The following is a 144179-nucleotide window of genomic DNA, read 5'->3' on the forward strand; positions in this document are numbered from 1 at the left end:
GCATAAAACATGTCTATCCTGAATGTATCCTTATATTTCTTTATGTGTGAGCAAGATAACAAGGCCACGGAAACAGTTGTCTGGCCTTGTGACCTTGCTCATAAATTAACTAGATAAGCAGGGAAACTCCCTTAGCTTCTCCCTTAAGCCCTGGCCAGGCTCTGGGGGGAACCTAACTGAGATGAAAACCAGATATTTCCGCTTAAAACAAAGGTGTTAGCTATTCTGGCTTACTGATTTTTAGGTATATAAGGCTGGGCCCGCTCACAGCGACTTTGGAAGCCTCACCTACGGGTGGACGCACCGCGTAGGATTTCCCACTTGCAGGGAAAGGTTCTCCAAATCCTCGCTGTAACCGGGGCTCCCCAGCGACTGCGGATCTGGATGATGGTAACGTATGCAAGTGGTGATGGATCTTTCTTAATCACTATTCTCTCTCTCTCTCAAGTAGTAATGATTTGATGCATTACCCTGTATTTTCCTATTTGTTTAAGTGCACTATTCTGTCTTTTCTTACTGTATGTTTTCTGTATTATTCTGTTACATTATTTAGTTATTTCTAGTAAAATATGCCTGCTCTTTTCACTCTGGTGTCTGAGTTTAATTGATATCCCTGATCAGCAAAACAGTTAATTAAAAATCAGACAAATCAACATTCAGTCAGATATTCCTGCCATCCTCATCAGCAATACCTATTCCTATTACCTGATTAAGCAAAGCTAGTAAAATGCCTCGTTTGGTTCATAAACTTACAAAAAGACTTACAGAGGTCAATAATTCCCTCAGGTAATTGATACCTTCTTAATGAGCGATCCTAAAACCACACCACTTGTCTCTGCCTTAGTGCAACAACTGCATCATCCCTTTAACTGCCATGAACAGGAAGATAATAATTTTCACTCCTCCCAGTTCTCCAGAGGAAAAGTCTGATGGTGCTTGTGGGAAAAGTGAGAATGGAGACACAGCTATATCACTTTGACTGGTTTCAGAGGAGGCATCTTCCTTGTGATGGCAAAAAAATTAAACCTCACAAAGAGACCACAATGGGCACACATTTGAGAAATGATAACAAATCTGTGAGGCAGAATAACATCTTCCTATACAGAGCTATTTCATTCAGAGTCTATTTAAAAAGCTCTCTGAGTAGTGTGCTGAGCTGTCTTGTAATTTCTCAGATTTAGAGTGCGCTTGAGCTGCAGAACTGTGAGTTCAATCAGTTGGAGACCTTTGCATGTGTGCACAAGGGTGACAAGGAAGTGGGCAGCTGGATCTACTAGTTTGTCTCAAGTTCATCTCCAACATAAATGACTCCACCCTGCTTCTTTTTGTGTAACTCCTTTGGAAAATTACTTTAATAAAATACAAGTGAAAACATCAAGTAGGAACGACTGTGAAAATCAAATCGACCTGATTATGGCAACCAAGAAAATGAATAAGCAATTCATAGTCTAGGAAATGGTAAGGCAAATTAAATGTCCTTGACTTGACGAAGGCAAGCTCATTTCATAGTATATCTAGACTTTGACTACCAGTGAAGGAGAGATCTCTTATCTTTATAGCAAAGAAAGAGAACAAAATACAAACAGGATTTTATTTTAGGACATAAAGCTATATTGACATCTAATGGTACTTGCTGGCAATATAAGAGAAATGGGAAGGAAAATTACCCAGTGTAGTAGTTTGAATGGGTGGTATCTCAATGCCAAAGACTTGAGGAAATTACACAGAAAAACATAAATCTTTTAAGTCTTATTTTAAGAATACCATTTCTGCCTTTTACCAGAATGAATCATTTTCTCATTTGCTACTCCATATTTTCTCTGTACATAAAAACATTGTTATCTGTGTGCTGTGCATCAGTAGCCAAACCCAACAGTATATCACCTTTAAACCCAAATGACAGAGGAACAGGTAAATGCAAGCTACCACAGATGCAGCTCATCTGGAGAACTTCTGCTAGGCTTCTCTTCAACTCACAAAGACTTTCAAAATACAGTAACTCTGCTAAAATAAAGTTCCCCTGTGTAGCTCCACAGCTGTGAAAAAGTTAGCATTTGCCATCTGATCAGCAGAATGCACTTCAGGTCAGACTGCAGCAACCCCTTCCACCTTGATCTCTGCTGGACACATTAACTAGGACTCCTTTGTTAGTGTTATAAGACAAAATTGGATTGGTTAATGTTTCACATTCATTTTTTTCTTTAGAATATCCTTCCTAATTCAACTTTTCCCTTGTGTTGAGGGAAGAAGTCTACTGTTATAACCACAGAAGTGTCAACTGGTAAGTGTGCTTTGAGAATGCCCAGATAAAACCCTGTAGATGAGATGATGGTCTGAGGAGGCCTAGTTAATAGCTCCTGATACAGCTTAGGGATTTTACTGTAGGGTCTGTAGAGTCTCACTTTTTTCATAGGACTTTCTGGGAATCCTCTGCACCTTTAATCCTGTCTGTAACAGGTGCAGAACTGCAGTGCTGAGCAAGCCCAGCAACACAGGATGGGAAATGTGGGACTTGGAAGCAACTAGCAGCAATGCTGGGTAGTGGAAGAAACCACTTAGTACTGAAGTCAGTCTCAGTAGACCATTTAGAAAATGTTCAGATGTAATACTTGATGTAATCTTGAAACTTTTAAAATTGCTTTTCAAGCAAAACTGCTTGTCAAAATCAACACATTCGCTAGCTATTCTGAATTTCTTGATTGCATTATTTATCAAAGAAAAAAATTTTTAAACTGCTGAAAAAACCCTCCAGGACTAATGGTGTACTGCTGCCTATGTTTTTGTAATGCATTATAGCTTCCTTGCATGCCTTATTCAAGTTTTTGTGCATTGGCACAGAGCTCAAATAAAATGCATTTATTTTGTGGCTGCTTAAGCCATTAGGTCTTTTGCAATGCTCTGAGGTAACCAGGAGATCACACCATAAAAACTTTAAAATCAACAGACTAAATTGTGCCACAAAGTTCACTGTAGTGTAGGTAGAGCCAAGTCAGGTTAAATAGTACATGCGTAAGAAAAGTACACCTATGGGATTGTGTTCACACCAGTACAGTGAACTGTGACTAATCTTTTTTTAAGGGCTAACCGTTGCAGCACTAAGTCAGGCGAAGTTGTAAGGTTCCTCTCAGAACGGTGCTAAAGAGCCCAGGTGACAAAGAGGCAAGTGCCCTTCATCCCCAAGGTGTCCTGGCAGCTTCCAGCAGCCCAGCAAAGGGTGGTGCTGCCATGGGCGCTGGCCTGCTGGGGTCCACGGAGCCTGAGCGGATGCAAGACCAAGCTGTGCCATTTTGGGATCAGTGACAGCAGCAGCACTTTCTATTCCTGCAGCCTGAAACGAGCACTTCCCTCACTGCCAAACTATCACCACCTGATGATCCCCTTTTAGATATCCATTACGTTCACTTCCTATTTTGTCTGTGGAGAGACACTGCTCACATTTGGATAAATCTGTGAAATTGAGAGGCTGGAATATCTTATCCCTGATATTCAATGTATCGGGCAATGTGTAGCCTCTGCTTAATTTCTCATAAATACACACACACACACACTCCAGGGTGGAAATTTAAGAGTGAGCTGGGGAAAGCCCAAGCTTCCCTCTCTCTTCCCATCCAGGGGGGGAATCAGCTTCATTCCTCACATACTCTTTGAACAGCATTTACCCCTCCTCAGGACACCTGTGAACTTAAATCCATCCCACCCCTGTGAACTTAAATCCATCCCACCCAAGCAAGAGAAATCCAGGGATGGCCGAGGGGCAACGGAGCATGTCGCATGCCCAGCGGTTCTTGGCACATGTCGCTCAGCGGGACGATGGCTGCTGGAGTGATGCCTCAGTAACTGGATATGGTGGGGCAGAGGGGCAGCGTGCGTCTGCCAAAATGCTGCCACACAGCATGGCTGGGGGACGGGCCCGCAGCTTGGCTGTGCACGACCCGCACCAGGCCTCAGCTACAGCCGCGTCACTGAATTCAGCCCTGGCTGAGCCCGCTGGCCCCCGGGCTCACCCTCATGTAGGCAAGTGCCGACTGGCAGCGTTGGGTTAGACAGTTTGCTAAGCAGCTTTTTTGACCTTTTGGTCACAAAGAACATCAGATCTGCACTGGAATCTTGGTGGCACAAGGACTAACTTTTTTGAGACACCACAAATTTGATTTGTGGTAATGATTTGGCCTGCTCTTACTCTCACTGAAGTCTTTAGCAAACTGCATGTTGACTGAAGTTGAACAGGATAAAGCAGTGAATGAGGCTGAAAGACTAGAAAAAAATAGTGTCTGGCATGACAAAATCTAACACAAAAAGAACTCATCTCTATCTGTGACATTTGGTTAGAGCAATGTAATAAAATGAATCAATATAAAAGACCAAGTCATACACTGCCAATACTTTTATAAATGGTACCTCTGAACATACCCTCTCCTGCCCTGCTGTAAACTCACTCCTTCAGCTGGAGGGGTGTTAATCAAGAGAGAGCTGAGGACAGGGGCAATCTGGTCATCTGGGCTGCCCCTTGAAACCAGACTGCTTCCTCACGATAAGGAGACACTAACCCCTGGCACACCAACAACATGCTGTCAGAAAACATTTAGATTTACCCTTGAAAAATGTGTTAGGACAGATTTGGTAGTAATGGCACAAAAAGCTGTCAGCAACTGATGCAATAGGACCACCCCTCTCTTATCGGGAAGATCCCCATAAGGAAGAGCAAGGAGGGGGACATCCACAGCTACTTCTGTGCAAGCAAATTGGCTTCCCTGCAGTCCTCTGGGGGAGGTCAGATCAGCACATCCCCCTTCTTCCCTCACCAAACTGTACGTTCTTCCATTGATTCACACTGTTGAGAAGTGTAGTCCAATATCCTTCCACAGAACCTTATCCATTGATTCACACTGTTGAGAAGTGTAGTCTAATATCCTTCCACAGAACCTTATTTCTTAATTATCTTCATGGAAGCATAGAGGCCGTTTCAGCAATGGCAACATACTTCAGAGGCATGGTCCAATGAAGCCATTGTGTCTTCTGTCTGTGAAAATGCACCTGTGCAAGAGGAATGCCTGAAAGGGTCATACTCCAACTATTCAGAGTGCTTTCAGCCCTTGAACAAGTCCTGTAGGATTAGCATTAGGCAGGGTTTTAGAAGGCTGCCAGCTAACAATGCTGCATTTTGCATTTCCATTACATATCCCAGAGCAAAGTTTGTAACATGGATTCTTTTGTTATTGGGTCAAGGGAGAGAAAGGCTCCAGGGAAAACCTCCAGACAGCTTTAGATAATTATTGCAAAGCAAAGCACTGCCAAGACTGCAGAATTGTTTCCTATTTCACTCATCATACCCTACTTCTGGCCTCCTAGGTTTCCCTGGTATGAACATTGCTGACCTATCCTGTGAACCTTTAGCCCTCCTTCCAAGTATTTGTTGTATGCATATTTCTTTCTTCAAGTGACATTTTAACTCATTTGAGCGTATCTGATTGATGAGAGGGAGATGGATATTTGGCTTAAGCGGTTGCAAGACCAGACACGTACAGGACATCAAGCTCTAGACCCGTTTCTGAAATCTCATTTCCTTGATACTACAGCAAGTTGGGCCAGTTGAGAAAGGAGCATAGACTGAATAAATAAATGAATTTATGTAAATTTATGTATAAATAAACATGTGTGAACAAATAAATATTCAACAGAACAATATTGTAAGTATAAAGGAGTATATATTAAAACCTAATTGTGTTCAAGACCATGACATACACAGTGTTCATACCCATGTTCTTCTGTAGATCTGCAAGCATACAGGGATATAGTTATTCCAATGGGGTGGTTAGACTAATGTTATGATTCAGCAGCTACTCCTGAGCCCTTGTTCTCAAAGAGTATGCTTTGAAATATCTGAACATCACAACAGAAGTGACCCAGCTTGCCACAGGGCTGGACCTTCCATTAACTAGGAGATCTCTTAGGTAGTCAATACTTCAAGGGAATTAAAAGCTTCCTCTTAAATGGGTAAACAAGGACTTAAGTACCAGTTTGAAAATACTGACGTGATGTGACTATTGCAAAGCCACAAAGAAAAGTGGTGCAAAGTTAGGAACAAAACAGAGTTTCTGCGCAGGGCTCACATGCTAGAGATCACTCAATCCCCTAGATCAGACCTACCATTAAAACATCACTTTCCAAAAACACCTTCCACTGTTTTCCCTGAGACAGATACATGGCCTGTCTCTGGCCTAAAGTAAATTCCTTCTACAAATCCAGTTTTCCAGGTTGCAAACCAGAAGGCCCCTCTTTCCTCACAGAGGAATTTCTAATTGCTCCTGTCCTCCTTAATCTCACCTGGATGCTTCTGGCTTTGACCACAGGACCAGTTGGTTCTAGTTTTACCACATACCTAACAAAAATGGTGGCTGTTTCCATAGTTAAATCAACATTCACTAATGTGCTGGCTTCTGTGACACAGAAGTCACAAAAATATTGAATTTCTGCTGAAAGACAACAGACTAATGAATAGAACAAGCATTAATTTGCCAGTTTTGCAAATAGGGAGAGGCACAAGAAAAGCTTACAATAGGATTTAGAAGATGCATTTTGGCACCTATAATGAAACTTAGGATGAATGCCAGTGGCTAAATTCTGTAGAGAACTCCAGAAAGTAGATGCCAGCCTGCCTCTCTCATTTACGAGACATCTAAATACCACTGTTGCACAGGAATGCTGCGTGTAGTGGCACCCACGCAGCAGCCAGCTTATGCAGACTTAAGTGTTCAGACCAAGTGGGGATAAAGTGTCACACAGTCACTCCAGTGGGATGCAGAAAGGAGAGAGGTGCTGGTGAAGCCCTGGGTGACACTGCTGCACATGGCACTCCTAGCACACACACCAGAAGTGTTAGCCATGCCCATACTAGAAACTGGAGAGGGACATGACTTGGCCATCATCAAGTGGAAGCTCCCCAGCATGGTTCTGGTAAATGTCAGCTAGAGCTCTCTGTGAGAAGGCCCAGACCGGGTGAAATGATGGTTCCCAAGACCATATGGAGAAAGGTACACAGGAAGGTTCAGCTGTACAGACTCAGGACATGTTATAGCCTTTGTTCCAGGACCAGAAAGTGGGCCCTGGTTTGCTTTATTTACCATGATAGGCACAGCTATTAAGTTCACTACAAAGCACAGCAGATACTCTCGATTTCCCTCTGGAAAAGCACAGAGTGTTGGTAATTAACACACTCATTCAAGAAGTAGGTGGCTTTTCCCTGCTCAGCCTGAGGGATCCCTGTTGCTTCTGCAAGTGCCCTGATGGGCAGGCTTTGAAACAGCTACAATGGTTTTTAACATGAGCTTTTCACTGCTGTAACTGGGTAGTACTTACATTGTGGGTGTGATATTATGCCTCTCTGTAAACTCAGAAAATAAAGTGATAGAAACAAGAATACACAACTAAAATATTTCCTTTTAACTATCTAGCCACTCATTTGGTTAATGGTTTTATACCTCTGCTGGGTAGCTTTTTCCCTGCCAGACAAGGAAGGTAACTCTTAGTGCCAGTAAGAAGCATTAGCTAATGTTTGTACAGTGTCTACCAATGCAAGAGTGCTAAGTACTAGAAGTGAAGCACATCTTAGCACTCAAAGACCTGCATGCTGAATAGTTGACCCAGTGCCCAGACTGGGACAACTATGACTCTGAAGAGGCTGAATATAGCCTTAATTCATAATAGAAAAGAAGTCCAGTACAGACATATAAGTAAAGGCGTGTAAAGCACAACTAAACAGCAAGTGTGACACTTTTTAAAAAACAAGATGGAGCTTTATCTATTTCAATACAAAGCAGTTCAGTCAGTCACGTTTTCCTCTTGCATGAATTAATGGATGCAAGAGGCAAGAGAAATTTCTGTAGTTTAATCTTTTTTTAAAATCTCAACCTGTTTTAGTAGGGGCTTAGTGCAAGTGATTACAAACATCCCTGAACACACTGTCATTATACAACACACCTGTGCCAGTCACTAGGGAAAAGTGAAGCACAATCATGAGACTTCTGCATTATTTAAGTAGTATCACACCTAAGCAGAGTGCATACCCGAGTGCTGTTCAGCTCTGATATCCTGGGTGTTCCCACTCTGCTATTAGATGGCAGCACTGCAGGGCTAGATTTCTAGATTACTTTGTGATTGCCATAACCCAGATGTAGGGGCAGTGTAGGTTGTATATACCCTCTGTACACTGACACAGAGGGTGAAATCCAGATCAGTAAATGATAACCAATAAATTAGAAAAAAAAAGCAGCAGCAGGACAGAAAAGAACATTTTGGTAGTGCATTTTCCTGTTCACAATGACAACTCCTATCTTTCTGTAATAATGAAAATCTTTTTCCAGTTAACACATATTTACAGTGTGCTTGTGTGAACCAAGAAGCCTGCCTTGAGTCCTAGCAGTGCTATTTAGATATCTCATAACGGAGAGAGACAGGTAGGCAAACACTTTCTGGAACCTCACACAGAGAGTGAGGTGAGAGTGGTGCCACAGCTGAAGTGAGCACCACCATTCATCTGAATCACCCAGGAAACTGAAGCAGAAACTGGTTTCAAATAACTGGTCAGATTTTCTGTAGGAATCTTTACTGTTCCCTTTGCAAAAAAACTGCTCAATGATGATCATCTACGCTCAGTTGTATTTCCTGCATGCGTGAATTTGTCCTTGCACGGAGCTTGCATCCAGAGCTTCAGGCGCCAGCACAGTCTGACCTGCTGCCCACACAATCATAGAATGGTTTGGGTTGAAAGGGATCTTAAAGACCATGTAGTTCCAACCCCGCTGCCGCCTTTCACTAGATCAGGTTGCTCAAAGCCTCATCCAACCTGGCCTTGAACACTTCCTGGAAAGGCCATCCACAACTTCTCAGGACAACCTGTTTCGGTGTCTCACCACCCTCACACGAAAGAATTTCTTCTGTGCTCTGTCCAGTGGCTTTCCATATGCTAAGTGGAAGTCCAGCTAAGCCAGAACATGCTCAACATACAGACCCTGCTTGGTAACGCTGACATAGCCATGCACAACCCAGGCTCCCTGTACACATATGACTTAGATACTCTTTTTTTTTTAATGCCTGGGGAAACTTCCAGCTAGAAGAAAACATAGGAATACTTACTTTGCTCCTATACTGGTGGTTTCTGGCACGTGGCTTTTAGGCACGTGTGGAGCTGTGTAATGGTAATTGCTTATGGAAAACAGGGGAGCATTTAAATGCACAGATTCACCTAACTATGATCTTTTAAATCTGAACATGGGGGTTTTTGTATCTGAAATTAATCCTTTTTTTCATAATCCTTGTTTCACTTCTTAAAAAGGGAGTAAGTCACAATCAATGGCACATTCTTAATATGTGAGTTACACTGTATACTCTTCTTCCACAGGCTGAGACAGGACACCGTGGGTGTTATTTGGGCCGTCGTACCATTGCCTTATTTACAGTGACACCTACTGGTAAAAGCAGTCTGCAAAGGGTCTCTATTAGAAGGTTTTTTCGGTGTTCGTTCTCCTATCTTTGGCATGTCCTTCACATCTCATCTTCATCTTCACATCTCACCACTCAGTTGTTCACAGACAGTTCAATGTTTTAGACTACTTGAATACAGGTTAGTCTGTTATCATCTTTTCAAACCTAATATTCCTGTTCTCAATGATCCCTCTGTCTTCAGAGTATAGGTGAAAACAGAAGATTTTGAATCATCATCAGTTTGCTGGTGCATGTAAGAGTGCTGGGCATCTCCAACATCCAGGAGACACATCTGCTGAGGTAGCATTGTCTCAATGTTGTAAATTTAGCATTCCCACATAACTACCTATAGAATGTAGCTATCACTGACACCATCCACACACCAAAACTGAAGCCTCTCTGGGCACAGGACCTTGTCTGCAGACTTCAGGAGGCTGTTGGAGCCCAGTGTCTGCTGAATTCCATAGTACTCAACAGAACCTGCTGTGCTCCAGAGTCATCCTCCAGCTCTTCCTGTATATTCTATGGTGCATGTGTGTATATATACACATACCTAACATGTATATAGTATATCATGTATTTACTGATAAAGATATATACAGAGACACATATATATCGAGGTTTAGTACACTTGCTAAACATTTTAGGAACAGTATGTAGGAACAGTAATTACGTTAACACCATCAGACTGTGAGTACGGAAAAGAATATTTCAAGGATTTGCTCAGGATACCTGCTGAAAATACTACACCATGTTACAGATACTCAAATAATGTTAATGAATAAATAGGTTTTTGCTTTTATTTTGCCATATATATTGTTATGTATCAGACAGTTCAAAACTAATTCAGTCAAACGGTTTGCTGCAGCAGACATTAATGAAGTGCTTTGTTCTGGGCTTTGCTTCTGACTTTGTTCTTCTGATGAAGGTTTCCTGAACCAGTCATAAGGATGAGCTAAACTATTTTGAGAGACTCAAGGTTTCTTTTGGGCATTAGGCAAACAGGCTGGAAGTTCTTTGGATAGTCTCTGCATACATTTTTAACAGACTTAAAAATTCATATGTTGTTGAATAGCATGGTACCATGACTATTGTATTATTTAGTTTGATACAACAGTAAGATATCGCTCTTATTTATAACTGTATTTACAATGAAATAGGTAACAAATACTATTTAAATAATTTTCACCAATTTTTGTATTGATACTGCCATCTGCAGACCTGGGGACACAGCATTCTTTCAGCTATTCATATACAGGTACCTATGCTTTCTACATAACCATAACAATTTTAAAACAACTTTGGAACATAAATTTGGATGCTGAGATTCTTAGTGATTTTCAGGTAAACTGTTTATTCATGAAATCACAGACTACATAAGAAGCTGGAGTTTAAACAGAGCAAAGGGAAAAAAGAGAAATCAAGAACAAACTCCCTAAAAAACACCAAGGATGACTGGGTTCCTTTTTTTCCTCAAAAATGCCAAAGTGCTGGGGTTTTTTTAAATTTTATTTTATTAAGAGCACATTTCTGTCTGATATTCATACTACTGTAGAAGAGAAAAGAACTGGAAGCAAAATGTTGATATTTAAATGGCTGATGCCTTATTCAGAATATTTTCAAACCAGAGACAGAAAAAAAAAAAATCAGATCTTCATAAAAAATACATTTCATCTGTTGCATGCAACCTGTACAATTTACCTCTGAAAAACAAAACTGTCAGGAGCATCTACAAATTATTTAAATTTATGTACTCTAGAATGTGGGTGAAATTTGATAAAATAGAAATGACACAGGAATTGACTGTGCACATCAGTTCTGTTAAGCGGAGGCAGAGAATCTTTGTTTTCTCATGACAATCCCATACAGTCCTGTTAGAGACATTCCCTGTCCTCAAATTCTGCTGCACAAGAGAAGCCAACAGATCACATATGCAAATGCTTCACCACAGTGAAAATTTGTACTTGGCATAAATGACGGAGATGTTGACAGAAATAGGCAACAAAACATTAATTGAGAAACATTTTTGTTTAAGCACTTCAGCATTATCCTCTGTCTCACGAAGACAGCAGACACCCAGAAAGGGCCATCTGTCCATAGAGTAAGTACTTCATGAATAAAAGGTACGGAAATAACAGTATCTAAGAGATTAAGTCACAGGCTAAAACTCTATTAGACTAGAACTGTACAAACTTGCAAGATTTAATATGAAAACCAAGCAAGTTATCTATACGTGCAGAACACTGGTGGAAATACAACACTACTGTATTTTTGTAGGATGCTTTGTAAGTTAAGGTTCTTATCCTAAGTCCTAAAGAGATGCCAAAGAAAAATGAGCATAGGCAAGCAATGGTAATTAAAACCAAAAATGGAACAAACTCATTATAGCTAAAACTACAAAGCAAGATCAGACTGGGTAGGGGAGGAACCAAAATATAAGTTAGGTCAGAAGTTAGATGTAGCCTACCTAGCAACAGAGTGATAAAGGAGATTGTCACAATGCTTTTTTATACTAGTTAATAGATAATAAAAGAAAAAACATCTCTAGAGCAGCAGTCCTCTGGCATTTGTACCTTCACGCTGAGGCTGTGACCTGAAGGTGCTCTAAGTCTCTCAATTATTTGCAACTTTTAACATCTGCAGGCTACGGAAGATTTATCTCTAGCAATCTGCTCCTTGCCTACCTAAAGCTACAAGAATCTAAATCCCAAATTTCCTTTGCATTCAGTTTATAAAAATGTATTACATACTTCTTTCTATTATGTTATTTTATTCATATGCCATATTCCACTTTTTTCGGTAAAGTTATTTTGAAATTGATTATTTGGAAGACTTAGGTTTTTTTCCTGGAATTGATTCCTTGAATCCTTTTAGATCCCAGTTCATGTCTGGAAGGCCAGCATAGTCCTGTTTGCTGAAGTAAGTGAGAGACAAATCTCTGCAGGGGCAGAGAAAGCACAGGTATGTAGGAAGTGGGTGTATGGCAGCAAACAGATGTCTGCCTGATTTTCAGCCCACTGTACTCCAGAATGAACGACAGCTACTTCCCAGTTTTTTTTCTCTGACATAAAGAAAATTCCCAGCTGTTGTTAAACTCTGTCTTTGCAACATGAAAGACATCATGAGCATGACTGGCAAAGGCTATAAACACAGCACTGCTTCCCTCCTGTGCCAAAAACAGCAGAGCTGACCCCAAGGCTCTACTGCAGTTTATTTAATTCTGAGAATAAGTTTATTGGTGACCAACCATGCAGCCATATACAATTCTTGACAGCTACTATTTTCAGCCAATACCCTATATGGTTTTGATCACTGAGCATTTCAGTCTTCTTAGTATAAAGGCTCCAAGTGTGTCAGAGGGTAAACAATTGATCAAAGAGACCTGCAGCTGAGGGGGTGATGACATATTTTAGCCTTGGTTTGCTGTAGAGTCATCGTAGTACAGCATGGAGCCCACACTTGAGATTTAATTCCCTGGGAGCATGTCCTGTATTCTGGTTAAGATTCAGTGCAGCTTGGGCATTGAGTAAGTTAGTGACTGAGGATGCAACCAAATGCTTAGTGCCGAGACTGGGTCCATGTTCTCACCTTACAGTTGCAGCAGGAAGCTGTTCCCAAAGGATTTCAGGCAACTGAGCATTTCTAGTCTTTTTCAGATGTCTCCCATTCAGCCCAGACGCAGTACCATGCTAGGTCAATCTAACGTGAACACAGCATCTCCACATTAGGAGACTTCTGTGAATGATGTCTTCTTCTAAAACTTATTTGCGTAACACTATAAAAATAGTCAATAGTTCAAAAAAGCACTGTCAGAAACTTTATGTACAACTGACTGCACGTCTTAACCACTGCCAAAGGCATATTACATGGAACATAAAAAAGATAGCTAATGAGGGGTAACATTTTTTTCCAAAACTAGAGCTGCAGGCACTAGTTATAAAACTGCAGCCTTCTCTGTAAAACTTTCATCTTTTCAATAGAAAATACGACACATTCATAAAATTGGTTTTTTATTTTGATAAAATCCTTATAAATACCAAAGCACTGGATCAACTCCACTGTTTTCAATATGTAAAAAACAGCTAAAACTTTTGTTTCTGATATGAAGCAGTAGCCTTATTACTTTCTCTGCTGAGGCAAACAAACTTTATAACCTTCATGCAATTTGTAAACATTTTGTTCATGTTCTGCAGCTACTCACGTGACAGGGAAACATATCAGATCCAACACTAAGTCTAAAAAAGGGTGTGAAAACACACAACACACTCCTGCTCTCTCCACACACACTTTCCAGATGTCCTCATTCAGAAAGAACCAAACTGAGGTCTTTTCAGCTGCATTCCTCTCCCTATGCCAGAAAACAAAAAGTGCCTGCAGATCTTTCCCCTGTGGTTAACACTTGTACCTGCTGCCAATGACAAATGCCTTTTATTTCTCCCATGGTCTATTTGTGTTCTTTCCTTCAGAAAACATTCAGAAGGCATCAAGAGGCCTTGCAGCAATAGTAGCTATATTCTGGGGAGGAGAAAACAAAAAAATCCACCTATCTTAAACTCAGCTAAAATATCTATGGTTCTATGTCTAATTTATTCAGTTATAAGAAGGCATATAAAGTCAATCCTGATTGTGATTTCCCTCATGTTTGTCCATCTAAGATCAAAAGACGTGTTGAGGTAAAAGGCACAGCCTATATAACCTATAAAAAAATCAAATTCATGGAAAGCAGTCGTGGAAGTCATGTCAGAAGTACTACAGAGTTTGGTGGTAGTTACTGCCCATGAAACCTCTAGCTGCCTCTTTCAGGTATCACTGGTTTTTGCTATGTAGTTCTCACAGTCTGAGGGTAAATCTAATCCTATACTAAGCTACATCCTATGGCAAGTTCATTAAAAATAATAAAAATAAATTTGGCGTAAAGCAATTATATTCAGATAACAAAAGCTCCTGAGAGAAACACAGGCTCAAGTCAATTCATAAAGACAGACATTTCAACACATCGCTGTTGAGGGTTGATCTTTTATTAGATATTGACTTGATTCTGATTTCTTTGGCTTGCTCTAACTGCTATCTTTGGTCTTGAAATAGAAGTGCAACCACCCAAGTTCAGCTATGACAGCAGAACATCAGCCAGTACCTAGCAGACATTACATACCTGAGTAGTGCTCTGCTCCACTGCAAGATGTGAGGTATGCAGCGTGTGTTTCACACTGCAGTGTGCAACGTGTCTAGTGTGAGATGGACTGGAGCAACAGCTACCCCTGACCCCTGATTTAAGTGGTAGGAGTCTGATGCTACATGGATATAGTGTTACAGTCCCTTATTGTTCACCAAATGCAACAGACTGGATTTAGGAATGAACAGTTCCCTCTATGCCCTTCCACCTTGCAATTTTCAGGTTTCAGGACAATTTCATCACTATATGTGGTGGAATTCAGGAATACCTAATCCACCTGATGTGATCCTGCAATATACAAAATCCTTACTATTTGCTTTTTAAAAAAAAATATCAATCAGTACATCATTACTGTTATGCAGCAGTCAGAATAACAGAATCACATAAATATGTTTTGCTTAAATGCTGTTAGTCATTATTGCTTTTTGTAGGAAGGTAAGCATGGTATTGCAGAAGTCAGCAATGAATTACATCAGCCTTGAAATATTTTTTCTTGGGAATTACAGTGTCAAGTCTTATATAGAAGCTAAATGTTATGTTAGAGACCAGAAGAATAATCCCAGAACATTTTTTACTGCCATTAATATCAGGAATCCTGTTCAGAAATTTGGTGGCAAATTCTGGACAACGCCTTCACTACATCTGTCCCTTACAATTAGCATTGCCCTCTGTGCATGCAATGCTAACACTTCAATGCTCCCAAACCAACACACTCAAACACAGTCAGACCTGTTAATATTGATGAACCTGCAACAACTCAGGACATACTTCTGTGTGAGAAATGACTGCATGGTAACAGTAATAAAACAACACATATTTGTTAAAACAACTCACCAAAAAAAAAAAAAAAAAACCCAACCTAAAAATCACAAAGTATATTAACTATTAAAATTAATTCAGCCTTTGGTTTCAGAGGGAGACTACTCTGGCTTTACTGCTTTAATTCCTTCTGACTTCTCGTCCCTTTAAAGGCTGGGGAGGCCGGTAGTTTCTCAGCAAGCAGCAGGCAACCTCATCTTCAGCAGTGCTCAGGAGGCTGCGGAATTTGGCTAGCTGCAATCAAAAGAGACATAAGGTTCAGCAGAAAAACCTCACACTCATACTAATGAAAAAGCATATAGTAAATATTAAAGATACTTGTCACCTTTTTTTCTACCAGGAAGAATGGAACTGTATTTTTCTATGGCATGTGGGGAGTAGCAATTTCACCATTTCTGTCCTTGCAAATGAAAAACGCCAACTACTGAGAAAATCTCCCAAATACTTGTCAAATTGAAACTGTGCAGAAAGATTATTTGTTTCCTATATTCACACTTTGTCTTCCATAACCTGATCAAAACCAGGGGTTTTTATATTTTTTAGTTTGATTTTAGAGTTTGGAGATTCTGGAATGTTTTGTGCCAAAAATTAGATTTCTCATGTGCACCTGTGTCCATCTTCGTGTTCAAAGAGTACATTCACAATTAACCTGGAATAGTAGGTGGGGTGCTATAGAAAGCTTCTGTAATTAGAACTTTTCATATATTAAACATGTACTCAAACCAGGAGAGACTCCAAATTCTTCCCTTGTGGAGACACAGAACAAGCAGTTATTCATACCTCCGCATAAGATTCTCTGCTTAAGCTGATCTCAGCAGAAACACAGATCAGAGTTCCACATCTAAACCTCAGGAAATCCAGGTCTAATTTCTGACCTGAAGTTTAGTATTTTGTCTAATTTCTAATATTTTTGATATTTACTATTCCTATATACCACCTTACTTCCCTTCTAGGTTACCAAAGGTAGGACAGCACTAAAATAATTCCATTATAATAGAGCATTTAGTTGTTTGGCACATTACATCTTAGTTGCATTAAGAGCAAACAAAGTCAATACTATCTTACTTCACCCCATTCTAAACCTAACATTTGTAATTCAGGCTCCCTGTGAGTTTCTAAAAACTTAAAATTTATTTTTAATTTATTTCAACCTGAAAAGTGCACCAAAAAGTAGGTAATAATTTGTAAAGGCCTGAAGAAATATGAACTTGAGAAATAAGATTAAATGACAAAACAGTATCCGTCATGGTGATGACTGATCAATCACAATGGTGGACATTACTGGAAACAAACATTTTTAGCTACATGCATGCTTATATTTATAAGAATATAGCACATTTATACTTTAATACATAAGATATAGCTACAGTCTGTGAAAAATGACTAGTAAAGAATCACTGTATTTGACATTGTTTGTGACACCATGTCCTCTGAACCTGTTACACGTGGGTATTTTCATACAGTATTTCACATTTTAGAATGGATTAATTATAGATTAGCCCAAATAAGAACCTTTTAACCTGAACAATGGCTTGTCGTTTGGAAGTTGTTATCTTAACACAAATTTTTAATCCTAGATCCATATGCATTGCAGCAAGTCTTACAAAGTCAGATTGAGGGGATTGGGGAAGAGATACAGATGAGCAAAATGCACATGTTGAGCAAGTTCATGATTTCAAATCACTTACAAACAGAATCTGAAGTCTCCTGACTAACAAGCAATCCATTCAGTGAACTGTCTTAATATTTTGCACAAAGACTAAAGTTACCATTTCTGCTGAGTATGTGGCTTAGGGTACTGAATTTCCTGAGGTATTTGTAATATTGACCATGAATGAGACAAACACGGTGGTACAAAAATCTTAAGGTTTACATTGTGCCCAGAATATTGTAATATCTTATCTTATTGTAACGTACTTATCAACATCCAATATTAGAATCTACAATCAGTGTCTCCAGTGGGAAAAACTCTTTATACCAAAGATGACCAGCCCACTGGGTGTCACTGTTGCAACATTAATATATAGCATGAAGCTTAATTTAACAAGAACTGTAAGTAGATAGTAGATTCCTCAGATAGCCTAACATAAACCCCAACTTATTCCAATTGTATTTGCTTTTTGTTATTCTATTCAATTCACCAAGTTTTATACATCTGGAATCCAAGAAGAAATTCACTATTGATCTGCCAAATAAAAATGCCAGAGAAGAGGTTTGAGCAGGATATGAAAATAATCAAATCAGGTGGAACTCCAGGACTTCTAAGTGTCACCAGAATCTCTTTTTTCCATAAATTCCTTGTGGGTTATTTCTGATTGTTAATTTTTAGAGTATGCAGATTCTTTTTTAAAAAGTGGATAATAAATAGCTGTCATGCAAAGAAAGGCAACAAGTCAGGATAAATTTATAGACATATTTTGTCTTGGAAAATTTGATAAGGTATGCAATGCCAAGGTCTGTAAAAAATATATATTTTTTGGGTGGCATTTACAATTTCAAGTCTTACAAAAGCAACAGTTCTACAGCACTGAAAAATCAAAAAATACCTGTTCAGAACAAACACTTATGGGCTCTCTCAGAACAATCCAAATGACACTCTCAAGAAGAGGTGGAACAGTGAGAGAGCCAAAGTAAGTCCAGTAGTCCAGGGACTTGGGAAGCAGACAGCTAGGATCGAAGTTTGTGAATAGAGCTCTTTTACCCTGCAAAGAAGAAAAAAAAAAAGCTCAAAGTGGTTCTAGATTAAATATATCTAGAAATTTATTTCTTACACAAAGTTTTTTTAAAAAAAAAGAAAAAACAGGGCAATATTATTTAAAAGAAAGAGGCCAAGATAAATCATGCCAAAGGCAGTAGAGCTTGTTCCACTGTAGGGTGGGCTGCCAGCATCCTGGACAATCACAGCAGACGAGCCAGTGCCCTTCTGATGGGGCCCTACCTTGGTGCCAGCTTTGCTGCTGCTGTTCTTGATGCTGGCAGGACACCATCAAAGGTGCCATGTTAGCAGAGGCTCCCCATAGTTACAAATGACCAGGAGATGGAAGTTGGAAGGAGAGGTGAGAAGATGTTAGACTTTCAATGTGGTCTCTATGGGGTTGGCAGAGTAACCCCACAGGTTACTGCCACCTGCCTCCCTCCTCAGTCACTCCTCCCAGGCCCACGGGTTACTACTTCTCCCTGTCCTGGCTGCCAGGGCAGAGATGCCTGTACAAAACATGATGTTTTGAGTCTGGCTGATTTTTCTCACACAAACAATAGCTTAGTTCTCACCCTACCTCAGCAAAACAGAGGAGAATCCTTTCCCTCATCTTTTTTACAACTTCCCATAAAATATGTTCTCCTGCTACTATTCTCATAGCAACAGATTTGTCAGAGACTAGGTTCTGTGAGGAATTTTTTTTTTCCTCTGATCCCTTATTGTATAAAAATTATTGTTCGACTGCTTACTTTTCAACTGTACCTAACAAGAATGTTCCTAACCAGTCCCAAATCAGAGTTGGATATGGATAGCTACGAAATTAGGGACTAGGGAACATGGAGGTGACAGGAGGAGCAGCCAGATTACCAAAAAACCAAAATAACAAAAGCAACCACCATTCTTTTAGAAGCATTTGTTCACCTTGATTCTGATGGTGTCCAAGCGGTCAGTAATCTTCTTCAGCTGAGGGTTGCATTCACCAATCTATTAACACCAGAGAAAAAAGAAACAGTTGAACTCCAGAGAAAAACAGCAAAAATAAATAATCAAAAGGCAAATGCATAATGAAACTGTTTTATATAACTTTACTTAAGTGACTGTGAGATCTGATGCATTTTGTGAGTATGAACCTGTGACTAACTGGTCCTTAGAAATAGTACTAGCTGTTAAGAAGATCCACTCCCTTGCTGACATTATTTATTCTGGCTATTCATAGTAATTATTTCAGCTACAAAAGACCCACAAACTTTACACTGCAGGGGAATAAAAGCAATTTATTTTTCATGTTTTATATGCAGGATATTAAAAGTTGCAGACTTACATCTGAAATTTAAATTGCTTAAAACAGTGAAAACATCATTCTTATGTATCTCAAGCACAATTTGTGTGTGAAGAAATCCAGTGAAACTTTCCTTGAATCATTATAATGTAAACGGGAAAGACAGAATTACTGAAGCAGGTCTTTGCAACCGCTGCATGTCATGACTCCCTGACTGTGCCAGCACCAGCATCAGCACTAACTGTGCTCAGGAAGCTGTGGCAGCCAGGCAGAAACCACAGATTTGACCAAAGGCCTATCCTTTGTCATGGACTGTGTGAATTTTCCATCTACTTCTTCATGCAGATGTCAATGAAGCTGTTGCAAGAGTTTAATTTCATCTTAGAACAGGTACAAAAGGCAAAGATGTATTTAACAATTAAAAGGAAATCCTCCAGTTTCTCAGTTTTGGTTTATTTTATTTATTTTTCAGAAGAAACTACCACTGCAGAAACAAACTGTTAAAGAAGCGTTCGAAACAAATAAGACCACCCTCCTAAAGAAACTTGTTAGTCAAGTACAAATTATTGGGATCCACATAGAATCATAAAATCATAGAATGGTTTGGGTTGGAAGGGATCTTATAGATCACCTAGTTCCAACCCCCCTGCCATGGGCAGGGACACCTTCCACTAGACTGGGTTGCTCAACCTGGCCTTGAGGAGGATCCACATACGGATGGGGCATCCATATGGGGCAGCTGAATTAAGGTGCACATCTTCTGTTGTACAGGAGTGCAGACTGGGCAAACTGAAGAGCTTCACTGTCTTGAAAATCTATTAATTTGATATTTTTATCTTCAAGGGAAAGGCAACAGTATGAAGGAAACAGAGTAATTTAATGCCCATATAAAACAAGTATCTCTTTAGCAATAATTATACCAACCATCACCATTATCCCTTCGGGCTTATAATGCAGATTTATCAGGAGGGCTGAGGCAATTTTTTCTTACCTTCAGAAATACAGCCATGACTGCTAATCCATCTGACTGACGAGCTGCCTCAACAAAACTGGAATACTTTTCTGCGTTCCAGTGGACCACATGAAGCTGAAAAGCAAGAGACACAGACAGCATCAACTCTCGCTGAACTCAAATAGTCACAAATGAATACTACAACTTTACTGATTTTCTCTTTGTACTTCACTCTTTGTATTCAGAACCATTCAGTTTTCTAAATGCAATTATTTTTTTAAATTGGTAAATACATAGTTCACACAAATGGCAAAAAGCATTTCCAGTGGCTGGGATTATTCAAAATTTAGCAGCAATCAACACATTACAGTGTCTGGCAAACTGCTGTTGGGTCCCCAGATTTTGAACAGAGAAGCTAAGACAGGATAACCCATGGTTATATAACTAAAGCTTTTAAATCCATTTTTAGAACAGCTGTTTTTTAAAAGTGATTGACAATCATGAGAATGTTATTAGTTGCTCTTTTTTTCCTTAATCAAGCTTTCAGTAACATTAATCAGCCACATAAGTAGCTAGAAAACAGGCAGAGGAACACACATTAAACTTGTACTGACCTCTTCCCTAGTTTAGTTTAAGCTGAACATCAAAATTTAATTTTTGATACTTTCCAAATGTCGTTTTCTATGATTACCAGTAGTTAGGCACTTACAAGCAGCTTGATTATCTCAGGTTTGAGCATCTGCATTTCCAACATGCATTATTCTGGAACTGTCCTGTGGTAGCTGCTTAAGCTTAAAGACACCACTTAGGTGGGGAAAGGAAAAGCCAGTGGTGTCTACCCCCATATCACCTCAGTCCCTTTTGCTAAGCCAGGATTCCTAAATCCTGGCCACACTCTACAGCAGGAGCTTCTGGTTCCCGGGAAGCACCAGGTCATCCCAGCCTTGAGCAATGGTCCATCTGCCAAACTGGAGAGAGCACAAACACTCACACAGCGCTTAAGACTAAGTACTTCACAAACATTAATTACTCTCAGAAGTCCTCAGTGGATTAGTAACTCTTATGACCCATAGCTTTTAGATAAGGAAAGAGAGGGTCAGAAACAGGGCATATGATTGGCTTTTCTAAAATTGGTGATCATCTTTTCAGACTTTGAACTTTACTCTTTAGGAGCGCTGAAAAGCAGCTCCACTGAATGACATAAACTGGGATGAACCCCTGAAAAAAAAAGCCTTGCCCTTGGATTACAGCACTTCAAGACCTCGAAAGTAAGAGCAATATAAGAAAGCTGGAATTTGCTTTAAAGACTTTCTATGGGAAGAAACATAGCTGCGTGACTGAAACAGGAATCTAGGAGTGTGAAGATTTTGACTCTGAATCTCAATCCTTGCCTAACCTCTATGAGTTTTAATTTTCCATATCTGTAAAACAGAGCCATTACTTGGTGTTACAGGGTATAATTAATGTTTGTTAAGCACTTGGACTCTAAAGTGCTGAAACATTACTTCCAGCAAGTAAGTATCCCACTGAAATCAATAATAATACATGGTATGCTCACAATGAAACACATGCTGGCTCACAGCTTCAGAGATCCTTGAAGGAAAGTTGCTGAAAACATTATAAATTAAGCTGAGAGAAGAACACAGTCCACTAAACCATTCTCAGATGCTTTAGTATCCTGGAGCTCATAGCGCTTGCACCACTCACTATTTTAAGTTCACAAAGGCTACACTGAACAACTTTTAAACAATTACATTTTTACATACACAAAAATGAAACAGATACTCTCAGTCAGAATTGACTTTTATTGTGGATTTAAAAAAAAATAAAAAAAACAACAAAGAACAAAAAGCAAAATTCCCGCAGCTAAATAAAGCCCACTCCCACTCCCTCATAGCTTTGCCAAAAAACCCCCAAACCACCCCCCCAAAAAACCAAAACCCCAAACAAACAGAGCTGTGCAACACTTTTGGGTACAGCCCCATTCTCATTGGCTTGTGACTTCTCTTTAAGGAATATATCCCGTCTTACCACCGCTCTGTCACTGCAGCTTGTGAAGAGACCTTGATCAGACCATACGTTGTCACAAAGAATGGAGCCATGGATCCCTTCTGCTTCCTGGTAGGATTAGGGGGCTGAACCTTGCAGTCTTCTTTACCTGTACACTAATTCTTTCTTCAACTTGGTTGATGCTTTTTTTTTGCAATCTTACACATCTTCCTTATGAAGGTGAGCACTGAAACCATCTTCGTGTTTCCTTCTGAGGTATTTTCTTTTGTATGACCAGTGCTCAGAAGCCTTGATCTTAATTCTGGGTTTCTTATCCCAAAGCCAAAGTGTCATCTAGAGAGCTTCTTGTGGAGGGTTACCCAACCAACGGGTAACGGAAAGGTTTTTAGACTGGCTAGAAATTCAGAGATATTTTCTCCTTCCATTTGGTTTCTTAGATGGGAAACATATATATATTTTCTCAGCTAGAAATTTGGTTTTGGTACTTAATGGTTTTAAAGCACCTCTATTAATTCTTTATATTCCATCTCACCTGGTTCCTGTGGAAAACATAAGCCTTTAAACACTGCAAATGTCACTTTTCCCCATTAGTGTTAGAAAACTGATTTTTTTTCTGACCACTATCTCTTATAGCATTTCCAGTAAAATCTGACCATATCACTGTTCATACATTTAATTTTTTTCTTCTTTAGTATTGTCTTTTATTTGTCCATTACCATTTATTTTTATACTTTTTACTTCTTTTTAACCCCAGAAAACTCTTCACTGTCTGCACTATTTGTTGTTAAAGGTCTCAGTCTCATCAAAATACTCCACGTTACTTCTGTTTGCAAAGAGAATTCAGGTACAGAATACTTTTTACTGCAGACTACTCAAATGCACCGAGGAGACAGAGTGGGAGTGAACTCTCCGTGCCAGAGCAGACGGTACACTTCTCCCTGTGGCACGCTGCCTCCCCTGAAACGCAGTACCTCCACAGACAGCAGGCACCCCACAGATATTAAGGTCTGGTTCTCAAAGAAAGTCATAACCACCATATTGCTAAATGCACCACAAAATGCAACACTCCTAAGTCTTGCATAAATTTTACACTGCACAGGCCCCAAATCAAATAATTCTGTGGTCTGTAACTGAAGCTGACTTTGAAAATATTCTCCAAGGAAGAGACAGTGAAAGACAAAGTTTTAAAATAACTCTTGAACATTAAATCTTGCTCATATCAAGCTCTTGTCTTCTGTACTCCTTTTTTATTCCTCTCCAAAGCTTTCAAATACATTCTCTTTTGAGAAAGGACCAAACATACAACACTTCAGGAAGACCGCTTGTCTTTTAGTAAAATGGGGGGAGAATGAAAAGCATGAAAAGGAGGGGCAACATTATTCTTACAGTGGAAAACTAGTCACAAGCTTAGAGGTACAGAAGACTCCGTGTAAAGCCTTACCTCTGCTGCGTACTTCATCCCATCGACCGCATGCTCAGAGCCGGCTTCGTCGTTGGACCCCCAATGGAAGTGAATCTGGCGCAGCCTGTAGGTCCCGCTGAGTGGCCCCCCGGTCAGCACTGGAAACCCAAGCAGAGGAAAAGGCTTCACTGCAGGAACGGGAGCCACTATCCGCATCCTCTAACCAGACTTCACTTCGGACAGTCCCCTACTCCTTCTCAAAAGCTGTCTCAGATGGCTTCCTATTTCTTTGAAGTACTACAGAAACCCTCACTTGTCCAGAATATTACTTTCAAAATTGCATTTATGTGTAGATTAGTGGGTTATGGCCCACTAAAGGGTACATATATTGTTATCACCAGGTTTGTCTTGCTATGGGCTGGATATTTCTCAGAAGATGGGAAAATATTTCTATTTTGCAAGTGGTTTTCTGTCTTGAATGTATTTAAAAGAATCACTGAGAAATTAAGCTTAAAATACAGGTTTTATGAATAAAGAGGAGGATCAGAAAAATATAATGTGAACAGAATTTCTTCTCTTTGAAATTTGGAGGAAAGTAGGTGGAGCTTAAAATAATTTTCAAGGCTCTTTCTGTCAGTTGCAACTAGATCCAGTTACATCAGATCGAAGTCTGAGAAAAAGGAGCATATATTAACATAAATAAAATGAAGTCAGCTATATATGCATTGTACAACTGCAATATTTCTGACACTTAATGAGCCATTTATTTCAACTTAACAGGCATATGGGTGGGTTTTTCATTGTTTTGCTTTTGGAAGTGCTCGTTTTTGCTAATCAGAGTTGGAACCAAACCATCTCTGCATAGAGACTTGAACGTCAATCACATTCGGAAAGACTCCTTATTCACCGCAAAACAAATGACCCGACTCTCCTGGCTCCATATCTCCTCTGAGGGTTTGGGAATTAGTCTGAGCTGGTTTACTGGCTCATTATAGAGATTTTAAGGGGAAAGAATGGGAGCTTTAACCAGATGTTTTTTAAACTAAAAGCACTGGAAAGGACAGTAGTTTTTTCTCTCTTCTAGGTTTAGTCCAAAACTTAAACTTTGTTAGGAACAAAATACCACCAAACAAGGATAAAAGAAGAATTTCTTAAGTTGCCTGTCTGCTAACACAAGTATCCTGGCTAATGAAAAGGAAGTGGAACTGTTTATCTGTGGGGCGAAATATTTCACATCCTTAAAACTTCAACTCTAAAACATGCTTTTGCAGAGCCTATAAACGTAGTGACCAAAGGGTATGGGAAAGTGGCACTCCTAAAACAAATTCCTTCTTTCAAGGACTGAAAACTTGGAGGCAAATAATCCTAGAAATGTGTAAAGACTGGTGTTCTAACTGGCTGAGGGAAAACAATTACACAGAAATGCATCAGCATTCAATGAACTACTGCTGAAAAACATGGAAAATGGCCTGAAGATGTATTTGTGCCACATCATACAGTGATGGCAAAGCCCTTCCATTCCAACAGTAATTAAGGAAGAAGTCAGTCAGAAGTTATTTAAGGCAAATATCAGCATCTCAGAGTTTGAAAAGATCTGGAAGAAGAGGTCTTTGAAACATCAATAGGCCAATTTCAGAGAATGGAGCTAATGTGGTACCCAAGAGGATAAACAGAATTATAAAAATAGTTACAGACTTGACAGCCCAGTTTCAATGCTGGCCAAAGTGAAAAAATAATTCATATAGAAGTCAGTTAATGTATTAAAAGATGCTAATGTATTTAGTACCATTTTTTTTTTTTTTCATAAAACCGCCATATGGCAGGAGTGCTTACTTCACAGGGGTGCCCCAGAGGCCAAATTTTGGCCCTAGAAAATTCAGTATTTTTTGATCAATGACCTGAAAGAAAACAAAAACATTACTGATAAAGTTTGTCAGTGACAAGTATTAGGGAAAATAGTGAATAATTCAGTTTATGGATACAGAAGGATTTGAATTCTTTGATAAGTACGGCATGATAATGGCCAAAATGTAAAGCCATGTACGTGGATTGAAGAATCTAGTCCATACAAAGATACGGAGTCTCCTGAAGGAGACTGGAGATTACATTTGTTAATTATCTGATCAACATCTGTCAGTGCTCTGCCATGACATGAACTATATCCTTGGAGATATGGCCTGAGGAAAGTGATAAGAAGAGGATCACATTGACACTGCTTTGGTACCATTGTAAGCTTAGAGATACTATATTCAGGCCCTGTCACTTCATGGATGGAATTAGAAAGTGGAAGAGGTTCTTGGTGTACTCATATTCATATTTATTACTTTTTTTTTAAAAAAATGAAAAGAAGTTTAAAGGCTGAGTTGATCTAACTCACACCAGAAATAAAGTGTGATTTCGATTTTTTTAAATTGTGAGGGTAATTAACAATTAGAACAACTTACCAAAGGCTGTGGTAGGTTCATCATCGCTGGAAATTTTGAAATCAAGATTGTATGGTTTTCTAAGAGATGTGCTTTAGTTCAGCCACGCCTACTAGGCTTGAAGCAGAGATTAATTCTGGGAAGTCCTGTGGCATCTGACACACACGAGGTCAGATCAGATCACTGACGGTCAGCTGATGGCTTTCAGGCAACATCCAATGTTGCTTGTATTAACAGAAAATTTAAGAATTAAACTAAGACTGTCTGGGAAAGCAAAGTATGATGTTGTCTCCATCTAGGTCTCTCCCTGATGCCACTGTAAGTCAATAGTTCCTCAGGACTAATGGATAGGGTGATCTCAAATCAGTCCCCCTCTGGCTTTGACCCTTGTGAATGCACGACATGGGCTTGGATCCTCAGCTAAGCCTCACGCAAGCACAACAGGATTTCATTGCTCGTAGAAACTGCACTCCTACAGTTTCAAGGCAAGGTGTGCTAGCTTGCCTACCATCCAAGAGAAGGTTTTAAAGATGAAGGCATGAACATTACAAAGTCTATGCAAAACCAGATAACTTCTAAATAAGAATTACTGCTTGCAAAAAGGGAAACTACATACTCCCAGAAAAGACTAGAACAATAACACTTTTCAGAGAAGAAAAGGAATCACTTGGGATATATTTCATTTGTTCTGTATTGGTTCCTTCCTGGCACAAAAAGCCCAGGTATGGACTGTAAAAAGGGGAAAAATATATAACCAAACCTGCAGCTAAAGTCAGATAAGAGACTTGAGCAATTCGGTTGGAATGAACCTGTAATGAGACACAAAGGATTCATCTGCAGTGAGAGAGAGCAGCATTTGAAAATTGTACACAACACTGTTCAAACAGGGAAGCTGGCACTATCTAGCTGTTTGGGGGTGGATCAAAGCATCCTTGTGAAAAGGGAATCCTAGCGCTTTCTGAGAAACACAACTTCAAACTTGTGTCCAAATATGTCCCCACATTGTATCATGCTGAAAGACAGGGAAAAAAGGAATCTCTCATCCGAAGAAGCAAGGCCTTACTGTTGATATGCGGCAGTGAGACATACCCAGGCTGTATGTACTCTATTCAGGAAATGGTGGAAGAAGATACAGTGCAACAGGAAAGGAACAAACCTGATTTGTTGACAGTGTCATCAAACTCAACACTGGTGGAGTGCCCATTGTTAAGGATGATTTTAGCAGAAGCTGGATCATAATTGGGATTTAGAGGACGGAGAGAGGGATCATACTTGGTTTCCTCAGTTTTGATGTCGATGGGTGACTGACGGTCTCCATTAGCGACAGGAAAAACCTCCTTCCAGTGGGCAGGCCCTGTAATGCATTGGAGAAAAAATTTAAATTGATGGCAGTACCCTGCTTCATATGAAAGAAGACTCTGCTTTGATTGTTCTTGTTTGCATCTTTCAAATTCAAACAGGGCACATCAGAAAAACACAAATCGAAATATTCAGCTAATTTTGCTGCACCACATTGCAACAGCAGCTCTAAGGACCCTTTATCTACCTTGCATGGTGTATCTAACCGTATTTGGCCTTTGAACAAGACCACATGCATTAGGTAGATATTTAGTTATTCACAGTTAAGACTCAACTATGCACAAGACATATCCAACAAATGCTCATTCAAATCAAGCAACCTGTATCCAACAGGCACTGTGCCCCAATAAATTTTTGACATGCCATTTTTGCCTAATATCATGTCTCATTATGTCTTTAAGGATTACCTCTTATCTATCCAGATTCCCTGAATTAAGGTTTTTTTTATACCCTAGTCATTGGCTGCAAAAGACCTGAGAACACATCTTCTACTGACTATGCTGAATGAGATGGGGAGATGTCAAAAAAGATAAAAAGGCCGCATGGTGCATGAACTCTCCTGGGGCCTGATGGCAGCGCCTGTAACCTAAGCATCACTGCACAACCGATCACCTCCTCCCAACCCATCAACGCTGCAAACCAGCTGTCACAAGAGAGTCACTCTCTAAACATAAAGTCTACACACATACACATGCACACATACACACACACACTAGTACAGTGCTGACAAAATCAGCAAAGAACAGAAATGCTCAAGACAGTGGTGCCTGCACAAGGTTTGGATTTCTACCACCTCCTGCTGATAAATGAGAGTGTATCTCCCAGACACAGACTTGCAACACCACTCACAAGAGTTAGCTAGAAATTAAAACACTAAAGAAGCTGTTAACCAATACTAGTGATCTCGAGTTAACCTTCCTCTCTCCATGCAAGCTAAGCCAAAAGTCAGCTGAAAAGCACTGTCTCTCTAAATCAATTAATATGGATATGAGAAAAATGGCAAATGTCATACTAAAATAGTAAGAAAAGCTTCACAGATGTGTGAGGTGTCTGTTGTTAAACATCAGGGTCCTCAGTAAGAATATATGTGCCATGGTTGAACCATATTTGAATAATAAACAATGTGGAAAGAGGCCATAGAAGAAAAATAGAAACAATAAGTTGCTTGGGGAATATGCTCTATAAGGTAAAGAGAGCAAATAAGGTTTAGTATGGAAAAGGGGGTAAGGTAAGGGAAAAGGGAAAAGTCTGCAGGGCTAGTCATCTTTCAGTATTATAAAGAGCATAGCACTTGTTTTTCCTCCAGGCTTATCATGGGTGAGAAGCATAATAAATCAACTCAGAGAGAATGGATATAAGCAAAACTTCAGTATGAGCATCAGAAACTGATCTTGTAAAATCTACATCACTGAAAATCCTCATAACTCCCTATACTGAAAGTAACTGATATTAGTCTAAAAATCAGCCTGTTGGGTCTTTCCGGATGGCTTAGCACTTAAATAAACATGATGACAACAAAGGATTAAAATGTATTACGCTGTGATTAATAGCCTAACATCAAAAGTTATCAGATACTTTTCTCTCCTCGACTTCAATAGAAGTGAACATAGCTCAGAAACTCACAGGTGCTAAAATAACTCAAGTGCCCCGACAGTAAATCAGGGAGGGAAGCGTCCCAAGGCGCTGTGGGGAAGCAGCTTGCACAGCCACCTGGGCAGAGACTGACTCTCCTTTGAGCAGCACCGAAAAATGGAAGAGGGAAGAAGTACCTTGTAAAGACCAGCCTAAGATTTAAACTTCAGACAGAACAAAGGCAAGGGCCTTCAGTCTTGAGTTTGTTAAAAAGTCCTTTTGTTAATGACTTCATTAACTAAACTCATTAAGGAAACTGCTTTTAAGGCAGAAGATAAAAATCCTACTGATTTGAAATAGAAAGCTGTTTAAATGTAATTCTTCTCACTTCACAAATGGTCATCAAAGCTATTCACTATTTTAATTACATTTTAGCATATGATATAATTTTGTGTTTAGATCCTAGCACCCTGTAGTTAGAGATGCAATGCACGATTTTATTCATAAGCACCACTCCATCATTTATACCCAGCTACTGTGATTTAGGATGCTTAGAAAAAGCTTATTGCTACTTAATTGTAATGTTTTAGACACTCCTTAGCTGAGGAAAGGCAAAATATATTCACGTGTTTAACTACTTGGTCCTATTGTTCCATCTCAGAAATAACTATAGTTATTGTACATTAAATAATATGAATTATTTGCATTCAGAAACAATATGAATGTGTGAAAAAGAGGACCCAAGGCTGTGATTCTGTCATTAGCTAATTATTCTACAATAAACTTCAGTTCCAAAAAGACATTGTGTCTGCTTTTGTACTTGTCCTTAGCTCAGATGACCAAACTCATGTTTTGCTGTGGTGATTAAACATCTATCAGTAACATAAAACTGCCAGAAATCTGATCTTTCAAAGTATACAGGAAAATATTAAGAAACTTCAGCTCATTTTGTACCACTAGGTTATATCAGGTGGTATTCCTTACTAGATTATCTAGCAGCAATCTAATACAATTATCATAGTCTTGCCACTCTAGGAAAACTGTGACTCCATTGCTATGGACCTCACCCCAAAGCAAACTTTGTATGTGAGTGTTGGAAAAGAAGTCGTTATAGTTGGAAGAGATGCTCAAATGCATGTCATACAATCAGATTTAAGCCAATGGGATCTCCAGGGTGAAAATTTCTTCTGAATTTGGACCTGAATTATATGCTTCCATCTCAACATAATGTATATTTTAATTTTTGAGATACGTACTTTAGGACATACGCAGGAAATTATAACTCAACGATTGACCTCCCTTCATTTTTTAATTTACTGAAGGAACATGATTAAATATACCAATTTTTGAATTTATGAAATCCTCTCCTGTTGATGGGAAAATGTTCTGTTCCTAGAGGAGATTATCTACTAGCTCTTAACAATCAAAGCCATTGTGACCAAGATTTAGGATGAAAAACTGAACCATCAGCTCCAAAGATCGCATGCCTTTGTTTTGGACACAGAATTACCAAATGCAATGCACACCTCTGCCACCTTTAGATCAGACTATCACTACTTATGGCACCCACCAGCATTGTACACATTCAGTTCATGAAATAGATCTCATCATTAAGGCAGTTACGAATTTGTCAGGAACTAGAACTCGCTATAGCACCTAACAGTGGTGCTTTTTTGCAGCTGGAGTTAAAAGATTATGAGTTTCATCAAAAGGATAGACTAACTTGAAATGAGGCTGGTGGAGACATTGCAGGATACATTTCAATTGCAATGAGTCTCTATACTTGCATAAATAGAGCATGTACAGGTGAAAAAGTGGATTCCTTTTTTGGATAGTTTGCCATTATACGCAGAAAGTTCATTAGCTTGGTATGGTCTGACCTTTGCAGGATCACATTCTCATTTACTCCTGAAGAGAATTCATTGCCCAGTTTATCATACACAAAATGCTTAAATTTATAGAGTTAGGTTTGTAAGTTATGTGTGTATTAGCTTACAATAAGACTAACTCAAATAAAAACAATTGGAAATTCAAAATGGATAAATTAAGTGCTGTTTTTTAAAGCAGACATCAAAATTATGTAATTATTCTCAGGGAGGAAAAAATAGTATAAGGAATTACTGTTGGACTCGAAGATCTTAAAGGTCTTTTCCAACCTAAATGCCTCCATGAAATCATATCCTTTTTTATTTATGAAACTTCTCAGTGTTATAGTAGTAACTAGATCAAGAGATGTTTTTGCAGCAAAACACAATACATGTAAGTACTTTCCATATATTTTATTAAACAAATAGTAAACTGAAGGCAATTGATTCTTGATTTGTGCTTTAACTAAGACAATTCCCTAGTTAACTAAAAGGATTGTTTCTGTGAAGGGGCAAGAACATTTCTCTCTTCACAGGAACTTTGAGCCAGCAAAGAAACACATGCATGATGCCACACTGAAGCCCATTTTCAAGATCTCAGTATTATGTCTTCACACATAAGACCAACTAAACTGTAAGTTAAGAACAGTGGCAAGAAAGCAAAGGCCAAGTTTTGCACAGGAATAAAATAATACCTCTTTGCATTTCAGAAATACGTGCATCAACGCAGGGGAGAACATTTAATTCTGTGTACAACAGTCAACCCATGTGCTTATACATAGATATACCACATATGCAGACACGTCTGTGTAATATTTGACAGTTTATGTACATAATGATTTCTGTTGTGATTATTATTGCTAAGGGGCAGATGAGTTTTCCCCTGGTTTAAAAATAACCCTGCGCTTTTATCACTGCAAGTAACAAATGCAGAAAACTCAGAGTGAATGCAGATGGCTTTCCAACTCTTCAGGAAGTCAACTTTAACACATGACACCACATTTAATTAATTTCACTTTGTTTCTGCCTCATTAGTTGCAAAAGTTAATCTTAGTTTCAGGGAAACTATTTGCAAGGCCATGCAGGGCAACAAAATTTTTCAAGAATCAAAGCAATGTCCTGTATCTGGTATTCAGCCAAACAAGAAACAAGAAAAACCAATAAAATAAATGCATAAGAAGAGAAAAAGCTGAGAAATAAAACTGATGCTAGAGAACAGCAGTGAAGTGTTAGATATCCATGACTCTCTCCTTTAGTCTCCTGTGAGGGGTGGGGGAAGGGGATGGACTGATGAGGAACTACCCACCCTGCAGCTGCTGTGGGGTCCAAGAAAGGAGAGAAAGCCAAACGTCACCCCAAATATGTTATCAGTCAGTAAACAGAGTTTATAGGAGAAATGGGGCCTCAAGCAAGGTCCAGGGCCACCCCGATAGAATTTCTGGTGCCCTTCCCTTCCTAGAAGTTGAGAATAGCAAAGGAGGAGGGATAGGATAAGGGAGGGAAAGTGGGCTTCTTATCTGGACAGTGCAGGTGAAGTCCACAGCACTCTTGGAAAACATATGGAGAAACAAATTTGAAAAACAAGACCCATTTACGTCTTCAGGGGAGGGGTAGAGTAGACTGCACAACAGTAGATAACACGCCTAATCGTTGCAACATCGCTGTGATCCACCACCACCCAGTTTTTCAGGAAAAGTATATCCATCCAGAAAAGATGGAACAAAAGGACCAGGAAGGAGAGGTAGTACTTGAGTAAACAGAGTTCCAAACTCTCTGTGTATGTCTCTGTGCATACCCCTGTATGCATTAGCATATTGAAATATATAGCTTTCTCCTTTTACTATCATGGTATTTCTTTCTCTGTGTATTATAACACACAACGTAAGTTATTCCATTTATTTTACCAGAGCTGAGGCCCCAATTTACAAAAGCGCTTTCATTTCCACTTGCATGACTCGTGAGCCAGTCTGCACACAGGAGCAGCGTTTGCATGACTTACAATGCAAAACACGAGGAAAGTCTTTAAGCCTGTTGATGAGCAGCACATCTTGGGACTTCAAAGACCAACAAGATTAAGGAAACCATGAAACAACCAAAATCCCAAAGCAACTCCTCTTAGGTGCATATACATTCAAATGACCGATCCTAGGATCTAGTATTTCCCACCACTGAACAGGAGCAGGACACAGCCGGAATCAGGCACTGCCGATACAGCAGCTCCCATCGCTGTGCCTGGCTAATAAATAAATACCCGATACGCACACGCAGCTGATCGACTCGACGAGCAAACGGAATCCCTACAGGGAGCGATGCAGACCCACCTCCGCGCCAACCCCCGACCCGCCTCTGGCTGGCGATGCTGCACGCACCAAGCACCTCTCTCAGCAGGCAGCCTCGCATCATTCCGAGCCAAAAATCTGCTCGGTCTCCACCTCGCAAAGCCTCGACAGCATTTCAGCTCATTCAGCTTCCTGACGGGCTCGGGAGCTGCCGAAGCCAGCTGCGGGAGCTGCCCTCGGGGGGACCCCTCTGGCCGCGGCGGGAGCGGCCGCCCCGACGGCCCCGCGGGAAGCGCCGCGGCCGCCCCCAGCCCCCCGCCCGCCGCCCTACCGTTGTGCTCGTCGTATCCCCAGTGCAGCATGGCTCTGGTCTCCTGTCGGGACGGGACGGGCCGGGCCGGGCTGGGCTGGGCTGGGCTGGGACGGGAGAGGCGGCCGCGCCGTCACCGCCGCCCGCTTTGAAGGCGACGGGCGGTGACGCCCCGATGCTCGGGCGCCGATAAGGAGCCTGCAGCGCTCCGCGCCCGCGCAGCCCGGCCCCGACCCATCCGTTCCGATTCTCGCCCACCGCCCGCCGCCGCCCAGCATCCCCGCCGTGCCGTCGGGGCGGCCCGGGGGGCCGCGGCCGGCTGACAGCTGCGGGGCCGGCTCGCACGGGACCGCTCCAAGAGAGTGACGGTGTTACCCTCCGCCAGCCGCCTGCCCGCAAGAGGCACGAGTCGGGGCCAAGGGAAATGGGGGAAGTAAGGGTCTGTTGCTGGGGTGACCCCCCGCCCCCCGAAAGTCAAGCAAAGCGACCATCGCTGCCCGGCCCCGCTGCGTCCCCCGGCGGGCCCCTGTGCCCCCCCCCCCTTACTCCGAGGGGAGGGAAGCTGATTCCCTTCGGAATTGGCCCTGGACAGATTCACGCTTTACAGGCGCGGCCCGTGGACAGTAGGCTTTCCCACAACCCACGCGAAATTTATTCTTTTTTAAAACCCCTGTGTTTCTGGGACTGTCAGGCACGTGCCTTGGCACCGTGGCCATCTCGGCCACTTTGGCACAGTCACACGCGCGGAAAGCTCCGCCCGCCCGTGCTGGGGGCTGCCGGGGGAGCGGGAGCACACGCTGGGACGGCGACGGGACCCCCGACGGGACCCCGCCCCGCCCCCCGGCCGGCCCGGGGCAGCGGCGCGCGGTGGCGGGGGGCGCAGCGCCCCCTGCCGGCCCCGCCGCCCCATGACAGTGCTGGGGGGATTGGCGGCTTCCCCGGCGCGCGGGGGGTGACGTCAGCCGTCCGTCCGCCCGCCCGCCCCCGCGGTGCCGCCGCCATGGGGAAGAGTCGGTCGCGGGCGGCGAAGGCGGCGAGCGTCTTCCGCATCGCCCGCAGCGGCGCCGTCAAGGCCAAGGCCAAAGGCAAGGCGCGGCCCGTCACCTCCGGGCTGAAGCAGGTGAGCGGGGGATGGGGGGCGGTAGGTTTGCCGGCGGAGCGGCGGCGGGGGGATAGGGTAGCCGGCGGAGCGGCGCGGCAGCTTCCCACCGGAGCGCCTCAGGCCTGCCGGGTCGCCCGGCGGCCCCGCGCGAGGCTTCGGCCGGGCGGGCCCGGCCGCTTCCGCGGGGATCCCTCCGGGCCGGGGCGGTGCGGCCTTGCCTCCTCTGAGGCCTCTTCTGGGGGGCGGAGGGAGCGCTTGTGAGGGACTCGGTAGAGCTGCTTTATGGGCAGTTTTCTTCTGGGCACAACATTGCAAAGTACACAGTTCCCACCTGAAAATTAGGTTTATGCGTGGATGTCATCGTCTTCAAAAAGGGAAAGACAAAAAATGTTATTTGATCTCTGCAAGCGTCCGCCACCTAAGACTTCGAGCTGTTCTCCTTGAGGGGGGTCATTTAGAAAGTATCTGATGGCATTTCAGTATGGCCCAGGGAACCTGATGCTAAAGACAACAGCCGTAGTTCAGCAAGTTTCCCTTTACTAGACCACGCTTGCAGTGTCACTGATGGTGTAATTCAGGGCATGGTTTAACAAAATGGCCTGATCGAAACCACCAGGCACAGATACTGCGAGGGGAAGTCCTGCTCTTTTCCGTCAGGTTCCCAACCCCAGCCCCCTTTTCCAAGCCGGGGCTCTGTTCCCACAGCTCTGCTTGATGCTGACTCAGGAACTCATCACGTCCTAGGTGGTTCAACTTGCTAAAATCAGCAGCAAAAGCAACTAAAAATGCATTTTGTGTTTTTCTGTGCTGGGTTGGCAAGTTGAACAAATTTAATTATGAATGAGTACAAAGAGAAACATTTTAGGGGGGGAAGAACCAGAAAGGATGGAACCTTTTCTGATCCAGTAGCTGTTCGTTTGTCTTAGCTGTCAAGTAAAACCATGTCAATGAGATGCAGTGAACAGATCTAAGAGCACGCACTGCCATGTTTTGCTCTTTAATCCCTCTTTTCCCCCTTCTTGCACCTTAGATGGACAGTGATGCTCTGCAGACCCTTCTGTGAGCTGATTTAACATACTGAAGGAATGGAAAAGTAAACAAGCAAAACCAGTATTCTACCATTTTCATGTCTGGAGAGCACCACTGCCCAGGGGAGGGAGAGAGTGAGTCGTGGCTGGCAGCGATGCAAGGGAAGAGGGGTGGGGGTGATCTAAGCAAGGGTTTTCCTCTTGGTAGCAGCAAGTCATCTTCTTTTCAAACCCTGCCTCCAGCCTGAGCTGTGTGATCTGCTGAGAGTTCAGCTGGTCCCTCTAGAAGGGCATCTGATAATAAAAGCAGAAAGTTAGTGGTTTATTGTTCCCATTAGATTTCGTTGCAGTCTGCTGGGCAAAAAGAGTCAAACAGCCACTCTAAAAAAAGGCCCTTTCAAATTTTCCCCTGCAAGCTAAAGTCACTTGACGAGTTAATCTGGTAGACAGACAGGAATGTAACAAACTTTGGAAATAAACAATTTCATGTTGCTGGTGTCACATCTCCACTTAGTCTAGAGGGTTCTGTATAATAAAGAGAAAAACAAGTTTAAAAATCATATTCATGAAAAGTGAGTAGCTTATTAGGAGTAAAATTTTATTCTGTGTGTTTGAAGCTGTATTCTTTAATTCATTAAGCCTTTGGGGATTTAGTTATCATTAAGCAGTATAGGAAGATGCTCAGAAAAATTTGTTAAAATAGATTTATTCTTTAATAGATGAAAGCCTATTCAAACAACTTTTGATATAGATACACAAACTAGCTACAGAGCCTCTTTCTCTGGAGGAGTCCTGCCAGAGTAGCTGAGGATATCAGGTATTAAAAGTGACTGGATCCTTTCAGCACCCCTGTGAAGCTGGAAAATGGTAACAAGCCCTGATGGGAAACCAAAGATCTTTGTAAATTGGATTGTCCACAGTCCCATCCACTCTCCATTTGAGCCGGGAGCTGAGTCCGTATTTCTCAACTCACTGTCCAGTTTGTTATCAAAGTGATAATCTGAGTAGACTTGTTACATCAGCCTCTTGCCACTGCTTGTTCTCTTGATCACTCAGAATAAGTGGAATTACTGTTAATGTGTACATGCTCTGAAATTATGGAAGCTTTGAAAGCAAAATGAATACGTGTAACCATTCACAGTTTGCTTCTGCCTGTGTAAATTGCTGAGAGGTGAATTACAGGGGTAGTCTTTGGAACAGCAGTAGGCATCCTGAAATCTGGGGTTGCCTGAAGGTGTATGAACATTTGCAATGTAATAGGACATTATCTGGCTACAGTCCTGTTCCAGACCTGGTGCTTCAGAAGCAACAGGTGCTAGGGCTGAGAACAGCTGAATCTTACTTTGCTGCAGCAGTGAAAGAGTTTATGCCTCCTTGCATCCACCCTGCTCCCCTCCCACAGATTATTGTCCCCAGAGCACAGCACATGTCCATGTCTTAGCTCTTCCCCTTCGAAAGCAAGCATCTTTGCTGAAATAACTTATGAAGGCAGATTTGGGCTAGTGAGGCTGAGGTGTCCAGGGATCAGATACACATCCTGGTCTGGTACAGTCACAGAAGTTTCTTTAAATACCACAACAAAATCTGGTAGACGTTCTTGACCAGACCTATAGTATGAACACATAGGAATGCAAGGTGTGATGTTGAAAGGCAAACTACTGGAAGAATTCAAAATGGTAAGATCATTTACAAACTGTATTGGGTTTGCATGGCAAGGTTTTGGTAGCTCACAGGGGCTACAGGGGTGGCTTCTGTGAGAAGCTGCTAGAAGCTTCCCATATGTCCAACAGAGCCAGTGCCAGCCAGCTCCAAGATGGACCCACTGCTGGCCAAGGCTGAGCCCATCAGCGATGGTTGTAGTGCTTCTGGGATAACGTATTTAAGAAAGGGAAAATGTTGCTGTGCAACTGCAGACAGAGAAAGGAGTGAGAATATGTGAGAGAAACAGCTCTGCAGACACTAAGGTCAGTGAAGAAGGAGGGGGAGGAGGTGCTCCAGGCACCGGAGCCCATGGTGCAGCCCATGGTGAGTCAGGCTGTGCCTCTGCAGCACAGGGAGGTTAATGGTGGAGCAGATCTCCACCAGCAGCCCATGGAGGACCCCACTCTAGAGCAGGTGGATGTGCCCAAAGGAGGCTGTGACCCTGTGGGAAGCCTGCGCTGGAGCAGGCTCCTGGCAGGACCCATGGCCCCATGGAGAGAGGAGCCCACGCTGGAGCAGGTTTTCTGGCAGGACTTGTGATCCTGTGGGGGACCCACACTGAAGCAGTCTGTTCCTGAAGGACTGCACCCCGTGGAAGGAACCCATACTGGAGCAGTTCGTTAAGAGCTGCAGCCCATGGGAAGGGCTCACATTGGAGAAGTCTGTGGAGGACTGTGTCATGTGGGAGGGACCCCATGCTGGAGCAAGGGAAGGGTGTGAGGAGTCCTCTCCCTGAGGTGGAAGGAGCAGCAGAGACAACATGTGATGAACGGACCACAACCCCCATTCCCTGACCCCCTGTGCTGCTGGGGAGAAGGAGGTAGAGAAAATCAGGAGTAAAGTTAAGCCTGGGAAGAAGGGTGGGGTGTGGGAAAGGTGTAGTTAAGATTTGGTTTTATTTCTCATTACCCTACTCTGATTTGATTGGTATTAAATTTAATTTTCCCCAAGTTGAGTTAGTTTTGCCTGTGACGTAATTACTGAGTGATCTCCCTGTCCTTACCTCGACCCATGAGCCTTTCATTATGATTTCTCTCCCATGTCCAGCTAAGGAGGGGAGTGATAGAGTAGCTTTGGTGGGCACCTGGCATCCAGCCAGGGTCAACCCACTACACGAAGGAGGGAAGGAACCCTTCCTGTAGCTCCAATCCAGCTAAGAGGAGCTGAGGGCAGTGTAGCAGGGCCTGTCTGCAGCCTGGCTTTTGTTTTGTGTTCTGTTTCTGGATCACTATGGGCTCCCTTTCCAATAGAACAAGTTTAACTGCTTTTATAATTTTTAATTTATTAGAACATCAGTATTACATGACTAGATGATATAATTAAGTACAGATCAACCTACTAAAAAGGAATTTTGGAAGATATGCATATAGAACTGGCTGTATAATAGTTGTACAAAAATGGTGCACTTCCACATGCCAGTGGAATTTCTGTTAAAAATACTAATGTGTGTATGTTTTTTCTTCCCAGATAAACATTAGAAATGCTGAAAAAGTTAGCACAATAAATAAAGCATTTGCTGAAGTTCAGAAAGAAGTACAGCAGCTATCAAAAGGCACTGCAGCAGAACCTCAGAAGAGTCATCAGGTAATTTCCCTTTGTGAAAATCTGAGTAGGGAAGTGGAAGGAATGTGCATGTTCAAAGCATTATATTCTGGCTCTAAGACTGCAGGCAATTCATGCAGTTGGTTTAAAGCTGTAAGCCCAGCTTTATTAATTTCAGTTGTGGTAATGTTGAAATCTGGTTAGCATATTCAAGTGCTATTTAACTACTAAAGTAAAGAGAGACAAGGGTGGGCAGCCAAGCCGTAGCATGCTTCCAAAACATATTTTTAAATTATGTTCTAGTTGGTCTTTAACTGATTTTTTTAAAAAGTTAATTCCGGCTCCAGCCCCTTGATTTGAGACTTATGTCACAACATGAATAGACACAGAAAGTAAGGATGAACCTTGCTGTTCCTTACATGAAGCATCTGATAGTGCTTTGAACCAAACAAACAGCTCTGCCTCTTTCTGTTCCTGATTCCTAAGCCTTCATATTCCCTCATCAGAAGTACCAACACCTGAACAGCAATTTCTGTACTAGAGCTCTTGCCTGTAGCACTTAGGGTTCAAGACAGTGTTTCACTTGTCTTCCTTTGTCTAGTCTTTTAAACAGGGCTACGTGCAGTCTTGCGCAAGAAATAATTAATGGAATTTAATTGCTGACAAGCTCTTCCGTATAAACTCTTAATGCTGACTCTGATGCTCCGGGAATGGTTTGGGGGAGAGAGAAAAGCAGTGGGCCGGGATAAGGTACACATCAATCCATGCTGGCTGTTGGGGGAAGTAGAGGGAGTTGGGAGAAGCACACATGAGTTGAGCATTATTTACCGTGCCTGGGGTGATCAAGTTTCTGTATGGCTGGAAGCAACAAAAGGAGTGTCAAATAACTTAAGGAGAGGCTGAGGGAAAAATGAAACATAGGTGACAGTCCTGCCAGAACAGGATGAGGCCGAGCAAGGGTTTCAAGGCAGTTGGTGCCAGCGGCCCTGTCCCTGCTGGTTTGTTATTCCACACAGCCAGGAACTCAGACTGCACCACTGCTCCTGTGCTAGTAGGGCTGTACGTGGCATAACGTTGAATTTTATCACTCAGACTGTATTTTCTTTAAAGTTGCAAAAGCGTTGTCGAGAGCACTTCTGAACTAAAACCTGAGCCTACTTCCATTTGGCTGTGTTACTGGCATGATAGTTTGTCTTTCTCCTGCAGCATAAAGTGTCAGCTGCTTATCTGTCAAGTTTAGTGAATCCTGTAATGCCCCAAATTACTGAATTATGACTGCAAAATTAGCCTAAATTAAATACATAGAGACAAACTCATCTTCTAGACAAGGGATATTTATTAGTGTTTTTCTGCCAAGTAGAGTAAAAAGAAATTGCTTTCTACTGTAACCTGAAACTCATTTTTTTCAGGTTTCCACAAATCTGGAAGAGGAACCAGCAAACGTAGATGCTGCTACAAACCTGTTGTCTCAGTTGTAATACATAATGGACAATGAAGGGATTGCAAGAAATGAAGATCACAAATACTGATGGCTTTGTTTGTACAATTTTATTAAAAAAATCTTGTTAATATACAAGTATTGGCACACTTTAATACAAACTACAAACAGACCTTTCCTATCATCTAGGAAAGTGGAATGTCAGAAGTCAGTGTGAGAAACTTAAAGTGCTAAAACAGAAGGCACTTCACAAAATTGGTTCACTGAAACAGTTTAGCATAACTCAAGTTGACATCCTTCACTTTTCAGCATGGCAGTGAAAGCTTCAAAATTGATTGAAAGGTTAAAAAAAAAAAAAGCTTCTTGGCAGTAAAGCTTCAAAGAAAATGCTGTTATCTGTAAGCAAGAAGCCTAATCATTTTTTTTTAAATTATCAAAAGGCTGTAGAGCATTTTTACTTTTCTTACTAAAGAAAACTCCAAATAATTGCATTACACAGAGGATACTCGGGTGAAAAAAAGGTGCCAGAATTTTTGATAAAAGCCCTTTTTTCTGGTTGTTGAATTTGTTTTGTGAAGTAGTTAAAGGAAGCAAAAGGAAATATACTCCCAGAGTCAGTGAACTAAGAAGTTATACATTCATTATTCAAATACTTAGGTTATGAAGAAGTCTAGAATGTTATAGTTAGAGGTAGATAAGTAGTCTGGTTGACACAATATCTAATAATTTAGTATCTGCACATCAAAGAGATCACAGACTCCTTCATTATCATCCAGGTTAAAGTTGTAGTCATCTCCGGGAGTAGGAGAGAGTCGTAAGAGAGGAAAAACTGTAAAGCAGGAATAGTTTAGTTTAAATTAAAACACTTCTGGAATATCAGCCCTATCTCATAATTCAGTGTTTGTCATCAGCAGTATCATGGTTAGTCTTAATTAAAATAGTCTTGATAATCTGACAAGCATGCTAGGATACATACAGTGAATACCTGTATTGCCTTCAAACTAAGGCAGTAAGTGACATGTCTACATTTTGTGCTTAGTATTTTAAATGAATTTGCTGGAATGGAGTGATAGCCGTGGAATACGAACTTAAATTCTTCTGCAGCAAAGGAGTGCCTGAGCAGCTTTTGAAACTTTCATCAGAAAGCCATCATTCATATTTGTAATTCCTTTGTCTTGTTGCAGTATTGCAGGTATCAGCTTTCAAATATTTATAACCTTAAGTAAGGAATTTAACATTATCCCTATTTTACAAATGAAAAATGGAGGCTAGCAGTTTCTCTGTGCACTGCATTTCAAGCATGGACTTCATGTCATCTTTGGGGAGGGAATGCAAGAAGAGAAGCCCCAGCCCTCATGCTGCACCTCAGGAACACTAATCTAGTGCAGATGAGCTGGGCATGCTGTACCTGCTCTAAAAGTGGAGACTATTTCCATTTTAGCCATGTATCGACACTTTCGCATAATGCTATCTTGCCCCTCGGATCGTGTAATTACTTGGTTCTTTCTGATAAGCCCTGAGGTTGTCTGCTTGAAGGGCAGATATTAGCACAGGCTGCTCACAGCAGCATATTTACAGGGCAAGAGGAATAATGCCAGCTGAGTTCATCTCTTTGCCTGGCCCCTCAGCAAGCTAAAGCAGCGAGGCAGGGAGCATATAAACTACTAGCTGTAGTTTAGTCCTGCACTCACATGGCCACCAAGGTGCAAGAGCAGAAAGGGGTGACATTTGCCTGTTCTGTCAGTGTACCACAGCTCTGCATGCAGGCATGTATGCTCTGAAATGTTTACTCAAAGCTCCTGCAGGAAGCCTGAGGCAGAACAGAATTAAACCAGAACTTTTTTTTTAAGGCAGCACTCTAGTCATCAGCCTGTTCTTTCTCTGTTCCTGAATTAAGGACCGGTGGGTTATTCATGCATGTAAGTGCTTTCTGGATTAAGGCTCTCATATTTTGATTGTTAAATAAAACTTGCAGGAAATGGAAAGGGGAGCAAAGACAAGAATGACAAAGATAGAGGAGGCAGTACAGGGGGAAGAAGTAGTTTCATACTGACTCTTGGCATCAGATTTAACAGACACCTATCAAGAGTGCTCTTCACACAAAAACCATGCTGCTACTTGCAATTATTAGGAAAGTAAAGATGTTAAATACTTACCGTCAGAAGACATGAGTTCATCAATAATATCCCCACTGATATTTCCTGTGAAAGACAGGAGCATGTGTTTATGGAAGTTGACACAGACTCATTAAAACACTGAATTGCAAAGTACAGTATGGCTCGTGCACAGTGTAAGAGCGGTAGAGATAGCAATGGTATGCCATGTATACATAAAATAGATTCCATCTTTGTATCCCTCATTTTTTTCCTGATAGATTTCTCCCAATGATCCCTTATAACCCTAGAGCCATGTACAACACAGAGCTGATCCAGTGGGAGAGAAAGGTATTTTGGTCAAAATGAGTTTGCTACTTAGAGCTGGCTTAGCGGCTTCATTAGGAGATAAACGGAAGCCTGTCGTTTCCTCTGTGTAACTCATCAGTAACTCGGTCATAAAGAAGGACTCAGGAAACTAATAAAAACATTTAAACAGTCACTACTGCTTCCTACCTGCGGGCTCCTCCATCTTTGCTATGTCGAATGAGTTTGGCTTGAGAATACAGTTAACGTCCAGGGGCAGCAAGCCCTGGTAGTCATTTGAGCTAGTTGTAGCTTGGGCGACATCTCCTGAAAGGCTGGGGTACAACACCGACTCTGGAAGGCTGGAGTAAGGAGCTGCTGGGGTTGTACTGCTCTGCTGCACGCTGCCGTCTGTTACAAAGACAGAAAGGCACGTTATGAAGTCTGTTACGGTAAAAGGGAACACAAACGCCTGGACCCAGCTTTGTCTTTTGAGGAGAACATGGCCAATGTCTGGAATGAGGCAAGAGGAGCCTCCCCCTTCCAAAGTCACAGGCACAATTTAATCAGGACCCTTCAGAAATCCAGTGTGTAACACTGACATAATTTTCTTAAATATTTTCCTATTACCCTACTGTTATTATGAAAAAACCACCTGATACTCAGGGAGTCTCTCACTGTGGCTATGTGGAAGAAGATAAGTGACCTTGTGGCACAAAGCTGGAACTGGTGCCTGTATTATCTGTCTCATTAAAAGGTACATGTTCAAATCCTATCTTCTGTCAGAGGTTGGCAATTTCATTCCATACTGCATTCAGGAGAAGCACCTCAGAATAACTAACAGGATCATATCCAAAACCTGTTCAGTATAAAATGATAAGCTACGAGGGAAGCTGTCTTCTGTTTCAGCAGACAGAAGAAGAGGAGGCTTCTCTGTAACCTGAGAGCTACTAGTAAGCCCTTGGGGTAGTTTCTTAACAGACAGCTGCTACGTTGCACAAATTCTTGATCTTTCCTTTATCTACCACCTTTTCTAACAGTTCTTTCCCTCCAGCCCCTGACCTCCCCCACCCATCTGAGGTAGGAAAAACTCTGGACCCACCTGATGGTGTGTCCACAACTGATGTTTGCGGTAACTCCTGTCCTTGGTTCAGATCATGTTGTTCTGGTGGATTTTGAGGAGCTGTAGCAGGTTTAAGGGGGGTCGCTGGAGCTGCAGGTTGAGATGAGGGCTGTGCAAGGTCATCAGGCGGAGGAACTGGAAACACCATGGGTTTGGCGGAGCTTGAGTCTTTATTTATAAGCAGCACATGGATAGGTCCTGAACTACTTTTGAGATTGATCTGGTATTTCTTCTGTCCATTCTGTCCCTGTAAAGGTGGTATATTATGAAAGTTACCATTCCCTGAGAACTTGGAACTTTACAAAACGTAACAGTAACTGCATAGAGTTATTTCTCACAGAAAGTAATGAAGATGTTTGAACAGAATTCTCAAACTGATGCAGAAGATAAATACAGTGCTTTTCTAGTTAGATCACTAGAAAAGCTGAGAATTGGCACAAACTTATGAAATCATACTCAGGAAAAAAACATTTAAAAGTAATACGTGTGATCTAATAAAAAAACCAAACCAAAACCAAACCAGATTACAAACCTGTAATGTATTTACCTAACCAGAACAGTTACAGAGGACACAAACACACAATTCTTTGAAGTGTTTACTTGAATTCAAGTCATATGAGACTTATAGCAGGGCTACATCTTATCAATAAGAACAATGATAAATAGTGATTTCTGCACATTTACATTTTTTCTTTTTAAATGGAGCTTCAGAATGATCCTGGTTGAGACCAAGCATCCTAAAACAGTTGGATATATCACCGAGACTGAATGAACACAGGATCATGAGTCAGTAGAAACGATTTCTTAGCTGATTTGCCAGGCCTTCTTTTGGCAAGTTACTTAAGCAATACAGCTAGGACTAGCTTCCTCTAGCACAGTCTCAATGAGACCACTGACTCCACTGTGGCTAATTCAGTGAACAGGTTTTCAGCAAGTATGTTCTAGAAAAAATGAGGATGAGAAAAGTGGGAAAGAAGCCTCAGGAAATGGCAACCAAAGCAAAAACATCCAGTTTGAACTTGGTGATGAAGACTTAAGATCAGCTTTTTTAGTCCCTCACAAAAAGCCAAAAAAACTCCACCCCAACATCACAGCTGCTAACTGTGGTCCCACTGAGCACCTTACTATTGCCTAAACTGATTTCAGCAGAGACAGACAAAGATCATACCACCAATCAGCTTCATGGTTCTAGCGTTAGATGCTCTTATGATACTAGACTGTGCTTAGCCTCACTAAAAATAGCTTGTGAAACTTCTCAGGTGAATTTCAGCCTTCTACAAGTGTAGTGGCTATCATGCTTCATACAATGCTCTCTCCCAACTATATAAACCCTATGTAAAACACAGCACTGCAACAAAAAAAAATATTAAAGATGAGCAGAGGTAATTTGGCCTCCTACTTTACCCTTGCCCATTTCACCTTTTGGCGAAAGTGAGAGTGAAGTCTGTTTCTCTATCCAGTCTAGTACCACAAGACTAAACATAAACTACATCTAAACTAAACCTACAACTAAATCTAAAAGCTTTTTGGTAAAAGATCTGTTTTAACAATGCGACAGAGAAATCTGACACATAAAAGTCACTGCTAATAAGTTCTCAAGGGAATTCATGAAAATTGTGTCAAATTTGGAAAACTGCAACATTTAAAAGCAAGAGAGAAGAGAGGGCAAAGAAACCCATTATTGCATCTTGTTTTTAATATACAACAGAGTTACCATTAGTCTATCTAGGTGTACAAAAACCACTTTTTCCCACATGGCCTCTCCCTTCTCAACTCAACCAACCTTATTTTTTTTTCTCCCTCTTGCACACAGAGATAAATCCTCCGCTCTAATGTAGCTCTTCTTTTCCACTGTCCCTCTAGAACTCTTAGGTAAACAAGAAACCAGTACATACCATTTCGGGTATAGGTACTTCTAACTGTGTACCACAAGGTGCTTGAATTGCTAGAAGTGTGTCTCCTGGTTAAATAGCAATTTTAAAGAAAGTGTTAAGTGTGTGTATTTTTCTTAAGTCTTGCATAGTATCCACTCAAATGAGATATGGTAATTCTCTAAGGCACTTAAAATTCTGCATAATTCTAGCATAAACAAACTTGTGGTAGGACTTGCATAGTCCCTATAAGATCCAAGTATATCGCATAATATAAATCACAGAATTCCAATACTTAGACCATAATTGCAAGAACCTTTTCTTGTAGCAGTACAAGATTTACCACTTCCTTTACCTGTTTGTTACTGTCCCCAGATCTCCTAGTGGTACACGTAATGTGAGGTGAAAATATTTAACTAGCTTCTTTTTCAGCTAAAACAGCTCTCTGGTCCAGCTCACTTTATGGCTTTGAAGAATGGTGGTAGTACAGAGAAATTTAACAGAAGGAAGAAAATGTATTAATGATCATCTTCAGTGCCAGCACTTCCAAGTGTCTAAGCCCACAGCTTCTGCAGCACATACAACTGGGATGTAGCAGCTGGCTATCAAACTCACCTGTAGCTTACTATGCACACTAAAATGTATTGGTTAAAGTCAGGAGGTCACAAGTACATCAACAGCACCGGCACAACCTGCCTTACACTGCAGGTCACTCACCTACCTGCACATCATTTCCCCTTTGTCCGTAACTTGGAATAATGCTTTTCTTTCTCTGCCTCCTAAGAGGCACTTACATGAAGTACTATATGACTGGCATACTAGATGCCTCCATTTTGTGATGACTAACTCTTTTTAGTAACAGCTCATTTTTGTTAAACTCTGCAGCAGGTTGGGCTTTTTTTTTTTATTCAAAAAAAAAACCCCAACCTTCTTTGTGGCAAAGAAGAGGTAGTTCTGAGCCTAGCTGGAGGCTGAACAACAATCTTCTCTTGGGTGCCCCAGGATCAGGAGAAGATGTCAAGGGAAGTAACTTTTGCCAGCAATTCTTGGCAATTTCTTCAAACCTCCTGTACAGAAGGAATCCTTTTGATTTAGTAGCTGTGCCCCATCACTGAACTTCAGCTGGCTCCACTTATCAGCATCATCAGGAGCTCCTTTTGATTACAGCTGCCACCAGAAAATGTTATGAAATTTGGACCTGTCTGGTCTTTCTGGTGGGTCGGACCAACATGTCCTGTCCCTGGTTCCATTAACAGCCTGAGGTAAGCCGCTGCAAAGTATGAATACAGAAAAAGACATCCGAAACCAGTACTCAAAAAACAGCTGAGCTTTCATTCTGTACAATCTGTGACTACACCTAGAAAATGACAGAACTTGCTAGTCATGAACATTATGAGACACATCTACTTAGTACTGATCACTATTGAATACTTCTAAATTTTAAATACTTGTAGGGAAAAAGCAGATTAGTTAGCAAGTTAGTTTTCAAGAGGAAGATCAAGAAATCTCTCACTTTAAGAAATAACAGCCTAGCAGCAACTTACCATTGAAGCAGTTGCAGATATCTTCATGGGTAACATATGAAAACGTGACTTATGTCAAGGAACATTTTTCTTAAAGCAACACGAAACTGGTATTTGTTACCCTTTAAAAGAAGTTTGTCCAAACTGAGTCTAAACTATAAACTTACTGCTATTACTCAGGGGTGTAATCAAGGCATGATTTTTGGCTTTCAGAATGGCTAGTTAAAAACAGCAAAGTTGCGTCTTTTAAAGAAAAAAAATCTGTATCTGTGAAGAAAATACAAAAAAAAAATTGTGTAGTTTGAATGAGAAGTGATTCTTCTAAAAAAGGAAAACATGTAAAATCTTGTTTTGAGGAATACCATTTACCTTACTAACTTGACACTACAGAATTCAAATACATATCAGGACTTCCCAGAATCACACAAAAACTGCCAGAGGGGACATGAGAGTTCACCTGCTGTCCTGTCCCATTCCCTCCCTCAACATAGATCAAGTGTTAAGACATTCCAAACAGATGTTTGCCTCCCCTCTTCTGGAAAACCTCCAGTAATGGATATTCCACCACCTCCCTGGGGGGTCAATTCCAGTGCTCGCTCTCCCAAAGCAAAGCTTCTCCTAACATCTAACTTCAGTCTCCTTTGCTACAAAATCCATTTCATAGGAACAGTTTCTGTAGAGCAACTCAAGTAATTTTTAAGTACTTATCACTGGTGCTATAGATAAGAAGGGCACTTTCCTGCTCCCAATCTCAGATGTCTTATTGTCCTGGTTTAACCAGGATAGGGTTAAGTTTCCCCAGCAGTGGAGGGGGAGCTCTAGCCGGGTTATTCAGATACCATGCGGAGGTCACATCCTGGCAGGTCACATTTTTCCTGGCGCAGGAGCGTGGTGCACTCGTGGTTTTGTACATCGTGCTTCAAACTGCTGTATTTGGTAGTTATTTTGCTCTGTTCATTGCTATCACTATTACTGTTATTGTTATTGTTGTTGTTTGTTGTGTTGCTATTGCACTGTTGTATTAAACCTTTCCTTATTTCAGTCTTGGGGCTTTGTATTTCACTCCCTTTGTGGGGGAGGGGTAGCGGCCGCGTGGACTCAGACCCCGGCAGGGGCTAAACCACCACACTTATTTTGCTCAATATCTTGCAAGACCCCTAAACACATGGTTACAAGCAATGTAGCTGGAACTCTCTGCTCATGGGGTATTTACACGCAGGATTTTTTTCCAACCCAACAAGCTTCAGGACTTTGTCAACTCAATTTATCTTTGGGTGATAGCTTAACCTTTTCAAGAGAAGCAAGCAACACAAAAAAAGATTCATGTAAAGCACCAGTAAAAAGTATAAATTCAAGTGCCAGAAAGCAACAGAATTCATTTAAAATAAGACACCAGCATTATACTATGGACTTAAAAATTACTGCCATATATATGTGTGTGTGTGCTAAATTATTTTCAGATCCAATCATACAGTCACAGAAGTTAAAAAGTCATGTAAATAAGATTTATATTTTCTTTCTTTTTGAACCAAAACTAGAAATATATATTTGCCTTTCCTTGCTTCTGATAAGATGGACTACATTATGCTTTATCCAATACCTACACTTTAACTGTTGTTTTAATTCTAGTTCCAAGATACACACAATTAATTTAAAAGGATATTGGTGGTTTGTAGAATCATCCATGACGTTCTTGATACTTTGCTGAAGCCACAGTTTCTGCTGATCCAATTCTTTTTCTTTTAGCTCTAGATCTTCAATTTCAGCTTCCAGATACCTCAGCCTGTCTATGACTTCTTTTGTATTGCAGCCAGCACCTACTCCTCTTAAAAAGATATAAGGGTGCATGAAACCACAAGTGAAAATCTAAAGCAAACACGCAAAAATAATTTCTTAAGACTGTTTTCAAAATTTTGGAATATCTACTAATATTCACCATTAGCGAAATGAACATTTACCTTCCCAGCACTGATTTAACAGAAAAATGAAAATTCTTAACGTCAGATCAAATTTAGAATTCCCCTCTACTGAAATTTCTTTTGGAATGTAGTTTTTTTTCTGCATTGGAGCTGGTTTGCAGACACTTTCTTCCCCTCTAACTCTTAGCTTGAGCTTTCACCTTCAGTGACCCAGGAGGAAATCGGCATGTACTACAGGTTGTAGGCAAGTGGAGACAGTGTGTCCCAATACCCCTCCCAGATTCATCTAGAGTAAATTTTTCAACTGCAAGTGCTAGTTATAAAGTAGCACAAGTTTTCTGAAAGTTTCTCTCCTGTATGCTTTAGACTTGATTTTATGTATCAAAGACACAAGTTAAAGGGAAGAGAAATAAAAGTTCATTTGCAACTTTGCTGTAATTCTAAAACGTCGTATTGCTCATTGGTGAGCATAACGTTAATTTTATGTTGTATCTACTCAGGAGAAGGGGGAAGAAGCAATTTTTGTTGCTCTTGAGCACATGAAAATTTGAAGAATTGACATGGCTTACTTCCACTGAATGCTGTTTTTTGACTTCTTCTCAATGAGATCAATTCCCTCTAAAACATTGGTGATATCATAGATCCTTCTCTTCTGCCTCACAGCAAGGGTATCAGCAGCCTGCCAAGAGAAGAACAAGTATCAGCAGCTTGCATGCTGAGGGCAAAAGACAGTTAAACTATTCCCTTGGAAAAATGCCAACTACTGTCATTCTGAAGGCAGAGGGTTTGGCTCTTCAAGAGCCAGATGCTCAGTCATGAATTCAGGAGTTCAGCACCTGCGTGTAGTGCTACAAAGCTGAGAGGAGTCACCTCTTTGAAGGCCAGCAGGCCTACCCTTGACAGAAAGTTCATGTGTGTTGCAAAGACCACGTTCGGTATTTGGAGCATGCGCTATTCAACTGCACGGAGGAGCTTTCAGTGCTCTTTTTGGAAGGTAGGAAAAAGTGGGGAAGGCAGACAGCAATGCCCTGCAGTGGAACATGCCTCTGAAGCCAACGATGTACTAAGTTTATCATCCCTTCCACTAACACTCAAGGTATTGCAGTCTTTGTTTGGATTAAACTGTGCTGGGATATGAAACGACAGGGCTGTAATTTCACAAAGTGGCTGAAGAAGAGCTGCAATACTTCAAGCCAGCAACACCCTCTAACATTTCACTGCACAAATTCACCTCGCAGTGTACCTGGGCTTGCTCAATCTGTCACACTGAGTACCAAGAGCTGTTTCACAGCCACGAGGACCGTGGTACAGCTCACAGAGATGCTCGCCGCTGTCACACTATCACTTTCACGTTCCAGCTAGCTAGGCCGTGTGTCTGTGTGCTGTCACAGCTCGTCATTCAAAGCAAAGCAGCGTGTCAGGCAGAGGTAACAGTCTGCTTCATGCCATAATTCTCTCCATGGTGACTTTTATGTACCTGATGCAAAGACTTAAGATAAAACAAGCAAACTTGAGCTTATTGTGCCTTCCACACCCTCAGCTCTTTGATGCTGTAAAGCGGCTCAAATTCAAAGAATATTAGCTAAAAGGAGAGAAAGCAAAGAGGAGTCTGAGTCTGCAACTACTCAGGATGCTCAGATAAATGAATACAAGGGACTACATGTATTAAACAGATTAAAAGAAAAAAAGAAGAAAAATAAAGGGAAGGATAGCTGGCAAAGACTTCTGCATCCTGAATTTGAACTAACGCACAAAGTCACCTAATTTCCACTACAGGCATATAATGATTTATTTCAGTTTGTCCAACAGTCTACTAAATTAATGCTTTTAGTAAGGTAGCCTATATGAAGAGTACAACCTGAGACAACCACAAATAGGAAGGAAAACCAGATCCATTTTATAGTGAAGTCCATATAACTCCTTTTACAGTATTTTCTGAGCTCTAAACAAACTCACTAATCTTCTAAAGAAATGACACTTTCCTAATAAAGTTAATTACTAGGACTTAGTAGTCCAATTTATACGGTGAATGTTTTTCTAGTGAAGTAAAATTAAAGGAAAAAAATGAAAGAACGGAGATGAAAAAAATACTCTTACAGCCATGAAATATAAACACTGCTCTTTCTCCTTGACAGTGATGTACCTACTAAACAGTGTTAGCAACATTTATCTTTTGTATCGTCTTCTGTAGCAGTCTGTTAAAATCTTTTCCTATCTAACAAAACAAAATACATACAAATACATACAAAAGCACACACTTTAGTTCGCTCCAAGGAAACAGGCTCTTTGATCACTTGTACCAGCAGGCATGCGCGTGCTATCTTAACCTGCTATTTTTGCTGCATGCATACACACTGCTTACAATGATTGCAAGAGAGGCCTTCAAAATCTAGGCAGTGACAAAATTGATGCTGCCTGCACAATGTTTAATCAACACCCTGTACATCTCATAGTCTTCAGAGGCACAATCTCTACAAGCTCTCTACATGGTTCAATGCAAGGAATGGACAGCACACACTTAATCAGCTGCTATTCTGATTAATTACTTTCTGCTTTTTTTTTTTTCCATTGCCCAACACATGGACCTAGGACTTGGTCTACCGCTCATGGTTTGAGTGATGAAGAAACTGCTCTGGAGACCGATTTCATTACCTCATGAGAATTTCCAAAATGCCTGTCTGTACAACATATAAATGCTTTACTAATCTTAATGTATTTTCAAACCAAAGTTTAAGACAAAAAAAAAAAAATCACTAATTTTGAGTGCCCAGCTTCAGATGTTTCAAAGCTGGAGTGGTCTCGGTACTCTAAATTCTCCTGCATTTCACACTCAAAGCAGAGCTCCCATGAACACCAGCAGTGGAGATTCACTACTGCTGGAAACCAGGCTCCAGAACCCCAAGTTAGGGACTGAGAAAATGAAGGACACAGTTACATATGTATTTGGCTTGACTAGCACTGTATATAATTCAATCACAGCTACAAAGTCCAACTACTTACATCAGGAATTCCAACAAAGAAGTCAAAGTGGGGCCAGTCAGGAAAGTGTAATCCAGATATTCACTAGTTTTCTGGTGCTGGTCTTGCAACCTAATTATCTTCTCAAAATTTTATGGAGTGTTTCAGAGATATTTTAAAAACCAATTGAAAAGCTCCTTGACGCTCTAGCAGTTACCAATGGGACATCTTCTGGTAGGCACATGGTTCAGAAATTAAGTTCAGTCATTCAGTTCCTCCACACGAACCACATGCTAATGACTTCAATAATTAAGAGTGTTTTGAGACAAATCTCTTGTTGTCAAAAATACTCTTAAAACTCATAATTTCTCAGCCTGCATCAAATGGTGGAAGCAGATCCAGCAGCACAAGAAAGGGACATCTACCACAATGGCCCTGCTAACATGGTTGGAGGTAGCTTCCACACTCCTTCCTCTGAACCATTTGTATTTGGTGTTCCTTCTTAAAAATCTTTTAAATGTAAAGCTGCTGCATTCTAGTCATTCCTTCTAGTATCTCCTCATACTTTGATTAAGTATGTATTCAAGACAAGCACTGTATGAGTGTCTCACAGACAGGTTTGGAGCTAAAAGAAAAACCTCTAAGTGCAGGGCTTTGGTTCTGTGTGCATTCAGATTGTGCAACTTGTGGAATACAGAAAATATGCTGTTCAGCAGAGTTTCAGCTGCAGGCATGCACACGCACACACACACACACAAACCTGTCCATGAATAAAACAACCACCCAGAAAAAGGGTAATTGAGAGTTTGGGTGGACTCTCACACGACTTCTTTGCTCCCTGAGAGCTAACAAAAGGCAGTGGGAATCATCAGCTGCACATTCACTGCATTAGCACTGAAGAGCAGATGAATTTGCTAGAGCACCATGGCAGAGTCATTACTGAGAAGCTTAACAAAGCAGAAGGGCCAGCAATGCCTGCCTGCTCTCCCTGTGTCAAAGGAAAGAGGTCCTGCATCTTCTGGACTGTCCCTGTAGCAGATGACATCTCCCCAAGAGGACTGTCAACACTTCAGTGGGAGTGAACAGTGTGCTTGGCAACCTGTACATAAAACTAATGAATATCACTTCACGCGTAAAGGTTAAGAGAACGTAAAATTTAGCAGATAAGCTTTTTCTTCTTCTGTAGAATATGGCAAGTGTATGGCAGTTGTTATTTGCTGCTGATCAATACATTTATAAAGGTAGTAGCAAACAAGTAGATTTTAGAGTACCTGATGTTTTGCACCGATGATCAGAAACACTACTTAACCTCGAGTATAGCATTCTACTTTAAACCAAGCCCATTTAAGAAATCAAGGCAAAAGCAGTTGTATGCTACTGAAGAGGAAGAATACATGATGTTTTGGGAGTCATTTCAGGAGGTTTATTCCTTACTCACTCATCTTGCTTTTTTTCTCTCTTCCCTGCAATTCATGGGTTGCTGCATATAGGAACTTTGCTTTCCTTCCCTTCCATCTCATCCCTTAACGTCTTAGGCTATGTTTCCAAAACTAGATTTGTTTATACAGGATTATTCAGGGACAGCTATACAATTACTGGAGAATAGCTGTTTGATTTTAAAGTAAGCACTGTAGAATTCAAATTTCAAGTAAAGAAAATCCTTACTTCCACTCCCACAAGTTGTCAGATGTTAGCAGAGAAGCATCCAGCACTAAAACATTTCCAAAATCAGTTCAGCACACAGAACTCGTAGGGCTCCCTGCTCCTAAAGCAAGGAACCGTGCCCACACGTAGGACAACGCATCACTACTGCTTCATGATGGGTCAGCACACATGTCCCAAAGTGTCCTCTTACAGACCGTTTAACTATAACTATAGATGTATCCAAAAATCACCAGAAAACATGCTATAGAACAGCTTTTCACTCTCAATTGCTAAATCACAAAGCCAGAAGTACACTTAATGTTTCCAAATTGCATTTACTTCATAGTGCACTGTTGGTGCACAGAAATACTAATCAGCAGCATAACATCAGTCAGTACCTGTCAGCAGAGAGACATCTGAAGATGTTCACTGCAGGAATCATTTCTTAGAACGCCCTGTTCTGTTTCAAGACCGTCCTGGTTCTTCAGCTCCCTGAGCACACCGACATAATGTGCCTGCTGGTTTTCATTTTTCCTTAGATATGTGGCTTATTTATGAGAAACACCAGTTACAGAAATGTACGTTCTGACTCATTGTTTATGAAAGTATGAACAATTTACTCACTTCAGTTAGTAATTACTTCCAACAAACAGTATCCTGTAGTTCAGAAATCAGTCTCCAAAAAGGGTCTTGAGCAGAATGTCAATGTCTTGTTGCAATGTCCACTTATGTTTCCCTGGCTATCAACCCTTCCATTCCCTCTGGGTGCTTACCTTCCTCACAAAAGGCGATGAGAAATGTCCCACCCCTCTACGCAGCCCTACTTTATTGTTCAAATCCATGCTCTTTGGCTCTTTAAGCTAAGCTTTTTGGCGCCATGTCTTATGAATTGGGTATGCTTTGCTTCTCAAATTAACCCTGGAACACCTCGCAGTGCATGACAGATAATAAAGCAAGCTGCACAACGATCCCCGAGATGTGGACCGCTTAGTTCTGTTTTACTGAAGAAAGAGGCAATTAAATATGAAGAAGTTAATCAATGTGTACAGGCCACAACATAACTAAAGGAGAGTATAAAACCTACCCAGTACCCTACCTAGTTCACCCTGAAGTTTCACTAGTCACTGTAACACTACAGAAGCGCTTGCTTCTGAAGAGGGATGCACAGACACAGCTCCGACACCACCACTCACCTCCTGTAGCCCACTAAGAATAATCAACAAAAAAGGTCAGTTTTCCAGAAAGGACTTCAAATAACCAAAGTGCCAAGCCAGTCTCTTACTGCCCTTTGCTTAACTCCTCAGCAGTTCGCTAGAGGACCTTAACCAGCCAGGAGAAATACACTTTCCCCTTGACGCACTGTGCAGGCCAACAGCCGGCAGGGCCCGAGCAGTACCCCGGCCCCTCGGCCAGCACGGCAGAACGCTCCAGGGCACCGGGGAGCGGACACCCGCCAAGGGTCCCTCCTGAGACAGAGCGACCCGGTGCAAGGCGGGCTCGTCCCAGGGCTCCATGGGTGAAGTCCCCCCACTGCTGCAGTCCAGCGCCTTCACGGCTCAGAGGCGACAGGCTGCAGAAGTGGGTGAAGCTGATTTGCCACCCACGTCGCCAATTAAGCATCTTTCACATATATATATGTATATATACAAAGCTCTCAGAAGGCACTGGTCTGTTTTTCAACATCGTTTTCCTTTGCTAAAAGGACATTGAGGGAGACAGGTGAGAAACAGGTATAAATAACGGCCCGTACACTGAGCCAGTGCGCAGAGCAACGCAAGAGTAAAAAATAAATAAAAAGCCCCTAGTGACCTACGTTTTATGCACAGTAACCATTTCACCCTCCTTAAAAGAGTCGGAACGCGTATTTCAGCCGACCGCGGCGGCTGTCAGCCATCACCGGGCAGCCGCAGCCCGTCAGCGGCCGGGGCACCCCCCGCCGCCCGGGGACGGAGGGAGAGGGCGGCCCGGCCCGGCCCCCGCGCTGCGCCGCCTTCCCGGCAGCGCGGCGGGGCTGTGCGGGGCGGCGAGGCCCGGCGGTACCGCGGGTGCCGTCCCCCCGCCGCGGGCAGGCCGCCGCCATGGCGGCGCCGCCGCCCCGCCCCGCCCCGCCCTCGCACCGCTTTGAGGTCCAGCACGCCGTCCTTGGCCTCCTGCAGCAGCGACACGAACTTGGTGGTCAGCAGCCCCAGGCTCTTCTCGTGGCGGCTGCTGCCGCCGCCGCCCACCGCCGCCTCGGCCGCCGCGGCCATGCCGCCCGCGGGGCCGCCCCGCCGCGCCACGTGTCACGACCGCTGCAACGGCCCGAGTCCGGAACGGAGCCCCGGCCCGAGGGCTGCGGCGGGAGGGGCGGCGCCGCAGGAAGTGACGCCGCCGCCGTTGCCTGGACACCGGCGCGTTTCGGCCGCGGGGGGCGAGGGGCCGCCGGCTGGGACCGGGCCGTGCCCGCCCCACGGGGCTGCGGCCACCGGCGGGGCGGTGCTCCTCGGCCCTACGGCCTCCAGGAAGGGCTGGGCCGGGACGCGCAAGCCCGCGCCATGCGGAGAGGAGTCGCGCTCGGCTGAGGGGGCCGGGCCGGGCCTTCGCTCCGGCTTCCCCGGAGCGGGCGGCACAGGCCGGGAGCCCGCCTCAGGGAGGGAGGGCAGGGGCGTCGGCGACAGACCCGAGCGCCTGAAGTGCCCCTGCAAGCCTGCCCTTCCCTAACCGGTAGCACCCCGTCACATCCTTCCCCGTTTGCATTTGATATAAATAAACCGAGATTAATTATAAACTACGTTCTCCCATCTCCTGAGGCCCGACGCAGGACACGCGGATGGTCTGGCGAAAGGCACCGAGAATGGCGGGTGCCTACCCAGTCCCTTGCAAGGGGTGTCCGAACATACTCAGCCTTAACCCTCAGATACCCCATCACACCAGGCCGTGGAGCACATTATGAAGGGACATTACACAGAATGTGCCGTGTGACAGAGGAGCTCTGCCTTCACAGGTAATCGCATCTTCAGGGCAATGCGTGCACGTAGAGGAGCAAGCAGGTACGCACTCTCTCTGGACCTTGAATCACATCCCTCCTGCTCTGAGGTAGCACAGGAGTTTCCTGACACATTCAATATTGATTTAAATAGATGCGTTATCTTGTCTAGAAACGAAAACAAAACAATCTAATAACAGAATCAGTTTTAAATTGTCATGATTAATGCAGGAGAAAATGCCTTGCATCTGACAAGGTCAGAATTCACATTTTGTTTATATTATTTATTATTTTATACCTTTCATTAATGTCAGGCTGAAATTTATCCTTGTGAATAGGTATTGGCACAGCTTTGACCTACACCATGTTCTTATTATCATTTTGAAGGTAGAAATCATTTAAACATCTGTTAAAAAGCTCTAAGGAAGCCATGTAAGCATAAAGAGGGAAGCAATGCCAAAGGCAGAATTAGCCACAAGAAAAACAATCCAAACACTACTAATGTATGCATGTATCCAAATGTGAGATTTCTGAGCCAACAGCAAGGAGTAGAATTTATGTTAAAAACAGTAACAAAAATTAGAAATTAGAAAATAGTTTTTCCTCCAAAATTTTAATTTAGAAACTCTGAGCCGGTATTTAGAATTGAAGCAGGGCAAGTTTTTACCTTCCTGGTGCATTCCAGGCATTCAATTACTTGACCCAAAGTGTAGCTTGGTCAATTAATAAGCAAAGAAAAAAGAAGTGCCCAAGGAAGCACTTGATAAACATGACAGAAAAGCACTCTGAAGTGGTGTAACCTTTCTGTGCCAGTGATACCCATTTAAATACCATAGAACAGCTTTCCAGGTGAACATTTCCTCACATAATGTGGCTCCTGAAGAAGCAGGAGTGTGTAGAGCACAAGGTAAGAATGAGAAGTCATTTTTTTCTGCATTTAGGTAACACTGATATATTTGTGTCAGCAAATCAGTAGACCACTGAGATGCCAGCAGACCAATAAATCAGGCTCATTTTCAACTTCACAGCAAAATTTACTAGACTGACATTCATTAACCCAACTGTGCTAAGAGCTGGTTCTTGCACCTTGCTAACCACTACCACTATGCATTAATTTTTTCATGTTATCAACTGTTCACACAGATTCAAAGCAGTCAGTCCTTAGCAGCTATAACCCACCTGAGCCAGGAGTACACAGTGCTCATCAGCGCTGATTGCTCCCGTTCTTGGTGGCCTCAGGGGCCAGGTGCAGGAACTGTGGATGCAGGGAGCCAGAGCTGGAGCAAGCGTCTGCCTTCTGCCACCGCCCGCAGATTTGGAATCTTACCCTTTTATAAGACCATGCAATCTCTAGACAATTCCCAGCCCTCCACCTCCACCCTTGGACAATGTTACTGTGTGAAGCAGGGCAGGGATATTGTTTTCCCAGGCCACAGCAGGTGCCTTATTCCGTTGGTGGGTGGCTTTTTTTTTTTTTTTTTTAATTTTGCTTTGTTGCTGTTTCCTTTCTTAAAGCAAAAGCAGTCTGTTCCCTGCTCTCAAGGTTGTCCAAGACCAGTCACTGACCACCAGTGAGTTGTTTTTTCTGCCACAGCCTCTTGCTTTCAACTTGTGCTTGTGTTTTCAAGGCCTTTGTTACATCCCACGCTTAAGCTGCACCTCATAACAAGAGGCAGCTGGTATCAAGCTCTGGTTCACACAGCAAGTTCTCATAACAAGTTGGTAACAAGCCCAACAGGCCTTACACAGTTAGCTAAAGGCCAGGGCCTTTTACTTGCACTAGTGCTTTTACTGGGCATAAAAATGCATATACAGGTATACCACATCTGTGTGCTTACACCAGGGTTCTGAACAAGCTGATGGTAAAGGTGGCTTAGTGGCAACAGGGCTCTGCTTTAGCTCCTGCAAAGTGGAAGGTGAGAAGAAATAGCTCCACCTGGTGCACCAACAAATAACTAATTTTACTACTAACTATTTTACTTACTACTGCAGCATTAAACACTTCAGAGTATGACATAGTACAGTAACAGTTTAGGATCCTCTGAGAACAAATCAAATAAAAATAAATGGCTGAGTACAGTGGAGATGGTAGAGTCTCCATCGTGAAAGAAGTATAATGATCATATTAACATAAGGCTTATGATTAGCTTCCAGAAGCAGCTGCTAGTTTATTATCTCCTATTCTTCAAAAGCCCAATAGGAAGCTTCTTGCTCTAGAGAACCAAACTATGCTGCCAAAAAAGCCACTCTAAGTTGCAGGAGTCATGCATTCCTCATCTCAGTGGCAGATTAAACGTATTTTCAGGTAAATTCTTGGATCTCTCATTACAAGAATCTTTACCCCAGTGAAGCAAAGCTCCAAGCTCTTGTCTTAAAAGCAAAGGCCCAACCTTCTTTTCTCTTATTAAACATGCTAGTTCCTAATTTCATATGATGCTTTTCTTCTATATATGTGTTTTGACCCATTTTGACAAAACAGTTAAAAATAACCAAAGGTTAGAAAGAATTATTTATTATGAAAATAATGTAAAAATATTCGTCTGATTCCTGAACCATTAAAGTATATCACAGAGAATTCAGAAAACAAGGAAGAGTGCGTTGTATGTATGAATTTGCTTAAGTTTGTGTAATAAGTGAATATATTAATAATCTTCAAAGATCTTGCTGAATATCATTCAGCGCATGTGTAAGTCGTCTTATTTTATTTTCCATGGCTTTTTTATGGTTTGCCGTTTCCTGCAGAAGCTGTCGCATTTCTTCTTCAACATAGTAAACCTGAAAGAGCACACAGAGATCAAATAGAATTCTTGCTTTTCCTTAATATGCCTAAAATCATATAATCTTGGCAATTTTAAAGACTGATAAGCAATGCAAGAGTTACATGCTTATGTTTAAATAAGCAATGTACTACTTTTGAGAGAGGATGCAGTAGCAGAATTTTGCTTTAAAAAAGTATTAATTTGCTAGGAGATAGTGAGTAATGTGTCAAACCCAAAATACCTACTATGCAGAAAAAGCACTAGCTGTCACACTAAGGAAGAATGCAGTATATGACAGGAACAGTAACTTAACGCTGGCATAGGTGAGTTAAATGGATTATCTGTCATAATCACCATTATTCTTGGCTGTATAGGTAAGGAGATGTTTAGCTATCGACTCATAACAGCTACACAGCACACAGCTTTACTTTGCTTGAATACAGAACCTCATGATGGTACAGTTCTAAAGATTTTCCTGCTGTGCAAAGATCAAGGACTAAACCAGGGTTGTTTCCATCCAGAGATTAGCCAGATAGATATAAACAGGTGATTTGCAAGCACCACTGTTGTAGGAACCATAGAATAAAAATGCAAATAGAGTATACATATAAATGTAGTATTAAAGTTACTTTTTCATTTGCTGCTTCAATTTGTTTTTCCTTTTCAGTTGCCAGCTGCAATAGTTCTTCCTGATGAGCTGCCAACATTGACTCAAGTTGTTTTCTAAAAGCATCATCCATTTCATGAAGTTTTTCCACAGCAATCCTAAAAATAAAAAAAAAAAAAATCACGCTCCTGCAAACAACTGAAGTATTTTGGTTTGCCCAATTCTGCCTTCGATAAGGTTTTAATAACATAGGCACGAAGACAATTATTTCAACATCAGAAGATGTCCCATTTTCTCAAGTACGTGTTCTAGTTTTATGCACCATGTTTAGGGCTTCTGCGTGCCTCTTGGCAGAAGCATTTAATCACTAGCAAAGAACACAAACATTCGGGCTTGCTACTATCAACATGGATAAGAACTCCACCTGTTTGCAAACATCTACTCATCACACTTTTACTTCCTGAGAAGTCAATGACTGAGATACGCGATCCTGTAAACCGCCCGTAAACTTGTGTCTCTCAGAAACAGAACAGTGTCTGCTTCACAGTAGTGAAGCATTTCCCTGACTCCAAGCAAATTCTGGTTTTAGGGGATAATTCTAAAATATGTGGCAACAGAAAGCAAGGCAAATTATTCCGCTATACAATTAATTTACAACAAAATAGAATTATCTGGGGCAAAATTTCAGTTTCACTACTGATCTTCCAATAATTCCAAAACCTAGCACTACTGACTCTTTCGTTGGGTTTTTTATTTGTTTTTTTAAAATCAAACTTGACCATCAAGGTATTTTCTTTCATTTATTAATCAGATGACCTTCCTTAAAATAATAGTGAAAGTGTAATTAATCAAAGCATTTAATTAAAAAAGGTAAAGCAAAGGTAAAGCAAATCGAGGCTGCACCTTGATTACTGTGTTCAGTTTGGGGCCCCTCACTACAAGACAGACATCGAAGTGCTGAAGTGTGTCCAAAGGTCAGTGAAGCTGGTGAAAGGTCTAGAGCACAAGTCTTATGAGGAGCAGCTGAGGGAACAGGGGTTGTTTAGTCTGGAGAAGAGGAGGCTCAAGGGAGACCTTATTGTGCTCTACAGCTACCTGAAAGGAGGTTGTAGTGAGGTGGGTGTGGTCTCTTCTCCCAAGTAACAAGCTACAGAACAAGAGGAAATGGCCTCAAGTTACACCAGGGTGGGGTTTAGACTGGATATTAGGAAAAATTTCTTCACTGAAAGGGTTGTCAAGCATTGGAACAGACTGCTCAGGGAAGTGGTTGAGTCACCGTTCCTGGAGGTATTTAAAAGACATGTAGATGTGGTGCTTAGGGACATGGTTTAGTGGTGGACTTGGCAGTGTTGGGTTAACAGCTGGACTCAATGATCTCAAAGGTCTTTTCCAACCTAAATGATGCTATGATTTATTAATATTGTTGTGATAAGTACTGAGGATCTGTCCTAAGTTTCCGACACAGTGCATAAGATATTGTCATCATCCTGCACAGACCTTAGTGAGGCACTGTGGTCTCTCTCATAAGCCCAAATGCCAGCCACGGTTGCTTGGCTTAACCTGTGATTAGCAACCAATTTGTGCCATGTATCCTGGTCACGACCTAGAAGGTTCTAGACAGGCTCATGCTCAAAGAAGCTCTGCTACAGACTGTAAGACTGTGCCTCATGTGCACAAGCATCTTCACTGCATGACTCCAGTCAGCATGTGTGATCACTGTAGAAGAATCACTATCACGTAAGCATGACATGGAGTTTCCTCACAGAGGTAAACCAAAAGCGTTGTGGTGGAATGGGCATACTGGGCAGGAATGAATGTAGGCTCCACTTATTTTCAAAGAAAATGGTCACACAGCTAAGTTTAAAGATGAGTGCTGTAACAATGCTAGTACCACGAAGTAAGTCACCTGTATAGCAAGAATTACTTCTATGCACAGAGTTTGCAGCAACTGGGCTCACCCAGTACTTAAAAAGGTATCACACATTCTTTCACCATATAATCTAACATTTTTGTATAGTTATTAACAGAGCAACTCTCTAACTGAGCAGTCACAAAATAAGCTATTAAGGTGTTCACCTCTGAGTCTGAAGACTTTTATTTCTCTCTTCAATCAGCTTCTTCTCTTTGCTATCGAAGCTCTCCTTCATTTGTTTAACCTGCACCTCCAGCTGGCTTAACAGCTCTCCTTTACCTTGCCACTTCTTTTTCAGTGCACTGAAAATAAAATGCACATATTTACAATTAATGTGGATGTAATTTCTTAGGAGGGCAGGAAAAAAAAAAGAGTTTTCCATGCTTCTATTTTTCCACATTTCTGTGGGTTTTAACAGAAACCAAGTACTCTCTGAACATAGAGTAACTTCAGAGAAGTGTTGCATACTATTATGATCCCAAAGAATTATCACTTTTATGTATTACCTGTGTGCATTCTTAATGCTGTCAAGTTCTACTTCTTTTTCTTCTAGCAGTTGCTTTAATTCCTCTTTTCTTTCCTTTTGCCTTTCTAATTTTTCCATTAGCTCTTCAAATTCAGCAGCTTTTTCATCCAACTGCACTTGAAAAAATTTCTGAGCTTCCAGATTTTCTTCATGCTGTTTTCTGATTTGTTTATCTTTTTCTTGTAAGCCCTTTATAAGATAAATATTTTAGAACACAAACTCTCTTCATTTTAACTTTATTGTTACCCTTTAAGGGTATCTGTTTAGACTATGCTGGAATAAAGTAGAGACAGACGTGAAAGTTTACTCTTCCAATTGTATTATGTGAAAAATACTTAGTAAAGTGGTAGCCAGTTAAATAATCTTCATCTGAAAGAAGTCAGAATTAAAAAAAAAATTCATCAAAACATAAATCTGAAATTGAAAGCAAATTAAGAAGAGAAGGTATTTAGAACTCTAATACAACATCTTATTCTACATACACAAATCACTGAGCTCATATTCTGTTACGTTGCTGTATAGTTTAATGAGTAACACATCTAACCTTGCCTGACATAACATGCTATAAAACTTTGCTCTGATTAATAAGCTAAAGTCTCTAAATGAGATGAATGGAATTAACAGAACAAAACACAGTAGCTCTGCTGTTCAAATATTGATTTACAAGAACAGAATAGAGAATAAAATATTTACATTATAAAATAAACCTGAAGCGAAGTTTTTACATTTTTTTTTCCTTTCTTTTAAACACACAGGAAGAATTATGTTATCCTAGGTTCTTCCTCTCTCAAAATTATTATCAAGAATAACTTGAAGCAAGGCAAAGAAAAGAAAGTCTTTACATAAATATGGTTCAATTAGAGATTCAAAGTAGCATCTCTGTACATCAAGTTAATACAAAGCCCTCTTCTGCTCTCAGTGAAATCAATTGCCGCTGACAGCCTGACTGTCCTTTCCGAGCTGGTAAACTAGGAGTGCAGAGCCAGCTTTCTTTACAGCCTTTACAATAACTTTCACTGCAAATCTTAATTTTAGTTAAGCACGCAAGTTGTCAGACACAGCACTTACTTCTTTTAATCTCCTAATTGTTTCTGTCTGATCGTCCACTATTTTGTTTTTAATTCTTATCGTATCACTGTCCTGTTCCTTTTGCTTTTTTAACGTCTCAATCTCATTCATTAAAACTTCAATTTTTGCTTCTAGTTTTCCCCGATCTTGAGCAAGATGAGCTCCTAGATAAAACAGGATAATCACACTACAGCACTCATTTTACAGATGACCTCAAGATGTATAATGTCGTGGGGAGGTGAAGGTAAGAACCACCTTAAAAACCAAAACATGACCATTTTGCCACTGGAAACTGCCACTGTCGGGCTTTAATCTGTAGGCAGGTAACACTTAAAAGAGGAAAATGTAGAACAGAAGGTCTGTATTTTATCCTTTGAAAACAACTCTGATAAAAGTCAACAGTAATCCTTACAGATCCAGCCAATCTCAAAGAGCCCACAAGAATGGTGCTGAGTCACGTGAATCAGGGAAAATGAAAAAAGTCCAAGCTTTTTTTCACCCAGTATTTACCAGGTGGTTGATTTTGGGTTTTTTTGTATTTTTAAGATATATACTGAAATTTTCACATTAGGCTTATCTGATAGACAAGTAGCATTACATAATACTATTTACAAATCCTTGTTTTCCTAGTTTTGTGTAACATTATGGTATTTTGACATTTTTGGGAAATAAACTATATTAGCAACTAACTCCCACAACTGCTGTTACAGTTCCTATAATGGCCTGCATACTACAGAAGATCTATTTTTGCACATCATCTTTACAACTGGATAAGATCATCAAGGCATCCAGAGACCCTGACATGATTACAACTATATTGGAGCATTCGTTTGAAAGGTATGACATTGAATATCACCATTTTTTCTGCAAAAGGAAAAAAAAAACCCACACGTTATTTTACCTTGTTGTGCCAACTCTTGCCCCCATATTTTTCTTTCCATTTTTAATCCATCAATCACTGATTCCTGGGCTGTCAGCTGAGAAATAAGTTTTCCATTTTCCTTTTTCAGAAGTTCAAGTTGAACAGACTTCTGTTTGTATTCCTCAGTCACAGTTGCAAGTTCTCCAGTTCGACACTATGAATTGAAATTTCAAATCATTACCAAGTGGCTAGGAAAGTAATACTTATATACAGCAAATTAACTAAGGAATATTCTGCTTGTAAACAGGATTCTCTCTGCATCTCTTCCTAGTAATGAAGCACAAATGTTTGCTTCAAGTAGACATATTTCAATCCCAGAAAACTGTAAAACTGATTTTTAAGTAGCCACTTTAAATCACCAATGCCATTATAAACACTTGCTTAGAATTCTAAATGCACAAGTCAAAAAAAAAAAAAAAAAAAAGGAGAAACAGAAAGTCAAGATATTAAAAACCAAATCAAAAACAGACAGAAACTGGGATGAACTTCCACTTTCCATGATAAAGATTTATCCTCAACTATGCAGGCTACTTTTTGTTTTACAGATTACAGCTGTTTTATATAGCTATTTTTAAATTTTGGTTTTAGCAGCATCACTGATTGGCAGAATCCTATTCTGCATAGCAGCACAATGTTTGCACACCCCAACCGCAACATGTAGGGAAGTGATTAGAAACAGCTGTGCAGGGGTTGTGCTCCAGAGAAATTTTAACATAAAGATGGACTGGATACATACATGGACTGGATCACACAACAGCTGAGAAGTTATGTTCCCAAGATTTTTAAGAATTATGTACGGACAATGTAGTACTATAATATGTTACCATACAGTGATCAGTAGTGTAACATAAAGCAGCTGTGCCCCCAGTACTTAACATTCAAATTAGACAATGAGTAGAAAATGACTAATTCTGCTAATTTTATGCAACCCTGAGATACTAAGATGCTAATAAATACACTTGATTATTTGTCCAAGTTCATTTTTACTTCATGTAGAGTGACAACTGCAGAACCATATTCCATTACTTTGAATTTACAAAGGGTCAGGACTATTAATGTAGGTTTTTAAATCTCAGTTTAGAGTGACCACTTGATTATATACAAACTGCTAGCAATTACAAGGCAAGGAGTGCACTTCTAAAGACACAAATGAGTCTAGATTTTGCTGTATGGGGAACAGTGTTTGTGAGAAACAGAAGTGCAAGACACAAGAATAAAGGCTGATGTGGAATACTATGTTTTAGCGTAACAGGAAACATGTCTTTCAGTCAATCTACCTTGTATGGAATTGTTACTTTTATAGATAAAATATTACCAAAATATCATATATGTAGTTGAAATCTTTTGAAACAAGTACCTTTAGGTTTGCTGTAGCTTCTTCATTTGATTTTGTTAGTTCTGCAATCTTTGCTTTCTGTTCTTTCACTATACTTGTCAGGTCTTGGATCAGACTTGCCATTTCCTTTTCCTTTTGTTCAAATTCAAACAGGGCTCGTTTATGTTCAACTAGATCAGCAGCAACATTTTCAAAACCCTCTTTTACCTAAAGTTTTACAAGATAAGACTTGAAAAATTATAACATTTGGCGAAAGGGTGTATACATACACACAAATGAAATCTGAATTTCAAATAAAGGAAGAAGTAAAAGTTCATCAACAGTATGTGAAATCAGTGAATATCTGAAACTGGTATTCTACTAGTTTGCTGATGATATTTCAACTCAAAAAACTGGTTCTGCTCAGCTACAAACTTGTAAAACAAAAACCTGGAAAAAAATAATTCATGGGCGGATGGGAAGCAGAGCAGGAAAAAACACAGTTTGGGAAATGAAAACAATGGATTGATTTAATCTTATTGTTAAGATTAACATTGAAATCTGGAAAGACGAGCTTAAAGTTAATTCTATTTCTTTTCCTTGCAAGAGAAAGATTTGAGGGGTGAAAAAACAGTCTTTTCTTTCCCTTCTTCTCCTATGTATGCAAGTGGTTTAAAATGAAGAAAACCAAGTATAATTGAAGGTGAAGCATTTAAAATTTTATATTATTTAACATATAAAATAATGTGAACACTAGCCATAGAAATAAGTTATCTAAGGAATTTAGTAAGCAAGTTTTGAATTTGAATTTCAAAATGCATATCCAAAATCCAATTTGGAATAGATAAACAATAGGAAACTTTATTATTAAATACACTAGTATATATGTAACCATAACCTTATCAAAACACCACAAGTTTTTACACTAATTGAACATATTCTAATAGAAGGTCAACATTTTTTAAAATTAATTGATACCACCAGATAGAAGTTTTTCTAATTTCCTTTGATTAACATTTAGTTATGAACAAAAATGTTGGGTTTTTTGAGTGCTGACTTGGCATTTGGTGTCTAAGTTCTAATCATTGATCTTTCAAAGCTTATCACCAGTATTTTTAGATGAATCCTTGGAGCAAATACCTTAAGGATTTAAAAAAAAAAAAAAAAGACAAAAGCAAAAAACCAAACCCCAAAACCCAACACATTTAAGAGAACTACAACTCCACCTAGTCTGAGATGAAATGTTCTCTTAGTCTTACCTCTTTAAACCGTTTTGCTTCAATAGTTAAAGCTAAGCGAAATTCATCTTCTAATTCTTTGTACTTCTGGTTTAATATATTAATTTTCTCCTGAAATTCTTTAACATGTTGTTCATGCCTCTGCTCCTCTTTAGCCACTTCTTTTGACAAAGCATCTTGAAATTCAGGTCCATTTAAAGCAACTCGGGTTTCAAGTTCTTTCCTGAAGTTATCAAACATATACTTGAGACAACAGCTGCAGGATCTCACAATGCTATTTCAATTTCCTTAGTATTTCTTAAAAAGGTTAATAAATTACATAATAATTGGGATAAACTCCTTAGTTTCACAGACAGATTTCAGTCTGACAATGGCCCTAGGGTGAGGAGAAGTGTGTTGACTACTGTTACACATCTAAAGGAATAACCTTAATTTTTAGTTCAAACTTTTGTAGAAATTATTCAATTACTCTTTTGCTGTAGTTAGCATTTGTTTGGCTTGCTGTTAACAAAGATCTGGAAGAGACATTGGAATCAGGGAAACGCACTGTACAGCCAAATACCCTCTTTTGCAGTCATTCTCTTCACCCTCACCCAGCAACTGTTGCTTGTCACTCAGACCCAAAACCTGAAAAGCAGCAGCAGCATGGACCTGAAGGGTTCCAGGATAAGCCTCCTTCCTGTCTGGAAGCATCTCTCTAGGAGAATGATGAAGCAAAAGTACCTTGTACTTTAAGATTATTCTGTTCAGCTGCTTTAAAGCACAAACACAAAACTCTGTCCTTCACATTACATCTTTTGGAGATTTATGAGATAAGAATTGGAAGTTCTCAAAACACAGCTGTCAGATTCTTCCCATCTAAACCTGCAGTTATCTTGGTATCTGAATACATTTATCCTTGTAAAATTTAGCAAGTGTAACCAGCTTATTTTATTAATAACCTCTCTCACATAGTAGTATACCACACACCACTTGTTGCTTTAGTTTGTGCACATATTTGATTGTATTAGCTAAACAGTATAGAACTTATGTTCAAGTATTCTCCAAAAAAAAGGAAATTTTGAGAGGAAACAAGAAAACAGTCACAAGCCACCTGCCCACCCTAATGCAAGACACTGTAGAAGCTGACTTTTTTTTGGAACACTTTGTGTTACTGTAGTGTATGCAGATCTTCAGACAACAATTCAAATGCGATTTTATTTTTATCTGGTTATTTTCTGGATTAAAGATCAAGTATTTAAAATAAAAAGTTCAGCCATCCATAAGACAAGAACCTATCAAGTGAAAGGCCATAAGAACACAGTTGCCTACATGGACTTAGCAGTCAAGAATCTACAAGATATGAAGACATTCTTAATTGAGCAGAAAAATGGGTGGGAAGACTTCTACAGTTTTACAAAGACCATTTCTCACATTAAAAACAAACAAAACCACACCCAACACATTCACAACACTAACATCTCTATTAACTTGTGAAAGTAGAAGACCCCATACCTTTGCTCTTGTTCTCTTAATATAAGAAGTTCATGTAGTTGTTTTACCTTCTCCTTCTGTTGTCGAAAGGATATTCGAAGTAACTGTACTTCTCTTTCATTTGCTGATGCTTTAAGCTCTGCTTCTTGCACCTGTTTCATCTGTGTAGAATTCATAAAGAGAGAAGCAAGATTTTCTTAAAACTGTAACGTATTCATATGTTATACTAGAATAGAAAGTAATAGGTGCTTATTTAAAGTTTTATACATGTCTACCTGGGCCATTACATTCACAGCATACTCCACAACTGACAGTATTTTTCACAAATTTTTATGGAATTTTATTATGTTATCTAGCCCAAGACAAAGGAAGGTTATTTTTTTTTTCCTTTTTACTTAATATATTTTGTTACACTTGCAGAAATTTAACATAAGATGTTTAAGTCTTAGCTTAGCTTATTAAAACACAAAGTAACTTTTACGAAGAACCCAGGACATTTACTAAAGAACTTGAAACCATCCTGCAGAAGTGGAACAAGTGTACTGGTAGAATGATCTCCTCAGTTACAAACTCTCATATTGTAATGAGTTATTAGTTTCAAGCAAAACATTTTTAGATGTATTCAATATGACTTTTTTTTTTTAACACTTTGAGTTATCTGTCTGAGTTTTACAGCTTAAAGTTGAAGAAAGCTGCTTTCTAAAGATTCTACAAAAAAAATAGAGAATAAGTATAAACACCAGGTGGCATACTCCACTTTTTCCATTTGATGCAAGTTTTTATAAGTAATTCCATTTTATAATCTTAAGCCTTTTACATACAAAGCTGTCTTTTCTGACTCAACAAGTAGGAAAAAAAATGAGAACAGTTATAAAGGTTTTGATTACTCATGAAATGGTAATTCAGAATCAAGACACTTCAGAAGCTGCAAGTTAGAACATGCAACAGAAACAGCAGAGGTGATGTTAATGGAGATATTCTTACTCCTAATCATTACTTGTAGCAGTCATCTCAATCCTTTTGTGCTCAGGCAGTGAGCAGTAACAACTGTCTTGTCAACCTGTCCTCCTAAGTAAAGCAAAGGGTTTCCATGTTCCATACTTATACAATTCTAATCTCTTTGCTTTCCAGAGTATCCAAATTCCAAATTTGTGAATGGTTAATAGACTAAATACTCTGTCAGTTATCTAATGGCAGAGATAGAATGCAGAGACAACCCAGTTTACTTTCCAATTCTCACAAGAAAATAAACCAAACACACCCAACCCCCACAAAACAAAAAACAACAAAAAAACCCTGCAACATAAATCTGTTTTCTTCCAGAATTCCACCACAACTCTCCCCTCAACATGATTTTTGAGCAATCAAAATGAAAAAAAAAATTAAGGAACAGCTGTATGGAATGTCCTGCACTGTCAAATAAAACATTGGAAACTGTTTATCATCTCCTGCAATGTCCCTTAAGACGTGTAAGTGCTGCTGCATGTTATGAGTTCCTGCTCGCGAATGCCAGAGGTATCTAAAGTTCACAGAGTAACTTCAGTTGTACAAAAATTGTTGTGAGGCTTGACTACGAAGCTAAGTTCTGACGTTCTACATGTTAAGCCTCTTCACAAGTAACATTTAGACGCATCCCACTGTACTGTTGTTTTGTGGGTGAAGTGAAGCAATTCTCTCCTAAACTGAAGCACTTAAAAACAAAAACACATGCAAATTTAAAGAGTGCCAGAAAATAGGGCACACATTTAGATGTATAGTAACTTATTTATCTTGAATCCCTTAAAGAAGTAATCTAGTAATGTTGACTGAAATCCTTAAACAGAGACTACCTAGAATAACCATAATTTACCACTGAAGCTAACTGCCAATGTGTACTATGAGAAAGCTCTATGAAATATTATAGAATGTTAATTTTGGAGTTGATTAAATAGGCCAAAGGTATATTAAATCTGAGCATTCAAGAAGAGAATGTAGTCTCTAGAGCATCATGATTATTCTTTGAAACATAATTATTAAAGAGCATTTGCTACAGGATCTTAAAGACAGGAACAAAGATCTTCCCTTTAAAAAAATTTTGCAGTTAATAAAAATTATGCTACTATCAAAAGAGATTATTTATTTCTAAAAACTCATTAAAGGAAAAATGAAAACCTCATACACCAGTAAGTAAGTATTTCCTTTCTTATAGGAAAAGAAAAAAAAAAAACAAACAAACAAAAAACCCAACCACTCTCCACTTTACATCACTAAATTTAGTACTTTCCAAAGTGACATGCAGATACCTGATCTAAACTGAAAGTCACTTCTAGATCCACAGTAACTCCAGAGTGTTTACAGATAAGCAAGAAAATGGAAGAGCCACTCAGGTGCCTAAACTTGAGCCTAAAGTGGAGAGTGGATAATCCATAGCTTGAATGGCACTTGCAGTTTGGCTGTCAGCACGCAGTCCCTGAGTCTGTTCCCTTTCAGGGTATCTAGAGCACCACACTAGCAGTTCAGAGACTTTTCAGGATGGATGTATTAGGATTCAGTTCTGTAAGTGGATGTGTTCAGTGACACAGGAATGGGCTGATACAGGAATATAATCAAACAATAGAAATAGATATTGGAGGATGCAGCATTTGGCCACTGAAAATTCACCAGTTAATTATTCAGTCAGAAATAGTGGCAGTATCTGGTCCCACATCTTGATCTTACGTCTTTGTACACTGAACAAAGTGCCTCTGACAACAAAAACATCATTATCTTCTCCAGCTGTAAAACCAAAACCTAAGAAGTCCCAAACAAAAAAACTCCAAACTAGAATCTTTAAGTTCTCAGAAATTACTGTTCTGTTCACAATTAAAAGCATCTAATTCTTTAGATCAGCAAAATAAACAGAACCACCAGATTTCCACCCTGCTAGTAAGATCTTTATTGGTTTCAGCAACGTTTTAAAATCACTTGTCTTTGTTACTGTGTATTTTCAGAAAATACCAACTCTCAGTGTTAAGTACATAGGACTTGTTCTCCTTTATCTTTAAGGCCACATCACATGACATACTTCTCTTTATAGGAGACATTAATAACAAATATCCATTTTAATTGTCAATTAACTACTACTATGTAGAAGAAAAAAGCCCCAGGTTTATTGTGAAAAACTCAGACTTAAGGCTTGTAAAATCTAGTATTTCTTATTATCTAGGACTATAGTAGCCATCCTGTTGCCACTGTATTCTTTACTCATTAAAGATATTTACCTCTATTGTTCGTTGCTGCAATCTCTGTGTCTCCATCTTGGAAAGTGTTTCTTCTAAAGCTTGCATGGCCTTCTGACGTTCTGCTTCTTTATTTCTTGCCTGATTTAACTCATCTGTCAATCTTTCAGTTTCACCTTTCAACTGTTGGACATCTGCTTGCAGCCTTGCTTTAACATCTCTCTCTTTCAATATCAATTCCTTTAATCTGAGAATAAATGCAATAAAGTTGTATTACAAACATGTTAGTATTCAGTTTGATGCCAAATACATTGAGAAAAATACATTAGTGTGTGTCATGGCACTGTATGTTGTTCTTTGCTGAGTTTTACTATTTACAGTACTGTCATGTAAAATTGTTTGAAAACATGTAAAATATTACTAAAGTCATGTGTAGTATTACTATACGGAGATTCATTTTAAAAGAAACTGAGCTGGAGACAACCTCATAGATAGGTCTTTAAGGAAATGACATTCCAGTATCATTTTGCTTTGTACAGAAGTTGAACATATAGTAACAATTTGTAATTTAATAATTTTCTTCAGAAAACTTTGAAATACCCTTAAATACTCTAATAATTTTTGATATAAGATCTATCTCAAAAGAAAAGGAACATAATAAGCTTCTTATCCAAGGTGGTAACAAATAAAGGTGGGAAGTGAACCTAAACCAAAAAATGTGTCTTTCATAACTACAACAGTTAAGAAAAAGACAAATAGAGCAGACAATTCCAATCATAGCTGATAACAAACAATGCTTTGTTAGAAGGGAGAACTTTTGGAAAAAAGGATGCTGCTCAGAACCTACAAGGATGATGACAGCAGTCTATAGGAAGATATGCTAGGCCTGACCTGCACAACATACTGCCTACTGGCCAACTCTGGCCTGCCAGAAACATCTTTGTTCAAGTGCACTGTGCTGGAAAAAAAGACTGCTGTATGTACAGGTGAAAAGGGAGATTGGGAATTGGAAGCAGAAAGTATGATACGAGACAGCTATTAGTACTTGAGCTGAAAGACCAAGTACAATTATGATACAGATTGCTTAGAAAGTAATGGCTAGAAATGGAGGTGACATACTGATACTGTTCTGAGACAAGAACAGGAAGAAAGCTGCAGAGCTACAGCAAGGAATTTCATCAGGTAATACTGAGAGAAATTCTAGCTCTACTTCTTGATTCATTATTTTCCAAGTGTATTGTTTAAAGCTGTTCTGAATTAAAAAAAAAAACCATGGAACAAACTCACTACAGCACTGTTTCCCTACCTGTCTGTAGTGTATACAGCCATACTCTGAATATTCTTTTCTTCTTTTGCATGTTTCTGTAGCTCTCTGACGTGCTCTATTAATTTCTTCTCTGCTTGCTCTGCTTTCCATCTCCTTTCTTTCTCCTGATCCAGTTCTTGAATCAGCACCTTAGCAAGAATGTGGTAAGCATCAACTTACTAGGAAACATTCAAATGTAGCCAAAAGTGACAAACAATATTCATAATTGTAGAACAAGTATTCTTTGTCTTTCTGGAATTCATGGATGACAGAGGAAAGTGCAAGTGGCCAGGCCAAAAAACCCCACAAAACTGAAATAAATAAATTCTCTTCCAGCTGACACTACAAGAACTCCACTATTTTTTGATACTATCTACACACAATTATTTCTGTCACTTCCAATTTTAAAGTTTCACCAGGAGACATATGCATGGCTCCAGGTGAAGACATACTCATATTTAACTTGATAAGATGCAAAACATACTCGATATGTTGATTCCTCTGTGGCATTTGAATTAATTTCTTCTACTTTTTCTATATTGCTCTGTCTTCCAGTTAATATTTCAGCTTTTCTTCCCACTACTTCCAAGTCTTGAGCATCCAATGATGAATTCAGATGAGAGTCTCTCTGACTGGAGCGTGGACACTTTGAGGAACTCTTCTTCTCTTCCCTATAATAGCAGGCCATCAAGGTATATTTAAGAACATTCAGAGTTTAAACAGTAACAGGGGATTCAGACATTTTTTCAGGCAGGACAAAATTTTACAGTTCTGTGTAGATGTTGAACTGTACAGAGTTCAAAACCACATAGAAAATTTTCAAGCAGATCATAAAACAAACAGCTAAATTCAAATCTTCAGCTATATAAAAAAAAATACATCTTATGATCACATAGATTTTAAGCAGTTTTAGAGAAGCAGAGTAGCTGTAGAGCTCCAGTGGCTGACTAAACTAACATATTCCAATTTATATCATCTTCTATGATTTATAAAAATATCAGAAGTGATGCGAACTATTATGGCATCCTCAGTTTCATCACAGAATATGGACAGTTAAATCCCTGACCACTGCTTTGACACCATGAATCTTTTATTTATATTTTTTAATGACTCAATTCTTCTGTCTGTGGAGACTTCTTCTGTCACCACAATTTAAAACAAAGATGAAAATACAAGCTGTTAGAATTCTGAAAGTGTTTGTTTTGGAATCTTCAGTTCAATTTCCTTTCCACCTAAAGACAGAAAATGCTCATACAGGAAAATGACTGAGTGAAGCCTCAGCAGCTAGTAATTTTTAGAGCATTAACAACAGAGCTAATTTACCCAACCTACCACTTTCAGCAAAATGTTTCAAGTCAGACTACATTCACTTGAACAATATTAAGCTTAATTCGTTTTGGCTTTATATGGCAAACACTGGGATACCTGTCAGTTATTTTGTTATTAAGATGATTCGCATGACACCTAGTAGATAAGGTAGTTCTGCGGTAAGTAGGGATCTTGCTTCTTTTCACCACCTTTCTGTTGTTCTCTTTCCCACTATCATTTTCGCTCTCAGAAGTTGGATCTGTATCTCTCTTAGCTTTGAGAACATTTGGAGGAGCTTCCCTTCTTGAGGTATCAGACACCTAGGAACAGATGCAAGTTTTATCTACACATTTTAAAATTTCCAATTTGCTAATTTCTAACATTTATTCAGGCGCTATTTTTAAAAAGTTCACACAAAATAATTTTAACAGAAAAGTAAGTCATTGCTTCCAAACAACCCCTTCCCTCCTTGCTAAAACATTTTGTTGTTTTAAAGATAAAATAAACCCAACAGAACAGCATGTTTGAGAACACACAGTTGTATCTTTTTGAAATACCTGAAGTTTGGTAAAATCCTTAGGCACAGAAGCTTGGTGCAAAATGTAAAATAAATACTGTATTTAAAACCAGAAAAGCCTTGCAAACATGCAAGGTACACCACAAACTGCTACAAAAACATACCTGACAAACATATCAGACCAACTTGACCTATTAGCAAAATTAATTTCCAACAACTTTATAATCCAGGTATTTTGCTGCATTTCATATTTTACTCTGGTTCAGTTACTATATTGATGGCTTCAGGGCAAAAAACAGAAACAATTTTTCCATATAATATCATCAGATAAGTTTTCCTAGTCTCACACTATGGTTTTTACTCAGTATGAAAGTTTTTGTGATTCAAAGTGCAAGCTTCACTTCTAAAGACTTATTTTTATTTTATTCCCAGTTTCTCAAAATTAAGAACACATTAGCATGAAGTCAGCACATACATACCAGTAGAAATGTTCCAGTCTGTCCCATCAAACTTTTACATTATCAAAAGGTACACCTCATTTTACAAACAAAACTTTCTGTGCAATCACAGAAAAAACCTCACCTTTTGCAGTATCTGTGAAATTTGATCTTCTATTTTTTTAATCCTCACCTCACTGTATATTTTATCAAGTTCAGCCTTCTCTGGTTCTGAAGAAGAGACAAGCTCTGTAGAGGAGCTGATGGCACTTTGTACTGGTGTTCTTGTACGTTGACGAAAATGAGCTAATGCCTGGTCGATATGTGGTGTCACCACTGGTAAGGTAACACAGTTCTATCAAAAGGAAATATAACCCTTGTAACATTAATGAGTTGCATGCAATATAAAAATAAAACATATTAATTTTAAAATCAGTACACACAAACTATGGCACCTGATCTCTGGACGAGGGGCACCCAGATGAAGCCAAACAGCCCAAAATGTCTTCTAAACACTGCAAATCTGAAGAGTTTTCTTCTGCCAGATCCACTGGTTCACCAGAAATATTTCTTCCATCTAGAGCTGTTAGCTGGGGCAATGTCTGAAGAACAGTTTCTCTATAACCTTGAGGAAAAGACCACATTTAAATTGAAATTAATCTCCGATGGAGATGCCTAGTGCATTTTAGGTACCGTGTTGTCTTAAATTATTCACTGCATTTTTAATAGAAGAAAAAAAGTAGTGAGTTATCTACAAGTGTCTCACCTTTCCCCACCCATAAGGCTTTCACCAGACAATATTACAAAACAAATTAACTGGGAAGCTGCCTGCCTTGTCCCAGTCTGCACAGGGATTTACCCACCACCATCAGCATCCTGCAGCTGCATAGACAACCTTTTAATGTCAGCCTGCTGCACCAAAACAGTTGTATCAGGTGCAAGGACAGACAAACATAATGGAAAAGCAAGTTCTGAAAGGGCTTAGATAATGCCATCCTTTTTCAGTGAATGACATAAGGTGTTATGAAACTGTAAGGCATCAAAGTTAAATTTCTTTAAATTAATAGAATTTGGACTTCTGAACATTGCAGTTTTGAAAGTAAGTGCCATCAGATAGATACGAAGAGGTACGTAAAAACTTACAGAAGAAAACTAGTGGAATTTTCTAAGTTATCCAGATAACTTCAATAGTCCTGCTACTGCTTCCCTGGTGCCTGAATGCATTTGTAAAACTTGTTTCTGGGTGCTTTTGAAAACATTACCGAAGTCCTTATTTGGCTTCCCTCAATTATCTCTGAGGTTTCTTTCCAAGAACTGTACACACGTTACACCTATACCAGTTACATGCTCATGATATGGTTGTTATTTTTGTATTATTGTAACTCCTACTGTTCTACTCTTTGTAATGAAATTATCTTTGAGCTGTCCCAAAAGTATCAACCCTCCACTTCTACCTTCCTGTATGAAATTTTTCCCTTATACACAAACGAAGAAAACAAACAAAACCCGCACCAAAACAGGATGCTACAATTTAACTTGTTTGAACACATGGTGTAATATTTAAACAGTGTAAAAAAACCTACCCCCAAACTGGAAGCTCTAAGCAATGCAACTGAAAATGATGTATCCACACACATTCCTCCAACTTGTCTCCACACTGCCTAGTGAAACCCCTGCCTACTATTTTGATGAAAATGCTAATTACTGCAGAGCATCTTACGAGTCTCTCACTGTTTACTGAAGCTGTGGGAAAAGGAGAATCAAGGCTAATAGTGCTTACTACTGATCTTCCTCTTAAGGTCTCTATCAGTAGACCATCTACTTCTCACGCCTGCCCTCCTTCTATATAGTTCAATATCTCTATGTACATTCTTCAAATTCTCCACCCATCTACCTTATAATATTAATACTCCTTTCCTCTTATTTCTGCAATACTTTCTCTTCCCAGCACTCTTTGTCTCTCTCCCACCTTAACCCAAAATAATATGGGAAAAGCCGAGCCTTATCAAAGGACACAAGTTACAATTTTGAGATATGTCTGGGGGAAAAAAAAAAAAATTAATGGAAAATGAATTAATTTTGACAGAATCTAGATTTCTGCAGGCTGGCCAGTTTATGAATGAATTTCCAAGCTTCAGAACCTGGCTCACAGCTTAAGGGAAATCACTGACCTAACGAGCACACAGTGTGTCTACCTAACATGAGATACATACCTGCTGTGTGACAAACTGGATTGGCTTTTCCATTTTTTTCCAGTGTCAGATTCGTCAAACAGCGCAGCCCCTTTGTGCACTGCAGTAAGTGATTAATATTGTTTACACAGTTGCTGTGAAGGTCAATATGGCTAATCTTATGACTGGTTCCATGAAGGCACTGAAATCCTGAAAATGTGAGAAAAAACACAAAATAATGATTTCTGCTATGATCTTAGACTATAGGGTTTAGAAAAAATGGCACCTTGTTGAACAATATTCAGTAAGTAATACATCTTAACTGGAAATGATGTTAACAGCTTTCGTTCCATAACCTTATCTACATATATTAATGAGCTACACTGCTACTCAGTACAACACTTAAGCTAGTTATGAGGGCTAACTTTAAAGAAACAGATTAGCTTCTAACTGTTAAGCATATAAAAATACAAATTTTGCTTGAAGTTCCTTTTTATAACTCAGTCCATTAACAAAATTGTTACCAATATTATTTTTAGTTTTCTTTTACAAACTCCCTTGATTCTGTAGCTTAAAACCTTAGTTAGAAGCAACAACTGACAATTTCAACAAATAGATTTAGAATAGATTCATATCCAAAGTTGCATTTTTGTCCTATAAAAAGGAAAAATATTAATATTTTGGAAATATCTTCTAGAACTATTGCATTTTTCAATTTGGAAATAAGTTTGAAATGTTTATTGTACTACTTTGAACATGCTCGGTCTCGCCAAATACAGGAGAATAAATTCCAGTTCAGAACAACCCTTAATGTTAGAAACTTGAAAGATGACAGTAGCAGCAATTGCCACCTTTAGTAGCATTACTCAATTAGCTGACCTACTAGAAACTTCTAAAAATACACTTCATCAATTTTTTAAAAATTAAAGTGAGACAAATGCTTTTTATTGCACTGCACATGCCAGAGTCACTTACCAGAGAGATCATGTATGTGATTATAAGACAAATTCAGTATAGTTAAATTAAAGAGTTTTTCCAGTCCTAAACAAAACGAGGAAAAAAAAAATTAAGATTTTCTGAAGAATACTCTGTTCTCATCCAGTCAAAACTTGCAAAGTAAGCCTTTAAAAATCATAACAAGTTATGAAAATAAACTATGATCATAATATAAAAATAAATTTTTCCTTCTAAATTAAGGCATTTTGCTATGATAAAGCCTATACTGACTATATAGTCTTTTTAAAATTTACATAAGATGGCCAGTAGCTCATACTAACTTTGTAAAACCTTAATTATATGCATATTTTCCATAAGCAAGATTTAACACAACTCTCAGAAAAGCTTCATGAGTTACTAAATGGACAGAAATAAATACTGCAGACCCTCCACTTTCGTTAGCAGGTTACAGGATAAACTTAGGGTGCGCAGATTAGCCAGGGAATTTAGCCCCTCGATCCGGCGGATTTGGTTTGATGACAGATCTAAATGCTGCAGATTCCGGAGGTGGCTGAGCCCTTCTATTCTGGCGATGCAGTTACAGTGTACGTTGAGCGTGTGCAGGTCCGAGCTCAGGGAGACCTCCAGCAAGCTGCGAAGGAAAGGCACCTGTTATCCTTACAGGTCTACCTACCTGTATCCTACCTCTAACCAGCACCCCACCACGCCCCGCCACGGCGTCCCCTCACCCCAAGCGCCCAGCTCCCCGCGCCGGCTGCAGTAGGACGCTGCCCCTCCGGCGAGCTCCTCACCTCTTAAGGCCTTTATCCATGAGGCTGAGCTCGCCGGCGATAGCGCGGTACCCCGCCATTCCATTGGATCACCCACACAAACCACCACTTCACTTCAAACTTCCCTCGTCTCCCTAGAGGCAAAGCTCCGTGCTTTACGGCTAAAACGCAAACCCTTCACGACAACCCCACCGCAAAGCAACCCCTTCCCGCTTTTTTCCCCGCCTCCCGCCGCCAGCATGGCGCATGCGCGGAGGGGGAAGCCCCTGGGAGCATGCGCGGAAGCGGAGCCCGCTGGGAGCGTGCGCAGAGGGGGAGCCCGCTGGGAGCATGCGCACAGCCGCAGGCGAGGCCGCGCTCTGCCCGGCGCTGGGCAGCGGCGCCGGCGGGTCGCGTGTCGTCTCTGAGGTGCCGGTGGGGCAGGACCCTACCTGCCGGCTGGGAGCGCCTACCGAGGAGCCTGGGTTTATAAACGGGGCTGCTTTGAGTTCTCCTCAGGGAGCTGCTTGGGGGGGGTTTGGAGTTTTTTTAGGGCTGATACAAGTATTAGGAGTTTACTCCAGTCGTGGCTTAAAACTCACCACTGGCTCAAGTGGGCCTGGCCTGGCCTGGCCTGGCCTCACGTTGGCAGGGGCCACAGGTTCATTCTGTAGAAGAGTTTTCTAATGCATTGAAGCTCTGCCAGCACTTTGAGTGTTGGTTCACTACCTGTTCATGGGCCTGCCTGCACAGGGCCACTGTGCTGAAATGTGGGGCTCCCGCCCTGGTGTTTGTGCATGATGTGACCCCCGCTGGATCCTGAAGAGCAGAAAAATCCCAGAACTCTGCTGGGCTGCTGGGAGATTTCTACCGGCTGTGACTGGGGGATCTTGCTCAGCATGGCCTGCCTGAATGGCTGGGGAGAGCTGCGAGGTGACTGTAACTAGTGACAAGGCACTGGCTGTTACAGTACAACTAGGATTTTTAAGAGAAAAGTAGCTAAAGGTGAATTTTGATTAAGCAATTTCAGTAAGGCTGAACTAGATGTCCTGATAGGCTTCTTACTTGGACTAGGCACTGTACATGCTTTTTAATATCAGTGCTATTGTAGTACCTCTTTACTATATTGACATTTCTCCATGAATGGCTTTATTTTTCAGGGTGCTATAGCATCACTGTATAAGCTTACAGTGCAATGCTGAGTATTTGATGTAGAAAATGAAAGCCTGACCCGGTATGGGAAGGGGTAGATGCATCTAACCACCTAGAAGTAGAAGGGGAATCATTTCCAGTGGGCATTTCATACAGCCATTGCTGGGATTGGATGAGTCTCAACCCATCTCACACTATTTACCACAGGGGAGGCCTAACAAAATCTAGACAGTTTTTAAATATCTGCATTTACACAGATGAGTGCTACTGCTGGACATGCTCACCAGCCACTGATTACAGCAAAAAATCCATCATACTTTTCTTTATACATTATAGCCCAACAAAGAATGTATACAGCAGCTCATGCAAACATGCATTGATATTTTATCAAAAAGAAATACTTAAGTAAACTCTATGGCTAGTATGAACAGCTGTATAGGGTGCAAGTGCAAACATTATAGCATGTCACAGGGCAGTGACTTCCCCCTGTTTTTTGGTATTCCATTAGCTGACTACTATGTGGGGGTCTGTTTCTCGATCAATAGTAAAAGGCAAAAGACGTACCTGCCAGGGAAACAAGTAGATCCTTATGTCTTTTATTAAAAGGTAGATGTAAGAAAAAGAGTATTGCCAAGGCAGCAGATTTGTCACATGCCTCTGTTTGCAGACTCATTTTCTGAATAAAAGTTTGTGAATACATCATGGGGTCCAGTGTGGCAAATGGTTTCTATCTAATGGGACTTACAGAAATCCTTGAACGTCCATTGAGCTCCTTTCAGAAGGCAAGGCAAAGAAAACTACTGTGAAATGTTATATTCCCAACAAAAGGTGAGCTAAAGAAAAGGAGAAAAAAAGGTTTGTAAATAAAATTTGTCAGTCATATCAAATATACTATGTCCCTTGATGTATGCCAAGGAAGATAAACCGTGACTTTTCTTCCTAGAAGGTCTCTTCAGCTTTTTCCTTTGTTCCTCTGCTTCTTTATCCTTAGTTAGCAGCAGGAAGCTTCTTCAGAGACAACACAAGAAGAGTATTTGTTGAAACTTTACAAGACAAATTAGGTTCTAATTTTTTCTACATCTTCTCCCCTTAAAGGATTTGGGATGATGCAGAGATAAGTCAATACGGTGCCTGAAACTCCATGTAGTTAATTGAAAAGGAACTAAGTAAATGTTTTAAAATCTGACATTGTTTAGACAAATGGGCTTCTTTCTAGTCCATCTAATCAGTGAGTGGATCATAGGAAAGACCTAGTGAGTACGCACAGATAATTCTTGACAAGACTGAAATTGAGACTCCTTATCCAAGCACATTGAAATTCAGTTAATTACAGTTAGGAGATAATACATACCCATTTTAGGGAACAAAAATACTCTTCCATTACTTTTCTGTATTGGTTTCTCAAGTCTAGTGAAACTACAGTGACTGAAGGTATCAGTCACGATAAGCATTAGTTGATAATGAAAACCTTGACATTGAATGCTAAAAGAATTTAGAAAGCAAATTAAAAGGGAAAATCCTAACTGCCGGGAGAACTCGAAATGATCAGCTGAAGTTTCAGCTTTCAACCATAGCTCTTATATAGCACTCTCTTGACCTCATTTTACTGTCAAAGAGAACTGAGTAGTTGGCACTCAGAAGAAATGTCGTTGTTCCCTGTTGACTATAAAAATTGCAGTACTTTGGCATTTTATTTTGAGGATGATATAACCTTTCAGTCTACTCCATGTATCAGGGGAATCTTGTCTTACAAACGTGTCTAGGTTATTTTAATCATTTATCTTTGCCCTGTATTCGGTGGTTGAGTCTGGATAATATCATCAAAGTGAATGTGACCAAATATTGAGTATATAGTTGGGTGTGAGGCAGGAGACATGGACATATGAGACCTTGAGATAATCATATAGACTGTGGCAATTTATCCTCTCAGATGGAGGGAGAAGTTGCACATCTTACAGAAAACCTGGGAAGTGACTATTTATGATTTGCTTCAAAAGACTCTGCCCTTACATATTGAAAAAGAAAGCAGTTTGGCTGAAAACTACCTGTTGTGTAACCAGCTGTGTTTCACTGAGTTCTGCCCCAGTAATGCTCATGTTAGCGTACTGTTTCCAGAATGTCAGTTTTTGTTGGATTTGTAGGAATGTTGTCATTATCTCTGCTCTTACCTCCTCCTACTCTGGCAATAACACAGCAAAATGAAAAGCATACTTTGCATAAATCTCTGAAGCATTTAGCTGAAAACCTAGAAACGTTTATCTGAGGTAGGCAGAAAGCACACACAAGAAAGTAATAATCTCAGTGGGGTTTTCTGAAATCAGGCAGCTTTGTCAGAAGTAAAAAATCCTTACTAATCTGCTGCTTGGGAGATTTTGGAAATGTCTTTTTTTATACTAGAAATTAACATACGTTAGGATGAAAAGCGAAATAAAATCAATTGCATCTGTACTTTAAGCCGCCATTTAGTGTAATATTGATTTGTTTTAAAATAGTAATTCAAATCCAGCTGTACATGGCTGAACACCCAAAATAAAGTGTTGGAAGATTGCTGGATATCAAAAAATATGTGTGCATTTACAGAGAAGGAGACTCAGAAAAGGCACTGAAATAAAATAGGAAATTACATATTTTAGCCATGTAAAACATTTGTCGCACTTAATTTCCATTTCACAAATACTGGTGAATAAATATTTGAATTATTATGAATTATTCATAATACATAGTAAATGCATACTTGAACTTAAATATTGCATTTTATAAAGTGAATAAATGCAACTTAAAATGCATGCAAACTTTTATAAATACAGATGTGTTTTGTGTAGAACTAAAATTTTTGTAGTTTGTAGGACTTCATGATTTTTTGAAGGTGAAAGTATATAGTGAGTGCTGCAGTGATTTGCAGAAGATGGAAGAATTGTCTTATGGTTAAAAGCTGCCCTGGAGCTGTGGATTCTGTCACTGACCGTGCTGCATAGTTTCTGTGTGGTGATGGGAACCCACTTTAACCAAGTCATTGAAAGAATTAAAAAAATATCGGTCTCTGCACATGTCTATTTTAACTAAAGATCTTTTACATGATGGCATATTACATAAACCTAATTTTTCAGACGAATTTATTTTGTACTTGAGTGAAAATCCTACTGTTCAGGACTGATCTGAACTACTATGTCTTTCAAGTTGGGCCCTGTAAAAGCTGTGAGTTTTGTTTGGTGTGTTACTGAGCTTTGATCTTCGAAACAAAACTGGTTCTACAACTTGACTGGTAAAAAGTAAGAGCTTTGCAGCTACTAGTTTTGGCGCTTAACAACCCGTAAGGTATATGCCGAGCTTCTTTTTCAGTTAGTTTCCATCTTTCTGCCCATTTTTATCTACATCACTTAAAAAGAATAAATACATTTTTCTTGGGGCAGAAGTCTATGGCAGTGGTATATCCACATGTGATTGAAGACGAACTCCTTTTCTGTATTTTGAACATGAAATATACCTCAGATTATTAAATATAAAGAAAAATCAGTGGCCGCACCTTAAAAGGCACACACCAAACTGGTGGGAACTTTCAACCTTGATCTTTCTGTTCCACAGCCCCCGTACAGACAGTGGAAACAGTGATACAGCCCCTTCCCCTCACAGCACTGTCCGAAGATTAATACCTGCTTAGGAAGTGCTTGGTACTACTATAATGATGAGTGCTCAAGAAAAACTGAGAATAAACTGGTAATTTTGTTTCTAGGGCAGTGTATAATGAGTGAAGTATAAACAAGCTCCAGTATACCCAGTGACTGATGAGAATTTGGCAAAACTTACTGGTGATCACTGGTTATCACTGTCCATTTTATGTACTGACAGTGGAAAAATAGTACCAGGCTGCTCAACTAATGCCCATGTCACTGTATAAAGAGGGCTGATTCCTTTCTTCATGCTGCCATACCTTTCCCCTTCCCCCACCTCTCGCAGTTGTCTCTGAAGACATACATAAAAAAAAATTGAAATCCTTTGATAAAAATCAACTGAGAAATGAGCATTTACTGTGCATTATTTGTTATGGTGTTTTCTTTAAAAATACCTCCAGACCTTAATAATTTCTGAAGTACATATTAAACCAACATGTACATGATTTGCCAGTGTTTCTTGAAGTATTTGGTTAATCATCTTCACACAGAAGACATCAAAACCCAAAGTATGCTCTCTTTTCTGAATGATTAAGCCAGGCTTCCCATAACATTTGACTAGCAAGTAGGGCCATAACATTCTGCTAACAACAAAGGGAAAGGCAAATACATGTAATCCAGCCTCTGAAGTTATATAACCTGCTGTGAAAAAACAGAAAAAAAATGGGAAAAGGAAAAAGCGATCATCCCAAAGATGTGAAAAGAAAAGAAAAAGACAAGATGCAACTCAAAAGAAATATAGGTTATTTTGATGGGGTAAGTTTTATTATAGGATCAATTGTAGGGGCAGGGATCTTTGTGTCTCCCATGGGGGTGTTAAAGCATTCCTTACTCAACGTTGGTGTCGCACTGACGATCTGGACTGCATCTGGGCTGGTTTCTCTGATGGGTTCCCTCTGCTATGCGGAGCTGGGAACCGCTCTGCCCTTCTCTGGAGGAGAATACAGCCATATTAAAAGAGGCCTTGGATCCCTACCCGCCTTCATGTTTATCTGGACGTCAACGTTTACCAAGCCAGCATCAAATGCTGCTCGAGCCTTGCTGTTTGCTGAGTATGCCACCCAGCCCTTCTACGGCATTTGTCCTGCTCCAGAAGTTCTGAAGAAATGCTTGGCCTTGGCCGTTCTCTGGTCCCTGGGGATTTTGAATGGTCGCAGTGTCAAAATGGCTGCATGGGTGCAGACAGTCTTCACTCTGCTGAAGATGATGGCCTTGTCTGTAATCGCCATTGGTGGCATAGTTCTCCTCATTGGCAGGAGAAAGGAGAGCCTGGCCAGGTTTGAGGATGCGTTCGGCTCAGAGATCCCCAACGCGTCACAGGTTGCCGAAGCCTTCTTCCAAGGACTGTATGCGTATGGTGGCTGGTGGTCCCTCAATTATATGGCAGGTATCTCACTCCTCCTTTTTAGATTTCGTTCTGCTCTGCCATTCTTATGTTCCTCAGCTCATCTTGGTAGAACTTGTCTCTCCTTCAAGACCGTAGGGTCTCTCATGTTTTATGTGAGTCCTGTGTTTGTTGGGGCTGGTAGAAGAGTTGTCATTCCTTTCTAGGGAAGTTTCTTGCTTCTTGTGCAGTCTCCAGAATCATACTGACATTTCCAGAGGAGTACAAGAGAAATCAAAATAGTTAATTTAAAAGCTCATGCATAAACAGATGTTTTCATACCTTAAAAAGTTGCATTTTGTCTTTCTCAGTGTCAGTGCATTTTTAGAATACTATTAAGATATCCATGCCAAACTACATGCACAGTAAGGACCAAATCAAAAAAGATAATTAATTTGTATTTAAATACCTGTGCCTTCTTTGAGGTTATGCAGCTGGTTTGTACATGGACAAATTCATTTTGAATTGTGTTAAAATATAGTAATTTTATGGGATATATAGGGTAGTCACTTTTTATGGAAAATAGAGTTTTGCACAGAAGGTGATGAAGAATCTAAGGAAAGTGGTATAAATCCTTTCATATAACTTGTGCTCAATTTTAAACATTCAAAACCTTTTTGAATATCTATTTACTTATCGTATTCTGTACCTAATGACTCATATGGCAGTAATAAATAGAGAATTTTTTCATGAAAACTACAGAGATAATGTTCATAATGTCAGTTATGCACATCATAATTTAAATGAATAGTATTTTATAGAATTATCAGATTTATAGAATTAAGTTGTAAGCGAGTGGATGTTTCTCTTATATCTTTAACCCTATTTATACATTGACCTCTATCACATGTAAAACATTAAATAAACTGAATGTGTGAAATGCATAACACAAAGTTCAATGGTGAGAACAGTGTGAAAATTGGGTTAATGTTTAAAAAAATTACTGTTATTATTACAATCCAGCTATTCAGCATTAACAATATGCTGCAATAAAAAAGGTGATATAAATCAGCAAAGTATAATTTTAGAATCTTAGAATTTCCTTAAAGGCAAGTGCTTAGCTTTGTAAGCCTGAGAAAATACAAAATTATTGGTAAAATATTAATTTATTTTCTGATCAGCAGTAGTAATAAATACCATACACTGGGGAGCACAGCTGTTTAGGCAGATGCAACCTATGCAATAGTCCCCTTCTGGACTGAATTTCCCATTCTTCAGCAATAACTTAATTCCTGTGAGCTTCAGCTAAAGCATCAGGTGCCAGCTGGACAGCAGGACTGTAACAAGCAACAAAACAAATGGAAAGATAAATTTAAATTGGCAATTTTGGTGATTGTCCTCTTCTGGGCTCAAAATTACCAAGTGTATTTCTTACATTTGAAATAAATCCCAAATTCCCCAATAGTTGGTATCTGAATTCTGCTGTCGTGCTCACTCAGTCCCTCTGGCTCTGCACTTACAGCCGGTGCTGGGCCAGACTCAAAGCGGATGTTCTGGGCAGGAGACAAAAATTATGTTTGAGGGAGGAAATGGATTTCTGTCTCCTAAAAATAGCTTAAGTGAGTCACACATTTGACTTTTCACTTCTTCCCCCTTGTGAGTTATTGGTTGGTAATACTCAGGAAGTGTTCTGTAAATGCTGAGGGAAGCGCGAAGGGGAGAGGGAGTGAAAGGGAAGGGATGAAGGAGTGAAAGAGACGAAAAAGACCCTTTGTGACTGAGATGTGGATGAATTATTAGGGTTCTGGAAATCAGCTCCATCTTTCACTGGGACTATCAACATGGTCAGGAATGTGTGCCAGTGCCTCAGTTGTTCAGCTGCAAAATTTGGAGTTTTTTCTTATTTCGTAAGAGTAGTTTTAAGCTAAGATGCCAGGCTTAGCACTAAACAGTTTTCCTCTGCCAACTTTGGCCCAGAAAAGATAATCTACAGCAGAATCCATCTGGGAATGGCCCCCTTTTAAAACCACTGCATTACTGCTCTTCTGTCAGTACCTTCAGTCTCTCCTGTTACTTTTTCTGTATTTCCTGGTATAAGGTCAAAGAGAAAGGTTTTGTGCAGGAATAGGAAAATACACAGAATGTTTCAGATGAGGACTTATGAGGTGATATAGGAGTAAATAATCTGACTTTAGAGTCTCAAGTTTAAGCTAGTGATTTAAAAAGTATGTCTACTTGAAAATTTCTTACCAAATCTATTTTGTAATGTAAGTCAAATATGTGTTTAATCAAATCAAAGTTATCAGTCCTTTTGTAATTTTTTTATCAGTCTGTCAGACCTCTATCCACCCCTTCTTCCAAGATAGTTAAAAAATAGCTAAATAAGAAAAAAAAATTGTATAAGCTTCTTTGATAATAAACTATTTGAGAACAACTGTAGGACCTCATAATCATTGTAGCTTATCAGCCATGGTTAGAGGTTGGGGCAGGACTTTGGTATCAGGGTTGTCAAGCTCTGTGCAGATTCACTACTGAAACAGACTTGCAGAAGCTACACTACTTGCTTTATTAGTCTTTTTAAACTGTATTTTTCAGAAGAGATGAAAAACCCTAGCAGAAATATCCCCTTAACTGTGATGACTGCTGTTCCTGCAGTAATTGTTTTTTATTTACTGGTGAACATCTCATATCTGACTGTTCTCACACCGAAGGAAATTGTCTCTTCAGGTATGGATTTTTTTTTTTTTTTTTTTTTTTTAAAGAAAGGTGTGAGCCATTAACATACCCATCTGATGTCAGTTTACTGGGTTACTTCTGCTGACCTAACTTCACAGTCAGGAAGTTTGGGTTTTGTTCTAAGTTTTAATAGAGAATTCTTGTTTAATTTTACTGTATGACACAAGTTGGACTGAATGCAGAGAGATGTTATTAGGTGCTGAAAACGTTGGCTCATACTTGCACTGTCTAAAAAGAAATCAGAAGGGTATTAGAACCTGGAAAATCAGGTGAAGATCAGGTCTCTGTTGAGTATAGAGGAGGCCTTTGTTTTCCCGTAGTTTTAATCCTCTCTCCTCCTTCCTTCCCTACCTCATGGTGTCTCAGGCTAAAGCCATTATTGTTTAGGAGGTGCACAAGTCTACCATGATAAGTAATATAGAAAAGACTACAGAGACAAAAATGTAGCCACTTTGTGTGTGTGTGTGTTATTCATGGTAAATATTGTGATTCCTTAGAAGAACCTATTCAAAAGTCCAATGTATGTAAAGCCTATCTCAGATCCTGTACCAATAAGCTGTCCATGAAAAGTCCAATCCTTGATTGTCCAAACAGCAGCTTTTAAAAACCAGTCTAATGAGACTGAGCTGTCAAACCTTGTCTCCAGGAGTCACAAAATACATACCTCATTTGGATGGATCAGTTATTTTTTTTCCTGTGAAAACAGCTCAATAACATAAATGGGAGCAGTGTAGCTGTCACTTAGCAACTTTGTATTATCACTCAGCCATTGTCAAGCTAACTGCTGGGAGAGATGCATACATTTGCAGATCCACCTTCAATGAAAGAGGCAGCAAATACCAGAGTATCTGTGAATAGCAGCTTCCCAGCTGGCATGACCAACTCCAAACATACCAGGGGAGCTGTGTTTATCTATGTCAGCTGAGGAGATAGCCTTAAAATTATAGCTCTTGTTTCAAACGTTGCTATACATTGCTGTGGTTCTTGTTCTTTCACTACATTTTGGGGGGAGTGAGGTGTGTTTACCCCATCTCTGATAACTTCCTATGCTGCACAGGTCACTGCAAGACCTATATTCCTCACGGCAGTTGGTTATAGACACACTAAGTATTAGTCCTCACTACAGTATGGGCTATAGCTAATTTCCAAGCAGTACTGAATATCTCTTATTCAGAAATAATCTCACATTTCCCAGTTCCACCCAAAGCAAAACATCATTAATAACATGCTTGGTGACCTGTCTCTGCATGTACATGCGCTCATGTTGGCAGTTTGCTCATAACAGTAGATCATGTCACCACGGTGGTCATGCCCAGGACTAATGCGTTCATTTTGTTTCCCTGCATGGCCTTGCCTGCATATGTACCTTTGATTCATTGCAATGAGATGCAGCCTTCTCCCACTGGGCAGTCCGTTACCACAGTATTGGCCCCAGCAGGTTTACCTGGCTTGCTCTGGCAGGCAGCACTCCTTCCCACTGTCATCCCTCTCTGGAAATTTTTGGCTCCTGAATTAAATACCCTTAGGATTAGATTAGTCATGTTTGACTACTGTAACAAAAATGCAGATGTTGCTGGTAAATAATAGATGTTTCTTGTATTTTACAAGTTTCATTTCTATTGAGTATGTCAGTAATTCAGAACATGGTACTGACACTACCCTAATGCTTTGCTTTCTTGCAGTTGCTGTGGCAGTCACGTGGGCTGATCGAGTGATCCCCTCTGTTGCCTGGATAATTCCTCTCTCTGTTGCTGTCTCAATATTTGGTGCCCTCAACAGCAGCATGTTCACACTAGGTCGATTAAGCTATGCTGGAAGTCAGTCAGGACATTTGCCTGTTTTAATATCCATGCTTAACGTCCACTCCTGTACTCCAGCACCAGCCATGATTTTTTCAACCACCATTGCATCCATTTTTATCATCCCCTCTGACCTTATTATGTTAACAAATTACTTTGGATTTTCTGCCTGGCTTATGATTGGATTGACTTGTGCAAGCCTGATTGTACTTCGATACCGGGAACCTCATCTACATCGACCATACAAAGTAAATGGAAAAAGTTACAAAATATTTTTAGAGATTTTTTTGAGTGGTGGGTAGCGTGCATAAGTTATGGAATAAGTGCAAGTCAGAAGTGGATAGTCACTACAAAAGTACACATAATAATAATCACCAATGTTTAGAGCCTTATTCAGAAACTTTGCTTCACTGTAGAAGGAAAAGAAACAAACAAATGGTCTCTGCTCCAGAGAACTTGCATTTGAAAACAAGAGATGGATATATGCAGAATGGGGCTCATGTGCAAACAGTGTGAATCCATAGTAGTGTGGAGCAGTAACCAGAACAGTGTGGGATCCAAGCTTGCCATTGATGGTTAATTAAACCTTTATCTACTCTCATCTTTCCTGACACAACCGCAGACATTAAGGATCGGTTTAATTTCCTCTCAATCTAGCTGTCACAAAGCTGGGTTAGTGTAGACTTCTTCTAGGCACCCTAGAAACCCTGAGTTTCTTTTAGGAGCCCATAAGATCATATGTGGACAAATGGTTTTCAGGTACTGCCTATCTCTCCCCCTTGATGACAGAAGGAGCCTGAACAAGTATTTTAGAAAATATGTTTATCTTGTAGGCAATTTGAGGTCAGATGAATCTCATCCTGGGTGAGGTTGCAGCAGCATGAGAAATGGTACTCTAGTGTGGCAAAGAATGCCTTATTACTCTTATAATGAAGCATAAAATCACAGTTGGTCAGTTTATTTCCTAAACCAGTTTCTTTCTTTCTCTTGCAGGTGTTTCTACCCATTCCGTTTGTGATGGTGGCAATGTCTTTCTTTTTAGTTTTAGCTCCCATAGTCTGGTCTCCAAACCTGCAATACGTTTATGCTTTCCTGTTTATGCTGGGAAGCCTTATTGTTTATCTGCCTTTTATACATTTTAAATTGCATTTTGCATTTCTTGATAAAATTACTTGCCACTTACAGCTGCTGTTGGAAGTCTCCCCTGCTGATGGATCTGCTGAGGGCAAGTGTGAATAATGGCAAATGTTTATCCCAGTACCACTAACAGCCAACAGAGGATTTTGTTTAACTGAGATTCTAGAAGGTACAAGTTAGATGTTAGGTGTGATACATAGGCGTACATGCATGTGTATATATGTATATAAGTATATAGATTAATATGTTGCATACATATATACATGTATATACATATATGCACATATATGCACTTATATGTATATATACATGCATGTACATGTATAATACATACATGCGTATGTATGTATAGACATTAGCATAATGAGTTAATATGTGTATATTTTTGTGTCTGTGTATACATACATATACGTAGATGTATATGTATGCTTATTTAATAGGTGCAAAGAATCTCTCTTAAACTGGTAAAATCTGTAAAATGTTTGCTCTTGTCCCTGAAGACACAGTTAAAGTTGCATATAGTCTTGCAATAATAGAAATAAGACTAAATTACAGCACAAATAATTATCAATATTATCATATAATAAATGGGTAAATACATACATAACAGCATCATTATATAAATGTAGTTTTGGTCTCCAAACTAAATTGTCTGGATTATTTTTATTTTCTAGTAGCTTGTGTATTAGAACTTCTGGTTTTAAAAGCTTTATACTTATGTTCATCTGCTACCCTTTTTATCTGAATTTATTTTTAATAAGAACCTTTGAAGAATGTCGTAAAATTGACTGAGACCTTTTTTAATCTGAAGAAAACTGTACATGGTGCATCTTATTTTAGAACAACACATACAAATTCAGGGTGAAATCTTATGAAGCATCAAATAAGGCAGTAAAAATTATTTATCCTTTTTGTCACAGCAATAAAACTAAGATGTGGATTACTTTACTAAATTGTTTACATCTTAGCATGAATATTATCTTATTCTTTGGTTTCTTTTCAGTGTTGAGAAATAAGAGCTTTTTTAGCCTCCCTCCCCTCCATTTTTATTTGTTTCATTAAAGCAAGATAAATATATTCTTTTTTATTTTGATAATTGGGCCATATTAAGTTCACTGAGTATTTAAACTTAATACCAAAGAACTAGTACAGAAGAAACATCACATACTTAGGTGATTAATCTATTCATATATATACTGTTATTTTTGTAATTACAATAAAATTATGTGTGTAATCAAATCTATTAGAGTTGAGCAGTACAAACAGTAGATGGCTCCAGACTAACATCTGTCTTACACCATAATACTCTGGGCTGCTGGATGTTGTATTGGTGAGAGAAATAATTTTACACAGCATTGTATTATAACACTTACAGCAGAATGAAAAAATTCTTGATAGAAGATTCAATTCTCTGATATATCAATAGTTTAGAGGTCAGAATGATAGATACTTTATACAGAGCTAAGCAAATATAGGGTACCCATCAACAATGCCGGGAACCAATTCAAGGTTTAAGAAGATTTGACTTTGCACTGGAACAAGCCCCCAAATGAAAACAAATGAATAAAGTGGTTTTTCTCACAGCTGGAGATGTACACAGAATTAAAATTTAAAGTAAAGTAAAAAGTCTAGGTAAAAATTAGACCTTTTAAAATGCTGTAGGAAGAAAAGTCCATGCAAGTGATGAGTGAAGTGAATACAGCTGAGCTGGAGTCTGGGTCCTGATGAAAGCAAGGCAGGAATCAGTGTTAATTTCACTCAATAGTGCTATCAGAAAAACATTTCTCTTGTGATTTAAATTAAAAAAAATTACAAGATTTGACAAACTTTTGTAGGAGTAGTATTTTAAGAACTGAATTCTTGTGAGAATTAAAAGGAAGGAAGGATTTTACTGTGACTAAAGCACCAACCAGGTGTTTATAAATGCAGATGTGGTGCCTGGCAGTGACACAGATTTTCAACTGATCTTGATCAAGTGACTTTTGAAAGACATTTTCATATGTAAATAAAAATGGAAGTCATAAGTGTATGGGACAGTAATATTGTGTCATAGACCACATGGTTAGAAAAAGCAGACATCAGGGGGATGTTGCTCAATTGGATGTATAGTTTCTATGTAATTTCTTGTCAGTAGATCTACTTGAGCTTGTTTATACACTTGAATTCCATAAGGAGTTTGGTACCTAGTGAATACATATGTCAGGGTATGTTTGGGTAATTGGAACATGTATCTGTTAATGATACAATCTTTGAATTTAGCGGTTTAACAGTTTCAACAAATTAGGAAATGCAGAAGTCCCCATGAAATGTAGTATGAAATAAATTGCATCTATGTATCTTTTTGTAATACAAAGTAGATAGTTTTTCTTTTAACCAAAATCTAGAAAATAGATCAAAAAATACATCAAATTCCATTTCTACAGCAAATGAGGGATTTTCTACCTCATATTTAGTGTCTTTTTCAACACAAACTATTGACTTTTTCCCAGATGTGAGTGAGGTAGAGGTCTTCTGAAAAGGAATGCTCACATTAAATGACCCGCTGTTTGGAAAGGGACTCACACAGCTGAGCTGAATTGACATTATAAAAGCAATCTCAGATACAGTATTGCCTGTCTTCTGAATGAGCTGCTTGATGTTCTCGTAATGCAACCTTTCTTTTGCTTGAGTGTTTTAGAATGCTAAATCACAAAGAAGCAAATACAATATTCAATTTATATATATTTCTTATTGTTGCTGGATCATTCCACGTTTCCAAGCACTAAGCATAAAGGAAGTGAATTCAAATTTATAACTCGTATTAGCTACTTTGGCCAAGAGCAATTCAATATTTTAACTTTATAGCTTGTTTTCAGTGACACTAGTTGGTCTCAGCTGCTTTCTTACTTGAACATGCCTCAGAAAATACTATACAGAAATGTGACTGTTTTAGTACTAGACTATATCAGACATTTATTTAAATTTTTAATTTATTTTTTTACCTTTGACTTCATAATTCTTTTAAGCTCATGCATACTTGCATGTTTCAGAAGTTCAACCTTACAACAAATAAACTTAAAATGTGGTATTTGTTTTTCAGTTCTGTACTGGCCCAGTTTGTCATATAAAGTCCCTCAGTGTTTTTCTAGGTTCCTAACACAATATTTGTATGTAAGTCTGCATATTTTTTTTTTTGCCATTATCTCTATAAAAAGACAATGTAAAAAAAAAACAAATGATAACCAGTCTTACTTTAGAAATCACTTCTAGTTATACACCGTGCTAACTCCAGGTGTCCTGACTGCTTTACAAAAAAATTTCACTCTGAGGCAAAAAAAAATCAGCAATTAATTGATTTACTTCCCTCTTCATAGTTACTGTCAACTGTGATTCCAATAAAAAGATAATCAACTAATAATAAACAGTTTTCATTTTTGTGCTTTGAGGTGGTGATTTTGGTTGGAACCTCTGGTTTACACAAGGGAGGATGTGTGAGGAACTGCCTATAACTGTTAGGCATGGCGGAGCTCAGACCTTCTGACTTCTAATCTTAGGTTTGATATGTGCACTGTGGGCATTGCTAAGGTTCCCCACATCAGTTTCCACATCTGCTAAAAGAAAAATAATTGTGTTTTAACAATTTACAGGTTAGAGTATTCACTTGTCACCTCCTCTTCCAGATCGCAGTCAGAAATTATTCTTGTCATTGCCCTCTATGACTTATTCCAAATGATGGGGGCCCCTGAGCATTCCCATTTCTTACTGGCTTGATATGGAAGAGTAAGAGCTGTATGTGCTTCCAGAACTTTAAAGCTGTTTCTGTTCTGCTTTGGAACAGGAAATTAAACATTTTTAAATTAGCAGGTTTGGATAACCTGTATCCGACAGGTTTAAAGGCACTGGTGAGGATCTTGACTATTAATGTTGATTTTCAATAACTCTTGCAACACAGGAAGTTTCAGGAGAGCAAAAGAAAGTTAACATGCCAATATTTAAAAAGAATAAAAGAGATGACCCAAATAATTATAGGCTTGTCAGTGTGACATAAATCCTTGGAAAAATAATGGAACAGCTAATACAAACCTGAGTTAATAAAGAATTAAAATAGAGTAGCATAATTAGTACTAGTTCATTTGTGTTTATGGAAAATAATCCTATCAAACCAGCTTCACATTATATTTTCTGTAATTTTGGTTGATTAAAGGATAATAATGTTGATGTATAATACTCAAACTTCTTTACTTGAAATGAGGTGAGAAAAGTCTTATGAAATATCTGGAAGATGACAAAATCAACATGACACATTAAATGCTTTAGAAACTGGCAAATGAGATCTCAGTTTAACCTGTGAAAAGGAGTCTCCAAAGCAGACCCACAGAGATCAGACCTTGTTTCTACACTCTTTCATGTGCCTGTCAGTGGTCTGTAAAAATGGAGCTATTGCTGAAGTTTATGCATGATTAAAATGGTAAATGGCAAAAAAAAATTAAGATGACAAAGCATGGAGCCAAAACAAATGAGGATTTTGTGATCAGCTGAGCAGAAGCAAACAATGTACTCTGCAAAAGTTATGGTCCTATATGTAATAGCTAAAATCACTGCCCCTTTTCTGGTGGCAGCACACTATTAGATCAGTTTTATTGCCAGTGACTATGAGAAGTGGTCCACAGTCATCGTGAAAGGTCAACTGAACTGATCTTCAGTGAGATCCTGCTTCTCTGTGTTGCATTGGCAGCAATGCTTAGACCTCCTCTGAAGAACTGGTTCCAGTTCTCTCTCAACAATGGGAGAAGAGTCTGTAATTTCTCCCTGAATCGTTTCCAACAGCAGACAGTTAATGACATGAAACTAACCATGAATGATAGCTGGAATTTGGCTAATTTAGCTTAGCCAGATGGAAACTGCTTGACTTGATGTGGAGAAAAATATTACTAATCAGCTCTTCAGGAGATAAAGATACAGCAAGATCCTGGACCTGAAATTTGAAGAGATTCAGACTAAATTGGAAGTACATATATACATTATTTTGCTAGGCTCAATATGTTCATTCAGAGCTCATTAAAAATAAAAATATACTCAAGGAACATGAGAATAATTTTTATTTCTCCCATTTCTTCTTAATCCCTTTTTGCAACAAGTAAGTTGCAGACTTTGACATACTTTCCAGCAGAAATTTCTCAAACCCCTTCCTATAAATCTTTAAAAGTTTCTCTTATGCAGCACTTTTTGACAGCTCTATTTTTTTTTTCCTCAAATTGTCTAATCATTTCACTTTGTGGTCTGGAGCTCATTTTAAGCCAAAAAGGCTATGGCATCATTTCAAATTTACTTTCAAAAACTGCTGAGGATAAACGTGACATCTGCCAAAATGTGTCAGTTGAGTTTGATTATATGTATTTCAGTCTTTGTAAAAGATGCCTTTCTGATCTGCAGTTTATCCTTGTTGCAGACAGTGGTTGGACTAGTTTGGCAGAGCTGGTGCAGCAAGTGCATGTGAAATACTCATAAAGTTACCCAAACATGAAAACATGCAGGACACCGCATTGTGGTCTTCAGTTTTGTCTCCAGCACAAGAAGTTTTAAAATTTGCTGTCAGAAATGGCATATCCTCTGTGTGTTAGTTGCCATACAGGTTTACTGCCTGTTATCTTCGACTTGCTGGTTGTTTTAAGTTTTTGTTTCCACTAATACTCAAGCCTGGGTAATTGTTCTGATGTGTAAAAAATGCATTCCTAAAAGTATTTCCCTTCTGAATTTGTCTCCTTTGACTTTCTGGTTTGGTTTTAGCTCATTCTTTGTTCGCTGTTATTGAGTTTCTGTTCACCATATAGATTTTATTAGACTGACCAAGTCATTACAGAACTTTCCCTGTTCACAGGGGGAAATCTTCACTGAAATTAGGGGTTTTTTTCAGTTTATTTAATGAGATTGATTATGTGATTCTTTCTTCATTTTCTCTTAAGTGAGCTTGATCAGCATCCTCTGAGAACACTAAAACTGGGCTTAGTATCTAAGAAGCAGTCACACAAATGATGTAATGTGGAGTTCTTGTAGGGTGAAACAGGAATTTTTTCTTGGACTGCATAAATTATATTCCAAGTCTGGCCACAGTGTCACTCTAAGGAGTTATTCTTAGCTAGTTATTTGCCAAGGCTTCTAACATCTGCTCCAAAGCAGGGATTCCCAGGACAGGCTCTCACATCCTGGAAACATGACTTGTATTTCTTGTTTTGGATGGGTGTCACGTCCCGCATACTATAAACATGACTTGCATAGTATAACAGCAGTCAATAAAATCACGCCAGGAAACAACATCAGGCTCAGTGTCCCAGTTGCTGTTGGAGACCATCCAAATTGGACTTGCCCCATTGGTGTTTGTTACAGAGGCTCTCAAATAAACAACCAACCACCAAAAATTAAAAATTTATTATTAACACAATTAACTAGCTCTCCATAAATTACCGGTTTGAATGTCTGTGAGAGGAGAACAGAACAGCTTCCTAGGGTTTAATGGCAACCCAAAACACTTTATCACTCACCTAACCAGTGAGGGCTCTCAACCTCGAGGACCTGCTCAGGGCAGCGTCCCGACCCAAGGCACCTCGAGGAGTTTCCTTGGGCAGCGTCCTGACCCAAGGGGAGAGTCCTCCACCGCAACGTGCAGCTCCAGGGGACGAGCTCCAAATGGCTCCCCAGGGGACTCCATTTATAGCCAGGCCAAATCTGACCTGTAGTCAATAGCGGCTCCCATTGGCCAAAGGCCCCAATTACTGCGAAGCCCTGAGAACAAAGGCAGTCAGGAGCTGCTGCACTTCAGCAACCAAGAAGCTCTGTATTCATTGGGTAGGTGCACCTGCCACAGTGTTCTCCATCCCTTTTGACTCTTTTCAACACTTACCACAGTCCATTATAATATTAAAGAAATACATCAATATTTAATATCATGATGGACTGTGATAAGAGTCTTTTGTCTGGTTTCTCGTGCTTGTTGCAGAAAGTTGATTAAATCAGGGTGGTGGAGGAGTTGTTTGATTATAGTTAGATTCATTCCAATAGGTGTAAGTTGTAGCTTGCAATATAGCATGTAATGAAAAGTTAAGTCAGTGTGAGTAGTTATTGGTGCAGAGAAATTAAAATCACAATCAATAATCATAGCGATATTACATACACATAGATCAAAGTGATTCGTTATGTTGTAAACAAAGTTATCTATTAGTAATGTTCACATTACACAATGTTCACATGCAGACACATCCTTTTCCATCATATATGACCACGGTTTCAGGAGCCTCATTTGGGTGGATTTCAAAGTGGCAAATGTTTTGTTCCGTGTCCAAACAGATGTGTTGAGCTTCGAGAGTATTACTTTCACAAATGAAACCTTGTATTTCTCGCACAATGCATGCATTTACATCAACTGTTTGCCACTTTTCCTCTTTTTGATGGGCCCACGCTCTGTGCTCTAAGGGATAGAGCACAGTTCCATTGTGATTCAGTCCCAATGCAGTGATTGGATATATACTGTACACCGAAGCATTGCATATGGTGAGGACAAAGGTGACAATCTTATCACTTCTGCGTGATATGTGAAATTGACTAAGTGCCACCATGATTGAAACTCCTTTTCAAATTCTGCAACATTGTCCCAAATCAATTTGTGAATCTCAGTGGGTAGGGTCCTTCCTTCTCCTCTAATAATGACTGCTACTATAGACTGTGTCCACAGTTGTGCTTGGATACAACTCAAGGCAAGAGAGGTATTACCTTGGGTTGTTCCAAGGGCTTTTACAATTAATTGATGATAATTTTCTTCAGTTCATTTCCAGTGAGGTAAAAGGTCTGATAGGAGCCATTGACTTGCTTCTAAGGCAAATAAAGATGACTTCAGGGGGTGTTCCAATTTTGTTAGGTTGTTGGTAGTAGCAGTTAGTTTGTTCATTAGGAATTCAGTGTCTATGCTATTTAGTACTCCTGATCCTGTTCCCAATAACATGGTGGTGTCCCACTGTATATACGTCAGGATTGTTTTAAAGATCGTCCATATAACCATCTTAGCCCACCAGTGTAAGCAACGCCCAAAAAGGCAGAACAATCTGATTTAATTGCTGACACATCAATGTGCAGCACTAGCTCCACCCTTTTTTAGAGACCAACTAGGGTTAAAGAGAACTCACTGTTGTCCTATATTTTACATCCTGTAAGGGCCTGTGTTATAAATATGAGGAGACAGTTTAATAGGAGGCTGAGTTAGTAAAAATGGCTGTTCAATTTAGATTTTGAACTGGAGAGCCAAGCTGGAATGCAATTCGGGGTTGGCCCAAAAACACATTATGAGTGCTGAGCAGAATATGGTAAAGGTATACTAACATTCATGTCCGTAAGGACAAGCATGTGTGTGGTCAAAATCGTGTTTGAGTTTTTTTCCAGTGTATTCCACAGTAATATGTAAAGCTGTTGCACACTCAGTGTGGTTTTCAATTCGGCATCCTATTTAATTGGTGTCTCCACTTGTCCCTTTTAGAGATGGAATTTGTCAATCTTCATATTTTATAATCCGTTATGGTTTATAGAAGGCAAAGTTACTGCGTAACACTACTACAGATAAATTTAGAGATTTGGCAGGATAAGTATAGGGCACATATCCATTATAGCCAATATGAGCATGGATCCGTGGCCATCCTGTTGTGCACAGGTTCCATATATTACATGTGCCAACTGTAAAATCAGATAATCAGTCTGTGTTTTTATAGCCCCAAATACAAAATGCAATTATAGGCTTCATAAAGATGAAATTATACCAACAATCTAAATTTAGTTCCGTAATTTTATAACAATCGTTATTGTTGGGTTTTGGTCCGGAAATATCAGTATAAAATACTTTCATTTTGGTTGGCCTATGGTAAGTAGATCCACTGATTATCTGGCATCCAATTTGTATTTTCCCTCCTGGAATGGCTTGGAGTTGAGCCATCCAATGAGAGTCATCCCAGCCCCATTTATCTTTTCAGTATACTTCATTTCCATGTAAAACTAAAGCAGAAAGGTTTAGGCCTGCCTTGCTTTGTGGTGTTCCAGTGCTTCTAGGGTATCTTACTAGTGCACTGTCCCAGGGATCTTGTGCTTGGGCCATTGTGAATATAGTCACTCCAATGAGCAGGGAGAGTGTGGAAGGGCATATAGCCATCATTGTCATTGCCGTTGATGTGTATCCCAGAAGATCAATGCAGTGAGGGAGAGAAGATGTAGGCACAATGCTGTGAAGGTGCTGATGTTGAAGATGAGGACTGCTTCCACAATGCTATTAGTGGGATCATTAGCTGTGTTGTTTGTTCCCACAATGTCACTGGTGGAGTTTATAATTTCTGTTAAGAGAAAGAAAAAGAAAATGGCCTCGGTGGGGAAGGCCAAACAGGTTACCCCTTTTATGATACAGGATAAATCCATCTGGTACTGATTTTGTGTTCTATTCCATCATTGTCAATAGGATCCCATGTTAGAAATCCTCGTGGTTTAATTAGGATTACTGGTATTGTTCCCACAGTTGGTGATTTTACCATCACAGGCTGTCCCAGTTTCACTGAAGACCAGGTATGTCTGTTGTTTATGGGCTTCTCTAGAGGAGGTGTTAAAAAGGCTTGAGTAATTGGACTCCCGTAGGGACCGTACTGATTATTTAGTTTCTGTAAAGTTTTAGAAAGATGGTCGTCCCATTGCCCTTCATGTGGTTTAAGATTTTTTTCAGTAGTCTATTAACTCGTTGGACTATATGATTAGATTGTGAATAAGGTGTGTGAAATACCAATTTTATTCCTTCTTGTTTTGCCCATTCTTGTACTTCTTTGCTAGTAAAATGTGAGCCATTATGACTTTGGATGGTGTCAGGAATGTGTAAAATTATGAACCATGAAGAGAGAGCTCGGATAGTATTTTGTCCATCAGCCTTTCAGCATTTGGTATCTGTAAGGCATCCAGATAATCTTTCTACACCTGTTAAGATATAATTGTACCCGGCAGAAGATTTTAAAGTACCAGTGTAATCAATTTGTCAAGTAGACCATAGAGTTTTTCCTTTGCTAATGTGCAAAGGTGGAGCTTTAGCAGGGTGATCTGTTTGTAATTTTAATTTACACTGGGGGCATTTGGTAAGGATGGTTTCACATGTTTTTCTACTGAGGGGCCAGCCTCAGCTTTGAGCTGTAAAATAAGGTGCTTCTCAGCCTGTGTGGCCGAATTTTTTATGTAACCATTCTCCCAATAAATACCATGTGGAGTTGAAAGAATCTTCAATTTTTATTTTCATCAATTCATCTACCTTTTAGTTCCAATTTGTGGCTGATTTATTGCTGACATGAGCTTTCACCCTTACTATTTGGAATGGTGTTTTCCTGGATATATGTAATAGTAATTGCCAGTCTTCAGTTCTCCAGATTGGGGATCTATTTATTTCCCAATTTAGAGCTTCCCATTGACAAAGCCACTGTGTGGCACCTGTCCAAACAGCATAAGAGTCACATATATGACTTTTGCTTTATTTTGTGCTGCTAAAACAACCACTTTTAATTTTCCTACTTGGGCGCTGCCCTCCCCCTCTTTGATAAATTGTTTACCAGTTTGAATTTCCAATGAGACAGCTTTATATTGCCATCTACCGTCCACTCTCTTTGCTGAGGCATCAGTAAAACAAATGCCCTCAGTCAGGGTATCTTCAGTGAAAAGGGAGTGCATTTAACATTGGTGAAGGTTTAAATGGTTGTTGTAATGCTAGTGGGTCAGTGTTAAGAGGCATTTGCAATTTAGAAACTTGTGTGTGTCCTTCAGTCAATTACATTTCATCTGCTACTCCCACTAGATAGTCATACATTTTCCTTTGCGTAATTCCTTCAGGAGGAGCAGTCTCTTTTAGAATTGCATCTAATAAATTAAATGGAACTCTAGTCTGAATGGCTCATTCTTAGTGTATTTTCTCAACTTGTTTAATTGCATGGACTAAAGACAAAAGACCCTTTTCCCACTCAGAATACTTCTTTTCTGTTTCTTTGAATGAAGTCAAGTTAAACTATAGAGCTCTTTTGTTCCATCAGGACCGATTTCAAATAGATTACAGTAAGTACTGTGTTCTGTGAAACCCAATGTAATAGAAACTCCATACAATAGAGTTGTAAGGATGGACAGATTGATATGAGAGATTGATATGTTTTTAAAATTCCTGTATTAGGGTTTTGACTGCCTCTTCATGCTCTGAGTCCCATTTCCACAGTTCTCCCTTTTGTAGAAGTTAATACAGTGGCTGGGCAATGATGGAGAATCCAGGTACATGTTTTCTCCAGTAATCTAAAGCACCCATTGTTGTAATTCTTTTCTATATTGGGGCATCTGTGATTGTTCTATTTTATTTGGAGTGTCTGGTGGGATTGCTGCGCTTCCAGCAATCCACCAAGTGCTCAGAAATTTACTTCTTTGCTTGGTCCCTGACATTTTTCAGGTGTAATTTCAATTTTTGCTTCATGCAATGTTTGCCAAACTGTTGCTGCTGCTTCTCCCACCTTTTCAGGGGAGGTTCCTCCAATTAGAGTATCATCTATATACTGATATAATTTTACCTCTTCAGGGAGCAAAAATGTCTGTAAGAGTTCAGCAAGTGCAGCATGAGCAATTGCGGGTGAGTGTTTATATCCCTGTGGGAATCTGTTAAAGGTATATTGGGTACCCTCCCATGTAAGAGCAAATTTTTCTTTATCTTCTTCGTGCAAGGGGACCATGAGGAACATATCTTTCACATTTAGCATTGCTATCCAAGGATGTGCATCAATTATAATGTAGCTGTCAAAGCTGCAGTACTGGGGACTGCAGCTGTCAATGGGGCTGTATTGGCATTTAAGCACCAATAATCAATTGTTAAATGCCATCTCCCATCCAGTTTATGGACTGACCAAACTGGAGGGTTATATGGGGATTGAGTTCTGGAAATAATTTGTTGTTTTTCTAAATCTGTAATTACTTCAGAAATCCCAGTCCGTGCTGCAGCAGAAATTGGATACTGCAGGACATTGTTGATCTTTGATTTGGGAAGTACTGGGGCTGCATGGAACACATGTATTGTGGCAGTTTGTTATTAGGGTGAGGCTTGGCATTCGAATCAGAAGACCATAAACTGCTGTCCAGCAGATGCCAGGTCCAGCCGTTCAAAGCATCAAAATCTAGGATATTTTCATGGTGATCTTTAACTGCAAAGCAAAGAGATGTCATATGCTTTTTGCCAGGGAGCCATAAATTAACTTTTGCAGTTTGGCACACAGTACAAGTTCCTGTAACTCCAGTAATTTTAATACTTTTTTGTCTAGGTCATATACGCAGCTTGTTGCCATCCTGTTGTGTAATTATTGAAATTTGTGCTCTGGTATTTATTAAAAATTTTCTTAATTGTTGTTGAGGACCAACTGGAATTAAAACATAAGAGCCATTGTCATTTAGCTATTGATAAGCTTCTACTTGCCAGAAAGTCAGGCCCAATTGCTGTCCAGGCACTATTATTTTTTTAGTCTTGTGTCTTGTAATTGATCCCTATGAGGAAGGAAAGGGTTATCTCTCTCTTTAGGAGTCGGCAACGGAGCAGTTGGAGTATTTGGAGTGTCATGTTTCTGAAACACTTGAATTAGTCTCAGAATAACGCCGGTAGGCTGTCTCTGAATTGCGGCTCTAGGAATTCCTAGTGCCAATGCTTGTTTCCATAGCTCATTTTTCCACTCCTGGCCCTTTGTCAGTCAGAGGATTTTGGTTCTTGAGAGCTGTTCTGATGTGATTGTTTAATTTGCCTAACAACACAACCTGTGTTTTTTGTTCCAGTGGGAATTTTGTCCCATCCCATTTCTTGCACATGATTTATAACTTCATGCATTAACACTGCCCAGGTGGGGACCTCCCTTCGTTATAGTTCTTCCTCACCATCTCTAATGACCTGTGTTAAGTTTACTAATTCATTATGAATTAAGTCCCTCTGGATTTCATTTTGCTTTGCAATGAGAAAACGTTTGAGTGTGGCAGGGACTCCTTTTATCAACCGTTTCAGTATAGTGGGAGCTACAGGTGCTGAGACAGGAACATCAATGGGATCATGTTGATGCATGGCTTGAATACAGGAAGCCTTTGTAAAAGCTGCGGAGAGCTCATTTATAGATTTGATAGGTAGCAGAGGTTCTCCTCTCTCTAAGACATTGATACATTGATGCCACCAGCCCAATATGCCACTCTGCTTGTTAGTGAGTGGGGGTCATTTGGGGTGTTGGGGCCAGCATTTAAAAAGACACTAGGAACCTAATAGTCACTGGCTTCATCGGTGCTTAGCATTGCCCTGGTTAGAGAGACTCTCTGTAGGTTTTCAGTTTCTCCAGGCTTACAGTTGTAACGATCTTGTAAATTGGCTCTCGGAATCAGATCAAATGGGGTTTTTTTACTGGCGTGTTTTCCTGCATTGCCTTGAGCTCCTACAGTTTCTTCTGTTTTAATAATTTGTCTGACTGTGAGTGGGGGAGGCTCAGGTGGATGGAAAGAATTGTCTTGGTCTGAGCTATTATTAATTGAATCACCCCAAATATTACCATCCTAATCTTTGTGAGACACAATTAATTTTCTAATTTGAATTATGTCATGGGGTTTTGGAGGTTGCATTAGCATAATTTTAATGCATTCTCCCAGTTTTTGTTGCTTTAGTTGAGATTCCTTAAGTTGTTTTTGCAGTTGTTCTATTTTAATTGATAACAGCATCTTGGTAGATTTGTACCTCTCAATCTCATCCTGCAAGTCTTGTATTTTATGGGTAAGTTTTCATCTTTCCTGATAAGTAGCTTCTAGGCACATTCCCAAGATTTTACAAATTATACCTTTATCTTTTTCAACTTTAGTCGAACCTCTAGCATCAGTTAACTGTTTTTCTAGCGCTTCCCAGTTATGTCAATTATTACAAATCCAGTCCTCTGTGAAGGTGGGATTTGGCTGGATACCATGTTTTTGTAAATATTTGGTGATTTTGCTTGTCATCCTTCTGACTATGCCAGTTTGTCAGAGATGAAGTATTTGACACGGTTACGATTTAGCAGCAATTCACGTTTTATTAATGCTGTGAGGTGGATCAAAAGGTTGAATTTTAGCAGCACTGAATGATTGACCAATTTAAAGATTAAAAAGGTGATTTGGTAGAATATGTTGTAATTGAAACAGTGACTTCATTACAGATTTGAGAATGCTGAGATTCACACTAACTTACTCCAAGGTACCTTACTTAAATCAATGTATATGTATGTACATATCTATAAACACAAACTGTACGCACACAGAGACAGACAGAAATATGTGGACACCCACATTCATGAAGACAAATGTGCATATTCAAACACATAGATAGGTAGAGAGGTGGGTGGAAGAGGCTAGCCTATAGTTAAAATTTCCCTCGATTTTAAATTCTCACAGTGCATCAGCATTCCTCAACAGGCAATAATTGAGCCTTGGGAAGTTAGACTTCACCCTGGCCCTTTGTCGGCTGATGGTCTTTAAACCTGAGAGGCATCCCAACTGCAATCCAGGAGAGCTCAAAGGGGCTTAGGGTCACTTTTTATAGCGTCCGAGACAATTAGTTTTCATCAGGTACTCTTTCATTTCAGCCTGACTTGGATGACAAAATACTGTGGTACCTTCCACCAATTGCACAGGCCCAGAACTTGCTAGATTCTGAAGTTCTGGTCTCTCCCCTTTGGGCCACAACCCAGGTACAGATGTACTGGGCTGTCAGGAGGTGATGGTCATTACCATTCCCAAGCGATAGGGGAGGCAGGAGCCAGGTCCACTAAGGGGATGCCTTAATGCTCTGGTCTGCTGCCTTTTTCAATCCATTTTAGGTTGGTATGTGGCCCAGGGAGGGGGAATCGCACCAAGCACCAAGTAGCCCAGGAGCAGGGAGGGAGTTGCACCACCACAGTGCATTCTTGTTCACAATTACATTTTGTGATTTACTGGCTTTTAATCCATTTAGCATATGGTGTGGTAGTTTTGTGTACTTCCCGTTTTTGGAATTTAAATATAAAGTAAGACCAAGCCAAATGCCTTAAAAAATTATAAGCTTATTGCATTGTCGTTATTACCTTTAACATAGTTCAAAATCACTTTCCCAGTGCAATAGAAGAGTACACTGTGTTTGTGGTACCTTATCATGCTTGCAATAATTTGAATTTATATATTTCGGAGAAAGCCTCTGCTTCTTCTTGATTCTCTCAGTGTCATCCAGATACTTTGATATGTCTTTTTTTTTTAGCCTTTTTCCTGTAATCAAGATAATGCCCATGTTTTAGTTGGAGGAAACACTAAATATTCTTAGGAGCTGAAAGCCACTGACACATTCCCTGCTTATTACTAACTTCAACCTTGCTAACTTTAGGCTTACAGTCTTTTAAAAAACTGCACAATCGCAAAAATCAATATTTGGGACATCATCTCTATGAGCATAATTGATCTGTGGGATTTTATATATAATCAATATCAACATTAACCCCTAGAGACGAGGCTTTTCCTTAAGGAAAAAGAAAGAACCTAAAGATCAGCTTTTTAATTGATCTTTTAGTCTTGCAAATCCTCATTTCCTAAAATGCTTGGCAACATGTGGTTCCTACTCAACTATTCTAAATCAGACTCAAGTGTAATTTGAGTCCTAAATTAAGGACTCATTTTGATTTTGCTCTTTGTTTTCAGAACTTGCATGCATAATAATAATAGCCAGATATTTCAATAAGTTATTCAGAATTATTCCTATGGTCAAGTATGTGGCAGAACCAGTACAAAGCTGGTATCAGGTTCTTAACCTTAACTGGGACCTAGTTGAAGTGCATCCAGTCCCTTGATCATGTCACAATGGTTTTTTTGTAAATCTTGATCAAGTAATCCAGACCTTGGAGTGGGTTTTTGGAAAGGTATATTGAGATCTCAGCATCATATGGAGATGTCTGAAAAAGTTTCAAATGACCTGCCACCATGATTTCTGCATGGTCAATGGTGCAACTTAGCCATCTTGGACTGAGAGCCACATAAACCACCATCTTCAGGTAGGAGGTGTCAGCAGCAACCCTCAAAGACAAGGGTGTGTCTCAGATCACAGTTTCCTTTGTGTCTGGTCTAGTGGAGGCATCTCCCTTCACTCCCTTCAATTAAATGCTGAAGGTCTTTCATCAGAGAAATCCATTAACAGCAAGGTGAGGGCAGAAACAAAAGTCACTCTTCTTTTTAAGCAGCACTGGAGACAGAGAAGCCTCCCTCTCTAATCCTTTACTTGACTGGTTGGAAAGCTCACTGATTTATTATTAGTGCTGCAGCCTTTACCTGTTCTTTCCCAGTGCTCTAGACAGTAATCTAGAAAAACATGTATATATCCTTAAAGCCAATGAATTTACTTAATGTAGGTGTAAAGGACAAATTTACTGCTTCAACCTCTCCATGCCTTTCCAGCCACTCCAGCTGAAGATCGGGTGGGTATTGGTACTTGCATCTTCCTTGTCTGGGACTTTGTGTGAGGGTCAGGCAGCCTTAATCTGCACTGACATGGCAGTGAAGATCTCTGAGAGGAGGTTTCCTGGGACCAGTGGAGGTGTCAGGAACCAGTAGCCCTCACCACATCCGCAATGTCTGACCCCATCCTCTGTGCATTTATTTTAAGAAGCTGTCATGGTGGGGCAGTGTGAGAAGCAGAAAAGGTCTTGACTCTGTGTAAGCACTGCTCAGCAATGACGAAAACTTCTCTGCATTATCAACACTGTTTTCAGCACAAATCCAAAACATAGCCCCATACCAGCTACTATGAAGAAATTAACTCTATCCCAGCCAAAACCAGAAGTGCAATTTCCCTGTTTGTGATCTAACACCAGCTGAGGTGGTCAAACAGGTCGACAAATGAAAGGTTAATTCCCTCAGAGCCAGAAGGCTTTTCTGCTCTGGACTCAAGCTGGGGTAAGCTGAATTTAGTGTAAGCTAACAGTACAAAGCAGAGATCAGTGATCTAGCACAGGAACAGGCAGAAATAAACCTGCAGGTAACCACAGAGTGGTGTTGATCAGTGAGCAGCTGTCTGTGAGCTGATGTGAAGTGTGTAAAAAGTGAGAAACTAGGAAATGGGCAGGAAAGCATCATTTATCTTTGTCTGCTGGGTTTCAATGCAGCTTAAGACATCTTCCTCGAATAAAACATATGGATTTAAGTTTGCAAATTCAACTTTAAATTAAAGTAGGACTATATCTGAAGCTTGTTGGGGTGAAATCCCAGTGAAACCAATAAATAGTCTCCCATTAACATATCAGGGTTTTATTTCTTTATTGGCTTGAATCGTATATAGGATGGAAGGGTCTTGTTTCATTCCGCATAAACGTTAATGCATTTAAGAACACCCTGCCTGTATTTTAACTCCTTGAAGATCTTTTGAGGGTGTTTTTCCTACATTTCTAAAACATTCTAATTAAATTTATTATAATGCATCTCTTAGAACATTTTCACATGTTAAGGAGATTTGTTCCTTCGTCTTATAGCAATCCAAATGACATTGTTTAAAATTAACCTATTGCAGTAGTCTCTTTTGACACCAGAATCTGTCTCTTGAAATTTTTCCTTAGCTTTTTAGGACTTTTCAGTTTTTTCCTCTTACTGTACTTGCATGTAACATCTCTTCTTTTCAGTCCCTTTGTGCACTGAAGAACCACAGTAACTGCTGCAGTATTTAGTACTCCACCACTGTTCTCGCACATCCTCATGCAATCAGTAGTTGCTGTAATCTGAATTTCTGGATAAATAATGGGAGCTTTCAAACGTTCTGCATGTGTTCCCAAAACAAGGGGACTGCATGACAGTGTAGGATTCTCAGAAGGGCAAACTGAAAGCCTGTAACATAAACACACAGATCAACAGAACTAAAATGCAGGAATAAGCCCCTTTTTTTCCCCCATGGCTTCTCTTAGTGTTTCAGCAGCCCGAGTTGGAGCAGCAGCTTTAACTGGGCTTTCCTTTCTCCCAGAATTTGGTGTCCCTTTAGACCCTTAAGTGCCCATTGCAGGTGCATCACACTGCTTTGTTGCTGGAAGCCAGCTGGAAATCTGATGGTAAGGGAGCTGCCACTTCTACTGACATACAGGGAGCCTCTGGTGAAAAAGCCAACTTCACTAGTTTTGCATCATCCACTCCCTGTCTCTGTGTACAGGGTGTTTTGGAGAAGAAAATGGAGCAGAAAGGTTCAGTGTGGCTCTGATGGCCCCATACATGCTCCTAGGTCAGTCCCAAGGCTGCTGCCCTGGGCGAGCCTGATGCTGGAGCTCTCCCTTTATGGTGCCTTGGCCTCCAGACTGCACCTACTTTTCTGTTCTGTGATTTCTGTTTCAGGAACACTTGTAGCACATTTACCAAGGCTTTCCTAGCCTTTGTCCCCATCTCCATCATCAGTGTCACACCTGAAGATATGATGCTGTCTTCTAAAAGGGTCCAAGCTTGATTTGTGTCACTGGTAATGGATGTCTCCTACAAGAAATTTTTTAAAGGGGTGGAGAAGGTGGAGAAAGGACACCTCCAAGGATTCTGGGCGAGATGACTGACCTGTTAAATCTCCACTTTTCTAGCTCATTGACTTGATGAGAAACAAAGCAGGAAGTCACTCTTTTCTTTTTCCATGTGTATAGAGATGGAGAGGTATTGCCCCCTCCTTAATCAAATCATTGGCTGCCGAAGTATGTTGGCATGGGCTTCCACATCATCTTACCGCTATGTGAGATAACATAGTTAGAATAAAGCTTAAACTAGTGAAAATTATGTTGAAGGCCATTTCAGCCCCTATTACCTGAGAAATGGTAGAATTTATCATTTAGATGCATCATTTTGCAATAGCGTTTCTTCATTTTGCAGTAGTATGAAAGCATAACATGTCAGTAAAGTTTTCATTCTTGCCAGTGCCACTTATTATTTTAGAGGAAGGCTACGAAGAAGATGGAGACTCCCTTTTTGCAAGGAATCACATGGAAAAGATGAGGCATAATGGGCACAAGTTACCTTGGGGAGATTCCGATTGGGCACAAGAGGAGCGTTTTTTTCACAATGAGAATAATCAGCCATTGGAATAATCTCCCCAGGGAAGTGGTGGATTCCCCAACACTGGACAGTTTTAAGATTCAGCTGGACAGGGTGCTGGGCCATCTTGTCTGGACCGTGCTTTTGCCAAGAGAGGTTGGACCAGGTAATATTTGAGGTCCCTTACAACATGGTATTCTATGATTCTATGATTATGTACTTGCTGAAGTATTTGCTTTTATTTAAAAGAAGTCCATGAGTCCAAGATCACACAGAATAGCATCATATGTTTTCATTTTAAAATCGTTTTGTCTTGTTCCTATCTCCACCTCTTCTGCATTTCCTATATATATCTGGCAAGTGAACTGTCTAGTAAACAGTTAATTTTAAGCAAACATTGTGAAGGTTAATAAATTAATTCAATAAAAGAATTTTGAATTTTCTACTGCTTCTGTTCACACCATGAAGCAAATTTTAAAGGTTATCATAATCAAGTCTGGTAATGAAATATACTGTGCTAAATCAAAGCACTAATATGATAAATTTTTTGCTCTTTCTGAAAAGCAATATAAAGAACAATATTTGTAAAAATGTTGGAAATTAGTGTGGAAAAAGAAACCAAGAAAGGAGCAGAAAAGATTCAGACAGTAAGAAAGCAAAACTTATGTATTGAATTATTGACAGTGAATTATGTTCCTAAGAGTGAAGTGCTATTCAATGCAAACAGGGACATGGCCTATATTGTGGTTATTTTTCTTGAAAAATATTTACCTGTCCTGGTCAGTACAATAATCTTTATCTTTTCCTTAACATATTGTAAACAGTTTTATACTTATAAAACATTTTTGATTGCATATTATTAAAGCTGCACGCATTAAATATGTCTTACAAACTTAAATGTAGTTATCTTCAAACATACACTTTGCAGTATTTTCTGTAAAATTTCCTTTCTTTATGCCAATGCTTAGAGAAGATGTTTCACTAATATAAACTAGAACAAAGATTTTTTGCATTCACACTTTAATTTATGCTAGAAATGCTTTTCTAGTCACTTTTTCACTGCAATGGGAATTAGAATAAAAGCAGCAAGGAGAAGACAGAAAAGTGACATTTATATTGTGAATAAGATAAAATAAAACTGATTGTGGAGTCTGATTACTGGAAATAAACCTGATCTATTCCTGTCTCTTTTTTTTAGTACTGAGAGAAAATAGCTATTTTTAAATCATGAGTTCATGAACCTTATTAAATGCAATATAAACTCTTGGGAAAGAGGTGATGGAGAAATATTCAAATATTTAAAACATTTGAGACCTGCTTACTCCTCTTTCATCTCTGAAGGTTTCAAAGTCTTCAGCATCTCCCATGCTTGTAGTGCACTGAATCAATCAACAAAGGAGATTGGGATCCATTGATCTGCCTGACTGGTTGCCTAAACCACATTGTGTGAGTTACAGTGATCAATCCCAGTGGTTAAGTGCTAAAGACACTTTCTTTTAAGAGCTTTCTCTTCTTTTTGAAGATGCAAACCCACAAATGCTCCTACATGAATATTTTTAAAACATGTAAATTCTTAGAGGTAAATTATTGTCAATTCAAACAAATTCTTACTGCAAGTATGCGAGCTCTGTGAAGTAATATGGTATTTCACTGGATTTTTCACTGCTGCTTCTACCATCTTCTAAATCTCAAGGATGTGTCTTTTTAAAGCTAGGATGCACAACTACAGACATCTAATTAAGCTGAATACTCATTAAGATATTCAGATAGCTTTGCTACACCATTAACTCAAGAAACAGATCAACAAGTATCATACCCAGTGTAAAAACTGTAGTCATTCAGTCACAGATTTACAGTACTGTTGGTTGGGAGAACCTCTGGCAGTCATCAAGTCCGATCTGCTGCTCAATGTGGGACCATCACCAACACCAGACCAAGTCAGCTGGGCCAATGTCAGGGCACAAATCTTGAAAGCTCCCAAAGATGGAGATTTCACAGCCCTTTTGGGAAACTCGCACTACGTTCCCCGTGAAAAAGTTTTTCCTTATGTCCAGCCTCAGTCTCCCTTCCTGCAATGTGTGGCCCCTTGTTACATCATTTGCCACTACTGAGGAGCTGTTGGATTTGTCACCTTTGCAACTACCCTTCAAGTAACTGCTGGTTGGTCTTGCAGTGTCTCCTCTTTGCCCAGCTCCTGCAGCCCCTTCTCATGGTGCTCTTTACCCCTTGGAAGCCCTCCCCTGGCTTTCCCCTTTCTCGTCAGTCTTAAACTGAGGAGCCCCAGACTAGACCCCGGTGCTGAGGAGCACAGCAACTTGCCTTGATCTTCTGGCCACAGTCTTCATAAGTGAGTCCAGTATGCAGTTTGCCTTATATACGATGAGAATAATAAAATGGTGCACACTGGAAAAAAATGATCCTTATTTAAAATGTTGGGAAATGATGGGATATGAGCAGGCTTCAGAAAGTGACCTTGGGGTTAAAGCAGGTTCTTTTAATGAAAATATCAGCTCTGAGCCCAGTAGCAGTAACAGAATGAAGCAAATACCATGCCAGAGGAATGATCAGAAAAGGAGCAGAGAACAAAACAGAGCACAGCACCATGTCCTTTTGTAAGTTAAAACCGGTATGTGCAGTTTCAATCCTATTTCAGAAGGACATACTAAAAGCAGAAAAGATCCAAGGGTTGCAAGGATAAACGAAGACTGACTCCTTACTAGTCATAGATACTAAGTAGTTTAGCCTGGAAAAGAGAGAACTGAGTGAAAATACAAAAAGAGGCTTGTAAAATTGTGAATGGCGTAGACGAAGTGGACAGGGAAAATGTTTTTTCTCTGTATTTTTCAAGACAGTTGGCAGCAAAAGCAAAAGTGAAGGTGTTTTTCACATGATGAATAGTTAATCTGTGGAATTTCTTACCACTGGATGTTGTGAATGCTAGAATTTTACTATGATTCAAAAAAACCCCAGACAGATCAACAAAGGAAAAATCCATTGTGGATTATTAGAAGTTGTATCTCTAGCTTAGTAAATGTTAGTGCTACAGATTGCTAGAGGCTGAGAAAGTACCCTGGGAAAGTATTCACAACATGCTTCCTTTCCTTTCTGTATTTCTGTTAAGCACTTGCCACTGGCCAGTGTTGGAAGTAGGACGCTAGGAGCTAGAATATCCTTTGGTGATCCAGTACAGTTGTTTGATACATATGTTTTGTGTTCTTATGAAAATCATATTTACAATATTCTTATTTTTTCTCCTGAATTTAAATTAAATTGAAAAGACCATGATACATCGATTTCTAAATCCTCCACAGAAAGAGCACTTCTGTCCTGTTAACACCAGTCCACCTCATAAGTCCAGTGATGTGAATGGAAAGATGTGAGCTGACTTTATTATAAAGTCCAGTGGGGATATGTTAAGTGAGAAACAGGCAATTTGGAAAAGGAATTTACTACCGTGCAAATATTTGTCATATCTTAATCCCCCTGAAACCTCTCCTGTAGGGAAGTAAAATTAAAAAATCAGCGCTCTCTAGCCTTTTGGCTATATTATGAGTGTTGTTGTTCCTAATTAGCAAATGTTTCCCAGTCCACGTACAGACTTTTAGCTTATGACTTCTATCAGCTTAGAGGTAAGGCTTCAAAATAACTGCTGAAAGCTTTTCTGGGGCTGGAAAAGATTTTTTGGGGACACTGTGTTTCTGATACAGAAAATTACAGTCTTCTTCCTAAGGTCAATACATGCTTCAATCTTTACATCAGCTATAGTCCCCTTCAATACTATGAAAGTGATTCCTTTTGTGCTATCAATACAATGGTGAGACAGTTTTCCCTTGCTTTTCAGTGAAAACTACTAAGTAGCAGAGCTAATTTCAAAAGGCAACTTGAAGACATTATGCAAGCACTGTGCTTTCAATTAACGTAAGCATATGAAGCCATACTCTTAGAGCATACTAACCAAAAGCTGATTCAGGATTTACAGTGTCCCACAGCTTTTTCCTCTCTGTGGCCAGGGTCAAAAGCCACTGAAGTTTTTCTGAGGAACTTTCTATTTGACATGAAAGGGCTTTGTATCCAAACTAATTGTGGGATGGGACTAATCCCTGTAGCAACTGTGAAATGCGCTTTTAGCCCCTTTTGCAGCTTCTGTCACATGTGGGGGTGTTCATGGCTCTTGCTTTTCCATAGGCATGCTTTTCTTGCAGAGGGTTTAACTTTTTACTAATGCGAGCATCTTAATTTCATGTATTTGTCTTCCAAGGCAGCAGGAACTGCCATGAGTTTGTGCCTACCTGGGCTGGCCAGACCCATCTAAATGCAGCAGTTAATGTGCCTGGAAAAACCTATGCTGAGCATCGTGGCTGAATCTTTCCAGACCTCAGGCTGCTGGGCCGTGGGGTAAAATCCATCCTGCCACAGCTCCGGTGCCAGCATGGCAGGATCATGTCACAGCTGATGGTGCCGCTGCACGGGAGCGTCTGTCTGGAGAGAGCCGGGCGGAGAGAGCCATCTCTTAGGTCTTCAAGAGTTGTTCATATGGATGGATCAGTTAATATTCTACAGCTTTTACTCACTCATCAGCAAGCAGTCAGTTTCTAGATCATGCCCTCCCCACTGAATATGCCTGCACGTGTGCTTGCTCAGTGCAGTGCTAGAATTTAAAAAAATAAATAGTTATCAACCTATCCATAACTACTTCAAGAACAAATGTTTTGTTTTTAAAATGGAATCCCAGGCTTTTATAACTATCATTTAAAAATAAAAAGAAAAAACCCAGTGAAGAACAAAAAAGACATTATTAAACTTTGCGTTTCAGCTGTGAAAAGCTGAACCTGTCATATAGAATGTCTGGAGTGTAGTAATATTATTATATTGCTGTTAGTGCTTAAATATTGTTCACATCCAGACATTCAATATAACTTTTTAAAACTCTCCTCTAATACTTTTCATAGGAAAGAAGAAAGAAAATATGTTCCAGCTTTTTATACCTCTCTGGCAAAGGCTATAAATCACTTTCTCTTTGGGGACAAATATGTAATCTCCTATATAATCTCTGACCTTAATAAGAAGACCTTAATAAGAAGACAGAACAAGGAAAAGCAATTTATCTCGTTATAAAACTGTGAATACATAACCAGTTTTAGAGAACCTGGTGACTCTTGATAGGAGTATCTGAAGAAAGGCAGAATTCTCAGAGAGACAATGAATTTCTATTACTAGGCACAAGAGGAAACTGCTTTGAATGCTTTCAGAGATAAATTAGTAGCATGTGGAATTAATGTATTTGGAGCCCTGTTCATTTCCTACCAATTACTGACTTCCTAAGAAGAAAACATATTTTTGTACTATACAGATGGCAAAGTCATGGTCAGGTTTTAGGGTGCAAATCCATACCTTACTTTTGTCTAGGATGCCTCCTTCAGAGAAGAAGTGGAAGAGGAGAAAGTTTCCAAACCTGGACATAAGTTAAAGGAGCTGAGGACTGGTGGGTTCATAGGCAGTGCAGAGCCCTGAGTTCAAGGTAAGCCTAAAGACTCTCAGTATGCCATACCCACCATGCCCATCTCAAACGTGCATTAGTAAACTATGTTTCACAGTGCCAGCAATGACAAAGGAGGAAATAATAACTGTATTCTTGATAATGCTGTTTTTTTATGCAAATAAAAACTTTGTCTTGGGTTTATTTTCTAGTCTAATTATGTATTACTGTGGTCCATGTATAAAATGCAGAGCTGCAGTAATTCAAGCTAGATAATATATACATGCCTAGATTTCTTTATCATTTTAGTCTGAAAATTCCTGTTCCTCCTTTGCTTTCTCCACTGGTCTGAGTCTTGTGTAGCATACCATTCAGTATTCTTTGCTTAAGACAAAAACTCCACCAAAGATTTGCCAGTCAGTGATGCACTGTGAAACCTCTTCAGAAACAATTTCAAATAGGGATTCATTAAGTTTGATTAATCATTCACTTGTGTCACTGCAGTTTAAGCAGGATTCATTTAAATTTACAGTAAGTTTAAGCAAGAGGAAAAGCTGGCCAATGTGGGCCATTAAAAACCACAGTGCTCAAAGCAATTTCAACTTCAAAGTGGGCTTTCTCCCCAGAGCCAGCTCACGGTTTTGTAGCAATGCAAACAAAATGGAAGTTCTTCACCAAGATGATGATGTCAGTGATCTTTTCCTTCACCTCTGTGGATGGCACTGCTCAGGGTGTGGGGGCATAGAGTGAATCCCAGGAGGGGCTGCAGGGGTGGGGGTGGGGGGTGGGGGGTGGGGGATGGGATGGCAAGGGTAGGTTTCAGGGGGTGGTGGGTGACAACCATAAAGTGGCAAAGCATGGAGGTCGGCTTCACTCACAGATCTCCAGGGAGAAATGAGATCTTTATGTCTCCCCTCACTAATATGCATTACCTTCTCCTCTGAGCAGGTGTCTCCTCCCAGCCCTTGGCAGCATGCAGTTCATTCCCTCACTGCCAGGTGAGGGCAGGGCTGGGAGCTGCCCTTCTTTCTCTCCCAAACTAGCCCCTACACCCAGGGCAGTAGCAGAGGTTGTGAAGGCAGCAAGGACCCTGCCCTCCTCAGGCTTTTCCATTTCCTCGTCAGCTACCTACTCCGTCTACTTCTGTTTGTAATTATAAAGACTTTCTGCTCTCAAATTGTCTATTTCATACCTAAGTGGTTCTCTAATCTTTTTTGGGAGAATAACTGTAATGGCTATCCTTTTCTTGGATTCATCTACAGTATCATTATCCAGAGCAAAAGTCTGGATTCAGCAAACATAAATGTTAAAAAAGATTGTGGTCTTGGGGTAGAATTCTGTGAAAATGCGAATATGATAGAATCAGCAGATTATTTGATTTTCCTTTCATGAGTTTGGCCAGATTCTTATTTCAGTTGTGATGCTGACTCATGGACTTGATATTTCATTTTTGTAAGTCAAGGAAGTTTTTCCTAGTAGAATGACATGTAGGAAAGGTAGATACATTGTGTTTGATAGGATTATAATAGCAAGAATAAAATATTTGATATATTCAGTCTCAAACTCCGGAAATAAATGAAAGGAAATTATATCAACTGTTTTACATGGAAAGAAATCAAAGCTATTGTATTTTTAACATCACATCAATCAAATCCCAAGAATTTGCTTATGTTTACATACATATTCTTTAAACCTGTTCAAGTAAGGGCTAAATCCCTCCCACATTAAAGTTGAAAGATGATAAAGCCATGGTCATAGTTTAAAAACCCAACACATGTTTACATTTCATTATGAGTAACAGCTAAGTTCGGTTTTGCATCACATATCTAACTTCCTTTTCTAGGTAACTCATTCATAATATCAGATGGTAGTATCAGTTTAAAACTAACTTAAATATTTTAAAGCTGTTAATGTAGTTGTAGATACATCTGAAGAAAAAGTTACATATTTATTAGACATACTGCTCTCTGAAAATCAGTGAATTGCTCAAAGCATAGAACAGGAAGGACAACTATGACAAGGAAAAAAAGTATTTTTTATTCTAATTTTTTTATTCACTCTGGTATCCTCTCTTTTAACAAGTGTCATCATGAAATTGATGTGAAACATAGTATAGGTGAACATCACTCAGATCCTCCAGAGGAAGGTCTTGGCTGATATCACAGACAACCCCCCCATCTTTAGTCTTCATTTCAAGTCTCATGCTGCGCTGCAAAAAAAATCCCATATGTTTTGTGAAGCTACTTGCTGGTGTGTTACAGATGCCAGCCTGCCATGCCTGGAAAGCTCCCAGCTTGCTCTTGTTTGAGTTGGCTAACCAAGAGAAACAGTGGTTGTCTCAGAGACAAAAATTGGTACTTAGTTTGCGCAATGGTGTAAGTTGCCTTTAGTGTTTAAAGACATTGCTATAATGTTTTTGACTTTTCCTGAATGCTCACATCATCCAGATCGATGCTGAGTTGCACACAACAGCCAGAAATAATTGTAATTAGAAACATGATTAAGTATTAAAATTTGAATGTACTCTTCTCAACGTGTCAACTTCTTTAATCAAAGCAATTTTGTTTGGGTGGTTGGCAAGACTGACACTGTTCTTTCGGCTCGTACACACTTTCTCGATATGTAGCAAATCCACTTAAAACCTTCTGTCATTCAATGTAAATCCAGAATACTTCAGTTCCCATCCTCTACTGCTGTGTTCTCACTATGCTCTTAGATTGATGCTATGATCCATCAAAACAGTGGATGTATTCCACTAGAAAATACTATGACTAAACATGAGTAAACTAGAGTTTGTAAAAGCAGTTGGGGATCTTTCATGCTGGAAGTGCTATGCTCCAAGTAATATATTTGCTGGCCTGGATAAACACTACTTTTTGATTTGACTAGCTCAAAGGTACAGCTAAATTGACTAGAACTTGTACATAACAGAATACCTTTCTGGAGATTACCCAAACCGATATGAGAGCAGATATTTAATTTGAAATTTTTTTATCACCTTAAATTAGAAAAGGAAGGAGGATACACACGTAGAAACTCATATTCATCCTACTATTCAGTTTATTCAATATTTCTTCTGACTAATGTGGCCTTTTCAGTATTCTTTTGGAAAAAATAAAAAGATTGGAAGTTCATATTTTATTGCTTTAGCTTGAATTCCCATGTTTGAAAAGATTGATAACATAAGGCAAACAGCCAGTGCTACAATATAGAATGGCCTTTTCCTTTGCCAAAATGCTGATTAAATGAGTTCTGACCTATATTGTTTTTTACATCAGTGCCCTTTCACATACACAAAAAAATGGAAATAAAGATAATTAACATCAATGAAGTGTGACTTAAATGAGGAATCAAATTTTTATAGGTTCCTAAGTGAAATATTCTTTTCTTCTTAAAATGCCTGTGGCTGCTTCTGTGTGTTGTGCTGTACACCCAAAGGTTCAGGCTAAAGGTTAGATTTAGAGAGATTCTTCTTTCAGAGACAAAGCAGGTGACTGTGAAGATATTGTACTCAGTAGGTCCAGATTTATGTTTAAAAAACAAGTGCTTCAAGTCACTTCCAACCCAAACTATCCTATGATTCTAAGTTGTCGAGGTTAACCTTTCTTGTGTCATTAGTGTGTAAGTGTACTGACTACAGAAGTGCTCAAATTAAGTCACTATAACCTATTATTTATAGATCTGGGAGAGGCTGGAATCTGACCTCAGAACCCAATTTACAAATTATGCTTTGTTATTATATTAAGAAAAAAAAAAATCTCCATCTGAACCCCACAAAATTTGTTTTGGGGCATTACAATTTGAAGATGAATTTTGTGGCATGGGTCCAACATCCAATATTTATGCTTGGCTGGTGAAAGCACCAGCTGTGAACAATCAAATCCAAATAATAAATATCTGGATTCTCTATTGTGTTGATGGGAAAGAAGCAGTTTAGTGTAGTTGCTTTTGCAGCTGGCCTTTTGTCAGTGCATTTTAAATGAATTAGTCAATCAGTTTGTAGAGTTGGGTCTTGCAGGGAAAAGATGTCCACTGAAAAGTATATTCCTATAAAACAATATTTGTCAATTTTCAGTCTGCTGGAAAAGGTAGAACAAAATTCCTAAAATTAAATGGGAGACAAATTGATGATTTTGAATATATCAAAGTGATAGAAGAGATTAGGACCATTAATATCATGACCATTATCACGGTTGTGACCATGTTGAAGTTTGCAGTTCGATGAAGGATCAACATTTGTAGCTAGAAATCAGTGCATGTCTGACATCTGGAAGAAAGCAATCTAATCTGGGGAGACGTCTTTCTTCCTATCCAGTTGAGACATCAAGTGTAAACAGTCAATTAAGTTTTAATGCTAAAGACAAAGGTACCTCTTTATATTTATTGCAAAGAAAAAATTAAAATACTGTTAGGAGGTTCTAGGTGAAGTCTGTAAAGTTTAGAGAGGCTGGCTATCTCTTTTTTGTTATCCTCCAGCAGCAGCCCTTTTCCACTTGAAACAACAGACTATAAAGTTTTTTTGTATGACATGGAGATCCCACAATCAGCTTCAACAAAACTAAATAACTGAGCTACCAAGGATCAAAGAGAAGTAAGTGTATCAAAGCAGGTACAGATCAGGGCTCTTGTTCTCTTCTGGTCTTTTTTGATTTCCCTTTACATCAGGGAAACTTGGAGAGTTTTTTCTTGGATCTCCATAGAACACGTTTTACAGCAACTGAATTCAGATTGTGATGATTTTAGAATCTCTGCTAAGTGTCATGAGTTGTAAATACTGCTTTTATGTTTATTAATTACAACTGCATACCATTTCCCAGTAAGCCTTAAAAGAATTATTTCATAACACATAAAGTTATCCCAGTTATTGCGTATGAAGACATTTGCAGAGTGCCTACAGTTTCTGTAGCTGAAGGAGTGTTTCACTTGAAGCCACCAGTTGCTTACCCTTTATGGTCCTAGTTGTTTCCAGCCAATTTTATTGAAGTTGAACAAGATTTAATTATGTTAAATGGTCTGTCTGTATCTGTTGGTCCCCCTGCATACCAATCTGCACAGGTATGATGGTAATGCACATGTGACAGATATGCCATATACACATCATGTGAAGTAACGCATTTCCCTTTGTAGAAAGACATCTCCTTTCCTCTGGTGCATGGATTCAAAACCCAGATGGGCCAAAGTGGTTTTAGCTCTGGTCAGCATGCCACCACAACTCCCACTGCTCTGTACATCATCACTCTCTATTGCTAAAGGTGACTTTTCTGAGGTTTACTCATTTCAACACTACCGCAATATCAAAAACTAAGTCAAAAGATTCTACTCCTTTTGCCCTCTTACAGTTTTGTTTTGTTTAAAGAGGAGCTGATGGCACTACTTCTGCAAATCTGAGGAGTTCTAAACAACCTTCAGAAGGAGATACATATGTTCAGCAATGAAAGTCCCTTGATTCTCTTTTCCTGACTTGTCTGCAAAAAGTCTGCGTTGTGTTGGGTATCTCTGAATATACAAAAATAGTGTAGAAACATAGTCTTAATTCACCTTTCCCAAGGAAAGTAGCCCTCTCTGCTCCACTTATTGAAAGTGAGCTCTGAGTTCACCAATCTACCTTAAATGGATTTGGGAGTGAGAATCTGGTCTGTATCTGTCAACATTTCATAGTAAAGTTATTAAGACATGTAGTTTGATCAACATCTGCTACTGCAGATGCTGATGCTGAAAATGGAAGGTTCTTAATGTTGCCTATGAGGTTTTTTTGTCTCATCTTTAATCCAACAGCTGAATTTTATCCAGTCCCTATACACTATGACATGTATTGCATAGCTTCATCTTTCAGATTGGTGTTACTATGCCGTAAAGTTTGAAAATCAAGCAACTTCTCTAAACATAGTGACATTATCAACCAGTAGACATTGCATTAAACAGCTTCTTGACAAATACTAAATATTAGCATGTTTCACAGATTTAAATAGTCACAAACCGGTGAGTCAGAAAAGCACAGCTGTGTTAATCCAATATTACTTGGATAACAGGAGTGAAAATCTGGACAATTATCTGGAATAATTAATACAAAGTATGAATTCATACAAAGTATGAGTTACTGTTGAAATTAAGAAAATGCTTATATTGCTGTTATAAAAAATGTTCCTCAAGAATCACTGTCTGACAATGTAGTTACCACCCACGTAGCCAGAAATTCTTTAATATCTCATTCCAGTATAATGAGCAAAAGTGGTAACAGAAACATCTTAGGACAATGAGTAAGCCTGTTAGCCACTTTCTGGACTAAGCTGAACTATGGAACAGGGTAAAATTAGTAGAGACTGAAAAAGGAAGTCAGGAGAAGTGAGGCATCCAGCTCAGAGATGGACAAGGTTTTACAGGGTTTGGGTTTCTTTGTTTTTTTTTTTTTTTTTTTTTGTTTGTTTGTTTGTTTGTTTGTTTTTGGTTTTTGTTTTGTTTTGTTTTGTTTTGTTTTTTGTTTTTTTGTTTTTTTTTTACTAATATAAGGCAAAATGAAACACCTAAATTAAAAGGAAACTACAGCTAAAGAAGAAAAAACATTTTAAAAAAAGATACAGATGGAGCAGCAGAAGTTTGTGGAAAGGGATAAAACCTATATCATAGACAAGAGAAAGAAATTATTGAAATTATATGAACAAAAATGTAGGTCCAGAAATGTGTTGGTGCACTGAGAGAAGGACAGTTGGCAGGTAAAGAGATATTTTAGGGTTCTTAAGAGGACACCATTTCATGGATGAAGTAATGTTATATCAGCATCATTAACTTCTTGAGCTAAACTTGAAAGGTCATTAAACTTCTAAGATTAGTTACACACGATTTAGTGTCTGTGAAGCAGAAATACAGTTGAGACAGAAACAAAGCATAGGAATCAAAATACACTTTTATCAGATCCCCTTATTTTCCTAAATCTAGATCAGTATGTTCCTAAACAAATGCAATTTGTGTTAGCTATTTAATTTTAAGTTAGACAAAGAACTGTGTTTTCATGTTCCACGAAATTCATTCAACTCCAAACTGCAGAATTTCTCTCCTTGCTATCCAGTTAAAATATCAATTAAACACTTAACCTTGTTAATCTTTAATCAAGAAAATTAATGCTACTTTTAAACTCTTATTCAAGTGTCATACTGTAGAATAAAAACAATAATTCCTCTCGTTTATGAGGACTTTAATGTTGCATCCAGCTGCTCTACTAATGTAACAGCTATGCAGTACTGGCTGGTTATTTGCATTCTTTTTAGATAATTTATGTGGTAGTAGAGATGACTGAAATAGCTTGCCGAAAGTATTCAAATAATAAGTTAATAAATTTTGTCACCTATTTCAGATAAACACCTAGTATTTTCCATCACTTTTCTTCACTAGAATTTATTTCACTGTGTGTATGTCAAGCGTCCCGTGCTAACAGATCCTGTTAAGATTTTTGTTTGTTTGTTTTTTTGTTTGTTTGTTAAATTTTTTTCATTCTGCAAACTGAATGACTAAAATCAGATGAACTACTGCCAAGATTCCCCAGGTCACATGTACCTAGTATGTGCAACTGCCTGTGAGTGGTATTCATTTCACCTACCTTTTCCATGGCAAATATCACTGGGCCAGTATGAGATATGCTGTTAGGCCCTTTCTGTAATGGTGGTGAGGGATAAACACCTCCAGAAAACAGGGGACTAAGACCTGTGGGATAAATCAAGGTCTCTCTCGGAGAAGGACTAGATATTGAGCTTAGACCACACACCTGCCTTGCAGATGGCTGTTTATGTTTGACTGTGTTTGATGTGGAGAAGGAGGCACATGGTGATAACTTTTTAGGTACTGGCTCTTGAGAACTGGCCAGCGCTATGTCTCAGTTATATGACTCTAAACAGGAAGTTTCCAGTAACTTGTACCCATACCAGTGTCACTCAACCTTCAAGTCTCTTCTCAGTCTCACTATTCACATCCTGTCACAGAAGGTTTTAGGTCTGGGGCCATGACTTAAAGGACCTGGGAATGGTTTGCATCAACACAGTAGTAGCACGGTAGTGGCTATGGGCAAAATGCACTAAATAACAATAGAATTTTCTCTAATAAATAATTTATAGATAGAACTATCCATTTAAGCTATGCTGTACACTAAAAGGCAAATCCAGGCATGTATCCAGGCATATAGTTTTCTTCTACAAATAAATGTCACAGCTGTCAATTATAATTTTGCACTGAAAAAGTGTTCTTCAAGATGTGTGGTGTATTCTTAGTGATCAAGTTTTTGCTACCATGGTATTCTGAGTATGTAAATGAGGAAGGATCTCAAGTGAGGAGCAATACCTTTAATCAAGCCAATAAAATAACAAACCAGCTTTTGGTTTTGGAAAGAAACCATCTTTCTGGTATATTTTTTGCCTCTGTCTTTTAGAAGGAGCATGGCTTTCTTGTAGAAGTACAAAACAGTATCTTTCTGCTGAAAGGTGAATGAGGCATTTTTATTGAGAAATGAATTTAATTTGGCATAATAAAATTCATGTTCTTTTCTAAAATCTGCTTCTGAGATAATTGTTTCTTTGCCATTATTATTTCCAGATTTCTCAGTGGAGGAACAAACAGGAAACAGTTGGCAGAAAATCATATTGTTAACAGCCTTAATAAACTTGGGTTCTTATTTTTTTTTTTAAGTGTTCCTCTTTTAAATTATTTTTTATTTTAGCACTTTATACTAGAGTTCTTCACTCATATCCCATCTGCCGAAATCTTCATTATAGATCCTGTGTTTCATGACACTGTCTTGCTCTTTTAAATTGAAAATGCATTATTCTCAGCTGTTGATCAAAGCTACAAAAAAGTCTGCCAAAAAATTTGCCAGTTAAATAATTACCTCTTGTTTTGCATTATCAAAATAGCTGCGTAGAATAACTTCCATTAATTCATTAAATATTCACTGAAGTTAACGCATATGCAATGAAAATATGCATTGGTATTTTGTCTGTCAGTTTTCTTCTGATACCACAAATGCTCTGGAATCTGACAAGAGATTTTGCATTTTAAGTTAGTTTGCCTCATCTGATTTATATTTTTCAGCTCTGAAAAAGCCAGTGCCATTCCCATTCCCTGTGTTATTAATGAACACAGAGGAAAATTTCTATTTATTATCTCTGACTAATGCTATTTTACAGCTTTCAAAGATCCTCTATATCCTGTCATTTTGGTGCATGGAAAATCTGGGTTTTTTGCATTACCAAGCTTGGCTCCCATCTAGCCAGGCATTCACAACTGAAAAGCATGCCATATCACTTGATAAAGAAGAGATAATGAAGTGTAATCAGCTTTTGCAATAAATGGCAAACCTCCCAATGACTGGCAGGGTTTGTACTTGGTACTGTTATGTTTTTTCATAAGCTCAGTTTGCAAAAGCATCATGCAGCTTTCATTTCTAATCCTGGTCTGTGTGCAGTGTTCTTGCAGGCCAAGTTCAGCCCTCTAAGCACCACTGCTCTCAGCCTTAGCTGTCCTCTTAAGGATTTAACTTCAGTTATTCCTTGGTAAAAGAACTTCATATCCACTCTTCTGCACTTTTATATGTCTCCTTTTCTCCTGAAATTTGATTTTATCTTTACCATTCAAGGGGTCCTTTTGCCAAGAATTGACTTCAAGAGTATTTAAAAAAGCCAGAACAACATTTCGCTTTATAAAGGAAAGGAAACTCTTTATGAGAAAGATCATGGGATTTTTCAGACTGTCTGGAAGAAATCACAAATTTTCTTCTCCCATGGTTTATTTCTAAAGAAATCCCTTTTGTTGATTTAGGTAAGATATCTGTGTCTGCAGTCAGTGCTGTCAGGAGAGGTTGGTCCCAGTGGCAATGGCCCAGGAAGTGGTGTGGCAGGCACAAAGCTTGTTGCTGTGCTGCCCTGTGTTCCTCAAGGCTCGGTGTTGGGACCATTTCTGTTCAACATCTTTATTGATGATCTTGATAAGGACATAGAGTGCATTATCAGTAAATTCGCAGATGACACCAAGTTAAGCAGGAGTGTCGATCTGCATGAAGATAGGGAGGCTCTACAGAGAGACTTGGATAGATTGGATCGGTGGGCCAACGTTAACGGGATGAACTTCAACAAGGCCAAGTGCCAGGTCCTGCACTTGGGCCACAACAACCCCATGCATCTCTACAGGCTTGGGGAGGTGTGGCTGGAGAGCTGTCTGGAAGAGAAGGATCTGGGGATTGTAATTGACAAGCAGCTGAACATGAGCCAGCAGTGTGCCCAGGTGGCCAAGAAAGCCAACGGCATCCTGGCTTGTATTAGGAATAATGTGACCAGCAGAAGTAGGGAGGTGATAGTCCCCCTGTACTCTGCACTGGTGAGGCCACATCTTGAGTATTGTGTCCAGTTTTGGACAGATATCGAGGTGCTGGAGCGAGTGCAGAGGAGGGCGATGAAGCTGGTGAAGGGCCTGGAGACCAAATCCTGTGAGGAGAGATTGAGGGAGCTGGGACTGTTCAGTTTGAGGAAGGGAAGGCTAAGGGGAGACCTCATCACTCTCTACAGCTACCTGAAAGGACATTGTAGAGAGGTTGGTGCTGTCTCTTCTCACAGGTGATTAGTGACAGAACAAGGGGGAACGGCTTTAAACTCCAACAGGGGAGGTTTAGACTGGACATTAGGAAAAAATGTTTCACAGAAAGAGTGGTCAGACAGTGGAATAGGCTGCCCAGGGAGGTGGTGGAGTCACCATCCCTGGATGTGTTTAAGGGTCATTTAGATGAGATGTTGGGGGATATGGTGTAGGGGAGAACTTTGTAGAGTAGGGCTGATGGTTGGATTTGATGATCCAAAGGGTCTTTTCCAACCTGAATGATTCTATGATTCTTATCAGTATGTACGGAACGAGCTGTGTACGAAAAGAAAGTGTACCAGGTTCCTGAAATCTCCCTAGCTCTACTGCCAGCAACTCCATCTTATAGGCTGCTGTCATCTCCACTGGCTGGCAGTGGTTTCCAGTGGTTTCCCAACCTCACTGATGTCCTCACACTTTTTTTGCCTGTGGAGCAACCAGGAATCAAGTGCTGTGTCAGAGGCCCTAGGACTGCTGCCATGTTCAGGGTGGCCAATGCAGAGTCCCAGCACCCTTCAAATGCAGACAAACTGCTATGTCCCCCTTTTCTCTGTTCATTATGGACTCCTTCATTTGGCTCTATGCCAACCTTTAGCCCCTGTATGCTATATCATTTGCATCCAAGGGACATTCCTCCTATTCCTAGTCTTCAATAGAGGAGCTACAACTGCCCTCAATCCTCTTTCTGGGTAGATAGAAACCCCCTTGGAGAAGTGTTGTCCCTACCCTTTCTGGCTTCTCTGCAGGCATGCTCATCAGGTCACACAGCTCACATTTTTCCCATGCCTGTGACATGACTTGCAGCAATATGGAGCATTCATTGCTAACAGCATAGGGTCCTGTCCTTCAAATCCATCCAAGTGGCCACTATAGGGAAAGACCAGAATAGAACCTGAAGTTGTGAGACAGTGTGAGACAGACATGCCCAGCATGACCTTCACATTATGCAGCAGCAAAGGATTACGGTTTCAAAGGTTTGAGGTCTTATAACTTGGTCAAGTTTGAGCAACTTTGGTCACAATTAGGTAGATGAGTTAAAGTAGCTGTGAAAATTAGAAGTTAATAACAATCAAAATGTATATACTATTCCAAAAGATTTGTGCCACAGAACAGTTATAAAGGAAAGAAAAAAAAGTTGCACGACAAGGTATCTCTGAAAAGAAGTTAGAAAAAATACGCTAAGATGTTATTTTCAAAATTCTAAGTCCATTATGGCACAAGTAGTCTTTTGTCTTACCCAGTTATCAAGCCAATGCTTGCGTGCTTAATTAACTAGCTTCAGTTAAAGCCACTGAGGAGAGTGATTCTCTGTTGACTCTATAGTTTCCCAAATAATTCCACAACTCTAAAAAAATCCACATCATGTTTTACTTTCCTCTGAGTAATGAATGAAAAAGAATAATAATTGACAGTAACATTATGGTCCCATGATGTGAATTTATATAAAAGCTCAGTGCTCAAGATAATGACTACACAAGGCTTTCATCTTTTACTGTGGATGCATATGTTTTTAACACCAGGTATTAAATTTTCAATAGCAAATCATCAGTTCCTGCTATTAAATCATCAATACTCTTTTTCCCTCAAAAGTTGAAAATAAAGTACTCAGAAAATAAAGTACTCAATCTGCTATTTACATAAAAGGTATATTTCTTTCATTCAATGGTTTATTCATCCTCCCAACCTTCCTAAACTTTCTGTCATATTCCCTAACCATAAAACAACACTTTTTATGGGGGTATCACTAGTGTTGTCTTCAAAAACATTGCTCATTGTCAACTCTACAGTAGCTTTTATTTGGAGGCCTTTTGATAGCATTTTAAGAACTTGATTTTTTTTCTTCCCTGGCATAAGCAGTTGGTCACCTGTTTCTTCCTGGATCTCAACAGTGTTGACATAAATCCAAGGTGAAGATATCCTCTTTCACACATCTTTTCTCTGTTTTTCCTAACAGACCAGACAACAGATAGAAGGCAGGGGGTTGCCACTCTATTTGAGGGTTTACCTCTTCCCCATCTCCAGAGGCTGGTTGAGCACTTGGGTGGAATTGCAGAGACTCTTTGCATTAGTTCCCCACTCTGCAAGGAGGCAGAAACATTGTACCCTGTCCACCTGTCTCCACTGCTCCCTCAGAGAAAGGAATGCAGATCTTCTGTTTAAACCATTCTCTTCCACCAGCCCCCCTTTCATGAAAATATTTTTGAAAACATGTTGATTTTGACCAGGGGCCAGATGCTGACAGCATTCTCTCACAGTAACATCTTACTCCATGATTATCTGTTGACTTCAGTAGTATCCCTTGTGGAATAAGATGCTGCTCAGTTAAAACAACCATATCACATGTTAAACAAAGTTACTATCTTGAGAGACCTTTGGAAATCTCAGGACTAGTAGCCACTGATTTTTACATCATTGTAAAAATAGTGGTGGAAGGAAGGATCTGTTTCTTCTTTTGAAACAAGCAGGGCATTTCATTAGCCATTTCCTTCCTGGCATTCTCTGGTTGTGTCCCAGTTGGCAGATCATAAGGGAGTTTGGAGGGCCTATATCCAAGTGCACATGGTAGCCCAATCCTGACTCGGTATCAAGGCTAGATGCTGGGTGAGCATTAGGCCCTGTGCTGTCCCATGCCAGAGACCAGAAGGCTCAGTCCCAAGGACACACAGAATATGCACATTAGCTGATGCTGTATGTCTTTCATGAACTGGCTAGGCATCTGGATGAGTGTACTGGCTTATTTTAGGATACCTGATAAGAGTCGTTATGGGTAGCAGACAAGACTTGTAAAATTACCTAATTACAGGAATGCTTTTGGCATTCAAATTTTGATAAGGGCATTTATCAGGATTCAGCTCTAATGTTAAGTACATTCACTACTTTATTGCCTTGGCTACAGGAGGATTCTTCATTTGGATAAATGGTCTTCCATGTGTGGAAAATGTATACAGTACATAATTTACTGTGGCAGAAATAGTTTTATCAACTTTTGGTTCCCTTTAGAAGTCTGCAGAACACTGAATAACTCCTCAAGTCTCTTAGCAGTGAACAGCCAATATGACTTTAAAGCAAAAGGATCAACTTGCTTTCTCTTAACTTCCTAGGTATTCTTACTGGGATTTACTATTTAATTTTTAAAAGAATTGATAATCTGATATTATTAGCTAGACATATGATAAACTAAGTGATAATGACTAGTGTCTGTTTTATCATAAATCAGAGTATAGATAATCAATATTTAATAAAAGTTTCACACTTTAAAAAAAATATTTAGGTTTGTAAATGCCAGTAAATAATGAGGCAACACCGACTTCAGTGTGTCCAGGATGTTACCCCACATATGCCTCATGTCTGTTTTATTGTATTGCTCAAGTAAACATGGATTAACTATTTTTTGTGAATAAACCAGACTAGAATCTAGGCCTGATGCGTTATGTTACTAATTTTCAACAAAATAAGACTTCTCCAGAAAACTTTAGCTACTGCTAAGTGAAGGAGGAATACAGAAATAGTGTTTATTTTTAAAGAGGACAATTTAGGGTAAAATATTTGTCTCACTAGCTTGTATTTCATAAGTTTGTTCTATTATATCCTCTTTTAATAACTGAAGTGCTTGTTTGTACAACAGTTTAAACAGTTTTCATGAAAATACTTCTGACAAACACTGCTTTATCCAGAACTAGATTATAGGGAAGAGAACGACAATTAAAGTGAAACACTTAACAGTTGATAGACACTTTTGACACTAATTACTAAAATGAAGTTCTGTTAAAAAGAAAGGCTTGTAAGCACTGGAAAGCAAACTTCACTGTGATTTTCGTGAAGAAAACCAGTTAATCCTTCTAGAGATTATTCTTTTAGGGTCTTCATCCAACAAGACTGTTTAGTCATTATGGCTACAACTGAATGTTTCAGTATCTGTAATATAAAATACTAAACCAAGACTTTTGTCAGTTTAATGCAGCTATTTTTATGTTATTGCTTTCATTCATAAAGTGTCATGAAGACTTAAGGTTTTATTTAAACTATTACTTAATGTTTGATGGAAAGCCCCAGTTTCCAGAGAAAAGGAATCTTCCCTCTCCCTCTCTTATCCTCATCTCTTCTCTCTCTCCCCTCCTCTTCTTGCCTTTCCTGACTTTTTGTTCCTTTTTTTAAGGCCTACCTTTATCTGTCAAGGTTATAGAGCAACACTTGAAATTTGTGACCAGAGTACACATCACAAATCTCTGAACAACTCCAAACAGAAAACAAATGCAATGTCCGTATGCATGTCCATATGCATTTATTTTTTATGAGTGTTAAGCAGGAGCCCTGCTTATGAGTATTTATCTTCTTGCATCCCATACTACCTTCCTTCTCTTCATATGTCCATTCAAATGTAGACTTTTATTTTTAACTGCTCAAAACAGTACCTACCTCACCTTTCTGCTCTCATGTGTTACTGCATCTTGTGCCATCATATGTCACAGACACAGATAACCAGAACCTTCCTTGCTTGGTGCCTACCCAAAGGCCGTGAATTAAAGCTCATCAGAAGCATTCCATCTTCTACTCTGTGCTGCGCTTTTCATCCAAGGAGAAGATGCAGAGCAGATGTGTAAAAGATGAGCAGCACATTGCCTGGTCTTCTGCTGAGAGTTGCTCGCATGTCATGGAGATTAGTGTGGTTAGAAGCTTTATAAAGAACAGAAGTTAGTTTTCTAATTTTTGTGATGAGCTCTCTGTACAGTTCCTCACAGTGGGATCCACAGTGTGCATGAGGTTGATCAATGATGGGGCTGCACAGACCCTGAGGGGTGCAGAGCTCACCCAACACTTGGCTGTGAATCTGAGCTAGTTCCTCCAGAAATATGCCACTCTTGGCTGGGAAGGTGTCTGGCCTTTTTGTCTCTTCCCAGAGCCAATAATTGACAACAGCTTCTGTAGTGCACATTGTGGCATCAACATAACTGAATACTTCACTGTCTGCTAGCCACTGTGCACATCTTCAGCTTGGAGATCTCAGTGGAGATGAACAGAGAGCAGCTGTGCAGTGAGAACTGGTTGGAGGCAAAGCTCACAGCCAGTATCTTGGCTGGTTGCCTGTGCTGGTGAGAGCCCTGGGTGGTTTGCCACGCTCCCCAGAGCTCAGGCACCACACTAGTCAGAAACAGGGGTCAACTGTGGATGCCCAAGGAAAAGCACACATAAAGGTGAATCAGAACACACTTTACAGGTTGATAAAAAGAATGAGAAATTTTGAAAAAAACAGTTGTCTAGCAGTGGAATAATTTTGTGGACCTCAAATTGCTGCTTAAGGGCAAGAAGTTGCTGTCCATTGGCCCCTAGGTTTTAGAAGTCAGCCATTTCTCATGTTAACTAGGAGTATTTGCTTGTTCAGAACTGCAGAATCCATGAGAATGTGACACAGAATTAGGCATCTATGCCAACACATGAACAAACTGCAGGGTCATTTTTCAAAGTCAAGCTTCAAAGTTAAGGTGAGGATATAGGGCATTTGAATTAATAATAAGGTAATAATTTGGTCTTTAAAGGTGGATGACAATTTCTCTTCTGTTTGGACTTTTCTGCTATAGCGTAAATGTCTGTCAGGAGTTTTATCTGGGGATCAGTTTTGTTTCTAGTATAGAGAAGAGATTGCTTTGTCCTTGGTAGGTGGATACTATGTGCATTTGTTTGATTTGAGTAGTCTATTTCTTTATCACTTTATGGATCATTAAGATGTGATGATGAAATTGAAAACAGTCAGAGTTGATCTTTTAAAATGGATTCCAGTAGACTCAGATTTCTTGCTGACCCTCTGTGCTAACTCATTTTTAAAGACTACCTGTAGAAGTGAGTTTAGAGAAACAAAGCAATAAGCTAAGAACCATGACAGTTTAACTATATTTAATCTCAATGATGTAGCACACTCATCTTGAGGGAAAAATGAATCTGCCAAATTGCAAGTGCTTCATCTATGTTCAGAACTTGAAAACATTTTACAACCTGTTTTTAAACTGTATTTCAAAATAATGCTTCCACTAGCCTTAAAGAGGAAACAGCCTTGGCAAAAATGTAAGGGAAACTTCTAGCACTGACATCTTGAAATGACAGATTATAATATTTCAGTGAAGGATGGGGACATTACAGTCTTGGGCCAGTTTTATAGGATTACAAGAGAAAATATTTTGCATCATTGCCAACTATCAGCCAGTTAGTTGGTATGAACCAGTCACATAATTTCTTTAAATTGGACGTGGATGGTTTATCACAATATTGAACCAAAATATTTCCAAACTATCACAAGCTTTTTGGTGGTATTGTTTTAACATTTCTAGGCAAATGACATCTGATGACATAGTGATGTGTAAAGCTAGTGTCTTTTGCCCAGTGTGCCTTGAAACATTCAAACTAGAAGTGTTCCTTGCAGTTATGAGGTATACTGTGGAGATTTGTGACTGGTTATTGTTTTCAGAAAGAGCTCTCCATAGACTTCTAGTTTGTTTTTCAGAAAGCAAATCATTATACTTAGCAACTTTGCCATGCAGAAGTTTGCTGTTTGAATTCCAAAGAGATATTAATAAATTCTGTTATATTTACTACCTCGTAGGACTTAATTTATTGTTATTTAAAATTCTGATGACAGGATTCTGCACTGAGTAGGGCAACATGAGAAGTGCTATGAGAAATGAGCACAGCAATAAAATTCAAAAGGGAGAATTTTTTTTAAATGCACAATATATACTCTATTTGAAAGCATACTACGTACTCAAGAGCAAGAACTTGCACTGGTTTTTGTTCATCGGTTAAAACATTTCTCAAAGTGGGAAGTAGAAATAATATATTCTGGCTTAGGTGATCAGTCATAAACATGCAGGACAAACAGATACCAACAAACCAGTGTATCATTTATCCAAGGTGTCTGGCAAATACTTATGAATATCAAATATGTACACAGAAATCAAGGTCTGTTTATGACTGGCATGTGAACAGAAAAGAAAGTTTGTCAATATAATTAGACCTGTTGTATTCTATAGTTGCTTGTTCTATAATTTCCTCTAAACTGCAGTCAAGTGTAACACACAATTTGCTGAAAATACTGCTGACCATTGGATCTTGGAAGAATATGTCACCCAGCCTAATGAAGCATAAAATAACTTTTTTTCCTGTTGTTGTGTAGAGAAAAACATTATGTGGAAAGATCAGAAAAAAAGAAATACAAAAATCCAAACACCAAATAACAACTTTTTGTTCTATTATTGTGTAGGGAAAAGCATTAAAAAGAAACACAAGAACCCAAACTCTAACAATCTTATGAACACAGTTATTATAAAGTGTTGCAAAAACATTTCAGAGAAAGTCCAAAGACATTCTGACAATATATAAGGTACAACAGAGCAAAGACACCTCAGTGAGTGTGTCCTTACATTAAGCCTATGCATACATATCGTTCTAAATGCATAAACACATTATTCATATGTATTTTATGGGGAATCATGGCATGACTGTATTCCTTCAGTAAATCTCAATCTCCTTCAGCTTTTTCTAATGAGCACAGAAAATATTCAGTATGGTATAGATGCAGATCCTCAAACAGAATTTAGATTGCAACCAAATTATTGAATAAAGGAGGATCCCCTGTGATATTTTCCAAGAGAAACCACAGCATGTCTGTGAACATTTGTTAATTTAACAGCTACATTCCCTAATTCACAGTTATGAAACACACCATTAGTTTCCTTTTATCAATTAGATCAAAGACCGTAGAAGTAGTTTTATCTAGTGAAGAACAGAATTTTTTAGCGCACACAGTGCAAGATGGTGTTGTGCAAAACAGCAGACAGCCCCACAGCTTCAATGAACTTGGCAAATAGGCTTAGGCATCATTCAGTTAAAATTTCAAACAGTTTTCCACCCTCTGTCAGTTCATCTCATCTTCTTTGTCTTAATGATCCCTGTTGCATTGTGCGGTATTGACAACATTCTACAGAAATTAAAGTGTCAACTGTGAGTCCATAAATGCAGGAAGACATGTTTTCTCCAATTCTTCTGTTCCTATAAATGTGTGCCTTGTGGACATAATTAAGGGAATAAAACATGTCTCAATAAATATTCTGTAGCAGTCGTAAGCATTGTAATAACATACATTTGTTATCAAGAAGCGAGAACTGACAGTCTGATTTGAAGGAACAATATTATCTCTATAAATATGAATGTGCTTGTTTCTTGCTATATTTGAAACACTTAGTCTCTCAATAATTTGACTTCCCAGTTTTTCTGCTATGAAATCAGCAGGGAGAATGTTCACCTACTATGAAGTGAAATTTATGTTAATTTTATTATGGTTTGAAAACTATCATTTATCACCAGTTTTCTGGTACTGTAGTTTGAAAAGATTAAGATATCAATACATATGCTTTTTTGCTTATTCTTTTCATGTCTAATCACTTTTCGCTCTAGCTGCTGACTTACGTGGGAAAAACTGAATACCTTTTTCAAATGAAAGAAATGTGCTTACAGTAATCTGTAGATAAGTGCATTGCAGCAGTAGCCCATGCTTCTTAGAAATAGGGCAACCAATGGTTTTCATGGCTTTGGAAGGAGGCAAAATGTGCTTAAACTTATCTCTGAAAACTCTGAAAAATATAGAAAATATGTAAAGGCATTCCCTGAACTATGAAGGTTGCTTCCAGAGACAGACAGGGAGAAGAATGCTTAAAAGGAACATATGACCTGGGATGCTTAGCAGTCATCTGGACACCGTTCAAAAATATACTAGGTTTTCTGTTTCTACTGGCCCTGTACTAATTTTAAGAACATTATCTATAATCTAAAGAGAAGACAGTGAAGTATAAATCAGAGGCTTATAGATGGACAGTTTTTTCATGAGACTGGAATGGCAAGTGGTGAGGACAATCCCACTGAAAAGGAGTGATATTGTTAGTAGAAAGCAATAAAGACAATTGGATTTGCAGATTGAATGCATTAGTAAGCATGATTTCTTAAATGCAAACATTTAGTAGTAAGTAAAGTCAGATTTTTTTCTTACTTTTGATAATTGTCAGAAAATATCTATTTGGTGGGCTGAAGTTTTTCAATGGAACAAACTTGAAAAAATGAAATACACCAAAAATATCAGTGCCCATATACCTAGTGGTCCAATGGCTCTGGCACTGAGTGTGGGTGTAGGAGATACAGGTTCAACTTACTGCTTTACTGGGTACTTTCTTATAACCCAGAATAGCTCTAACACATGAGGCTGAGAAAAGTACATCGCCAGTATTGCAGTGGGTAGGGCACTGCTCTGCTTGCTTTCCCAAAGGGAAGATACAAACCAAGGATAGCAGTTGTCTCACCTACTTTCAGCCAACTAGAGGTTGAGAATGAAGTATAAAACCTTCATTTAGGCAGATGCTTTACTAAACAGAGAAAAATGTTTCCTGGTAACTGTCTTGGGTGAAACAGCTCCTGGATGCACCTATTTGTCTCTATTGGCTATAGGAGAAGTCTGGACATATCCTTTGCAGTGGGTTATATACTTTGACAAAGGAACCAGTGCTGAAGCTCAGATCCCCTTTTCATGCCAGGATAGAGGAACAAATTAGCAATTGTGTCAAAACTTAATGTCCAGTCAACCTGGATAATGTCTGCTCTGAATGCAGTAAAGCTTTGCTTATTCTCAGGGAAAGCAGAGATGAAGGTGCCTGCCACTCTCACATTTTCCTGCAAAAAGCATTTCTTGATTTCATTTGAATGTGGAATGGGAACACTTTTTACCCCCACAATACTTTTTTTTTTTGTTTACACCACTAAATATTCTTGAAACTTGAAATGCAACATAAAAGGAAGGACATGGCACAACATCTAATGGCTGGACAGTCTGCACAATACAAAATGCTGTAGACAGAGGGCCATCAGCTGCTATTATAGAGTTTGGCCCAAAATTTCTATTCACTTATAATGTCATTCACTTAATTATTATGAATTTTTCAAAGTCTTTTCCTGAGTATTTTTTTTAATAGTCTGGCAAATTTATGGAATTTTCTCTACTTTACATATGTGCCATATATGATACAACTCAGTATTCAGTCACAGCAACATCCCTAAATGAGTGCAAAGTTTAAGTGAAGCTGTATAACTCTCCACTCAAAGGTTTCTCAAATCATTTAGTACCTTCATCAGAAATAAATATACTGTGGTCTAGAGCTGGCTGAATAATGAAAAAAGTTATTCATGGGTTATTATTCTATGAGAAATGGCCAAATTTACAATAGGTTTTATTCACAATAGATTATTTGACCAGTTTCACTGGGGACTGCTGTGAATCAAATTTTCTAAGCAGTCAGGCTATCTCCTATATGAAATGCACATCTCAATGCTATTAAATGAAATTAAGCATTTCTGCAATATTATTCATGGTTCACTGTAGCCAAAGAAATACCTTATGCTCTGCAGCAGTTTTTATGATGATATAAAATACTTCGAATACCTTTAAAACTATCAGAGTGTTGTCTTGGGATTTGTCTGCAGTTAAATACATTCTTTCCTGCATCACCATTTCTGTATCATTTCAATATTTGTGTTTTACAATGCCTGCCTGATGGCAGTCAATACACTGGAATCATGAATAAATCATTTATTTGCAGATTGTTTTCTGATTAAATACCTATGAGATCCGAGGGGTTTATTATACTTCAGTTGTGTATAATATATTTTATTATTATTTACTCATATCTTCTAACATCTTACAGTAGAATACTGTGGTGATGGGTAAGAGAGATTTCAGCTGATAAAATACACAGTTTGCTTTTCAAGAGCAGGTAAGTGACCTGAAAGGTGTCAGGTCTTGCCTGAACTGCAAAAAGCCACACTGTGCCCCTGATGAGCTTATGAACAAATCTGAGGAAGGGTGTGGTAACCGCTGTAAACGAAGCTAGAAACTGTCCAGGTTTTCTTAAAATTTATTCAGTTAATTCTATCAATGTGGAATGGTTCTGTGAACTGCAGTCAGTGGTACTAAACACAAGAAAAACTGTCTGGTGGTCTTACCAAGTACAGGTACTCTAGCTGAAGTTTTCTTTGGATGGCATGACTAAAATGCATGTATTTAAAAAGAGTGACATCAAAGGCTCAAGGCCAAAGTAGTCAGTATGACAAAAACATTTTTACTTTATGATCAAAGAGGAAAGATTACACCCTAATTTTATTACAATTTTAAAACCATGAAAGCCATTACATAACATTTCCCAAATTGCAGGAAAATAAACCATTTTTTTCTATAACTGCATAGATTTTTACCCGATGTCTGTAGGGAAAAAGCCAGAAAAGATTAATTTCAAAACTCCCATGTATCAACCAAGGGGAAAGTTTGTGTTATTGTAAATTGGAAATAGTTTATGTCAAATAAGAAGAAACCTCCCAAAACCCAAGTCTCTGTTCCTTCTTTTTAATTGTCTTTCATTTCCAGTTTCATAAACATAGTCTTTGTCTAAATGAGAACAGTGGATTAATTTTTCTAATTGACTGTATTTTGATTTTTAGTCTTGGACTTTGCCAAAAAAGTTTTTAGTTAGTCCTCCTTGGTGCCCTATTTTAGTTAGAAGTTACGCTTCCAATTTGCTTAAAAAAAATTAATTCCTTATTTCTTTTCTTTGAAAAGGCCAAAGTAGTAAAATTGCTCAGACTGCTGGTGCTTCCTTATTTGCTTGTTACCTTCCATAACTGGCATCATTTCCTGCAGCATCAGAACTCTGAAAGTAGAAATATAAAAGTATATATACACCTTTTGTTCTCACAGAACCAAAGAAATACCCGATCTTTCTCCAATGAATGTGAGATAAACAATTTCTACATGTCGCATCTTAAAATAAATGTTTTGTAAAATTTTTTTTTTTCCCTGAAACATCTTTGCTGGCTCACTGCACTTATCAGGACTGTGATTCAACAGAAGCTCTTTAGAGCACTATGGCAAAGCCCTATACCTTATAATACCCTTCTTGTGGGCGCCAAGAATTTTTATTCTGTTTTCTGCATCCAGGGCAACCTGAGCTTGAATCCCATCTCCTAAAATCCTAGAGCTCAGGAATTGGGGCACTCTCCTGAGTGTCAAAAGCCTTGATCTGTGTCCTCAAGGAGAAGAGCAGGTGTCCTTCTGTGTAAAATTAAGTGAAAAATTAACCCCACTATGTTTAGAGCACAAAGCTGCTTTGCTTTGAGTGCTGCCTGGGACCTGCTTGCCCCTGAAATCTTTCTTTCTCAATCTTCATTGTTTTTGTTAAACTAACCTTTTTAAAAGCCTGAGATGTAAACTGCAGAGATCATGTCATGACTAACATATCAGTTCAGAATTATTTTGATTAGTCAAAAGTATTCTCCTTCCTCCAAATATTGCTTCCTATTTACCATAATTTTGAAATGTTTTCTTGGATCTGCTGGAAAGTAAGAAAAGCAATTATCTCACTATTTTCACAGATTTAACAATGCTTAGATGGTCTAATTTTATCTCAAAGCAAAAATAAACAGGTTTAAATCCAGCATCTTATTCCTCTCAACTTGTGAGGAAAACTTATTGTTAAATGCAGCAGTGGTTTTATGGATATCCACTAATGAGAAAAATAAATGTTAAAATGTAGCTTAAGCCAATCCAATTTTTGGCTGTTCTCAAAGAAGGCTATCAATCCAATTTCAGGGAAGAAGAACCTTGTTATTATAGAAAAATAAAGGCCATCGATATATAGGCTGTTATTTTCTTGGTTTAGACATTTATGTATATTTACTTCATTTGACTATACTACCTCAGTGCTGGTTAAAAGTACTTAAAGATAAATTAGAGAAGAAATTAGCTATAGTTTTATAGGAAACTAATTATTTATTGCTATTTGCCAAAACTAACTGGGGAGGCAAGGGTATAAGAAAAAGGAACTGAATCAAATGCATCTTGAAGTGGTTTCTTACTGGCCTCACAAGATGTCTTGTGATAATCAAGGTAATGAGTGGGCAACAAAGGACAGTTAGATGTCTCTGTTTCACCAGTGGTCAGCGTAGTTCAATTTATAGTGAAGGCTAACTTATTTCTTCTATATCTTATTCTGAATATGATCTAAAATCACTCTAGGGAAAATACAGCTATGAAAGATTCAGAAGAACTTGAGAGTGCAGCTTGTAGGTGTGCTTCATAGGGGGCTCTGGTATTTTAAACTTTATTTACAAGACCATTCAGTGAAAGTAAGAAGTGTCACTGTGAGTGGTGTCATGCATAGAAAGCCACTACAGTTCTCTGCTGTAAAGCTGGTTCTTGCTCTTACCTGTATAATTTATGAACAGAGGATGCCTCCAGTTCATGGAAATAAGGTTGTATGGTTATGTGACTTTTAAAGAGTGAGCAGCCAATAAGACATAACAGCTAATCCACAGAACAGCACATAGGCTTACATCTGATATTTTAAGCCATTCACTGAAGAACTGTGTCAAACAGCATATTAAAAACCCAAAATGAAGGAACAGCCTATTTATGGCTCTTTTACGCATGAGTCTAAGTTGTAACTTGGCTTAATTTACTGCCTCCATGGAGCATTGGTGAAATAAGACTCTAGGAGTTTTGCTGTGTCACATAATGCCTCTGGATGCAGCTGGACACCTTTGCTACCATGCTAATCATGCTTTCAAATAAACTACTATTTAACCTATGCTCTGAGAAGCTAAGGGGGGAAGGCTGAGAAAAAGATCTGGTTCTCTGATTCATGACAAACTGGAGAGAGAGTGATCAAAGGATGGCAGAGACATGAAGGGTTTAAACAATGGCCATGATTTGCAAGGGAGTAAACAAGCATAAGGAACTATTCTGCCCTGCACCAGATCGCATTCTTGAAAGCAGTGTTTTGGCGTACAGTATCTGACCACTAATTCTCTTTCCTGTGTATGCTGGCAGAAGAGAGATCTTGACTTTGCTGTATGTCTCTCAGTTTCCCACAGAGTGGGAAATGTAGGTAAACTGAAGAATATATGTTGCAACCTGGTTTAATTTGCTCCCTTCCGAGGGCGTTTCCTAGAGAAATTATGATTCTATGAGTCAAACTACATGTAGATGAGTCAAATTACTTGTAGACTTGCAGTAACACCGCACTGCTGCTTGCCCGGAAGCTATCTGCAAAGTGGTCTTTTTATGAATATCTAGTAATGCACTTGAATGAAAATGGTAACATGCTCAGGGTTCACATACAAAGCATGTTTTAAAATTAAACTCTTGAATCTTTTATGTGGAAATGCGTGCAGTTCTGATAAATCATGGGACAGGTCTCTGGGAATAAATTCTTCCGAATTATTAGGCATGCACACACTATGTTGAAAGTGTCATTATAATGCATATAATTTCAGCAGAATCATAGATAATCATAGTGAAGTACTGGGTCTTTTTGGTTCTCTTTCTTCAGTAATTGGAATAATTGCTATAGGTTTCCGTTGTTAGCATTGTGTCTGGGTGTTTCATATTATTCATGTTGGACTCCATGAGGTGAAAGTGAAATTCCTTTGCAAAACTGGAGACAATACTTGCTGAGATAAGAGAAAAAGGTAGCAGTATTGGCACTGAAGGAATCAGATTGGCTGTCAAAATAGTATTACAAAGAGAGAAACACACATAAATAAAATTGACTTTTTTTTCAGGTCAGACTGGAAAAAGGGGAAAGAGTTATATGATTTTGATGTTCTAAAGACAAAAAAATGCAGATTTTGGGAATGTTAAATCATAGCATTTGAAATCTGATTTTTTAAGTTGCTGCCTCAGTCTGCTATACTCATGGAGGTTTGTGAATGTATGTGAACCTTGTTGCTAAGTTTCTTATTAATTGCAAGACATTCCATAAAGTAGTGAGAGACTACACGTGAAAACTGTCAGTCTCAAGGGATTACTAAGCAAGGCCTTAGTTTTGCAAAACTCTTGTATATGTAGCAAGCCTGGCATCCTTGATGCCAAAGTGACTACTCAGAATTATGGTGCTGAACTCAGAGGTGGGCCCAGGAGAAGCATCTACTGTGGTCATGAGACACTGGTCTCAGGTACACCAGCCCAAGGGCATTTCATGTAGCATACCTGTAATTTTAGAGTATTAAGCAAATTAACATATAATTAGGAATATTCATTAGACTAATCAATGTTCCTAATCTATTTTAAATTAATTAAGACAGTGTAATTATCTTAATTAAGATAAGCTTCTGTCAAACCTGCTGTTATGATTTCTAGCTTTGCATTACGCTGATGAAGATGGGATTACTTTATGGTAACAGACATGTAGACATTTTCAGAGCATGTGTTATTATAATTTTCCCTGAAAGGTGGTAGCAGCTTTCAGAGAGCCTCAAATAAATACCAAAATAAGAGAATCCAGACAAGTAATGTGATAATAATTTATTCCTTATCTCTCTTGTAACAATCCTTCTCTTCAAGCAGTGCTAGAGATTTAACACTGGAAAAAGAGAAAATTATAAAAAAGTAGCAGTTTTCAGAATTATGGAGGCAGTGACATACAGTATAAACTCAGAACATAAAAATCTGAGAAAAATAGGTGCATTCATTTCTTGTCTAAAGTAACTGCAACTACTTTCCTCTCAGCTTTACTGGCCTAATGATCCATAAATTTTGCTGCTTTTCCTGGTACGGTAAAAATATGAGTATTGCCTTAAAAACTAATTGTAGGCCTTGTTGGGTAAAGCCTGATATAATCCTATCTTAAATCTCTCAGCCACAGTTAAGACTGTGGAGGATTTAGAGAAAGAAGAATTATAGTAGAGAGTTTTTTTCCTTTAAAGGACACTATTCAATAAGCCTGTATCCTTCTCTCTCCTTTTAGTTAAATGTTCAAGTCAGTGGCACTTGAGAAGAGTGCTTTATGAATCAGGACCTTTTTACATCAGGATATGCAAAACTCCAAGCCACAGGCCATTTGCTTGCATACAAGTTAAATATTATGGGCTGTAACTTCAGCTGGTGTAAATCAACACACATCTTGATTTCAGTGATTCCAGGTCAACCTACATCGGTTGGGAATGGTCTGGTTCCATTCCCCACTTGTGGGTCTATATACATATGTTAAAGAACAAAGGTAAGCTTTACTGATTTACTGTTTGAATCACTCCTGAAGCTCCATAAAATTCAAGAGTCTCTATCAACCTCTCATACTGTCCAAGAAGAAAACTAGCAGCATGATTTATTGTTAATGTTTTCAGTGTCACATGTATGTCTAACATTTAGAATAGACAGGAAGAACTCATCTCAGTGAAGGGCATATGCTCGTAATCTTTACTGTGTTCCAGAAAAGACTGATAATGCTCGAGGTATTCAGTCTATATGTGAGCAACTAATGAAAGACTTTAGTAACTTCACTTATTAACTTCAATAACTTACATTATTGTGTAATAATTATTAACTTCAATAACTTACACTATTGGGAAGCTTAGCATGGTGTCTCCAAAAGATTAGAGTTACAGCAGAGGAATTAAAAATATGTTTCAAAGCACAAACCAGCCATTGGCAGGTGAGACTCCAAACTGACTGTCTCCATCAGGATTTTATTCCAGAGCAGCCTACCCTGAAGCACCTTGTGACTTGAAATTCAAGCACCTTGTGACTGAATTGTGTCGAGTGGCAGGCAAGAGGTTCACTCAGAGACTGAGTGGATCACTTGAGGTTGCCTCTGTTCCTAAAAATACATGTCTGTTCTGCTGTCTTTGAGGAAAAAGTGTGTCAGTTTGTCACAAGATTTATTTCTGTTAGAGCAGAGAAACTATTTCACAGCAACAAATACACACAGTTTAGTTTCTCCACTGGAACATAATAAAAATGAGAAACATGCACTGAGGTATGATTCACCCCAAAATAGAGAGAAAAATCTCTTCTGCTCTGCTAGATTTCAGAGATCCCCAGCACACACTCCCACAGTAGGACACCAGCTCATTAGCTTTTCCTCTCTCTGCAGGCACAGCTGGATAGCATTTCAGCTCCAAAAAGCAGGCTCTACACATTTGATGCTCTCTTTCTCTGCAAGGTTAGACTTACACTGGAGAATTTCAACTGCATTTCTTCCTACACACCTCCTTCTTTTGTGTTCTTCACAGCTGTAAGAGGATTCTGCTTCACAAATAATTAAAGACAAGGAGAAACTATTGTACACCATAGATTTTAAGTACATAGGTAACTGTGAAGTCAGCTAGTCTGACTTCCCATCTGCTCAAGCCAGACAATTTTATCCATATTGCATATCAATGTTCCTGGGGTTCAGACTGAAAAATGAAATGAGGGAACCCAAAGTCAGAGATCTCTTCTACTTCATGCTTGCCTTCAGTTCATTAAAAGAAACAAAACAATCCTAGCCAATAAATGAACAGCCTTTTTTGTATCAAGGATGACAGATGAGGCACCGATAGGATCTTCAGGAGACTCTGCTAAGGCAAGAGCCACCTTGGGGGTGGGAAGGCAACACAGGAGCAGCAAAAGAACACTCATCCAGCAGGGAGGGAGCCTGTGACTTCTGGCAGTGAGAGGAAGGCTCCATTTCACCCTGCAGCTCCATTTCTTCAGAGGACAAACAAGTCCTGTTGAGGAAAGATCCCGGGCCAGATATCTCAGCTTTTACAACGAGGATCAGTGCCACAAAGAGATGAGTGCAAGTGGAAGAGGGATGGCATGAACAAGTGTAGCACAGGCATGGATAAAATGGGCTGTTCAACATGGACAGAAGGGCAGGAAAAGGAGGGATAATTACACTTTCTGTCAAGGGCACCCTTGAATGTTGAAAAACTCCAGTAAGAAACCAGAGGTCAAGGTAAGATGGGACTAATTTTGTTATGGCATGGTGGAGGTCTGTAACTGTTCACCTGGGGCAGAGGAGGTGGTGGCGAGCCTTAAATAGCTATTTCTTGCCCTCATGGTGGGCCTTTGTACATCTGGAGGG

At 39.4% G+C, this 144179-nt stretch overlaps 5 protein-coding genes across 9 annotated transcripts; 2 read left to right on the forward strand and 3 right to left on the reverse strand.

Annotated features, from left to right (window-relative positions):
• Positions 1–13477: 13477 nt before the first annotated feature.
• Positions 13478–33794, reverse strand: LOC141919971 (carbonic anhydrase 13-like). Of its 3 annotated transcripts, none has more exons than XM_074816635.1 (7): positions 33643–33794; positions 27393–27590; positions 23853–23971; positions 20441–20536; positions 19092–19154; positions 18019–18174; positions 13478–15706 (listed from the first exon to the last, which is right to left on the reverse strand). In XM_074816635.1, the coding sequence occupies exons 1-7, from the start codon at positions 33671–33673 to the stop codon at positions 15593–15595; spliced, it is 777 nt and encodes a 258-aa protein (XP_074672736.1). In that variant the 5' UTR covers positions 33674–33794; the 3' UTR covers positions 13478–15592. The 3 variants fall into 3 exon arrangements, with proteins under 3 accessions (XP_074672736.1, XP_074672715.1, XP_074672726.1); XM_074816614.1 differs by lacking the exon at positions 33643–33794 and adding an exon at positions 33354–33587; XM_074816625.1 differs by lacking the exon at positions 33643–33794 and adding an exon at positions 33402–33584.
• Positions 33795–34566: 772 nt separating this feature from the next.
• Positions 34567–40570, forward strand: RBIS (ribosomal biogenesis factor). The gene is made up of 3 exons (XM_074816572.1): positions 34567–34741; positions 38920–39036; positions 40404–40570. Exons 1-3 carry the CDS (start codon positions 34622–34624, stop codon positions 40470–40472), a joined length of 306 nt encoding a protein of 101 aa, XP_074672673.1. The 5' UTR covers positions 34567–34621; the 3' UTR covers positions 40473–40570.
• E2F5 (E2F transcription factor 5) lies at positions 40528–56743 on the reverse strand. The gene is made up of 9 exons (XM_074816562.1): positions 55987–56743; positions 49837–49946; positions 49012–49173; positions 47370–47413; positions 45850–45914; positions 43934–44201; positions 43042–43242; positions 42589–42633; positions 40528–41261 (listed from the first exon to the last, which is right to left on the reverse strand). Exons 1-9 carry the CDS (start codon positions 56116–56118, stop codon positions 41152–41154), a joined length of 1137 nt encoding a protein of 378 aa, XP_074672663.1. The 5' UTR covers positions 56119–56743; the 3' UTR covers positions 40528–41151.
• A 2587-nt stretch (positions 56744–59330) lies between these two features.
• Positions 59331–79518, reverse strand: LRRCC1 (leucine rich repeat and coiled-coil centrosomal protein 1). 3 transcript variants are annotated; one of them, XM_074816583.1, is made up of 19 exons: positions 79339–79518; positions 78973–79178; positions 78566–78631; positions 77633–77800; positions 75875–76044; positions 75565–75774; positions 74583–74785; positions 73642–73828; positions 73158–73306; positions 71894–72098; positions 68676–68815; positions 67203–67404; positions 65986–66171; positions 64608–64782; positions 63707–63870; positions 62619–62827; positions 62277–62414; positions 60223–60358; positions 59331–59609 (listed from the first exon to the last, which is right to left on the reverse strand). In XM_074816583.1, the coding sequence occupies exons 1-19, from the start codon at positions 79395–79397 to the stop codon at positions 59487–59489; spliced, it is 3096 nt and encodes a 1031-aa protein (XP_074672684.1). In that variant the 5' UTR covers positions 79398–79518; the 3' UTR covers positions 59331–59486. The 3 variants fall into 3 exon arrangements, with proteins under 3 accessions (XP_074672684.1, XP_074672701.1, XP_074672692.1); XM_074816600.1 differs by lacking the exons at positions 59331–59609; positions 60223–60358; positions 62277–62414 and having other exon boundaries at positions 62686–63007; XM_074816591.1 differs by lacking the exons at positions 59331–59609; positions 60223–60358; positions 62277–62414 and having other exon boundaries at positions 62686–63052.
• Positions 79519–84717: 5199 nt separating this feature from the next.
• SLC7A13 (solute carrier family 7 member 13) lies at positions 84718–94528 on the forward strand. Its single transcript, XM_074847052.1, has 4 exons — positions 84718–85503; positions 88036–88167; positions 89859–90223; positions 90969–94528. Exons 1-4 carry the CDS (start codon positions 84780–84782, stop codon positions 91212–91214), a joined length of 1467 nt encoding a protein of 488 aa, XP_074703153.1. The 5' UTR covers positions 84718–84779; the 3' UTR covers positions 91215–94528.
• Positions 94529–144179: the final 49651 nt, after the last annotated feature.

The sequence above is a fragment of the Strix aluco genome, chromosome 1 (assembly GCF_031877795.1).
Source record: "Strix aluco isolate bStrAlu1 chromosome 1, bStrAlu1.hap1, whole genome shotgun sequence".
Classification (NCBI taxonomy): domain Eukaryota; kingdom Metazoa; phylum Chordata; class Aves; order Strigiformes; family Strigidae; genus Strix; species Strix aluco.

Excerpts from the sequence above, each read along its gene's own strand:
- LRRCC1 (XM_074816583.1), bottom strand. The coding sequence starts at position 79,397 with ATGGCGGGGTACCGCGCTATCGCCGGCGAGCTCAGCCTCATGGATAAA. Across the intron at positions 77,801-78,565 it reads TCACATACATGATCTCTCTG|GATTTCAGTGCCTTCATGGA; the intron begins GTAAGTGACTCT and ends TCACATTTTCAG. Across the intron at positions 59,610-60,222 it reads TTGAAGCAGCAAATGAAAAA|GTTTACTATGTTGAAGAAGA; the intron begins GTAACTTTAATA and ends GTGCTCTTTCAG.
- RBIS (XM_074816572.1), top strand. The coding sequence starts at position 34,622 with ATGGGGAAGAGTCGGTCGCGGGCGGCGAAGGCGGCGAGCGTCTTCCGC. Across the intron at positions 34,742-38,919 it reads TCACCTCCGGGCTGAAGCAG|ATAAACATTAGAAATGCTGA; the intron begins GTGAGCGGGGGA and ends TTTTCTTCCCAG. Across the intron at positions 39,037-40,403 it reads AACCTCAGAAGAGTCATCAG|GTTTCCACAAATCTGGAAGA; the intron begins GTAATTTCCCTT and ends CATTTTTTTCAG.
- LOC141919971 (XM_074816614.1), bottom strand. The coding sequence starts at position 33,435 with ATGATGCGAGGCTGCCTGCTGAGAGAGGTGCTTGGTGCGTGCAGCATC. Across the intron at positions 23,972-27,392 it reads TGACACTGTCAACAAATCAG|TGCTGACCGGGGGGCCACTC; the intron begins GTTTGTTCCTTT and ends TTGGGTTTCCAG. Across the intron at positions 20,537-23,852 it reads GGATGAAGTACGCAGCAGAG|CTTCATGTGGTCCACTGGAA; the intron begins GTAAGGCTTTAC and ends CTTGCTTTTCAG.
- SLC7A13 (XM_074847052.1), top strand. The coding sequence starts at position 84,780 with ATGGGAAAAGGAAAAAGCGATCATCCCAAAGATGTGAAAAGAAAAGAA. Across the intron at positions 85,504-88,035 it reads GTCCCTCAATTATATGGCAG|AAGAGATGAAAAACCCTAGC; the intron begins GTATCTCACTCC and ends TGTATTTTTCAG. Across the intron at positions 88,168-89,858 it reads GAAGGAAATTGTCTCTTCAG|TTGCTGTGGCAGTCACGTGG; the intron begins GTATGGATTTTT and ends GCTTTCTTGCAG.
- E2F5 (XM_074816562.1), bottom strand. The coding sequence starts at position 56,118 with ATGGCCGCGGCGGCCGAGGCGGCGGTGGGCGGCGGCGGCAGCAGCCGC. Across the intron at positions 44,202-45,849 it reads AAGTACCTATACCCGAAATG|GGACAGAATGGACAGAAGAA; the intron begins GTATGTACTGGT and ends CCACCTTTACAG. Across the intron at positions 43,243-43,933 it reads AGTTGTGGACACACCATCAG|ACGGCAGCGTGCAGCAGAGC; the intron begins GTGGGTCCAGAG and ends TCTTTGTAACAG.